The sequence below is a fragment of the Phyllobates terribilis genome, unplaced genomic scaffold, assembly GCF_046119375.1.
Source record: "Phyllobates terribilis strain yellow unplaced genomic scaffold, ASM4611937v1 Scaffold_158__1_contigs__length_4374303, whole genome shotgun sequence".
Taxonomy (NCBI): Eukaryota; Metazoa; Chordata; class Amphibia; order Anura; family Dendrobatidae; genus Phyllobates; species Phyllobates terribilis.
In genome coordinates this window covers 784035-928213 of record NW_027362918.1, presented here as the reverse complement: position 1 = coordinate 928213, position 144179 = coordinate 784035, and the positions used below count along the sequence as shown (strand labels likewise).

Here is a 144179-nt window from a genome sequence, read left to right as displayed (position 1 = left end):
TGGGGTTCACAAAGGAAACGCGGGCAGACGCAGCCGAACGGCGGTAGGCCTGCCGCCAACAGCTGGAGATGTTTGAGAGGGAGCAGCGAGAGCGGCGCGTGAAACAGGAGAAGCTGCAGGTCCGGAGCGCGGAGCAGAAAATGAAGGCCCGGCGAGATCCCCGAACTGCCCGCAGTCACCGGAACTGTTGTGAAGTTCCAGATGGAGCGCGGCTGGGGTTTCATCCGAGACCCTGAGACCATCAGCGACGTGTTCGTGACGAGGAGGGATGTGGAGAGCCACCTGCCGGAAGGTCATCGAGGGCGGGACCTATTTCCAGGAGATGTGGTGTCTTACACCCGGCACCAAGGCGTGAAGGGATGGTACGCCCTCCACGTCCACAGATTAGTAGAGGAGGAGGAACAGCACTACTCGGACTCTGAGTACTAAGAGGGCACGGACGGGCCTGAAGATTATGAGGAGCAAGGAGCGGCTGGAGGGTATCGCTACCAGTAAACAGTAGCATACCAGTGTAAATAGTTACCCGTCGGGGTACAAAGGAACTGTTTGGGACTGTTTCACAAAATAAAGTGTGGTCCCCGTTGGGACTGATAAAAGACTGTGTGACTGTTGCCCTATCCCCTAAGTAATCTGGCTGAGGACTGAGAGCAGCCATCCCTCTTCCCTTTAACAGGCTGAGGACTGTGAGCAGCCATTCCCCCTTTTCAACCGGCCGAGGACTGGGAACGGCCAATCCCTTGTATATAGTTGCGCTTCCTAAAGCGCCCCCTACTGGTTTTATGGTTTTATATAACAACCGCAACGTCTACCTCAAGACAAGTTTACTGGACTGTTGCACCTTTAAGAAGAAAGAACATCTGGTCGCAAGTTGCACCGCGGCCAGGATACAAGAATATGCCGTATTTGAAAATGTTTTACATGAGAAAGTTTTATATGCTGCTAGGTGATAATGCAAATGTTTTATATGATAAAAGAGTTCCGGTAGTATTAACAATGACAAAGAAAAGTGTTTCCCATAAAGAGAATTGAATAATGTCGTCCTTTTCTGAAGTAAAAAGTTATTGAAAAAGTTTGCATGTCCTGTAATTAATTGTTTTTGCTCTTTTCCAGCCCGAGGACGTGCTGTGGTTTACCAGGGGGGAATGTAGCGCCCCGAGGGCTCGGCCGCTACAGGGGTATTGCACCTCTGCCAGAGGTGTGGTATTCCACTCCCGGGTAAGGATGGAGTATGGACCAGGCCTCAGTTAGCTGCATACAGCACACACACCCCATTTCCGAGGGACAGCTCAACGGTGCTCCCACTAGACAGAAGTGCAGGCACGACCGACTATGTCCCTGCCTGGAGTGGGGAGGGGAGTGGAACACCCAGTGCTGTAGAGGCAGATAGGGGTTGGTTCCTGAGCGTAGGAAGGAGCCCATTGGTTGCTGGTCACCTGGGCTCATGTTTCTAGAGGGAGGTATAAAAGGTGGGCACCATCTTAGTTCTGGGTCAGTTCAAGCAGGAGGAGAAGAGAGAGGAGTTCGGCCAGAGAGGGCTGACAGGAAGCTGTGGCTCAGTCTGGGCCCAGCTCCATGAGGCAGGCCTGAGGAGAGGGCCAGGAACAGAAAGGAACAAGAACAGAAACAGAAAGGAACAGCAAAGAAAGAGAGGAAGAAACAGAAGGGCTCAGGAACAAGAAGGTGGAAGGGACCCTAAGAACCCACGAGAATCCAGGGTGCAGGGTCAGGCAGATTAAGGGTACCGGATCCCAAGTTGGTGGAGGAGAAACAACCCTCAGCCAAAGACCGGAGGTCGTGATCATTTATTGGTGCGACACCTCATCAAACCTGCTAGGAAGGCACCATATAGGACAGCGGAGGACGGGGCCCACGTTTAACCGCACAAGTCCGCGGTAGCTGGACAAAAGTGGGTCACTGGTGAGGCAGGCCAGAGAAAGGACTAAAGGGGGTCTTGAGCCATACTCCTGAGCTGTCTGGGGGTTGACCGAGCCCCTCACCTGGTGGACGCAGCACGGCTCGGGCAGTCATTCCCTGCAGAAGTGACTTGGATATTAACCGTGAGTAAAGACCCTGGACTGCAGTACGTTGTCTGTGTGCTTTTTCGCTCCTCCGGCATTACCGGTACTGGGACTCTCACCACCATCACTCCCACCATCCACTACACTGCCCTGGGGCCGCACTCTTCCCATGGGGAGTCACACCATCCCAGCTGCATACATCATCGGCCCCAGCGGTCTGCCCTGCAGCGGCGGTTCCTAATAACCGCAATCCACGGGTGGCGTAGTCGGACATTATCTAAAACATCTAAAAGACTGCCACTGGTCTGACCACCCTGAGCCATGGGACCGGGTCGCCACTACTACCCCCATCGTCTCCCTATTGCCCGGTTCCGAGTGCCCCACGGCCCAGGGGACGAGTCACTTGTATATAGGCTGCCCCCCATCCTTGTATATATGTTGCTCCCCCATCCTTGTATATATCCTGCTTCCCCATCCTTGTATATATGCTGCTTCCCCATCCTTGTATATATGCTTCTCCCCCATCCTTGTATGTGCTCCCCCAAATCCTTGTATATATGCTGCTCCCCCATCCTTGTATATATGTTGCTACCCTATCCTTGTATATATGCTGCTCCCCCATTCTTGTATATATGTTGCTCCCCCATCCTTGTATATATGTTGCTCCCCCATCATTGTATATATGCTGCTCCCCCATCCTTGTATATATGCTGCTCCCCCATCCTTGTATATATGCTTCTCCCCCATCCTTGTATATGCTCCTCCAAATCCTTGTATATATGCTGCTCACCCATCCTTGTATATATGTTGCTCCCCTATCCTTGTATATATGCTGCTCCCCCATTCTTGTATATATGTTGCTCCCCCATCCTTGTATATATGTTGCTCCCCCATCCTTGTATATATCCTGCTTCCCCAGCCTTGTATATATGCTGCCCCTCATCCTTGTATATATGCTGCTCCCCCATCCTTGTATATATGTTGCTCCCCCATCCTTGTAGATATGTTGCTCCCCCATCCTTGTATGTATGTTGCTCCCCCATCCTTGTATATGTTTCTCCCCCATCCTTGTATATATGCTGCTCCCCCATCCTTGTAGATATGTTGCTCCCCCATCCTTGTATGTGCTCCCCCCATTCTTGTATATATGTTGCTCCCCCATCCTTCTAGATATGTTGCTCCCCCATCCTTGTATATATGCTGCCCCCCATCCTTGTATATATGCTGCTCCCCCAGCCTTGTATATATGCTGCTCCCCCATCCTTGTATATATGCTGCTCCCCCATCCTTGTATACTGTATATGCTGCTCCCCCAGCCTTGTATATATGCAGCTTCCCCATCCTTGTATATATGCTGCTCCCCCATTCTTGTATATATGCTGCCCCCCATCCTTGTATATATGCTTCCCCCCATCCTTGTATATATGCTGCTCCCCCATCCTTGTCGGAACAAAGAGGAATCAGCTACTAGTGAAAAGTTTCTGTATTTTCTTATTAGGAGTTTTCCCTGTAGAAGGCGATGCATACCATGGAAGAAATGTGGGACTCCATATCCTTTAATACCAGTCCCTATCGAGAATCTGGCGTTTCTATTCTATCAGCAGTGGATGAAATCCAAACCACTCTGGATGAGCAAATTGTGAAGACTCAGACAATGAGGGGATCGCCTTTCATCAAGCCCTATGAGAAAGAAATCAAGGTATAAAATATTCACTTGCTTATTAGCAGAAGCTAAGGTTTCATTAGGATCTCCGAGGCTAAAGTTACATGCGGCTCCAGCTTACATGTAAAGGGGATGGTATCAAGGAGTCTCACCAAACTTTCCCTACAAATATCCAACAATTCAGAATTCATATCCATTGATAATTTATCTTCTAAAATGATAGCATTTTTTTCTATCATTTTCATTTTATGTGTAATTAACTTTTTGCTCTCCTCCTTTAAGCAATGGGAGGAACGACTGATAAGGATCCAGGAAACCATTGATGAATGGCTGAAGGTGCAGGCCCAGTGGCTTTATCTAGACCCCATCTTCTCTTCTGAGGACATCATGCAGCAAATGCCTGAAGAAGGACGCTTATTCCAGACTGTGGACAGAAACTGGAGAGAGATCATGAAACATTGCGTTAAAGACCCGAAGGTAAATGGATGCTTCATGGTGGACTGATACAAGAAAGCACGGTCATCTTGCATCCAGGATTGATGTTTTCCAAGAGTCCGTGTCCTGATGCTTCCATCACAAGGATCCCGGGTTATGGGGCTCCGCACTGCCTGGACTCCAGCCTCCCGCATCTTCTATTTTCTATCCATATAGGTTCTCATTTTTTTTTTAATATGAACTATTGGCACAATAGTCAATGAATGTGACCTTTTTTCAGTCTCTATAACTATATAATGGAATCTTACTTATGGGCTATCTACTTTGTTTTAGGCTTTAAGCGCCACTTCTCTGACCGGACTTCTGGAAAAACTTCAGGACAGCAATGTGCTTCTGGATAAAATCATGAAAGGGCTGAATGCCTATCTGGAGAAAAAGAGGCTTTTTTCCCACGGTATAGTCCTTTCACTTGTTGCAATGATTCTATATACTACTTAAAGAAATTTTTTTTTTCTTATTTAAACCATTGAAATCATTTTTGTAATTGGATTTCATTAATAATTTTGCACTGTTTGCCTTCTATTGGCTCTGTGTTGTGCTGGCTATTGGACTTATTTTTAATCTGTCTTTTTTCAGCTCCTCTTAGCCGATTTATGACCACAGATCACATCAAAGCTGAATGTGCAGGAAACAAAAAGCCTAACGGTGCAACATTTTTAATGAAACTGAATTGTCGCAAATACTCGCAATTAAATGGGTATTCCCATCTCCAAGATCCTATCCCAATATGTAGTAGGCGTAGTAATAATAATAATATTAGCAAATACCTCCAATTAGAAATGTAGTATAGTTCTTCTGATTCGCTATGTCGCTTTCCCCAGCTTCGGTATCCATGGTTACGACCACTCATATAGTGACAGTTATTTGCTAGTGGTCGTAACGTAAGCTACTGCAATGCCCTGCACATTGGGTAAGCGACAAAGCAAATCAGGAGAACTATACTACACTTCTAATTGGAGCTATTTGCTAATATTATTATTATTACACCTACTACATATTGGGGTAGAATCCTGGAGATGGGAATACCCATTTCAGTTAAATAAAAAAAGTTCCCAAAACTGGATAGCCCCTTTAAGCTAGCCATACGCATGAGATATGAGATACCCGTCGTCTGAATGGTTATTTGGCTACTTCTCCTAACTCCCACATATTCTGCTGAACAGTCATGTGTTTTTAATGGGGAGAGAGGAGAAAGTCGGTACTGGACACCTCCGGCAGCGGGTTATCTCCCCTGAGAACCAAAAGACCGGGTATTGAAATCCCATCTGCCCGATCCTTCTGGCCCTGACATCCTCTATCGGGGGAGAGTCAGGAGACCCCCATACACATCAGTGGGTAGGCCGGTCCTTCTGCAATCGTCAGGTTTAAACTATTTTAATCCAATGTGTATGGGGACTGAATCTTTACTTTAAAGCTTTGCTTTTCTATTTTCTCACATAGACACTAATACAAATGGCGCCTGACCCAATACTTTAATGACATCTTTATCATATTGTGCATTTTCGCTTTAGCTTTTTCTTCCTGTCCAACGACGAAATGCTAGAAATTCTCTCTGAGACTAAAGATCCTCTGCGGGTCCAACCACATCTAAAGAAGGGCTTTGAAGGCATCGCAAAGCTGGAGTTCCTTCCTAACCTGGACATCAAAGCCATGTACAGCACCGAGGGGGAACGCGTAGAGCTCATCCAGACCATCTCCACCTCCGAGGCTCGGGGGGCCGTGGAGAAGTGGCTCATCCAAGGGGAAGATGTCATGTTAAGGAGCGTTCATGATGTTATTGCTCGTTCACGAATGGTACGGATCTACCTACAGACCAAAAGCATTAACTGGAACTAATCTAGTACTTTTATATTTGTATAAGATTATTTGGCGGCAGTGAATGATTTGTGGATGATGTATCTCTTGCTATAGAGCCAGGTAGCAGATCTTCTACCAGCAATCGGTAGAAATGAATTTGCTAGATAATACTAGTAAGGTTGTCCCTCTCTTAAATGCTTCTGTCAACGTAATTTAACTTTGTTTTTTAAAAGGCACACCCTGAGACTGCAAGAAAAGACTGGGTGAGGGAATGGCCGGGACAGGTCGTGCTCTGTGTGTCTCAGGTGTTCTGGACAAGTGAAGTGCATGAAGCTATCGGCAGTGGCCCAGAGGTACGGCATAAGCTCCTTTACTGATCAAGGTGGCTTCACTATAAAGTCATGGCCGGAAGTGTGTGCACCCTTGAAGTATTTTTCCATAAAATTATTGAAACTGCATGTGTATTTTTTGTTATACACATGTTTATTTCCTTTGTGTGTATTGGAACAACACAAAAAAACAGGAAAAAAAGGCAAATTGGATATAATTTCACACAAAACCCCAAAAATGGGCCGGACAAAATTGTTGGCATCTTTCCAAAATCGTGGGTAAACAATTTTGTTTCAAGCATGTGATGCTCGTTCAAACTCACCTGTGGCAAGTAAAAGGTGTGGGCAATATGAAAATCACACCTGAAACCCGATACAAAGGGTAAAAGTTGACTCAATCTTTGCGTTGTTACGTGCCACACTAAGTAGGGAGAACAGAAAGAGGAAAAGAGAACTGTCTGAGGACTTGAGAACCAAAATTGTTGACCAATATCTTCTTTTTGTGTTGTTCCAATACACACAAATTAAATAAACATGTGAACAACAAAACATGTGTAATTGTAATAATTTTTCTGGGAGAAATACATATATATACATTCATAGACAGACTTCATGTGTTCTCCTGCTAATAGACTGTCATACCCAGGGACGCAGCTTATAGGAGTTTCCAGGGGCGGATATACCATTGGTGCAACAGAGGTAAGGGGACCCACATTCACATCAAAAGATGCAAGTAGCTTCTTTCACAGTACGTTATTAGACTGCAAAGAGCCCATGTACTGTTCTTGCCCAGGGGTCTTCTCCTGGGGGTTGCAGTTGTACAGCGGCTCAATATCTTGAAGGTACACAAAAGGCTCCATAGTATTGTTGGGATTTTGCATTGATTCATGCATCTTGTCTAGAGATGAGCAACTAAATTTGCAGGACCTTGGTCTAAGAGAGCAGGTTAGTAGTCTGTGGCTGTTGGATGAGAGCCTTGCTAACCGCCTCTAACCGTCATCCCTGGCTCCTCTTTTGATTAGCCGACCAGGCGTGATGTCATTTGTGCCTCACACCACAACTATGACATCGACATCAAAAGAGGAGCCGGAGATGCCGGTTCATGGAGCTCCGGTCCTGCGGCCGTGGAATACTGACCCGACTGTTGGACCAGAGTCCTGCAAATCCATTCGCTCATCTCTACTCTCGTCATATCTACCAATAAGGGAAGACATTGTATGGGATTTCCCATAATACCAGCATAAAATGAATCCATCTGCATTGAGTTTTCCATGCTGTTTGTGGCAGGGTTTTATAGAGGTACATCTGGGTATTTGGAGCTCTGGGTTCAATCCAGATCTCCAACTTCTATAAAGATATGTTGTAAAATTGTTGTGTACATTATAAAGTGCCTGCATATTGTGGAGTTCTCCATCTAGTCTGCAGCTTATAATCTGTATAGATTTCAGCCCCCTTGCAATATGTATGTTCTATGAATGTTTCAGCAGATGATTTCACCGTTACATCCTTCTTGTAGGGCCTGAAAAACTCCTATGATAATCTGCAGCTCCAGCTAAATGATATTGTGGAGCTTGTGCGAGGAGGCAAATTGTCCCAGCAGACTCGCAGCACATTGGGGGCTCTCGTCACCATAGAGGGGCACGCTCGTGACGTGGGCATGGGAATGATCCAAACAGGTTTGTGCAAACATCATGGCTGGCACCAAACTTTCCAATACCATGTTCTATTTATTATACACTACATGGAGAAAGGTATTGTGCCCCCTCCACATTACACCTACAGGGGCTTTTATGGCCCCCTATTCTAAATCCATATACAGGATGTTAATATGGAGTCCGTCCCTCTACAGATATCACAGCTCAATATGCAGAGCACCTTCATACATTTCACCCCATTCCTATCTTCTTTCCATATCTATGTTATATTCCCCCCTCTTTTCTTTGAGTTTTCATAGGACACAATTGATCTTGTCACAGTAAAGCAATCTTGGGGTGTACTTACAATGACGTCTATGGGGCAGTAGTCATTTCTGCATATTGAGATGGTGGTCCCTATATAGGAATGTTTTGGCATCTGTAGGTGTCGGCATCCCCTGTATATGACTCATTGCCACAATTGATATTCTTTATAGTCAGTGTTTTGGATGGCCTAGGTGCGGTGTGTAATATTTTCTATCAATGGTGTATGTGCCCTCCTCTGTGCAGTGTCCTTCCATAACCATGGATGTACTAATAAAGGGGTTTTTATTTCAATTCCTTTAATGACCTTTTGTTCAGTTTCTTTGTAGGTATTATGTAATTCTCCGAATGGTCAGCCATTCTAAGCCTGAGCAGACATATGGCAATGTAATTGATGTGTGACTGACATTGTTCTTCCCTATGTTGCGGTGACATATTTATGCTGCCATTGTCCAGTATTTGTTCTAATTAATCATCCTAAAGGAGTTTAGTGGGGTTGAGGTTGAGAACGTGTGTGAAACAGTTCTGCTCTTCTATTCCCTTAGGGTTGGAAGCTACAATTGTTTAAAATGTCTTGTGCTGAAGCATTAAGATATCTTTTCACTGGAACTAAGGGGCCTAGACCAACCCCTAAAAACAAGGCCATACCTCCACCAGCAAACTGTACAGCGGGCACAATGCAGTTAATAGGGTAACGTTCTCCTGGCATTCACCAAATCCAGACTCGTCCATCAGATGCCAGATAGAGAAGTGTGATCCGTCACTGCACAGAACAGGTCTCCTCCAGAGTCCTGTGGTGGCGGCTTCACACCACTCCATCTGACGCTCGGCATCGTGCTTGGTGATGTAAGGCTGCATGCAGCTGCTCAGCCATAAAGCTCCTGGCGGGGACGCAGTGTTTGTGGTGATTTTGTTACCAATGGAGTCAGGAAAGCGTTCTGCCCTCTGCTCCTCAGCACTCAGTGACCCCGCTCTGTAATGTTCCGGGGTCTCCTGAGTTGCTGCAGTTCCTTCTACTCCTTAATAATATCACTCACATGTGATGGGGGAAGATTTAGGAGGGGAGAAATGTAATATCCAGACTTGTTACGTCGGTGGCTCCTATTACAGGACCGCGCTGGTATCAGAGAGCTCTGCACCACCAGCCGTTCTGTCATATGTTAGTAACAGCACACAGCATGGGAGGGCGGATGTTATACACCGGGGGGCGTGGGGATTGATGTTATACACTGGTGGGGGGCCAGAGTCTTAATGTTATACAAGGCCGAGGGGCCGGATGTTATACCCTAGGGGTATGAGGGGCTAGATGTTATACATGTCCGAGGGCTGGATGTTATACACTGAGGGGCAAGGGGACGGATATTATACACCAGGGGCGAGGGGATGGATATTATACGCCAGGGGCGAGGGGATTGATGTTATACACTGGTGGGGGGCGAGAGTCTTAATGTTATACAAGGCCGAGGGGCCAGATGTTATACACCGGGGCGAGGGGACGGATATTATACACCAGGGGCGAGGGGACGGATATTATACACGGGGGCGAGGGGATGGATATTATACACCAGGGGCGAGGGGACGGATATTATACACCAGGGGCGAGGGGACGGATATTATACACCGGGGCGAGGGGATGGATATTATACACCAGGGGCGAGGGGACGGATATTATACACCAGGGGCGAGGGGACGGATATTATACACCAGGGGCGAGGGGACGGATATTATACACCAGGGGCGAGGGGACGGATATTATACACCAGGGGCGAGGGGATGGATATTATACACCGGGGCGAGGGGACGGATATTATACACCAGGGGCGTGGGGACGGATATTATACACCGGGGCGAGGGGATGGATATTATACACCAGGGGCGAGGGGACGGATATTATACACCAGGGGCGAGGGGACGGATATTATACACCGGGGCGAGGGGATGGATATTATACACCAGGGGCGAGGGGATGGATATTATACACCGTGGGCGAGGGGATGGTTGTTATACACTGGGAGCGATGGGACGGATATTATACACCGGGGGGGCGAGAGGCCGGATGTTATACACCAGGGGGAGGGAGCGAGGGTACAGATGTTATACACCGGGGCTGGGGGCCGGATGTTATACCCTGGGGGTCGGATGTTATGCAAAGGAGGGCTTGGGGTTGGATGTTATACAGTGGGGTTGAGGGGATGTATTTTATACACTGGCGGGGGGGCGAGGGGACGGATGTTATACTAAACTAGGGGCGAGGGGCGGATGTTATACACCGGGGGCGAGGGGATGGATATTATACACCAGGGGCGAGGGGATGGATATTATACACCAGGGGCGAGGGGACGGATATTATACACCAGGGGCAAGGGGATGGATATTATACACCAGGGGCGAGGGGATTGATGTTATACACTGGTGGGGGGGCGAGGGGACGGATATTATACTAAACTAGGGGCGAGGGGCGGATGTTATACATCGGGGGAGGCGAGAGGCCGGATTTTATAAACTGGGGGCTGAGAGTCCGGATGTTATACACCGTGGGCAATGGGACTAAATGAAAAAAGCAGAATTCGGTGACTAGGAGTTTTGTCCTATAATGTATGTGCATTTGCCTTCCCTTTAGAAACTCTCCCTTGTGATTCTGCAGTGTCTTAGAGGTTGACTATCTTTTCCTACATTGCTCAGGAGTTTCTCATGAAACAGACTTCCAGTGGCTTGCCCAACTCCGCTATTACTGGGAGAATGAGAATGCGAGAGTGCGAATCATCAACTGCAATGTGAAGTCCACCTATGAGTACCTGGGCAACTCCCCACGCCTGGTCATCACTCCGCTCACTGACAGATGCTAGCGGACTCTGCTATGATGTGATGGGTTATGCTCAGAAATCTTTTTGACTTTTGTATGATGCATGAAACTTATTAGAAAGTTTATTGATATCTCATACCAGTTCTATAGTAAAAATCGCGCTATCGGTAGTGAAAAAGAGATCAGGAGAAGAGTACTATTATTTTATAAAAATAAGATTTATTTGTTTGGATGCTAGCAATAAAAACTTAATAAAATACAGGATTTAATACAGGATTTAAAAGACGAGTGTAGACAACAATATTTCGATTGGGGTAAAAGAACTAATGGTATACAAGGTGTAATAAATAGTAAAATCCAGCGGTTAATCTGGTGTGGTAAAATGCCTGTGGTGGCTTGGTACCTGGAAAGAAGAGGAGTTTGGTTAGGGCTATTGTTCTCTAGTATTGGATATGCTTAGCTGGCTGTGGATCTGTTACTCACCAGGTATCAGAGTGGGTAAAGTGCAGGTGTGCTCTAGGGCTGTGGTCCGTCAGGATTCTTAGAGTGGGGCGTGGTCCTGAACGCTTTGTTATGCTCCTGGAGATTTAATGATATGGGGTTAGTGCTGTTAGCTCTGGGTAGGTAGATAGTGGGGTTAGCGACTTACCCACGGAGGAGCTGTTCTGCTTTTGGAGATTGCTTGTTAGCACTCCCTCAGTGGGGGGTGCAGCAGGAGGCTCTGGATTGTATCTGACTTTATTGCAGAGATGTGACAGGGGGGCTTTTTGATTGCCAGTAGGCGTAGTAACGCTTGAGGATACTCAATGTCCTGTATATAGATATGGAGGAAGGGTTAGGAACTGAGGAATACAGGAATAGTCCACAGTGTGGTAAACCTAGATGTTTACCTGTGCGTGATTATCAGTAATCCAGGGGTGCAACAGGAGGCTCTGGATTGTATCTGTCTCTGAGCAGAGATGTAGTAGGAGGCTACTGGTTGCCGGGTGATAGGGGGCGTTGTGGCACTCAAGGATAATTGATGTCCTGTATATAGATGGGGAGGGAGAGTTAGGAGCTGAGGTATACAAACAATAAGCCACAATATAAGTAAGCCCGGTTGATTACCTTGTTTAGGGTCCAGGTGTGAAATGGTCAGTCACCTTCTTTATCTGTGGCTGAAGGCCTAAATCAAGGGAAGGTGTTCAGGAGGTTCTGCAAGAGGGTTCAGCCTAGTGGTAGGTGCAGCAGGAGGCTCTGGCTGAGTAATTTACTGGCTAAGTAGCAGTGGGTCTTGTCCCTGGACGCTGAGGTGCAGCAGGGGACCGGCTGCAAATGTGGCAGGAGGCCTGGTCTGGATAAGTATATTCAAGTAGGTGGAAGGCTTTGGTGGCAGGCTGTGTAGTAGATATCCGGGCAAGGTCTATGGTTGTGGAGTCCGGTTTTCAGGCACGGTCCCTACTCGTGTGGAGTCAGGCAGGCCGCGTTCCTGGAATCCTGTCGGTAATAAAGAGGTGAGTATGTGTGGTTTTGGTCCTTGTGGTGGCGTGTATCATAAGCGGTGGGGGCCGTGGCCCAGAGTACTTACGGTCCGTAGTCCTGCGGAGATGTCAAGGAGTTGTGGGGCCCGGGGCGAGAGCGGGGTCCCGGCCGGTGACCGCCGCTACTCGCGGGCTTCCGGGTAAGTGGAGCAGGAGAGGAGGGGCGGAGAAGGTGAGGGGGCGCGTTCTATTGGAAGCGCGCGAGAGGCAGAGAGACGAGCTGACACGTGGTGTGCAGCGTATATTCGGGACAGATGCCTGTGGGCGCCTTCTCTGCTGGGTCAGTCAATTCCAACGCGTTTCGACAGCTGACGGCTGTCTCATACCAGTTCTTTCATGTTTCATTGGTAGATCGGTGCTTTTTATCTAAATCTTGGTGGAGCTCCAGAAGGTCCGGCCGGCACAGGAAAAACTGAGACCACCAAAGATTTGGCCAAGGCGCTGGCCATGCAGTGTGTGGTCTTTAACTGCTCTGATGGTTTGGACTACATAGCAATGTCAAAGGTACATACAATGTTAAGCTGCTCCATTGCAGATAATAAACTGACTCCAACCGATGTTCTGCTGACATCTTTTGATTGTATAGTACAGACCAAAAGTTTGGACACACCTTCTCATTTAAAGATTTTTCTGTATTTTCATGACTAAGAAAATTGTAAATTCGCACTGAAGGCATCAAAACTATGAATTAACACATGTGGAATTATATACTTAACAAAAAAGTATGAAACAACAGAAAATATGTCTTATATTCTGGGTTCTTAAAAGTCGCTGGTTAACAACAGCTCAGATTAGAGACTAGGTCAATGCCACACAGAGTCCTATCAGCAGACACATCTCTACAACAACTGTTAAGAGGAGACTTTGTGCAGCAGGCCTTCATGGTAAAATAGCTGCTAGGAAACCACTGCTAAGGACAGGCAACAAGCAGAAGAGACTTGTTTGGGCTAAAGAACACAAAGAATGGACATTAGACTAGTGGAAATCTGTGCTTTGGTCTGATGAGTCCAAATTTGAGATCTTTGGTTCCAGCCACCGTGTCTTTGTGCGACGCAGAAAAGGTGAACGGATGGACTCTACATGCCTGGTTCCCACCGTGAAGCATGGAGGAGCAGGTGTGATGGTGTGGGGGTGCTTTGCTGGTGACACTGTTTGGGATTTATTCAAAATTGAAGGCATACTGAACCAGCATGGCTACCACAGCATCTTGCAGCGGCATGCTATTCCATCCAGTTTGCGTTTAGTTGAACCATCATTTATTTTTCAAAAGGACAATGACCCCAACACACCTCCAGGCTGTGTAAGGGCTATTTGACCAAGAAGGAGAGTGATGGGGTGCTACGCCAGATGACCTGGCCTCCACAGTCACCAGACCTGAACCCAATCGAGATGGTTTGGGGTGAGCTGGACCGCAGAGTGAAGGCAAAAGGGCCAACAAGTGCTAAGCATCTCTGGGAACTCCTTCAAGATTGTTGGAAGACCATTTCCGGTGACTACCTCTTGAAGCTCATCAAGAGAATGCCAAGAGTGTGCAAAGCGGTCATCAAAGCGAAAGGTGGCTACTTTGAAGAACCTAGAATATAAGACATATTTTCAGTTGTTTCACACTTTTTTGTTAAGTATATAATTCCACATGTGTTAATTCATAGTTTGATGCCTTCAGTGTGAATGTACAATTTTCATAGTCATGAAAATACAGAAAATCTTTAAGTGAGAAGGTGTGTCCAAACTTTTGGTCTGTACTGTATATACTTTTTTTTAGTTTTTCAAAGGGCTGGCATCATCGGGAGAATGGTCGTGTTTTGATGAGTTTAACCGTATTGAGCTGGAGGTGTTGTCCATGGTGGCCCAACAGATTCTCCGCATCCAGAGAGCCATCCAGACGAAGATGGACATGTTCAACTTCGAAGGAACAGAACTGAAGCTTAACCCAAATTGCTTCGTAGCCATTACCATGAATTCTGGCTACGCGGGACGTTCTGAGCTGCCCGATAACCTCAAGGTAAAGAGTCCCAGTGCCTTGCATCAGGTCCTTCCACAACATTTCTATAGGATGAAGCTCAGGATTATGACTCGGCCATTCCAAAACTTTATGTTTATTCAACCATTCTTTTGTAGAACGACTTGTGTCTTTGGGCCATTGTCTTGCTGCATGACCCACGTTTTCTTGAGATTCAGTACATGAACTGATATCCTGATATTTTCCTTTAGCATTTGCTGATAGATTTTAGAATTCATTGTTCCATCAATGATGGCAGCCGTCCTTGGCCAAGTGCAGCAAAACAGGCCCAAAGCATGTTACGATTACCATCTTTGTGTTTCATAGATGATAGGAGGTTCTTATGCTGTAATGCAGTATTTTCTTTCTGCAAGCATATAGCTTCTCACTTAAAATCTCTATCTTGGCCTCATCCTTCCACAAAGCATTATTCCAGTTACCTATTGATCTGCCCAGGTGAGTTTTAGCAGTGACATTTTAAATCGCATTGCCTTTCTCCTTGCAATCCTGTCATGCTCGCCATTGTTGTTCATTGTCCTTCTGATGGTGGACTCATGAACAATTACATTAGCTAATGTGAGGAGAGGCCCTTAGTTGCTTAGAGGTTACCTTGAGTTCCTTTGTGACCTCACAGACTGATGTAGCTTTAACCACTTCGCGCCAGAGCCTGTTTTTGCCTTCGTGACCGGGCCAATTTTTTCAATTCTGACCACTGTCACTTTATGAGGTAATTACTCTGGAACGCTTCAACGGATTCCCCTGATTCTGAGAATGTTTTTTCGTGACATATTGTACTTCATGATAGTGGTAAAATTTCATCGATATCACTTGCGTTTATTTGTGAAAAAATCGGAAATTTGGCGAAAATTTTGAAAATTTTGCAATTTTCAAACTTTGAATTTTTCATGCCCTTAAATCAGAGAGATACGTTGCACAAAATAGTTAATAAATAACATTTCCCACATGTCTACTTTACATCAGCACAATTTTGGAACCCAAATTTTTTTTTGTTAGGGAGCTATAAGGGTTAAAAGTTGACCAGCGATTTCTCATTTTTCCAACAAAATTTAAAAAACATTTTTTTAGGGACCACATCATATTTGAAGTCACTTTGAGGGGTCTTTATGACAGAAAATACCCAAAAGTGACACCATTCTAAAAACTGCACCCCTCAAGGTGCTCAAGACCACATTGAAGAACTTTATTAACCCTTCAGGTGCTTCACAGGAATTTTTGGAATGTGGAAGAAAAAAATTAACATTTAACTTTTTTCACAAAAATGTTACTTTAGACCCAATTTTTGTTATTTTCGCAGGGGTAACGGGAAAAAATGAACCCCAACATTTTTTGTGCAATTTCTCTTGAGCGCGCTGATACCCCATATGTGAGGGAAAACCACTGTTTGGGCGCACGGCAGGGTTCGGAAGGGAAGGAGCGCCATTTGACTTTTGAATATAAAATTTGCTTGAATAATTAGCAGACGCCATGTTGCGTTTGGGGGGCCCCTGATGCGCCTAAACAGTGGAAACCCCCCACAAGTGACACCATTATGTAAACTAGACCCCTTAGGGAACTTATCTAGATGTGTGGTGAGCACATTGGGAGACATAATAAACAAATCAGTAGCAGGTGAAGAATTGGTTTTATTTATTTTTTACGCCGTTCCTCGTGCGGTATAACTGATTAGATTACTTTATTCTTCGGGTCGGTGCGATTACAGAGATACCAGATTTATATCGGGTTTTTATGATTGACAGCTGTCACACACTAAAAGACGCTTTTTTTTGCAAAATCTAGTTTTTGCATCGCCATATTTTGAGAGCTATAATTTTTCCATATTTCAGCTGACAGAGTCATGTGACGGCTTGTTTTTTGCGGGACGAGTTGACATTTTTATTGCTACCATTTTTTGGAACGTGACATTTTTTGATCACTTTCTATTCCATTTTTTGGGAGGTAAAATTAACAAAAACCAACAATTCATTGTTTTTTGAGGGTTTTTTTATGCCGTTTTGCGTGTGGTAAAAGTGATAAGGCAGCATTATTCTTCGGGTCAATACGTTTACAGCGATACTACATGTACTGTATATTTTTTTTATGTTTTGGCGCTTTTACACTAAAACAATTTTATAGAAAAAATTTTTTTTTGCATCACTTTATTCTGAGCGCTATAACTTTTTTATTTTTTGGCTAATGGAGCTGTATGGCGGCTTTTTTTTTGTGGAACAAGATGACGTTTTCAGCGGTACCATTTTTATTTCCATTTTGCTTTTTGATCGCATTTTTTTCCACTTTTTGTTTGGCGATATGAGGAAAAAGCATAGTTTTTTGCTCCGTTTTTTATTTATTTTTAATTACGGTGTGCATAGAAGGAGTTAATTAGTGTGACAGTTTTATAGCTCGGGTTGTTTCGGACACGGCGATACCAAATATGTGTACTTTTTTTGTTTTTGCATAAATATACGGATTTATCGGTTTAATATTTTATTTATTTATTTTTATTTATTTTGTGATTTTTTTTTTAACAATTTCAAAACATTTTTTTTACTTTTTTTTTACATTTTTACTTAGTCCCTGTATGGGACATTAATTTTTATTTTTCTGATCACTGATCTCATGTAATGTAATAGACATATATTACATTACATGAGATCTCTGCAGACTGTTTCACAGTCAGTGTCTCCTGCCAGGCTTCTGCTGCAGGCTGAGTCAGGCAGGACACCATATATGGCAGATCTGGAGGCGGTCCTGTGACCTCCAGCTGCCATAGTAACGTCAGGTCCTGGAAGTATCAGGGGTCTTCGGAGAGGTAAGTATACGACCCCCTCTCCTCCTGCTGTCTTCTATATGCCGCGATCACTATAGATCGCGGCATATAGAAGACAGCAAAGGGTTAATGCAGCACCCCGAGGGTTCGGCTGCTACAGGGGTATTGCACCTCAAACCAGAGGTGTGATATTCCACTCCCGGGTAAGGATGGATTGTGGACCAGGACTCAGTAGCTGCATGCACCACACACACCCCATTTCCGAGGGACAGCTCAACGGTGCTCCCACAAGATAGAAGTGCAGGCATGACAGCATCTGTCCCTGGCTGGAGTGGGGAGGGGGTGGAATACCCAGTGGTGTAGGAGCAGATAGGGGTGGGTCTCTGGGCATAGGTAGGAGCCCATTGGCTGCTAGTCACCTGGGCTCGGGTGTCAGAAGGAGGTATATAAGGTGGGCACCATCTTAGAACAGAGTCGAGTTCAGTCCGGTTCAGTTCAGAGAGGAGGAGAAGAAGACAGGAGTTCAGCCAGAGAGGGCTGACAGGGAGCTGTGGCTCAGTCTGGGCCCAGCTCCAGAGGCAGGCCTGGAGTGGAGGCCAGAAACAGCAGAAAGAGAGAGGAGAAGGAAAGGAAAGTAAGAAAGGAACTGGAACAGAGGAGAAAGGAAGCAAGGAACACAGAGAAAGGCCCAGAGACACGAGGACCGAAGGAACCCCATATGCCCAGAGGAGATACAGGGTGAAGGGTTGGCAGAACAGGGTACCGCAACCCAAATTGGTGGAGGCAACAGATTCCTCAGCCAAAGACCGGAGGTTGTTACCACATCTTGGTGCGACCCCTCACTACATCCACCAGAAAGGCATACCGTATAGGGTCAGGGAAACCGGGAGAGGTTTCGCCAACAGAAGGACCGAGGAAGCTGGACAAAGGTGGGTCACTGGTGGGGACGGCCAGAGAAAGGTAGAGAAGGGAGCTCTGAACCACACTCTGGAATTACCTGGGAGTTGACCGAGTCCCTTGCCTGGTGGACGCAGCGCGGCTCGAGCAGTCATCGCCTGCAGCATTGACATGAACAACAACTGTGAGTAAAGCATTGAAAACTGCAACCGCACGTCTCTGTGGTTCCTCGCCGCACCAGCACCATTAGCACTGGGACGCTCACACCATCACTCCCATCATCTCTCACATTAGCTGCCCTGAGGCAATACTTCTCCCGTGGGGAGTTATCCCATACTCAGCTGCGCAAACAACATCAGCCTCAGCGGTCTGCAGCGCGGCGGCGGTCCCCACTGACCGCAATCCACGGGTGGCGTAGTCGGACATTTGCTATACATTAAGACTGCCACTGGTTTGACCACCCTGGGCACGGACCGGGTCACCGCCACACGGAGACTACAACCCCCAGCATTCTACAACAGGCCCGGTTCCGGGTTCCCCTGCACAACACAGGCCCAGGGGGCGCGTTAACTTTGGCGTAGTCGGCAGGATCGAGACCAACCCGCCACAAACGGGTATCGCGTGCCTGAAGAAAATTGTACATGTACCTGGAAAAGAAGTCTCCCGCCATTTCCCGAAGTTTCCCGCCATCCGGAGCAGATTCCCGCCATCAGACGCCATCTTGGACCGTTTCCCGCCATCGGACGCCATCTTGGGTCATTTCCCACCGTCTTCCCGCCATCCGCAGTCGTTTTCCCGCCATCGGGCGCCATCTTCGGGACGCCGCACGGGAAGAAGAGGGGCGTGAACGCCGAAAGCGCGCGAGATCCGAAGCTCCGCCCCACGCACCGACGCTGCGTAAGGTCCAGAAAGGGAGAGGGAGCGACGCTGACGTCACAGGAGCGCGACGCAAGGTCCTCAACCCCGACGATCGACTGCGGAGCCGCGGCCTACGGAGGAAGATCAACGCAAGGTAGGCCACGGTCCACCAGGGGGGAGGAGGACACCAGGAACGGAGAGCAAGATGGCGGACCGGCAGCAGACCAAGCTGCCCAGCATCGGCAGTGCCCAAGCCGTCGCGGGCCCCGACCAGCGCCAGGAGAAGACGCGTGATGCAGGAGCGGTCGCGGGAGCAGGTAAGAGGAGTCTCCCTGTCCCGGACGCTGCCAGCGTCAGCCTGCTCCCGAGCCCCCTGGTGGAGCCGCCGATCCCGGGCGCTGCAAACACCGACCTGCTCCAGATCCCGCAACAAGCCCTGCTGCCGAGTCCTCCAGCCCTGGTCACTGCCACCACCAGCCAGCGCAAAGGCCCAAAGTCGCACCCTCTGATCCCGGGCGTCGTCAACAGCGGCTCTCTCCAGGCCCGGCCGCAAGGCCTGCTACACAAGGGCACCAAGGGACTGTATGCCCTCCATGTTCACCGTCTAACAGAGGAGGAGCTGCGGTACCGCCCAGACATGGACTACCCTGAGGATCCGGACAGATCTGAAGACTATGAGGAAGGAGCATCAGGAGGATACCGTTACCAGTAAACGGTAAAATGGAACTGTATATAGTTACCCGTAAGGGTATAGAAACTGTTGCTGAGTGGAGTGTGGTCCCCGTTGGAACTAATGTGGAACTGTTAAAGGACTGTTATCTGTGTTCCCCTAATCCCTAACCAGGCTGAGGACTGTGAGCAGCCATTCCCCTATCCCCACTGGTCGAGGACTGAGAGCGGCCACCCTTGTATATAGTTGCGCTTCCTAAAGCGCCCCCTACTGGTTTTATACAAAAACCGCAACGTCTACCTCAAGGCAGATTAAATGGACTGTTGCACCTTTTCCTGGTCGCAAGTTGCACAGCGGCCAGAGCTCAAGAATGTTCTACTTGAAAAAGTTTTATATTGAAAAGTTTTATATGCTGCTAGAATAATAATGCAAATGTTTCATGTGATGTTTTATATGCTAAAAGAGTTGTTTTGACCATAGCTAGTGACAGAAGAATGTTAAAGAAAAGAAAAAGAGTACCAGCAACGTTAAAAGAGAAAAGTGCCTCCCATAAAGGGATGGGTTTATAGTTATTGTCTTATATACGAATGCATTCTAAAAATTTGTATGTTTAAATTGTTTTGCTCTTTTCCAGCCCGAGGACGTGCTGTGATTTATCAGGGGGGAATGTAGCACCCCGAGGGCTCGGCTGCTACAGGGGTATTGAACCTCAAACCAGAGGTGTGGTATTCCACTCCCGGGTAAGGATGGATTGTGGACCAGGACTCAGTAGCTGCATGCACCACACACACCCCATTTCCGAGGGACAGCTCAACGGTGCTCCCACAAGATAGAAGTGCAGGCACGACAGCATCTGTCCCCGGCTGGAGTGGGGAGGGGGTGGAATACCCAGTGGTGTAGGAGCAGATAGGGGTGGGTCTCTGGGCATAGGTAGCAGCCCATTGGTTGCTAGTCACCTGGGCTCGGGTGTCAGAAGGAGGTATATAAGGTGGGCACCATCTTAGAACAGAGTCGAGTTCAGTCCGGTTCAGTTCAGAGAGGAGGAGAAGAAGACAGGAGTTCAGCCAGAGAGGGCTGACAGGGGCTCAATCTGGGCCCAGCTCCAGAGGCAGGCCTGGAGTGGAGGCCAGAAACAGCAGAAAGAGAGAGGAGAAGGAAAGGAAAGTAAGAAAGGAACTGGAACAGAGGAGAAAGGAAGCAAGGAACACAGAGAAAGGCCCAGAGACACGAGGACCGAAGGAACCCCATATGCCCAGAGGAGATACAGGGTGAAGGGTTGGCAGAACAGGGTACCGCAACCCAAATTGGTGGAGGCAACAGATTCCTCAGCCAAAGACCGGAGGTTGTTACCACATCTTGGTGCGACCCCTCACTACATCCACCAGAAAGGCATACCGTATAGGGTCAGGGAAACCGGGAGAGGTTTCGCCAACAGAAGGCCCGAGGAAGCTGGACAAAGGTGGGTCACTGGTGGGGACGGCCAGAGAAAGGTAGAGAAGGGAGCTCTGAACCACACTCTGGAATTACCTGGGAGTTGACCGAGTCCCTTGCCTGGTGGACGCAGCGCGGCTCGGGCAGTCATCGCCTGCAGCATTGACATGAACAACAACTGTGAGTAAAGCATTGAAAACTGCAACCGCACGTCTCTGTGGTTCCTCGCCGCACCAGCACCATTAGCACTGGGACACTCACACCATCACTCCCATCATCTCTCACATTAGCTGCCCTGAGGCAATACTTCTCCCGTGGGGAGTTATCCCATACTCAGCTGCGCAAACAACATCAGCCTCAGCGGTCTGCAGCGCGGCGGCGGTCCCCACTGACCGCAATCCACGGGTGGCGTAGTCGGACATTTGCTATACATTAAGACTGCCACTGGTTTGACCACCCTGGGCACGGACCGGGTCACCGCCACACGGAGACTACAACCCCCAGCATTCTACAACAGGCCCGGTTCCGGGTTCCCCTGCACAACACAGGCCCAGGGGGCGCGTCATTAACATCACTGGGACCTGATCCAATCAGGTCCCGATGATGTTCCCTGTCAGAGCTATCGCTCTGCACCGCTCCCGCAGCGCTTGCAGGACCCTCAGGGTCCTGAGCGCTGCGGGACCACCCACCGTTTTTAAACGTCGGCGCTGCACAGAGCCCAGGCAGCACCGACGTTTATCTACAGTGGGCCGTCGCGAAGCGGTTAAGTCAAATTTATGCAGTAATACAGAAATTTTTGAGGGGTTCACAAACTTTCAAGTAAATACTAGGTTTACAAAAGAAACATAAGATTTCATCAAAGGGATTATTCTCCCCCAAACCTATATGAGATTGTACATTTCCTATGTATAATCACAACACCGGATGCCCTCATTTCTGCAAGCTCCTTAATATTGATGTCCCATTCTCCTATTTTCCAAAATGGACACAGTAGAGGTGTGGAGAGAGATTTGGAAAGTGTTAAAGGAGTATTCCCATGTCCAAGATTCTATCCCAATATGTAATAGGTGTAATAATAATATTAATAGCAAATGCCTCCAATTGGAAATGTAGTATAGTTCTTCTGATTAGCTATGTTGCTTAACCCATGTGCAGGGCATAGCAGTAGCTTAGGTATCCATGGTTACGACCACTAGCAAGTAACTAACTGTTACTATGAGTGGTCGTAACCATGGATACCTAAGCTACTGCAATGTCCTGCACATGGGGGTAAGAAACATAGCTAATCAGAAAAACTATACTACATTTCTAATTGGAGATATTTGCAAACATTATTATTACACCTATTACATATTGGGACAGGATCTTGGAGATGGGAATACCCCTTTAACCACACTTTGACTGACTTTCCTCTGATGTGGAATAGACGCATCACTTTTAGGTCTGGGGTGGAGGATAGTGTAAATGGACATAATGGGTTCCCCGGCTCTATGCCTAGTTTACAGTAATTTAGTTTCATTTGTAGACTGACCCATCTGGTTTGCGCATTTCAGGTTCTTTTCCGGACTGTAGCAATGATGGTACCCAACTATGCTCTGATTGCGGAGATCTGCCTTTATTCTTACGGTTTTCTGCACGCAAAACCTCTAAACATTTACAAACTCCCCGTCAGCCAGCAAAAACGAGTTCACTGACAGTATCTCACTTAACTCATTCTGCAGCCGGCAATTAACAGTGCAACACAGAGGCCACATCTATTCCCTATAGAAAAACAATTCTGCAGCATATTTTAGTGCAACTCAGCAGCGTTCCATTCCTCTTTTATCATTCCTGGAAATGTAGGAATTAATTGAAATCTGTCAATAACGAGTACCCTACACAGTCTGACAATGTCACCACCGTTTGGGCACAGTCAGATTGTATAGGGTTGTCCCCTATATAGATTATATATACATTATATATCATTTACACATACATTTCCAGGAGGTATAACACAGGGACGATACAATGTAGAGTTTTAGGAAAAGAGGTTTCATCCTTATTTTTTGGAGAATACTATTCTTTACTAATACAGACATACCACAAGAGCTGACTGCTCCTTTGTAATGGGGTTCCTCACTTTTAATATTGTTTCATGTCATATTGTATATGAATTATTTTATCATTTAATCCTTTTTCATTCTATTTAGCTCTTGCGGTCAATTAAGGATGTAAACGAACCCAAATTTTTGTCTCATGATATTCCTCTGTTCAATGGGATTACCAGCAACCTGTTCCCTGGCATTCAACTTCCGAAAGCCGACTATAAGGTATTAAAATATAATAGTGTCTTAAAGGGGTTTTCCAAGACTTAAAGAGGACTTGTCCCTCGCCATAAATATGTAAATGCCGCTGTTCTCCTGACTCCGGCATTGTTTTTCTTTTCTTCCTGCTCCTCTCCGTTCCTGACATCTGTCACTCTCCTCTAGCCCTTTAAGCCAACTGGGCAAGGCCTTCCTGAAGACTCCTGTGTCACCCTACCTGGATGCCACAAGTGTAATTAAAGCTGTGTCTGAGAGCAAGGGGGAGGTTCTCTGGTCAGGGGAACATTAGCATGCAATGCCTCCTGTCTCAGGCCAGTAGGGGGAGCAGGCTGCCCCTATAAAAGCTGGTACTGAGGACAGGGTTAGGGAGAACTGGATTGCCTGTCTCCGCTTTTAGACGTGTCCCAGAGTGGAGCAGGGACAGAAAGTTGATTGCACCTAAGAGGAAGTGTGGCAGTAGGAGAGAGCCACCAGCCAGAGACAAGAGGCGAAGAGAGCCTGTCTTGGCAGAGAAAAGACTTAATTTTACCAGACTTTGGTGTCTGAGGCTGGAAGGATTCCACATCCCCCAGCAGAGAACCAGTCCGCAAGGAACTGTACATTCCTTGGCCTAAGAAGCCTGGAGGCCCTGCCACAACCGAAGGGACCAGTAAAGCCATACAAGGCTGGGAGCAGAAAGGAACCCACGTCGCAGGCCATACAGGCGAGAAAGCACGGAAAGCTCGGAAACGTGGGCTGTTATCCTATGAGGAGAAGATAGCCAGAAGGAGCGCAGAAAGCACGGTAGGCCTACACCCTCACCCTGACCAGGGCCAATTTCCCCGTTGCTCTCAGACATCCAGGTCCCCTCCTAGCTGGGACTGTTTGTGGGTCAGTTTACCTGTTTAGTAAAGACCCTGGACTGCAACCAGTTGTCTGTGTGCTCCTTGCTCCTCCAGCACTATCATCACTGGGACTCTCACTACCATCACTCCCACCATCCACTATACTGCCCTGGGGCCGCACTCTTCCCGTGGGGAGTCACACTACCCTAGCTGCACACCTCATCAGCCCCAGCGGTCTGCATGCAGCGGCGGTTCCTAATAACCGCAATCCACGGGTGGCGTAGTCGGACATAACCAACAACACGTAACGGACTACCACTGGCCTGACCACCCTGAGCCACGGAACCGGGTTGCCACTACTACTCCCATCGTTCCCCCTATTGCCCGGATCCGAGTGCCCCACGGCCCAGGGGGCGAGTCAGCTTTGGCGTAGTCGGCAGGATTTCGTGCCCACAACCACCGGGTACTGCGTGCCTGAAAAAGACTTTTGTAACTTACCTGTGGAGTCGTTTCCCGCCATCCGGAGCCGATTCTCGCCATCAGACGCCATCTTGGACCTTTTCCCGCCGTCTTCTGCCGTCTTCCCGCCATCCGCAGCTGTTTCCCGCCATCGGACGCCATCTTCAGGACGCCGCGCGGGAAGAAGAGGGGCGTGGACGTCAAAACCGCGCGAGATCCGAAGCTCCGCCCCACGCGCCGACGCTGCGCAAGGTCCTGGAAGGGAGAGAGAGCGACGCTGACGTCATCAAGACGCGACGCCAGGTCCTCGTCCATAGCAGCAGCAGCGGAGCCGCGGCCTACAGAAGAGGATCGTCGGAAGGTAGGCCACGCTTAACTAGGTGGGAGGAAGATGTCGGACACAGAGGCGCCCACTACCACCAACGCAGCTGCAGCAGCGGTGATGCCCTTTTCCCTGCCCTACATCCCTGGAGCGGCCTGGCTGCCCAAATACTCAGGGGAGCCCCATGCCCTAACTGACTTCAAGGAAAGGCTGTACAGTTTGTTCCACGTTTACCCCCTGACAGAGGAACAGAAGGTCAGCATACTAACAGGGCAGTTAACTGGCGCAGCCCAGAGGGAGGTAAAATCATGGCCCATTGAGGAGAAAGGGACTGTGAATGAGTATTCTGGCCCGGCTGCAGGGTACCTTTGATACACGTACCTCCGCTGAAATTAAAATGAGGTTCTATGGATGTAAGCAGCGGGCACAGGACAGCATCAGAGACTATGCCCTAAATCTGCAGCAAGCCTTGAGGGCTATTCAACAAACTGACCCTGGCAGTGTGCAGGAAACCGATAAGCTGCTAACAGAGCAATTCATAGAGGGTCTGCTGTCCAGCGCCCACAGGGCCCAGCTGCGCCTCATGTTCTTCCAGAACCCCGACCTGACCTTTGCCCAATTTAAGGACAGGGCCATAAGGGTGCTCCGTGAATCTGCAACCAGTGGCGCTATAAACGCCCTACTCTCACCTACCACCAGGAGGCGGCGCCCTCCTCTATGGACTCCGTGGAGGCTGATGCACAGGCCCCGTCGAAAGGCCTGCACCACCAAGTCCAGGAGCTGACCAGGAGCGTCGCGGCGTTGCAAGTGGACCCGTCAAGACCCATCAAGCTGGCTTCAAGTCCGGAGGATGTCCCGTGGCGTCGACAGAGGAGGATCCCGTCGTTCCGAGGGAGGCCCACAGACCGCTACGCAGAGGATGGACAGCCCATTTGCCGTCGATGCAACCAGCCCGGACACATTTCCAGGTACTGTAATTTAAACGGGTCCAACCTGGGGCAGAGGGCCGACCCCCAGGCATAAGATCACCAGGCCCTTATAATTGGCGTGATAAGTACGTTGGGGGGCGCCCGGTTTTACCCGTGGTGCTGGACGGTATCCCCATGAGCGCCTTGCTGGATACTGGGTCACAAGTAACCACTATCCCTTATGTACTTTTTAAGCAGTATTGGACTGATGCTGATATCACACGGTATCCAGACAGTAACTTGAGCATCATCGCCAGTAATGGCTTACCCGTGCCGCAGATGGGGTTCAAGGAGATGACCATTAAAATTGGTAAAGTTGAACTGCCGGCACAGGGAGTGATTATTGTGGACATTGACCGTCATGAAAGTCACCCTAAAATAACTGTGGGTACTAACATAATTGAAAATTGTCTTTCAGAAGTAATTGTAATTCTACAACAGGTGGTGGTGAATGCTAGTTCCAGCCAAAAGAGAGTCCTCAACAAGGAGATAAAAGCCCTGATGAGACGGCAGCAGGTAGAACTGTCTGGTGGTGAGATCGGTAGCGTAAGACTCAGTGATCCATTCCCCATTTCCATGCCTCCCAAAAGTGAAATGATGATCTGGTGTCGGACTGCAATCGGGTTGAGAGGTAGAGACTACCAAGCCATGGTAGAACCCGTGTACTCAGACAGCAGGCCCACCATTTTGACAGCCCGGGGGGTGGTTGATGTCCGTCATGGGAGGGTGCCCGTCCGCATCCTCAACATTGGGGAGAGGGAAGTACACTTACCCAGGTACCCTACACTCGCCAAACTGTTTGTTGTCGAACACCAAGCTATCAGGGCCGTGGAACCCTTGCCTCCATCTCCTCAGGCGGAGGGTAATGGCTCCCAGAAACAAAAGGAGGACTGGTGCCAGAAACTCCACGTGGGTGCTGACTCCACTCCCCTGCACCAAAAACAAGGAGTCTACCGGGTGGTACAGGAGTACGAGAGAGTCTTTAGTAAGCACCCGCTAGACTTCGGCAGAGTAAAAGGGATAGAACACCACATCCCCACAGGGAGCCACCCACCAATAAAAGAGAGGCACAGACCTGTACCCCCTGCACATTATCAGAACGCCAAGGGTATGCTAAGGGAGATGAAAGAAGCTGGGGTCATTAGAGACAGCTGTAGCCCCTGGGCAGCCCCCTTGGTTCTGGTCAAAAAGAAAGACGGCACCATGAGAATGTGCGTGGACTATAGACAAATCAACCGTATCACCCACAAAGACGCATATCCGCTGCCTAGAATAGAAGAGTCTTTAGCCGCACTAAAATCTGCTAACTTCTTTTCTACTTTGGACCTTACTAGCGGGTACTGGCAGGTTCCTGTGGCAGAGGCTGACAAGGAGAAGACCGCCTTCACCACCCCGATGGGACTGAGCGAATTCAACTGTATGCCTTTCGGGCTCTGCAACGCACCAGGGACCTTCCAGCGGCTGATGGAATGCTGTCTAGGGCACCGAAACTTCGAGACGGTCCTCCTTTACCTGGACGACGTGATCGTCTATTCGAAGACCTACGAGGACCATCTCAAGCACCTGGCTGAGGTGTTCGAAGCCCTGGCAGGCTATGGCCTGAAGGTGAAACCATCGAAGTGCCACCTGCTGAAACCAAAGGTCCAGTACCTAGGGCACGTGGTAAGCGCGGAAGGAGTGGCCCCCGACCCTGACAAGGTCACGGCAATCAAGAGCTGGCCAAGCCCCTCGAACATCAAAGAGGTGAGACAGTTTCTCGGGTTGGTAGGCTACTACCGAAGGTTCATCCCCGGGTTCACTAAGATGGCAGCTCCTATGCAGGACCTCCTGATCGGACAGTCCAAGTCCAGAAGTCAAAAGCCACCCTTCAAGTGGGATAAACCGGAAGAGGAGTCCTTCCGCCAGCTAAAGTTGGCCCTCACTGGGGATGAGATCCTGGCCTACCCTGATTATGGCCAGCCTTTCATTCTCCACACAGATGCCAGTAATGTGGGACTGGGAGCCGTACTGTCCCAAAACCAACAGGGCAGAGAACGGGTGATCGCATACGCCAGCCGGAAGCTGAGGCCCACTGAGAGGAACCCGGAGAATTACAGCTCCTTCAAGCTAGAATTCTTGGCGGTGGTGTGGGCCGTGACGGAACGCTTCAAGCATTACCTGGCCTCCGCAAAGTTCACCGTGTACACGGACAACAACCCGTTGACACACCTGGACAATGCAAGACTGGGTGCCCTGGAACAGCGGTGGATGGCCCGTCTCTCCAACTATGACTTCGTGATCAAGTACCGGGCAGGCAAAACCAACGCCAACGCGGACGCCCTATCAAGGATGCCTCACTTACCTGAAGGTGACGAAGACCCACAAGAGCTGGAGGAGGTAGAACTCCCCGCGTTTCACCGGTATGGAGCCGCTCAACACTCTCACCGCGTGAAGGAGGAGGATCTAACAACTGTGATGATGAATCCCCTACCTCACCACAGCTGGGCCGAGACCCAAGATAGTGACCCTGCAGTCCGCCTGGTGAAAGATCTGCTGACCCGGGAAGACGCCCGCCTAGATCCAGATGCCCCAGAGGAAGCCAAGCAGCTATGGAAGGAGAAGAGCAAGCTGTTCCTCTACGAAGGCAAGTTGTGCAGAAGGATTGTCAACCACCGGACACACGAGCTGACCTGGCAAGTCGTGGTTCCAAGGCGGGATGCAGCTATGGTCCTGGGAGCTTACCATGACAGAGCGGGGCACTTCGGTTGGAAGAAACTGGAGTTCCTGCTAAGAGGAAGGTTCTTTTGGGTCGGCATGAGAGGAGCTGTAGAAAAGTGGTGCAGAGACTGTGGCCCTTGTCACCTGAGGAGGAAGGACCGCACCAGCCAGAAGACACCCTTGAGGCCCATCGTCACCACGCAGCCTCTTGAGCTGGTAGCTCTGGACCACGTCAAATTGGCTCCCAGCCGGTCAGGATACATCTATGCCCTGACAATCGTGGACCACTATTCCCGTTTTCTAGTGGTGGTCCCGGTAAAGGACTTGACAGCCCAAACAGCGGCCAGAGCCTTCCAGCAATACTTCTGCCGTCCACACGGGTATCCGGAACAGGTCCTGACAGACCAGGGTCCAGCGTTCGAAGCTGAAATCTTCCAGGAGTTCTGCAACCTCTATGGCTGTAAGAAGATTCGGACAACGCCTTACCACCCCCAAACCAACGGGATGTGTGAGAAGATGAACAATATAGTCATTGATCTCCTGAAGACGTTGCCCCTGGAGGAACGCAGCCTGTGGCCAGAAAAATTGCCGGACCTGGTAGACATGTACAACAACATCCCGGTGAACGCTACAAACTGCACCCCGGCTTACCTGATGCGAGCTAGACCAGGTAAGCTGCCCGTAGACCTGGAGATGGGAGTCCTAATACCTGAGGACACATCCCCGGATGCGGACTGGGATGCGGCAAGGCAACTGCAGTACAAGAAGGTACAGGAGAGTGTGGAGAAGAGCCTGGCGCAGGTGAGAGAGAAGCAAGAAAGACTCTTCAATCAACACGCCCCTGCTAGTCCCCTAGAACCTGGTGAACAAGTCCTAAAGCGAAAAAGAAGGCTACATAAGTTGGACGACCAATGGGAAAGGGAACCCTACACCGTACTGCAGTCTGACCACGACAACCCAAAGGTGTGCGTAATCACCAAGGACGGAGGAGAAACCACTAGTGTCGTCTCCAGGGACCACCTCAAAAGATGCCCCGAGCAACTCCGTAGTGCAGAAGAGGATCAGAGTGACCTTGAACCCGCAGAGGACAAGGAAGAAATGATCAGCACCGTTCTCGGAGAGTTCCCTCAGTCCTGGACTCGCATAAATGATGCCATAATGGTACCTGTCCTGCATTTCCTGCAACCGGCCCAGCAACAACCAACACCAGAGCCGGAAGGTGAAGTGGAGCAAGCGGTTCCAGAGGCAGAAGAGCCTGTACCAGCAGCCCAGGAGAGTCAACCCTCTGCTGACAGTGAGCCTGCCATGCCTGCGGTGAGCCAAAGGACCCGCAGACAGCTGCCTGCCCTACCTGTACACCCAGCTGGTAGCTGTACCCCTAACGCTAGTGGGGAAAGCCAGGTTGGTCCACCACCAGACAGTGGGCTACGTAGGTCAACCAGGAGCACAAAGGGGCAGATACCCGCTCGCTGGAGAATATAGAGTGTACTAAAAATTGTAAATAACCCTGTTGCCAAATGTTGAATTGTTTGCCAAAGTTACCTGCATGTTTATTGATAGTGTGTTTCAGTTTCTTGCAGTTACCGTAAGGATTCACAGGTTATGGACTTTTTATAACCGGGACCTTGTATGGACTGCGTTCGGAGCCTAACCCAGGAATGAACTAAGACTGTGAAGGACTTGGGGTAGGACAGACCCCCACCTGGTTAAGGCTCCCCGTTGTTTTGGTGATATGGACACCCGGTCACAGACCACACTGTGACCTAAAGAATTCAATTTGTGCGTCGTCTGTCTATTAATGTTTTATTGTTGTGCATATTGTCTTTGTTTATTGTTTAGTCCCGGAGTACTAAATTTCACTAGGGGGGAATGTGTCACCCTACCTGGATGCCACAAGTGTAATTAAAGCTGTGTCTGAGAGCAAGGGGGAGGTTCTCTAGTCAGGGGAACATTAGCATGCAATGCCTCCTGTCTCAGGCCAGTAGGGGGAGCAGGCTGCCCCTATAAAAGCTGGTACTGAGGACAGGGTTAGGGAGAACTGGATTGCCTGTCTCAGCTTTGAGACGTGTCCCAGAGTGGAGCAGGGACAGAAAGTTGATTGCACCTAAGAGGAAGTGTGGCAGTAGGAGAGAGCCACCAGCCAGAGACAAGAGGCGAAGAGAGCCTGTCTTGGCAGATAAAGACTTACTTTACCAGACTTTGGTGTCTGAGGCTGGAAGGATTCCACATCCCCCAGCAGAGAACCAGTCCGCAAGGGACTGTACATTCCTTGGCCTAAGAAGCCTGGAGGCCCTGCCACAACCGAAGGGACCAGTAAAGCCATACAAGGCTGGGAGCAGAAAGGAACCCACGTCGCAGGCCATACAGGCGAGAAAGCACGGAAAGCTCGGAAACGTGGGCTGTTATCCTATGAGGAGAAGATAGCCAGAAGGAGCGCAGAAAGCACGGTAGGCCTACACCCTCACCCTGACCAGGGCCAATTTCCCCGTTGCTCTCAGACATCCAGGTCCCCTCCTAGCTGGGACTGTTTGTGGGTCAGTTTACCTGTTTAGTAAAGACCCTGGACTGCAACCAGTTGTCTGTGTGCTCCTTGCTCCTCCAGCACTATCATCACTGGGACTCTCACTACCATCACTCCCACCATCCACTATACTGCCCTGGGGCCGCACTCTTCCCGTGGGGAGTCACACTACCCTAGCTGCACACCTCATCAGCCCCAGCGGTCTGCATGCAGCGGCGGTTCCTAATAACCGCAATCCACGGGTGGCGTAGTCGGACATAACCAACAACACGTAACGGACTACCACTGGCCTGACCACCCTGAGCCACGGAACCGGGTTGCCACTACTACTCCCATCGTTCCCCCGATTGCCCGGATCCGAGTGCCCCACGGCCCAGGGGGCGAGTCACTCCCACAGAGAGGACTTGATGACCACGCCCACTTGGCTATTAAAAATTATGAACTAGATTTCTATAAAGAGGCTATATCTCAGGAATGGAGAGGCGCAGGAGCAAAAGAAAAACAACACCGGATTCAGGAGAACAGCGGCATTTACACCAGGTAATAAAATTGCATATTAATGGCAAGTGATAGGTCCTATATAGCTGGCCAGCTATCACTTGGATGACAGTTATCTTTCCCGACTCCCCCATATTCAGGAATGCTCGCTCCTGTTTTCTCTATGACAGAGTCGCTGCCAGAATCTTATGGCAGCTGCTAATTTCAGGGTCAGAAAGTAAGGATCGGGTGATTAAATTCCATCCGCCCGATTTTTATGTCCCCAACATAATCTGTCATGACGCCCCCATACAGAGTAGATGGTAGACCAATCCCATTGAAATCACCCGATCCTGATCCACTGCTTTGGAATTGGGTTACATGACCTTGTCACTCATCGTCCGGTCCCATTAGTGCAACCTGGGCAGCTGCACAGGGGCACCAGAGATAAGGGGGCTCACTTATACCTCCAATGCAGGATGATCTGATGTAGAAAACAAATGGTTAAAACATCTGTGAGTGATTTATCGCTAGTTTAGTTGTAGGTTATGGAGACATTTTTTTTTAGATGAATGAATCGATTCGCAGGAGACTGATCCAATGGCCAGGTGTCATGGGTGCATCAGATGTGACAGACAGTCGCCCTGCAGTTAGTTGCAGGAGATTCCTTCGTTTGGCATTACAGACATCTTCTTAGCGGTCTCACTGTAGGACCCAGCGGCTACCTCCCTCCTGCTCTAATTGACAATCAGGCCTGGGTGTTTAAATACTTCCAGGTTGCTACACAGAGGTGCCAGTGATATTCACATGACCCCTTGTGAAGGCTTGGAGCAAGTGCAGCTCTTACTTCCTCTCTGGTGCTAAGAGGATGTGTGTGCCATCTCTCTGAAGTCGACTCAAGCTAAGCTACTTCCCCTGTGTCTGTCTCCCCTTGCTGTCTTTAGTTGTCAGTGGGGATCGAATAGTGCTCACCCCCCTTCCCTATCCAGGGTCAAGCGCTAAGGAAATACAGGGATAGGTTCCTGTGCGGCAATTGGTGAGGAACCAATATAGAGTGGGTAGGGGAGACAGGGTGATTGCAGATCAGCCTAGGAGGTTTCCATTTCCCCCTTTCCCTAGTATCTGGGCTCCCTTCCCCTCATCCCTTTGTGTCGCACTTTGTCTTTCCTACACTGTGCGTGACATCAGGTCAGTGGTGGGCACTGAATGAGACCCCTGAGAGCCACCTTATTTCTTTCTGCCCCCTGGCTCTTCTTCAGATTAGCCGGCCTGGCATGACGTTATGGTTGCAGCATGATGTACACCAGGCCATATAATCAGAAGAGGAGCCGGGGATGCCGGCAGCTAGGAGGCGGCTCTCAGGGGTCCCGTCCAGCGGCCACAGAATACTGATCTGGGTCCTGAAAATGTATTCTCCCACCTCTAATTGGATCCACTGTAAACAGACTGATGAAATATTTTACCTTCCTTTTGCTCAGGATTTACTGGAATGCGCACAGGAGAGCTGTGCTGGACACAACATCCAGCCCGAGAAGGTCTTCCTGGAGAACATGATCCAGACGTATGAGATGATGATTGTCAGACACGGGTAAGCTGTAACTACAGAAGTCCATGGGACGGGGGATTTATTCTTCGCTGTTTCCATTTTATACAATGGACCATGCTGCATTTTGTTCATCCCGTACAGTTTTATGTTGGTTGGAGAGCCGTTCTCTGGAAAAACGAAGGTCCCCCACGTCCTCGCTGATACGCTGTCTCTTATGAATGAGCGAGGGTGCGAAGAAGAAAAAGTGATTTACCGGACAGTGAACCCTAAAGCCATCACCATGGGGCAGCTGTTCGGGCAGTTTGATCCAGTGTCACATGATTGGAATTATTGTTTACTAGATGGTGGCCCGATTCTAACGCATCGGGTATTCTAGAATATGTATGCGGCCGACCGGGCGCAATTAGCAGAGCGGTGTTTAAATTTGGCGCCAAAATCGCTGATTGGTCGCGGCCGGCAACCGCGACCAATCAGCAAAGCGGTGTTTTAATTTGGCAGCAACATCGGTGATTGGTCGCGGGCGGCGGCCACGACCAATCAGCGAACCGTGTTAGTGAGGACTGGAGAGCGTGTTTAAATTTGGCGCCAAAATCACTGATTAGTCGCGACCGTGACCAATCAGCAAAGCGGTGTTTAAATTTGGCGCCAATAATGCTGATTGGTTGCGGCCTGCAAACGCGACCAATCAGCAGAGGGGTGTTTAAATTTGGCACCAAAATCGCTGATTGGTCGCGACCGCGAACAATCAGCAGAGCGGGGTTTAAATTTGGCACCAATAATGCTGATTGGTTGCGGTCGGCGGTCGCGACCAATCAGCAGAGCGGTGTTTAAATTTGGGGCCAAAATCGCTGATTGGTCGCGGCCGGCAGCCTCGACCAATCAGCAGAGCGGTGTTTAAATTGACCAATCAGCAGAGCGGCGTTTAAATTTGCCGCCCATATCGCTGATTGGTCACGCCCGGCCACCGCGACCAATCAGCAGAGCGGGGTTTAAATGTGGCTCCAATAATGCTGATTGGTCGCGGCCGGCCACCGCGACCAAGTAGCAGAGCGGCATTTAAATTTTCCTTCCATATTGCTGATTGGTCGCGGGCGTCGACCGCGACCAATCAGCGTCGTATTAGTGAGGACCGGGCAGCGGCGCTGCTTGTGCGGCTACTTCCGTTGCGAGAAGCCGGGAGATGCGCGGCTGCTCGCAGCAGAAGCATCCCGACCGGCGGCGGCGCTCCCCGGTCCTCCGTTCAGCTAGCGGCCGGGAGATGAGCGCCTCGCGACGGTCATCTCCCTGCTGCATCGCCGCTGACCTCCGTCCTGCAGATGAGCCGCTAACGGCCGCCATCTTTTTCTCAAATCCCGCGTCGCTGATTGGCCGCGGCCGGACCAATCAGCGACGCGGGATTTCCTGGACAGACAGACAGACAGAAAGACAGACAGACGGGATAAGACGATTATATATATAGATAATTCTAATATATTTGCTGAAAATGGGAAAAAGCCCTTTTATGGCTTATGGACATGGTAGAAGGGGTTCCTTCAGAGACATAGATCCCAGTCATACATTGCCGGGCAATCATTTTATTATGACTTACTCCCTGTTTGCACAAAAATTGGAAACTGTTTTATTTTCCCCATCAGACATATAAAAAACAAATTGTATTATTTATGCCAGAAATTAGCATAAGTTTGCATACTTCCAGCCACATTCTGACTAGACTGTGTCTGGCCTCACTCAATACACTTGCTTTGAGTGAGGTCACGCACTTCTAGTTGGCATGTGACCGCATATATGCAAATCACTTACTTGCGGTCTCTCCCGGTGCCGGCACGTTCACTTCAATAGGGGCCACGTGTAGTCAATACATGTGTATCATCAATATCATAATCCCAGGCATTCCCTTTAATAATCCTTTCAATTGTGGGATTGTATTGGATTTTATGGGAAGAGCAATTTTATTGATGCCTCTCTTCATTTGCAGTGGACCGATGGGATAGTCGCTAATACTTTCCGGGAGTTTGCGTTATCTGAGACCCCGGAAAGAAAATAGGTTATCTTTGATGGACCTATTGATACGCTAGGGATAGAAAGTATGAACACAGTCCTAGATGATAATAAAAAGGTAACTCTCTATTTTACTTTGTGAAAACTTTTTTTTATTTAACCGCTTCCCGACCGCCCACTGTAGATAAACGTCCACGCTGCCTGGGCTCTGTGCAGCGCGGACGCTTAAAAACGGTGGGTGGTCCCGCAGCGCTCAGGACCCCGAGGGTCCTGCAAGCGCTAAGGGTGCGGTGCAGAGCGATAGCTCTGACAGGGAACATCATCGGGACCTGATTGGATCAGGTCCCAGTGATGTTAACCCTTTGCTGTCTTCTATATGCCGCGATCTATAGTGATCGCGGCATATAGAAGACAGCAGGAGGAGAGGGGGTCATCTACTTACCTCTCCGACGACCCCTGATACCTTCCAGGACCTGGCGTTGCTATGGCAGCTGGAGGTCACATGACCGCCTCCAGATCTGCCATATACGGTGTCCTGCCAGGCTCAGCCTGCAGCTGAAGCCTGGCAGGAGACACTGACTGTGAAACAGTCAGCAAAGATCTCATGTAATGTAATATATGTCTATTACATTACATGAGATCAGTGATCAGAAAAATAAAAATTAATGTACCATACAGAGACTAAGTAAAAATGTAAAAAAAGTAAAAAAAATGTTTTCAAACTACTAAAAAAAATCACAAAATAAATAAAAATAAATAAATAAAATATTTAACCGATAAATCCGTATATTTATGCAAAAACAAAAAAAGTACACATATTTGGTATCGCCGCATCCGAAACAACCCGAGCGATCAAAAAGCAAAATGGAAATAAAAATGGTAACGCTGAAAACGTCATCTTGTTCCGCAAAAAAAAACCGCCATAGAGCTCCATCAGCCGAAAAATAAAAAAGTTATAGCTCTCAGAATAAAGCAATGAAAAAAATATATTTTTTCTATAAAATTGTTTTATTGTGTAAAAGCGCCAAAACATAAAAAAATATACAGTAAGTGTAGTATCGCTGTAAACATACTGACCTGAAGAATAATGCTGCCTTATCACTTTTACCACACGCAGAACGGCATAAAAAAAACCTCAAAAAACAATTCCTGAATTGTTGGTTTTTGTTAATTTTACCTCCCAAAAAACGGAATAGAAAGCGATCAAAAAATGTCACGTACCCAAAAATGGTAGCAATAAAAATGTGAACTCGTCCCGTAAAAAACAAGCCATCACATGAGTCTGTCGGCCAAAAATTATAGCTCTCAAAATATGGCGATGCAAAAACTAGATTTTGCAAAAAAAAGCGTCTCTTAGTGTGTGACAGCTGTCAATCATAAAAACCCGATATGAATCTTGTATCTCTGTAATCGCACCGACTCAAAGAATAAAGTAATCTCATTACTTATACCGCATGAGGAACGGCGTAATAAATAAATAAAACCAATTCTTCACCTGCTACTGATTTGTTTATTATGTCTCCCAACGTGCTCACCACACATCTAGATAAGTTCCTTAAGGGGTCTAGTTTCCAAAATGGTGTCACTTGTGGGGGGTTTCCACTGTTTAGGCACATTAGGGGCCCCCCAAAATGCAACATGGTGTCCGCTAATTATTCAAGCAAATTTTACATTCAAAAAGTCTAATGGCGCTCCTTCCCTTCCAAACCCTGCCGTGCGCCCAAACAGTGGTTTTCCCTCACATATGGGGTATCATCGCGCTCAAGAGAAATTGCACAAAAAATTCTGGGGTTCATTTTTTCCTGTTACCCCTGCGAAAATAAAAAAAATTGGGTCTAAAGTAACATTTTTGTGAAAAAAGTTAAATGTTAATTTTTTTCTTCCACATTCCAAAAACTCCTGTGAAGCACCTGAAGGGTTAATAAAGTTCTTAAATGTGGTTTTGAGCACCTTGTGGGGTGCAGTTTTTAGAATGGTGTCACTTTTGGGTATTTTCTGTCATAAAGACCCCTCAAAGTGACTTCAAATATGATGTGGTCCCTAAAAAAATGGTTTTGTAAATTTTGGAAAAATGAGAAATCGCTGGTCAACTTTTAACCCTTATAGCTCCCTAACAAAAAAAAATTTTGGTTCCAAAATTGTGCTGATGTAAAGTAGACATGTGGGAAATGTTATTTATTAACTATTTTGTGTGGCATATCTCTCTGATTTAAGGGCATGAAAATTCAAAGTTTGAAAATTGCAAAATTTTCAAAATTTTCGCCAAATTTCCGATTTTTACACAAATAAACGCAAGTGATATCGAAGAAATTTTACCACTATCATGAAGTACAATATGTCACGAAAAAACAGTCTCAGAATCAGCGGGATCCGTTGAAGCGTTCCAGAGTAATTACTTCATAAAATTGACAGTGGTCAGAATTGAAAAAATTGGCCCGGTCACGAAGGCAAAAACAGGCTCTGGCGCAAAGTGATTAAACAATTCTCGACTGCCCATATGATGATGCCATGTGTTTGGAAGCTTCTAATAGTTTTTTGGGCAACATCTGAGTTAATTAAAGACACACCTGTGGATGTATTTTAATGCATACCTGAAACACACTGCTTCTTTGTGTAGCATCATGGGAAAGTGTAAATAAATCAGCCAAGATATCAGGAAGAGAATTGTGGGCTTGCACAATTCTGGCTCATCCTTGGGTACAATTTCAAGATATCTGAAGGTGCCTCGTTCATCTGTACAAACAATTATATGCAAGTACAAACAAGATTGGAATGTCCAGCCATCATATCACTCAGGAAGGAGACGGGTTCTGTGTCCCAGAGATGAACGTGCTTTGGTCCGACATGTGCATGTCAACCCCAGGACAAAAGCAAAAGACCTTGTGAAGAGGATGGCAGAAGCTAGTAAGATTGTCAGAGTGACAATTCACAGTGAAACGAGTACTGTATCAACATGGGCTGAAAGGCCACTCTGCCAGGAAGAAGCCATTACTCCAAAAGAAACATAAAAAATCCAGATTAATGTTTGCAAATGCACACAGGAACAAAGACCTTAAATTTTGGAGACATGTCCTGTGGTCTGATGAAACTAGAATTGAACTTTTTGTGCATAATGACCATCGTTAAGTTTGGAGGAAAAAGGGAGAAGCTTAGAAGCCTAAGAACGCCATCCCAACTGTGAAACACGGGGGTGGCAGCATCATGTTGTGGGGTTGCTTTGCTGCAAGAGGGACTTGGTGCACATCACAAAATCCGTAGGTGGCTTCATGAGAAAAGAAGATTATGTGGCAATACTGAAGCAACATCTCAAGACATCAGCCAGGAAGTTAAAGCTTGAGCAGAAATAGGTCCTCCAAATGGACAATGACCCGAAGCATACTGCCAAAATGGTAACAAAGTGGCTTAACCCCTTCATGACCAAACCAATTTTTTTAAATCTGACCAGTGTCACTTTATGTAGTAATAACTCTGGAATAACATATCCCATAGCTTTTGAGACTGTTTTTTGTGACACATGATACTTTATAATAATGGTAAATTTAGGCTGATATGGTTTGCGTTTATTTATAAAAATATCAGAAACTTGGCAAAAATGTCTTAAAAATTGCACTTTTCAAACTATGATTGATTATGCCTTTAATCCCAATAGTCATACCACACAAAAACAGTAATAAATAACATTTCCCTCATGTCTGCTTTACATCAGCACCATTTGTAAAATGTTGTTTTATTTTATTAGCATTTTAGAAGATTTAAAAATGTAGCAGTTATTTTTCATTTTTTTCAAGGAAATTTACAAAACTTATTTTTATAGGGACCTGTTCAGTTTTGAAGTGACTTTGAGGCTTCGTGCCCACTGTGCGTTTTTCAAGCGTTTTAGCTGCGGAATTTTCGAAGCGAAAACGCTTAAACGCTTGGTAATGCGTGCCCCATGGTCCTCAATGATAACCCGCATGTGCTGTGTGTTGGTATATGCAACAGTTGTGGACTTCTTTGTTTGTGTGAAGGAGGACTTTATGCTGATCTGACAGTAGATGGCGATGTTGTGTAAAGTTTCCTTGTTTACTGTATTGTAAAAGAAAAAAAGTCTCTCTTGTATTTTCTATTTTGTTCTTACTTCCTGATGCAGTACTGTGTGACTGTGCATTTTTTCCTTTACCTCATGTTCTGAGAAGTAAAAGCTTGTTATCCCCTGTAATCTGCTCTGTGAAGTTTTATACTGCAACTGTCAGTATCCAGAAGCTATGCAACACTGTGCACATGCTGCGGAAATTTACGCTGCGGATTATCATTGCGGAAAAATCTGAAGCATATCCATTAATTTTACGGAAACGCGGCGTAATTGCCGCCATTGACTTCCATTGAATTGCATAATATCTTAATGACTACATGTACACATGTGGATATTAAGTAATTCAATGTGGGGATGGTACCCGGGTCTGGAGAAGAGGAGACTCTCCTCCAGACCCGGGTACCATAGTACCTGTAGTTAAAAAAGAATAAAATAAAAAATAACATTATACTTACCTTCTCATGGCCCCCGGTCTCCTGTATGGTGCGTCCAGTGTCTTCGGCGGCTCGTGGTGATGTAAAAGGACCTTCCATGACGTCATTTAGTCATGTGACAGGTCACGTGACCGCTGATGTCGGCGGTCGCTTGACCTGTCACATGACTAAATGACGTCATGGAAAGTCCTTTTACACCATCGCGAGCCGCCCAAGACACCGGACGCACCGGAGAAGGAGACCGGGGGCCATCGGAAGGCGAGTAGAATGTTTTTTTTGTTTACCATTTTTATTCTTTTTTTAACTATTAACTTGGTCACACTATATAAATCCATGCTGGTTGCATGGATTTATATAGTGTGACCAAGTTGTCAAGCACTTTTCCAAGTGATGCTAAAATCGCTTGGAAAAGCGCTTGATAACCCGCATGCAAAAATGCATGCAAAAACGCTTGACAAACGATTCAACCTGGCGGGAAAAACGCATGTAACATCCGCATGCATTTTTCCTGCCAGGGAGATACAGAAAAAATCTGGAGCATTTTTGCTTCGTGGGCACTTAGCCTGCGAGTCTTATATGTTGGAAACCACCCAAAAGTGTAACCATTTTAACCCCTTTAAAGCCCATGACGTACTAATACGCGTCTATGCCCTGGGCTTTAAGAGCCTGATTCGTATTAGTACTGTAACATACCTGGCGGCGTCCTTGCATGGTGGTCCATCTCCCACTGTGCAAGAGGGCGCACTTGATCTCCTGTCCAGAATGTCTCTCTGGCTTCCCTCCATGCTGTCTGTTTGTGTCTGTTTCTGCTGCTTAAGGGCGGCGCCCGATCACTTCCTGCCTTTTGTACCTGCTGTGGGTCACACCCCTTGTGCGTCCTCAGCCTATTGCTGTCTGTCACTTGGTATATAGCTCAGCAGCTCCCTTCTATCCCGGCCTGAGCATAAGTGTTTCCTTCAGTGTGTGCTTGCACTCTGAAGGTGCCAGGTCCCGTCTCTTGTCTCCTGCTTTTTGTATCAGTTCCCGTGTCTGAACTGAGTCCTGTATGTCTCCTGCTTTGCGGTATCAGCTCCCGTGTCTGAACTGTGTCCTGTATGTCTCCTGCTTTGCGGTATCAGCTCCCGTGTCTGAACTGAGTCCTGTATGTCTCCTGCTTTGCGGTATCAGCTCCCGTGTCTGAACTGACTCCTTTCTGTGTTCTCTTGTCTGTCCTGTCTGAACACGCTCCTAGCCTGTTCCTCTCGCCTTCTAGTGGCCGATTTCCTAGACCCGCTCCTGTGTCTGGTCTGTCCTGTCTGAACACGCTCCTTGCCTGTTCGTTCCGCCTTCTAGTGGCCGATTTCCTAGACCCGCTCCTGCGTCTGGTCTGTCCTGTCTGAACACGCTCCTTGCCTGTTCGTTCCGCCTCTCTGGGGGCCGTATTCCCAGACCCGCTCCTGTATCCCTCTGCAGTGTCGGTCTCCTCCGTACACTCAGTTCCAGTCTGAACTCTCTCCTGTCCTTTACCTGTTTTGCCTCTATGTCCGTTCCCTTCCTTTTTCTGCAGAGTCTGTACTCGTACCTAACTCCTGCTTGTTGTCTTTGCAAGTACTGTGTGAGTATCTGGCTCTGTCTTTCCCTTCCTGTCTGTTCCGTGTGAACAGAGCCCTGTCCTCCCTGCTCAGCCTTGTCTGCACTCTAGCTGTGCTTGCCTGTAACCCTCTGCCTGTATTGTTCCTGAGTCCCGGTGTGTACTGGGTCCTATCCCGCCTGTGTTCCTACCTGCTAGTGCCTCCCTGTCTGCACTCTAGCTGTGCTTGCCTTTACCCCCCTGCCTGCATACCCGCCTGCCTGCATACCAGTCGTGCCTGCCTATACCCTCCAGTCTGTGTGCCAGCCTACCAGCCTGTTCCTGTATTCCCCTGTGTGGGTCAACAGCCGTGTCCGGGGTCTGTCCTGGAGTAGCACCTGGTCCCTCTGCTCGGTTCCTCCTTGGTGCACTGGCGTCGTATGCCGTCGTGCGACCCTGGTCGGATCGGGTGAATACTTAGTCACGCCCCTCCAGGCATTCACTCTCCGGCACGGTCCAGTGGAATCACTACCAATCACACGCACACGCCGCTTAGCCCGGGCGTGTGCATAACAGCATGCTCAGGCCATGGTTCCCGTTGAGCCCCACGGCCTTCGCTCTTTGAGAAGTTTTTCCAGCGAATACATGCATTAAAATAAAATAAATAAATTTTTTTCCCCCTTTAGCTGAGTTCCAGGCGAATTACGCACCGTCCAGATGGATCTATCAGCTCTCGTTCCTGCGGATCCGCCACGTTACTATGGGGATCCAAGACAGTGTCGTGCATTTGTGGAGCAATGCATGCTACACTTTAAGGCCTACCCTCTCTATTTTCCTTCCGATTGGGCTAAAGTGGCCTTTATGATGTCTTACCTGGCGGGTGATGCCTTGGAATGGATCAACCCCCTATATGAAACACAGGATCCGATCCTCCTGGACCTAATGGCCTTCCTGGTGGCCTTTCTAATGGTCTTCGATGATCCTAACTCTGAAGCCCCTGCTGAAGCTTCACTTCCCAATATCCCGGAGCAGCCCCGACGGGTAATGTGTGTGGGTAGCGCAATAGTCCTCCAGCCCAATGAGACTACTGCCCACCCAGAATCCTCACAGGGTGACTACGCTTTCCGGAATACTTCTCTCAACCTCAAGAGGCAGTCCAGACGTGCTAGACTTAGAGGCAAGCCGTCACGCCAGGGTCTGTCCTCCCTGAGACCTCCTGACCCCAACCTTGAAGTCCCTACTGAAGCTTCATCTCCCTGTATCCCGGAGAAACCCCAATGGGTAATGTGCGTGGGTAGTGCACCAGTTCTCCTGGCCGAAGAGACTTCTGCCCATCCAGACTCCACACAGGAGAACTTCCTGCACCCGGCATCAGATGCTTCTTTCTCTTTAACCGGTGTGCATGTCCAAGGATGCTCCAAAGCTGTGGTTACCTCAGAGTCTGTGCACCTCTACTACCTGGCGGAGGATCCCCTGTTGCCTCCTGAACCCTCCGGGATACCACTCGATGACAAATGGAGAGAGACTTCTCTACACCCGGTACTCAATACTTTGTCCGCTTCGTCCTGTGAGCCTGACAATGGGTACCCCAAAGTGGTAGTTACCTCCGAGTCTCTACACCTCTCCGACCAGGCGGAGGATCTCCAATTGTCTCCTGAACCCTTCGGGGTGCTACCTGGTAGCGAAAGGACAGAGACTCTCCGAGACTCTGTACCTGATACCTCGCTCGCTTCGTCCAGTGAGTCCAACCTAGTGTACTCCGAAGCAGAGGTTACTCCTGAGTCTCTACACCCCTCCGACCAGGCGGAGGACCTCCAGTTGTGTTCAGAACCCTTCGGGGTGCCACCTGGTGGTGAATGGACAGAGACTTTCCTATACTCTGTACCTGATACCTCGCTCGCTTCGTCCAGTGAGTCCAACCTAGTGTACTCCGAAGCAGAGGTTACTCCTGAGTCTCTACACCCCTCCGACCAGGCGGAGGACCTCCAGTTGTGTTCAGAACCCTTCGGGGTGCCACCTGGTGGTGAATGGACAGAGACTTTCCTATACTCTGTACCTGATACCTCGCTCGCTTCGTCCAGTGAGTCCAACCTAGTGTACTCCGAAGCAGAGGTTACTCCTGAGTCTCTACACCCCTCCGACCAGGCGGAGGACCTCCAGTTGTGTTCAGAATCCTTCGGGGTGCCACCTGGTGGTGAATGGACAGAGACTTTCCTATATCCTGGATCTGATACCTCGCCTGCTTCCTCCAGTGAGTCCGACCTAGTGTACTCTGAAGCAGTTGTTTTCTCTGAGCCTCTGCACTCTTCTGACCCGGCGGAGGACCTCCAGTTGTTTCCTGAATCCTCCGGGATACCACCAGATAACAAAGAGACAGTGACTTTTCCTCATTATGTACCTGATAACCCGTCTATTTTTTCCTGTGAGCTTGACAAGATGTACCTCGAAGCAGAGATTACCCTCAAGTCTCTGTCCCCCTCCAACCCAGTGAACGACTGGTCCTCGAATTCCCTGCGGAAGATTCTGGCAGGCCTGAAGAAGAGGGGGCGTAAGGGGGGAGGTACTGTAACATACCTGGCGGCGTCCTTGCATGGTGGTCCATCTCCCACTGTGCAAGAGGGCGCACTTGATCTCCTGTCCAGAATGTCTCTCTGGCTTCCCTCCATGCTGTCTGTTTGTGTCTGTTTCTGCTGCTTAAGGGCGGCGCCCGATCACTTCCTGCCTTTTGTACCTGCTGTGGGTCACACCCCTTGTGCGTCCTCAGCCTATTGCTGTCTGTCACTTGGTATATAGCTCAGCAGCTCCCTTCTATCCCGGCCTGAGCATAAGTGTTTCCTTCAGTGTGTGCTTGCACTCTGAAGGTGCCAGGTCCCGTCTCTTGTCTCCTGCTTTTTGTATCAGTTCCCGTGTCTGAACTGAGTCCTGTATGTCTCCTGCTTTGCGGTATCAGCTCCCGTGTCTGAACTGTGTCCTGTATGTCTCCTGCTTTGCGGTATCAGCTCCCGTGTCTGAACTGAGTCCTGTATGTCTCCTGCTTTGCGGTATCAGCTCCCGTGTCTGAACTGACTCCTTTCTGTGTTCTCTTGTCTGTCCTGTCTGAACACGCTCCTAGCCTGTTCCTCTCGCCTTCTAGTGGCCGATTTCCTAGACCCGCTCCTGTGTCTGGTCTGTCCTGTCTGAACACGCTCCTTGCCTGTTCGTTCCGCCTTCTAGTGGCCGATTTCCTAGACCCGCTCCTGCGTCTGGTCTGTCCTGTTTGAACACGCTCCTTGCCTGTTCGTTCCGCCTCTCTGGGGGCCGTATTCCCAGACCCGCTCCTGTATCCCTCTGCAGTGTCGGTCTCCTCCGTACACTCAGTTCCAGTCTGAACTCTCTCCTGTCCTTTACCTGTTTTGCCTCTATGTCCGTTCCCTTCCTTTTTCTGCAGAGTCTGTACTCGTACCTAACTCCTGCTTGTTGTCTTTGCAAGTACTGTGTGAGTATCTGGCTCTGTCTTTCCCTTCCTGTCTGTTCCGTGTGAACAGAGCCCTGTCCTCCCTGCTCAGCCTTGTCTGCACTCTAGCTGTGCTTGCCTGTAACCCTCTGCCTGTATTGTTCCTGAGTCCCGGTGTGTACTGGGTCCTATCCCGCCTGTGTTCCTACCTGCTAGTGCCTCCCTGTCTGCACTCTAGCTGTGCTTGCCTTTACCCCCCTGCCTGCATACCCGCCTGCCTGCATACCAGTCGTGCCTGCCTATACCCTCCAGTCTGTGTGCCAGCCTACCAGCCTGTTCCTGTATTCCCCTGTGTGGGTCAACAGCCGTGTCCGGGGTCTGTCCTGGAGTAGCACCTGGTCCCTCTGCTCGGTTCCTCCTTGGTGCACTGGCGTCGTATGCCGTCGTGCGACCCTGGTCGGATCGGGTGAATACTTAGTCACGCCCCTCCAGGCATTCACTCTCCGGCACGGTCCAGTGGAATCACTACCAATCACACGCACACGCCGCTTAGCCCGGGCGTGTGCATAACAAGTACGTCATCGCGATCGCGCGCGCACACAGGCTGTGCGGGCGCGATCGCCGCTGGGTGTCAGCTGATTGTCACAGCTGACACCCGGTACTATGTGCAGGGAGCGGTCCTGCACCGCTCCCAGCACATTAACCCCCGCAATGCTGCGATCGAAGTTGATCGCAGCATTGCGGAGGCAAGGGGAGGTGATCAGTATACTCACCTCCTCTTCCGGCCTCCAGCGCTGTCTGCCGCGGCTTCCCGGTTGTTGCCATGACGACCCGATGTCGTCATGACAACATACGGGTCACCAGACAGCAGTAAGATTGTTTGGACATGTGCAGTGCATCTCCAAACTATCTTCTCCCTGTCCAGCGCTGACAGCCTGCATGGCACAGGGATGGTGCTCCATCCCTATGCTGTGCAGGCGATCAGAATAAAAAAAGTGAAAGTCCCACAGTGGGACAAAGTAAAAAAGTGTAAAAACTCCCAGAAAGTGAAAAAAAAATAAAATAAAAAATTGTAAAAATATAAAAAAAAAATAAAAAAAAATAATCCACTAAAAATAAAAATATAATGTACCCATCAATAAATATTATGAAAAAAAAACAAAAAAAACAATCAAAGTACACATATTTGGTATCGCCGCGTCCGTAACGACCTGGCCTATAAAACTGTTCCACTAGTTAACTCCTTCAGTGAACACGGTAAAAATAAAAAACAAAGCAAAAAACAATGCTTTATCATCATACCGCCAAACAAAAAATGGAATAACACGCGATCAAAAAGACGAATATAAATAAAAATGGTACCGCTGAAAACGTCATCTCGTCCCGCAAAAAACAAGCTGCCATACAGCTCCATCAGCCGAAAAATCAAAAAGTTACAGCTCTCAGAATAAAGCAATGCAAAAAAATATTTTTTTCTATAAAATAGCTTTTATTGTGTAAAAGCGCCAAAACATAAAAAACGATATAAATGTGGTACCGCTGTAAACGTACTGACCCGAAGAATAAAGTTACCTTATCAATTCTACCACACCCGGAGCAGAATAAAAAAAACCAAAAAAAACAATTCCTGAATTGTTGGTTTTCGTTTATTCTGTCTCCCAAAAGCTGGAATAGAAAGCGATCAAAAAATGTCACATGCCTGAAAATGGAACCAATAAAAACGTCAACTCATCCCGCAAAAAAACAAGCTGTCACATGACTCTGTCGGCCAAAATATGGCAATGCAAAAACTAGATTTTACAAAATATGTGTCTTTTAGTGTGTGACAGCTGTCAATCATAAAAACCCAATATGATTCTGGTATCGCTGTAATCACACCGACCCGAAGAATAAAGTAATCTCATCACTTATACCGCACGAGGAACGGCGTAAAAAATAAACGCTAGGGCTGGGGTTGGGGTTGTGCTAATGTTAGGGTTGGGTTTTTTTTTTTTTTCAAAAGTAAAGAAAAAGAAAAAAAAAAAAGATGACGATATGGCAACTAGTGTTGAGCGCAAGTGCTCGCTACTTGACTTTGCATCGGGTGCTCGGGTATGCATTGAGTATCGCGGGTGCTCGAGTCTCCGCCCCATATGCTTCGCGGCCAAAAAAACCTCGCGGGGATTGTCTGCCATGCACGAGCGATCCCCGCATGTTTTTTTTGGGGGGTCTAATAACCGTGAAACATGCGGGCGGGGACTCGAGCATTTCACTTGAGCAACCGTGATACATGGTGCATACCTGAGTATCCGATGCAAACTCAAGTAGCGAGCACTTGCGCTCAAGAGTAATGACAACTTATTCAATATGATGACCTAATGTTATCAAATTCTGTGTCGTACCTCTGGGTTCAAAATGTTCACTATACACCTTAATAAAATCCTTGAGGGGTATAGTTTCCAAAATGGTGTCACTTGTGGGGGGTTTCCACTGTTTAAGCACATCAGGGGCTCTCCAAACGCAACATGGCGTCCGCTAATTATTCAAGCAAATTTTACAATCAAAAAGTCAAATGGCACTCCTTCCCTTCCGAGCCCTGCCGTGCACCCAAACAGTGGTTTTTCCCCACATATGGGGTATCTGCGTGCCCAGGTCAAATTGCACAACAAATTTTGGGGTCCATTTTTTCCTGTTACCCCTGCGAAAATAAAAAAAATTGGGTCTAAAGTAACATTTTTGTGAAAAAAGTTAAATGTTCATTTTTTTCTTACACATTCCAAAAATTCCTGTGAAGCACCTGAAGGGTTAATAAAGTTCTTGAATGTGGTTTTGAGCACCGTGAGGGGTGCAGTTTTTAGAATGGTGTCACTTTTGGGTATTTTCTGTCATAAAGACCCCCCAAAGTGACTTCAAATGTGATGTGGTCCCTAAAAAAATGGTTTTGTAAATTTTGTTGGAAAAATGAGAAATCGCTGGTCAACTTTTAACCCTTATAGCTCCCTAACAAAAAAAAAAATTTGGTTCCAAAATTGTGCTGATGTAAAGTAGACATGTGGGAAATGTTATTTATTAACTATTTTGTGTGGCATATCTCTCTGATTTAAGGGCATGAAAATTCAAAGTTTGAAAATTGCAAAATTTTCAAAATTTTCGCCAAATTTCCGATTTTTACACAAATAAACGCAAGTGATATCGAAGAAATTTTACCACTATCATGAAGTACAATATGTCACGAAAAAACAATCTCAGAATCAGCGGGATCCGTTGAAGCGTTCCAGAGTAATTACTTCATAAATTGACAGTGGTCAGAATTGAAAAAATTGGCCCGGTCACGAAGGCAAAAACAGGCTCTGGCGCAAAGTGATTAAACTATTCCCGACTGCCCATATGTTGATGCCGTGTGTTTGGAAGCTTCTAATAGTTTTTTGGGCAACATCTGAGTTAATTAGAGACACACCTGTGGATGTATTTTAATGCATACCTGAAACACACTGCTTCTTTGTGTAGCATCATGGGAAAGTGTAAATAAATCAGCCAAGATATCAGGAAGAGAATTGTGGGCTTGCACAATTCTGGCTCATCCTTGGGTACAATTTCAAGATATCTGAAGGTGCCTCGTTCATCTGTACAAACAATTATATGCAAGTACAAACAAGATTGGAATGTCCAGCCATCATATCACTCAGGAAGGAGACGGGTTCTGTGTCCCAGAGATGAACGTGCTTTGGTCCGACATGTGCATGTCAACCCCAGGACAAAAGCAAAAGACCTTGTGAAGAGGATGGCAGAAGCTAGTAAGATTGTCAGAGTGACAATTCACAGTGAAACGAGTACTGTATCAACATGGGCTGAAAGGCCACTCTGCCAGGAAGAAGCCATTACTCCAAAAGAAACATAAAAAATCCAGATTAATGTTTGCAAATGCACACAGGAACAAAGACCTTAAATTTTGGAGACATGTCCTGTGGTCTGATGAAACTAGAATTGAACTTTTTGTGCATAATGACCATCGTTAAGTTTGGAGGAAAAAGGGAGAAGCTTAGAAGCCTAAGAACGCCATCCCAACTGTGAAACACGGGGGTGGCAGCATCATGTTGTGGGGTTGCTTTGCTGCAAGAGGGACTTGGTGCACATCACAAAATCCGTAGGTGGCTTCATGAGAAAAGAAGATTATGTGGCAATACTGAAGCAACATCTCAAGACATCAGCCAGGAAGTTAAAGCTTGAGCAGAAATAGGTCCTCCAAATGGACAATGACCCGAAGCATACTGCCAAAATGGTAACAAAGTGGCTTAACCCCTTCATGACCAAACCAATTTTTTTAAATCTGACCAGTGTCACTTTATGTAGTAATAACTCAGGAATAACATATCCCATAGCTTTTGAGACTGTTTTTTGTGACACATGATACTTTATAATAATGGTAAATTTAGGCTGATATGGTTTGCGTTTATTTATAAAAATATCAGAAACTTGGCAAAAATGTCTTAAAAATTGCACTTTTCAAACTATGATTGATTATGCCTTTAATCCCAATAGTCATACCACACAAAAACAGTAATAAATAACATTTCCCTCATGTCTGCTTTACATCAGCACCATTTGTAAAATGTTGTTTTATTTTATTAGCATTTTAGAAGATTTAAAAATGTAGCAGTTATTTTTCATTTTTTTCAAGGAAATTTACAAAACTTATTTTTATAGGGACCTGTTCAGTTTTGAAGTGACTTTGAGGCTTCGTGCCCACTGTGCGTTTTTCAAGCATTTTTGCTGCGGAATTTTCGAAGCGAAAACGCTTAAACGCTTGGTAATGCGTGCCCCATGGTCCTCAATGATAACCCGCATGTGCTGTGTGTTGGTATATGCAACAGTTGTGGACTTCTTTGTTTGTGTGAAGGAGGACTTTATGCTGATCTGACAGTAGATGGCGATGTTGTGTAAAGTTTCCTTGTTTACTGTATTGTAAAAGAAAAAAAGTCTCTCTTGTATTTTCTATTTTGTTCTTACTTCCTGATGCAGTACTGTGTGACTGTGCATTTTTTCCTTTACCTCATGTTCTGAGAAGTAAAAGCTTGTTATCCCCTGTAATCTGCTCTGTGAAGTTTTATACTGCAACTGTCAGTATCCAGAAGCTATGCAACACTGTGCACATGCTGCGGAAATTTACGCTGCGGATTATCATTGCGGAAAAATCTGAAGCATATCCATTAATTTTGCGGAAACGCGGCGTAATTGCCGCCATTGACTTCCATTGAATTGCATAATATCTTAATGACTACATGTACACATGTGGATATTAAGTAATTCAATGTGGGGATGGTACCCGGGTCTGGAGAAGAGGAGACTCTCCTCCAGACCCGGGTACCATAGTACCTGTAGTTAAAAAAGAATAAAATAAAAAATAACATTATACTTACCTTCTCATGGCCCCCGGTCTCCTGTATGGTGCGTCCGGTGTCTTCGGCGGCTCGTGGTGATGTAAAAGGACCTTCCATGACGTCATTTAGTCATGTGACAGGTCACGTGACCGCTGATGTCGGCGGTCGCTTGACCTGTCACATGACTAAATGACGTCATGGAAAGTCCTTTTACACCATCGCGAGCCGCCCAAGACACCGGACGCACCGGAGAAGGAGACCGGGGGCCATCGGAAGGCGAGTAGAATGTTTTTTTTGTTTACCATTTTTATTCTTTTTTTAACTATTAACTTGGTCACACTATATAAATCCATGCTGGTTGCATGGATTTATATAGTGTGACCAAGTTGTCAAGCACTTTTCCAAGTGATGCTAAAATCGCTTGGAAAAGCGCTTGATAACCCGCATGCAAAAATGCATGCAAAAACGCTTGACAAACGATTCAACCTGGCGGGAAAAACGCATGTAAAATCCGCATGCATTTTTCCTGCCAGGGAGATACAGAAAAAATCTGGAGCATTTTTGCTTCGTGGGCTCTTAGCCTGCGAGTCTTATATGTTGGAAACCACCCAAAAGTGTAACCATTTTAACCCCTTTAAAGCCCATGACGTACTAATACGCGTCTATGCCCTGGGCTTTAAGAGCCTGATTCGTATTAGTACGTCATCGCGATCGCGCGCGCACACAGGCTGTGCGGGCGCGATCGCCGCTGGGTGTCAGCTGATTGTCACAGCTGACACCCGGTACTATGTGCAGGGAGCGGTCCCGCACCGCTCCCAGCACATTAACCCCCGCAATGCTTCGATCGAAGTCGATCGCAGCATTGCGGAGGCAAGGGGAGGTGATCAGTATACTCACCTCCTCTTCCGGCCTCCAGCGCTGTCTGCCGCGGCTTCCCGGTTGTTGCCATGACGACCCGATGTCGTCATGACAACATACGGGTCACCAGACAGCAGTAAGATTGTTTGGACATGTGCAGTGCATCTCCAAACTATCTTCTCCCTGTCCAGCGCTGACAGCCTGCATGGCACAGGGATGGTGCTCCATCCCTATGCTGTGCAGGCGATCAGAATAAAAAAAGTGAAAGTCCCACAGTGGGACAAAGTAAAAAAGTGTAAAAACTCCCAGAAAGTGAAAAAAAAATAAAAAAAAAAATTGTAAAAATATAAAAAAAAAATAAAAAAAAAATAATCCACTAAAAATAAAAATATAATGTACCCATCAATAAATATTATGAAAAAAAAACAAAAAAAACAATCAAAGTACACATATTTGGTATCGCCGCGTCCGTAACGACCTGGCCTATAAAACTGTTCCACTAGTTAACTCCTTCAGTGAACACGGTAAAAATAAAAAACAAAGCAAAAACCAATGCTTTATCATCATACCGCCAAACAAAAAATGGAATAACACGCGATCAAAAAGACGAATATAAATAAAAATGGTACCGCTGAAAACGTCATCTCGTCCCGCAAAAAACAAGCTGCCATACAGCTCCATCAGCCGAAAAATCAAAAAGTTACAGCTCTCAGAATAAAGCAATGCAAAAAAATATTTTTTTCTACAAAATAGCTTTTATTGTGTAAAAGCGCCAAAACATAAAAAACGATATAAATGTGGTACCGCTGTAAACGTACTGACCCGAAGAATAAAGTTACCTTATCAATTCTACCACACCCGGAGCAGAATAAAAAAAAACAAAAAAAACAATTCCTGAACTGTTGGTTTTCGTTTATTCTGTCTCCCAAAAGCTGGAATAGAAAGCGATCAAAAAATGTCACATGCCTGAAAATGGCACCAATAAAAACGTCAACTCATCCCGCAAAAAAACAAGCTGTCACATGACTCTGTCGGCCAAAATATGGCAATGCAAAAACTAGATTTTACAAAATATGTGTCTTTTAGTGTGTGACAGCTGTCAATCATAAAAACCCAATATGATTCTGGTATCGCTGTAATCACACCGACCCGAAGAATAAAGTAACCTCATCACTTATACCGCACGAGGAACGGCGTAAAAAATAAACGCTAGGGCTGGGGTTGTGCTAATGTTAGGGTTGGGGTTTTTTTTTTTTTCAAAAGTAAAGAAAAAGAAAAAAAAAAAAGATGACGATATGGCAACTAGTGTTGAGCGCAAGTGCTCGCTACTTGAGTTTGCATCAGGTGCTCGGGTATGCATTGAGTATCGCGGGTGCTCGAGTCTCCGCCCCATATGCTTCGCGGCCAAAAAAACCTCGCGGGGATTGTCTGCCATGCACGAGCGATCCCCGCATGTTTTTTTTGGGGGGTCTAATAACCGTGAAACATGCGGGCGGGGACTCGAGCATTTCACTTGAGCACCCGTGATACATGGTGCATACCTGAGTACCCGATGCAAACTCAAGTAGCGAGCACTTGCGCTCAAGAGTAATGACAACTTATTCAATATGATGACCTAATGTTATCAAATTCTGTGTCGTACCTCTGGGTTCAAAATGTTCACTATACACCTTAATAAAATCCTTGAGGGGTATAGTTTCCAAAATGGTGTCACATGTGGGGGGTTTCCACTGTTTAAGCACATCAGGGGCTCTCCAAACGCAACATGGCGTCCGCTAATTATTCAAGCAAATTTTACAATCAAAAAGTCAAATGGCGCTCCTTCCCTTCCGAGCCCTGCCGTGCACCCAAACAGTGGTTTTTCCCCACATATGGGGTATCTGCGTGCCCAGGGCAAATTGCACAACAAATTTTGGGGTCCATTTTTTCCTGTTACCCCTGCGAAAATAAAAAAAATTGGGTCTAAAGTAACATTTTTGTGAAAAAAAGTTAAATGTTCATTTTTTTCTTACACATTCCAAAAATTCCTGTGAAGCACCTGAAGGGTTAATAAAGTTCTTGAATGTGGTTTTGAGCACCTTGAGGGGTGCAGTTTTTAGAATGGTGTCACTTTTGGGTATTTTCTGTCATAAAGACCCCTCAAAGTGACTTCAAATGTGATGTGGTCCCTAAAAAAATGGTTTTGTAAATTTTGTTGGAAAAATGAGAAATCGCTGGTCAACTTTTAACCCTTATAGCTCCCTAACAAAAAAAATTTTGGTTCCAAAATTGTGCTGATGTAAAGTAGACATGTGGGAAATGTTATTTATTAACTCTTTTGTGTGACATATCTCTCTGATTTAAGGGCATAAAAATTCAAATTTTGAAAATTGCTAAATTTTCAAAATTTTCACCAAATTTCCATTTTTTTCACAAATAAACGCAAGTGATATCGAAGAAATTTTACCACAATCATGAAGTACAATATGTCACGAAAAAAGAATCTCAGAATCAGGGGGATCCGTTGAAGCGTTCCAGAGTAATTGCCTCATAAAGTGACAGTGGTCAGAATTGTAAAAATTGGCCTGGTCATTAACGTGCAAACCACCCTCGGGGGTAAAGGGGTTAAACACTGCACCCCTCAACGTATTTAACCCCTTAAGCCCCGGAGCATTTTCCGTTTTTGCATTTTCGTTTTTTGCTCCCCTTGTTCCTAGAGTCAGTGTTTTTATTTTTTGGTCAATATGGCCATGTGAGGGCTTATTTTTTGCGGGACGAGTTGTACTTTTCAACGCCATTACTAGTTTTACCATATCATGTACGGGAAAACGGGAAAAAAATTCCAAGTGCGGTGAAATTGCAAAAAAAGTGCAAAACGACAGTTGTTTTTTATTTATTTTTTTTACCACGTTCACTGAATGCTAAAACTGACCTGCCCTTCTTATTCTACAGGTCATTACGAGTTCGTAGACACCAAACATGTATAGGTTATTGTTTATTTAAGTGGTGAAAAAAAATTCCACAATTTGTTAAAAAAAAATAGCGCCATTTTCTAAAACCCGTAGCGTCTCCATTTTTTGGGATCTGGGGCTGGGTGAGGGCTTATTTTTTGCGCACCGAGCTGAACTTTTTATTGATACCATTTTGGGGTAGATACGATGTTTTGATCGCCCATTATTGCATTTTATTGCAATGTTGCGGGGACCAAAAAACTTAATTCTGGCGTTTAGAATTTTTCTCTCGTTACGCCGTTTACCGATTGGATTAATTCTTTTTTTATATTGATAGATCGGGCGATTCTGAACGCGGCGATACCAAATATGTGTGTGTGGATTTTTTTTATTATTATTTTATTTTGAATGGGGCGAAAGGGGGGCGATTTAAACTTTTATATTTTTTTAATTTTTTTTATTTTTAAAAACTTTTTTTTTTCACTTTTTGCTTGCTTCAATAGTCTCCATAGGAGACTAGAAGCAGCAACTATCCGATTGTGTCTGCTACATACAGGGGATCAGCAGATCCCCTGCATATAGCAGAATTGGTCTTGTGCTATGAGCGCCGACCACTAGGTGGCGCTCATAGCGACCAGATCATGACAACCACAGGCGTCTGCTGCAGACCCTGGGTTGTCATGCCCACCCATCGGTGACCCGCGATCACGTGACGGGGTCGCCGGTGGGCGGGGCTTAGGACGCGCTTCCAGGAAGCGCGCGTTAAATGACGCTGTCGGAGATTGACAGCGGCATTTAACATGTTAACAGCCGCGAGTGGATCGCGATTCCACCCGCGGCTGTTGCGGGCACATGTCAGCTGTAATAATCAGCTGACATGTGCTCGGTTCAGTGAGGGCTCAGCGCAGCAGCCCTCACTGAACCGGGGGGGGAGGCCAAATGTGCGTACTAATACGGCATGGGCTCTAAAGGGGTTAAAATTGCTTTCATATAGTTCATTAACCCTTCTGGTTCTTTTCAGGAAGTAATGGAAAGTGGAATGACAAGAATGAAAAAGTTTATTTTTACAATCTAGATTTTGATAACTTCTGAACAGGCAATTATAGCCGGCATACTTTAAAGGTAGTTATTTGGCCATGAACTGCCAATGCAAACATCAGGACCACACAATCAAGATATCAAGGTGCCGATAAAGTTAAAAGGAAGCCCCCACACTGTGTTAACTATTTAGATTCCATAATCACTATTGACAACAGAATCAAAGGGGTTAAACGTCCATGGTCTGTGCCAACACTGATCATGGCTGATGCAGCAAGTTGTCAGCTATAATGTACAGGTGACAGCTACAGGATAGTCACCTGTCGGGGAATGCTAGTCTCTTATATTGCAGATCAGTAAAAAGACGTCTATTGGTCAATAAGGGGTTAAGGATAACAAAGTCAATGTTTTGGAGCGGCCATCACCAAGCCCTGATCTTAGTCCTATTGAAAATGTATGGGCAAAGCTGAAAAGGCCGGTGCGAGCAAGACGACCTACAAACCTGGATCAGTTACACCAGTTGTGTCAGGAGAAATGGGCCCAAATTCCGACCTAAGAGTATGTGCCCACGTAGCGTTTTACAAGCGTATATGCTGCGGACTTTCCTCAGGGTAAACGCTTGTGAAACGCTAGGTAATCTGCCCCCCATGGTCCCCAAGGGGAATCCGCAAGTTCTATGCCCATGCTGCGGATTTTTCCGCAGCGTTTTTGATGCGCGCAATAATCCACAGCATGTCAATTAATTTTGCGTTTCCGCAAGCGGAATTGCCTTTGCAATGCAATAAAAAACGCAAGGCAATTCCGCATGTGGAAAACGCGCGATAAACGCAGGATAAACGCGCGTGGAATTCCGCATGTGGAAAACGCGCGATAAACGCAGGATAAACGCGCGTGGAATTCCGCATGTGGAAAACGCGCGATAAACGCAGGATAAACGCGCGTGGAATTCCGCATGTGGAAAACGCGCGATAAACGCAGGATAAACCCGTGTGGAATTCCGCATGCGTTTTTCCGGGAGAGGACATGCGGAAAGCAATGTGGGCACATAGCCTTATATTGTGAGAAGCTTGTGGGAGGAAATCCCAAATGTTTCACCCAAGTCATTCACTTTAAGGACAATGGTACCAAATACTAATGAAATGGATGGAAAGTTTTGACTTTGTTTTAAGCATTTTTATTACTTACTGCATTCTCGCTCTCTCATTATTCTGGCATTTGGCAAATATTACAAATGATGGTAATCCTAATTGACCTAAAACAGGAAAGGTTTATTCTGATTTCATGTCAGATATTGAGAGAAACATGCATATACTGTATGTCTTTTTATATAGTGTATGGAAACTTCTGGTTTCAACTGTATATGAGATATTGAAATTTAATTGGTCATATTGTAATTTATTTTGAATGAAGTAAGTGAATTCCCACATTAATTTGACATTATATAATAATGTCTTTATATTTAAATAAATCTCAAGTGATTTCAACAATACAACAGGATGTTATTTTCTTATAATAAAAAAATTAAAATAAAAAATTCTATTGTGGTGTGTTAATTTTGTAATATTGATTTCTTTATCTGTTTCATTTATGTCTCAGTGTTTGAAAAAGGCCTTTTGCATAAGGCTGAAACGTTACATTGAATTTTGGGATTTCTTTATGAAATAAAGAATTGCATTATCATTATGAATATTTGAGTGCCGAGTATCTATATATACACTGGCATGCCAGGCATGTCAATCTCCACAAGGAGAAAAATGACCCTTTAGATCCCAGTGAGAAGCCTCTCATACAGTCAAATCGGATCTCATGCTTTGTACTGACGAGGAGCAATACCCTGAAACACCGTGGCTGCAAATTGAGATTCTGGTTTGCCTTTTATCCCAAGTCATGTGACAAGGCTCGTTAAAGGGTCGATATTGACTTTTAGGATTGCTACTTCCAATAGACTTGTCACTTATCTCACTTTTAGCAAATCAGAATATACCGTAGATCATATATAATAGAAATAATCATTATCCACTGTCTGTCTTTCCAAAAGTGATAATAGGAAGTGCAGCCATATCGGTTGTGACCTTTGAATTAATTTCTCAGAAACAGACAGTGAACAGTCATTTTGTCAGGATGTTATATCAATGACTAAGTCATTAGTTTCCAAGAAGCTGCTTTAAAATTGACAAACTACTTCTTCCTATTTTTGCAGCGGTGCAATATTGCCATCTTATTAGAGAAGAGCAGTTAAAGAGAATGTGTTATCAAAAAATAACCAATTGTTTAAATTACCTTTTTACATGAAATTTATTATTTTTTTTTTTACTTTTTTTCACTATAGTAACCATCTAAACTAAAAAAACACACCCACAGATCCTGCAATTATCACCCTGGCCAAAATTAGTTTCATATTTCCTGTTGTATGCAGAAGATTTTTCAGCAGTTTTATTATCATGACTGAAAATGACAATGAAAGATGACACCTCTATATAAAGCAGATAAAGTAGCCACCATTCACAATAAATGAGTCACAGCTCACCTCCTCACCCTTCCTTCACAATGAGTCTATTCTTAGGACGAGTGGCCAGTGTGAAAATTGTAAGACTTCAGGATTGGCTTTTTTGATTGTGATGTTAAAGAGTGAAAATCTAAAAAAATGACATTTAAAGTAAATTTAATGTAATCCCTTCTCACCATGGACAGTTTTAGTTTTTGCGCTTTTTCTTTGTTCCTCTCCTTCTTTCTCCCCTTTCGTGTGACATAGCTTTATGAGGGCTTGTTAATTGCTGAGGTTTTCATTAATAAAATTTTTTGGGTTATATACGATGTTTCAATCCCACTTTTTCATGTACCAACATGGCAGCCATGGGGACGGTCAGCAGGCTCATGGTTGCCACTGAAATCCATAAGCAGCACTTTCACTTAGTGAAGGGGGTGGAAGGCAACATCCCATGGGCATCCAAAATGGTGAACCTCTGGGACATCGCACCTTAACTACCACGGTCAGGGATTTACTGCAGCATCTAAGGGGTTAACAGCAGCAACCAGAGCTGCTCTAATAGCGGCTTTTACAGACAAATACCGGCAGTATAACACAGCTGGAATCTGCAGGTATATTGCGGGTGGAGTTGCAGAGTCCACTCCACACACTCGCACCCAACATGCACTATACATGTAGGGCAGATAGGGGTTAAACAACAGAGGGCACGTTCCTTTTAAGCACTTAAGAATGTATTTATTTTTTACTTTGCAGATAGTATACTGGCATATGCTTTGTACTTAAAAGGAATGTCTGCATTAGTTAATGTCTTTTTGTTAGAAGGGCCCCAATATGCTGACTAAAAGATGATCTGTTGCTGGCAATCTCAGCGATAAGCCATTTGTTGAAAAATCTGGCAACAAGCATTTAATTCTCCTGCACTGCCACCAAAGGAAACAGGAGGTACTGCACAGTATCCAGTGAAATCAATAAGCTGACTATGTAATGAATGAAGTACTGGGACCTTCAAAGTGGGAATGACTCCATGTAACTGCTCTCTAGTCTGCATAAAATGGGTTCAGGTTTACAACGGAGAATCCCCACTATTAACCTGTATAGTGCCCCAAGTATGTGCAAGTGGTTTCTAAACCAGACAACCTCATTAAGTCTCATAACACCTTTGTCAATAAACAGGTATTCTCAAATTACTAAGTTGCTTTAATTAGTTAAACAGCATGAAAATACGCAAGTTTGCAACTGACTTGCTTTTTCTATCTGCTGTCATTCTCCTGCAATGAGAGCTTTTATCTTACATAGTGTAAAGCTCATTTCCATGGAGTTCAGCCACTAGTAGACCTTGGTAGAGAGTGTGCAGTAGTCACATTCCAGGAGAAAAGTTAACTCCTAACATACCGTTATCTCTGTCCAGCCCATTCATTTCTATACATCAGTTAGCTGCTCCCTGCCTTCTCCCTTTAGGCTTTTGACGAGATGCTCTTATCCATCCTGTAGAATCACAATTGCTGCACCCAGTATCTAGGCTCTCATTGTCTGTGGCTGTGTGCTTGCTCAAATACCCTGTTGTCTCTATGTGTAAAAATAGTGATAGTGATAGAGTACATTCCAGAACCAACCACTGATGGCAGAATGTGTTACAGCAGAACTTGTGCTGAGCTTTATAGTTCTAATAATACTACAGCTCTGCTGCTCATCAGAGCTCTCACTCAGGGAGAAGAGCCCGTCCTGCCAGAAATCAGGAAGTAAGGAGACTGCACAGCTCTGAGCTGCTCAAGAGATCACTTATGAAAACTCCTTTTAGGCATCAAACATTTCCTTTGTTCAAATAGAAAGAATCTAGAAATCTGTCTGAAATAAAAATAAATGATTCTAAATAATATATATATATATATATATATATATATATATATATATATATATATATATATATATATATAACAGTACAGACCAAAAGTTTGGACACACCTTCTCATTTAAAGATTTTTCTGTATTTTCATGACTATGAAAATTGTACATTCACACTGAAGGCATCAAAACTATGAATTAACACAGGTGGAATTATATACTTAACACAAAAAAATTGTGAAACAACAAGTTAAGGTGGCCACACACAATAACTGAAAGTTGATTGCTGGTTCGGCCGTCCACTACCTCTCCCAACTCTCATACACGAGAAGGTTTGGCTTGGTTAAATGTTCATGTGTTTTCAAAGTGGAGAACTGTGAAAATCACTGCCAAACGGCTCTGGCAGCAACTTATCACCTGAATAACAAAAGGGTCAGGCATTAAGGGTCAGGCAGTTTGAATTTTACCTCCTCTGAACTCATCTGTCAGGGAAGAGTCTGGATGTCTCCTTAGACTATTAGCTTAGTCTATTGTGTATGGAGGCTTAAAGGGGTTTTCCATTACTCAGACACCTTCTCAATCCATATGTGTGTCCCCCAGTAAAATAATAACACCTATACTCACCTCCAGTGCCAGCACTATTCCAGCGGTGTCTGCACTGGCTATCCTAGGGATTGCGTGTGTCATGGGTGTGTCAGAAGTGACAGACAGTCATCCTGCAGTTGGTTGCAGGAGATCTCTTCATTTGGCCTTACAGACAGCTTCTTAGAATATGTATCTCTACGACCCAGCGGCTAGCTTCCTTCTGGCTAATTAACACCCTGGTCTGGATGTATAAATACCTGTTGTGAGCCAGAGGGAGGTGCCGGCGATATTCATTACCCCTTTTGAAGGCTTGAGCAAGAGCAGTACTTCTTCCTCTCTGGTGCTAGAGAACGTGTGCGCATTTGTCTGGAGTCTAGTAAAGCTAAGCGATTTTCCCTTGTTTGTACCCCCTTGTTGTCTTTAGTGTTCCGTGGGAATCAACTAGTGCTCATCCTTTCTGTTCCCTAGCCTGAGCCTAATGGCAGGGAAAGACAGGCCGAGGTACTCGTGCGGCGATTGGTGAAGAACCAATAAAGGGACATTAGTGGAGACAGGGTGACACTAGATCAGCCTAGGAGTTCTCCACTCCCCACTTTCCCTAGTCTGGGTTCCCTTTCCCTTTTCCCTTTGTGTTGCACTTAGTCTTTCCCACACCTTACGTGACAGCATGACATTATATCTCATGATTCCTAGGGGCAATCAGCGCTGACTTTACTCTCCCCACCTTTGGCCAACTTGCATACATCCAGAGGAAGTGAGAGCTGTTGCTGCTCTTACTTCCTCCGGATGTAAAGGTATGTGCTATAACTGGAGGCAGGAAGAGTGAAGCCAGCGCTGATTGGCAGCAGGGATCACTTGACATAACAATGTCACGTGATCCCAAGGAGAGCCAATGCCGACACGGCTGGAACACTGGAGGGGAGTATAGGTGTTATTATTTTACTGAGGGCAAAAATATATTTATGGAGAAGGAGATGTCCGAGTAGTAGAAAACCCCTTTAACTGTTGGCTACTACTTTGATGGATGTGGACAGAAAGCTCTTTCTGAGTTAAGCAGTTCAATCTGACAAAGGTTTCCAATAGAGTTGGTGCGAGTCAATTCGCAGGACCCAGTCCATCAGCCACATCCATAATCTGTGACCGCTGCATCGGAGCCCTGAGAACCACCTCCTACATCCCGGCATTCACAGCTGTTCTACTGATTAGCCGGCCTGATGCAATGTCACATATGCATCATGCTGTAACCATAAGGATGCAGCTAATCAGAAGAGAAGCAGGGAATCTTGGAAGGTAGAAGGCATGTCTTGAGGCTCCTGTCCAGCATCCAAAGATTACTGACGTGGCCGTTGGACCGAGTGCTGCGAAACGAATTGCACCATCTCTAGTTTTCAAATAAAACAACAATGTCTAAATGGCTAACCAATATTGCATTAAAGGATCTATCTACTTTATTTTTCCCCAAAACTGTGCCTCTCTTGTCCATGGGGTGTGTCTGGTATTGCAACTCAGTGCCCCATTCATTTGGTTAGGGATAAGCTACAATATCAGGCAGCGCTCACGGGTAGCGTGAAATGTGTATGGAGTGTGGTCTGTATCTATGCTATTCTCTTTGTTTGAATTTTTTTTTATATATTTGTAGGTAACTCAAATGGATCATAAACTCAATCTCATAACCGATATGATTCACCACCTGATAGCAAACCAACAAAGCGGTCAGTCTACCAACAGAACACCGCACCGGAGCAACTCTCTGAACGACGGGAGCAACCTCTCCAGTACTCTGCCTACCTACCAACAGTTAACAGTGCCAAGACGAGACCAAGATAATGCATCTTGATGAACAAACACAAACTAGTTCTTCTACTGTCCTCAATGCAGATATTCATTATTTTAATGAATGCATTTATAAGCAGAAAGTAAAATGAATGATGAAATTAGACTGAGTATCGAGTAAGTGTGTAACACTGTAAAGGACGTCTTGTCTATTCTCTGTAGATCCTATCAGGGTTCATTGAAGGTTTCTTAGAGGAAGGGACATGGAACATATGTGTATTGCTCCATGTAGATACATGCAAGAAAGCATCTGATACATTGATGAATCCTTTCTCAGGAAGATTGTAGCTCATCGGCTTGTGGGATCGTAAATCGCTACGGGTCGTGCTGTAAAACTGGCAATACAACTGAACAATTACCCTGATTTTTTTATTGTATTAAAATACACTTTTTACATTGATTTTCAATTTTTGGGGGGTCTAAAATGACAATTCTTTTGAGAAAAATAGAAATACAGTTATATGAAAAGTTTGGGCACCCCTATTAATCTTAAGCTTAATATTTTATAAAAATTGGTGTTTTTGCAACAGCTATTTCAGTTTGATATATGTAATAACTGTTGGACACAGTAATGTTTCTGCCTTGAAATGAGGTTTATTGTACTAACAGAAAATGTGCAATCCGCATTCAAACAAAATTTGACAGGTGCATAAGTATGGGCACCTCACCAGAAAAGTGACATTAATATTTAGAAGATCCTCCTTTTGCAAAAATAACAGCCTCTAGTCGCTTCCTGTAGCTTTTAATGAGTTCCTGGATCCTGGATGAAGGTATTTTTGACCATTCCTCTTTACAAAACAATTCCAGTTCAGTTAAGTTTGATGGTCGCCGAGCATGGACAGCCCTCTTCAAATGATCCCACAGATGTTCAATGATATTCAGGTCTGGGGACTGGGATGGCCATTCCAAAACATTGTAATTGTTTCTCTGCATGAATGCCTGAGTAGATTTGGAGCGGTGTTTTGGATCATTGTCTTGCTGAAAGATCCATCCCCTGCGTAACTTCAACTTTGTCACTGATTCTTGAACATTATTGTCAAGAATCTGCTGATACTGAGTGGAATCCATGCGTCCCTCAACTTTAACAAGATTCCCGGTGCCGGCATTGGCCACACAGCCCCAAAGCATGATGGAACCTCCACCAAATTTTACTGTGGGTAGCAAGTGTTTTTCTTGGAATGCTGTGTTTTTTTGCCGCCATGCATAATGCCTTTTTGTATGACCAAACAACTCAATCTTGGTTTCATCAGTCCACAGGACCTTCTTCCAAAAAGAAATTGGCTTCTCCAAATGTGCTTTTGCATACCTCAGCCGACTGTTTGTGGCGTGCTTGCAGAAACGGCTTCTTTCGCATCACTCTCCCATACAGCTTCTCCTTGTGCAAAGTGCGTTGTATAGTTGACCGATGCACAGTGACACCATCTGCAGCAAGTTGATGCTGCAGCTCTCTGGAGGTGGTCTGAGGATTGTCCTTGACTGATCTCACCATTCTTCTTCTCTGTCTTTCTGATGTTTTTCTTGGCCTGCCACTTCTGGCCTTAACAAGAACTGTCCCTGTGTTCTTCCATTTCCTTACTATGTTCCTCACAGTGGAAACTGACAGGTTAAATCTCTGAGACAGCTTTTTGTATCCTTCCCCTGAACAACTATGTTGAATAATCTTTGTTTTCAGATCATTTGACAGTTGTTTTGAGGAGCCCATGATGCCACTCTTCAGAGGAGATTCAAACAGGAGAACAACTTGCAAGTGGCCACTTTAAGTAGCTTTTCTCATGATTGCATACACCTGGCTATGAAGTTCAAAGCTCAATGAGGTTACAAAACAAAAAAAAGTCCTTTAGTAAGTCAATAAAAAGTAGGTAGGAGTATTTAAAACAAGAAAATGATAAGGGTGCCCATACTTATGCACCTGTCAATTTTTCTTTGAATGCAGATTGCACATTTTCTGTTAGTACAATAAACCTCATTTCAAGGCAGAAACATTACCGTGTCCAACAGTTATTACATATATCAAACTGAAATAGCTGTTGCAAAAACACCAATTTTTATAAAACATTAAGCTTAAGATTAATAGGGGTGCCCAAACTTTTTCATATAACTGTAAATATTGTACTGTAGAAAATTACACTTCTTTTTTTTTACAATGTATTTTTGGTAAAAATGGTATTAAAGAGTTAATTTTTCTTTATATTTCTGATCACAATTTTTTTTTATGGAATATTTTTTGACATCTGATCAAATGTATTGTGTTTTCTCAAAAATGTTGATATTTGCACATTGATTGGTTTAAAGCAGTGACGGCGAATCTTTTAGAGACCGAGTGCCCAAACTGCAATCCAAAACCCACTTATTTATCGCCAAGTGCCAACACGGCAATTTAACCTAAATATTGATGTTTTACTGACACGAACAACTGATACAAAGAGCAGACGAGGGCAGCATAGAGTAGCCACAGACAGGAGCAGGGGTAAGAGACTGCAGAAATAAAGAATGTGCTCACCCACATCCTGGTATATATGCTGGCCCTCCCCTCAATCCTGGTATATATGCTGCCCCCCCCTCAGTCCTGGTATATATGCTGGCCCTCCCTTCAATCCTGGTATATATGCTGGCCCTCCCCTCAATCCTGGTATATATGATGGCCCTCCCCTCAATCCTGGTATATATGCTGGCCCTCCCCTCAATCCTGGTATATATGCTGGCCCTCCCCTCAATCCTGGTATATATGCTGGTCCTCCCCTCAATCCTGGTATATATGCTGGCCCTCCCCTCAATCCTGGTATATATGCTGGCCCTCCCCTCAATCCTGATATATATGTTGGCCCTCCCCTCAATCCTGTTATATATGCTGGCCCTCCCGTCAATTCTGGTATATATGCTGGCTCTCCCCTCAATCCTGGTATATATGCTGGCCCTCCCCTCAATCCTGGTATATATGCTGGCCCTCCCCTCAATCCTGGTATATATGCTGGTCCTCCCCTCAATCCTGGTATATATGCTGGCCCTCCCCTCAATCCTGATATATATGCTGGCCCTCCCCTCAATCCTGGTATATATGCTGGCCCCCCTCTCAATCCTGGTATATATGCTGGCCCTCCCCTCAATCCTGGTATATATGCTGGCCCTCCCCTCAATCCTGGTATATATGCTGGCCATCCCCTCAATCCTGGTATATATGCTGGCCCTCCCCTCAATCCTGATATATATGCTGGCCCTCCCCTCAATCCTGGTATATATGCTGGCCCTCCCCTCAATCCTGGTATATATGCTGGCTCTCCCCTCAATCCTGGTATATATGCTGGCCCTCCCCTCAATCCTGGTATATATGCTGGCCCTCCCTTCAATCCTGGTATATATGCTGCCCCCCCTCAATCCTGGTATAAATGCTGGCCCTCCCCTCAATCCTGGTATATATGCTGCCCCCCCCTCAATCCTGGTATATATGCTGGCCCTCCCCTCGATCCTGGTATATATGCTGGCCCTCCCCTCAATCCTGGTATATATGCTGCCCCCCCCTCAATCCTGGTATATATGCTGGCCCTCCCCTCAATCCTGGTATATATGCTGGCCCTCCCCTCAATCCTGGTATATATGCTGGCTCTCCCCTCAATCCTGGTATATATGCTGGCCCTCCCCTCAATCCTGCTATATATGCAGGCCCTCCCCTCAATCCTGGTATATATGCTGGTCCTCCCCTCAATCCTGGTATATATGCTTCCCTCCCCTAAATCCTGGTATATATGCTGCCCCCCCCTCAATCCTGGTATATATGCTGGCCCTCCCCTCAATCCTGGTATATATGCTGGTCCTCCCCTCAATCCTGGTATATATGCTGGCCCTCCCCTGAATCCTGGTATATATGCTGGCCCTCCCCTCAATCCTGGTATATATGCTGGCCCTCCCTTAAATCCTGGTATATACAGTATGCTGGCCCTCCCCTCAATCCTGGTATATATGCAGGCCCTCCCCTCAATCCTGGTATATATGCTGGCCCCCCTCAATCCTGGTATATATGCTAGTCCTCCCCTCAATCCTGGTATATATGCTGCCCTCCCCTCAATCCTGGTATATATGCTGCCCCCCCCCCTCAATCCTGGTATATATGCTGGCCCTTCCCTCAATCCTGGTATATATGCTGGCCCCCCCTCAATCCTGGTATATATGCTGGTCCTCCCCTCAATCCTGGTATACAGTGCCTACAAGTAGTATTCAACCCCCTGCAGATTTAGCTGGTTGACACATGCGGAATTAACTTGGCATTGTGACATTTGTACTGTAGATCAGCCTGGAAGTGGGAAATGCACTGCAGCAATTTTTTTTTTTTTTTAAAACGTAAAAAGTTAATTCACAGTGTCATTTATTATTCAACCCCTCAAACCACAAGAATTCTTTTTGGTCCCCCTAAAGTATTAAGAAGTAGTTCAGGCACCAAGAATAATGAGCTTCACATGTGTGGATTAAAAATCTCTTTTGCCAGCCTTTTCTGACTATTTAAGACCCTCCCCAAACTTGTGAACAGCACTCAGACATGGTCAACATGGGAAAGACAAAGGAGCATTCCAAGGCCATCAGAGACAAGATCGTGGAGGGTCACAATGCTGGCAAGGGGTACAAAACCCTTTCCAAGGAGTTGGGCCTACCTGTCTCCACTGTTGGGAGCATCATCCGTACGTGGAAGGCTTATGGAACTACTGTTAGCCTTCCACGGCCAGGACAGCCTTTGAAAGTGTCCTCCCGTGCCGAGGCCAGGCTTGTCCGAAGAGTCAAGGCTAACCCAAGGACAACAAGGAAGGAGCTCCGGGAAGATCTCATGGCAGTGGGGACATTGGTTTCAGTCAATACCATAAGTAACGTACTCCACCGCAATGGTCTCCGTTCCAGACGAGCCCGTAAGGTACCTTTACTTTCAAAGCGTCATGTCAAGGCTCGTCTACAGTTTGCTCATGATCACTTGGAGGACTCTGAGACAGACTGGTTCAAGGTTCTATGGTCTGATGAGACCAAGATCGAGATCTTTGGTGCCAACCACACACGTGACGTTTGGAGACTGGATGGCACTGCATACGACCCCAAGAATACCATCCCTACAGTCAAGCATGGTGGTGGCAGCATCATACTGTGGGGCTCATACTGTGGGGCTGTTTCTCTGCCAAGGGGCCTGGCCATCTGGTCCGCATCCATGGGAAGATGGATAGCACGGCCTACCTGGAGATTTTGGCCAAGAACCTCCGCTCCTCCATCAACGATCTTAAGATGGGTCGTAATTTCAACTTCCAACAAGACAACGACCCAAAGCACACAGCCAAGAAAACCAAGGCCTGGTTCAATAGGGAAAAAGTCAAGGTGTTGGAGTGGCCTAGTCAGTCTCCTGACCTTAACCCAATTGAAAACTTGTGGAAGGAGCTAAAGAATAAAGTCCACATGAGACATCCAAAGAACCTAGATAACTTGGAGAAGATCTGCATGGAGGAGTGGGCCAAGATAACTCCACAGACCTGTGCCGGCCTGATCAGGTCTTATAAAAGACGATTATTAGCTGTAATTGCAAACAAGGGTTATTCCACAAAATATTAAACATAGGGGTTGTATAATAATTGACCACACTTTTATGTTTAAAATTTAATAAAATTCAACTGAGCAACATAACTTTTTGGTTTGTAAGATTTATGCTTCTGTTCATAAAACCTACTCTCGTTTGCAGTTTGAAGGCTCTAACTTATTTGCATCTTATCAAGCCAGCTAAATCTGCAGGGGGTTTAATACTACTTGTAGGCACTGTATATGCTGGCCCTCACCTCAATCCTGGTATATATGCTGGCCCTCCCCTCAATCCTGGTATATATGCTGGCCCTCCCCTCAATCCTGGTATATATGCTGGCCCTCCCCTCAATCCTGATATATATGCTGGCCCTCCCCTCAATCCTGGTATATATGCTGGCCCTCCCCTCAATCCTGGTATATATGCTGGCCCTCCCCTCAATCCTGATATACAGTACAGACCAAAAGTTTAGACACACCTTCTCATTTAAAGATTTTTCTGTATTTTCATGACTATGAAAATTGTACATTCACACTGAAGGCATCAAAACTATGAATTAACACATGTGGAATTATATACTTAACAAAAAAGTGTGAAACAACTGAAAATATGTCTTATATTCTAGGTTCTTCAAAGTAGCCACCTTTTGCTTTAATGACTGCTTTGCACACTCTTGGCATTCTCTTGATGAGCTTCAAGAGGTAGTCACTGGAAATGGTTTTCACTTCACAGGTGTGCCCTGTCAGGTTTAATAAGTGGGATTTCTTGCCTTATAAATGGGGTTGGGACCATCAGTTGTGTTGTGTAGAAATCAGGTGGATACACAGCTGATAGTCCTACTGAATAGACTGTTAGAGTTTGTATTATGGCAAGAAAAAAGCAGCTAAGTAAAGAAAAACGAGTGGCCATCATTACTTTAAGAAATGAAGGTTAGTCAGTGCGAAAAATTGGGAAAACTTTGAAAGTGTCCCCAATTGCAGCTGCAAAAACCATCAAGCGCTACAAAGAAACTGGCTCACATGAGGACCACCCCAGGAAAGGAAGAAGAAGAGTCACCTCTGCTTCTGAGGATAAGTTTATCCGAGTCACCAGCCTCAGAAATCACAGGTTAACAGCAGCTCAGATTAGAGACCAGGTCAATGCCACACAGAGTTCTAGCAGCAGACGCATCTCTTCAACAACTGTTAAGAGGAGACTTTGTGCAGCAGGCCTTCATGGTAAAATAGCTGCTAGGAAACCACTGCTAAGGACAGGCAACAAGCAGAAGAGACTTGTTTGGGCTAAAGAACACAAGGAATGGACATTAGACCAGTGGAAATCTGTGCTTTGGTCTGATGAGTCCAAATTTGAGATCTTTGGTTCCAACCACCGTGTCTTTGTGCGACGCAGAAAAGGTGAACGGATGGACTCTACATGCCTGGTTCCCACCGTGAAGCATGGAGGAGGAGGTGTGATGGTGTGGGGGTGCTTTGCTGGTGACACTGTTGGGGATTTATTCAAAATTGAAGGCATACTGAACCAGCATGGCTACCACAGCATCTTGCAGTGACATGCTATTCCATCTGGTTAGTTGGACCATCATTTATTTTTCAACAGGACAATGACCCCAAACACACCTCCAGGCTGTGTAAGGGCTATTTGACCAAGAAGGAGAGTGATGGGGTGCTACGCCAGATGACCTGGCCTCCACAGTCACCAGACCTGAACCCAATTGAGATGGTTTGGGGTGAGCTGGACCGTAGAGTGAAGGCTAAAGGGCCAACAAGTGCTAAGCATCTCTGGGAACTCCTTCAAGATTGTTGGAAGACCATTTCCGGTGACTACCTCTTGAAGCTCATCAAGAGAATGCCAAGAGTGTGCAAAGCAGTCATTAAAGCAAAAGGTGGCTACTTTGAAGAACCTAGAATATAAGACATATTTTCAGTTGTTTCACACTTTTTTTGTAAAGTATATAATTCCACATGTGTTAATTCATAGTTTTGATGCCTTCAGTGTGAATGTACAATTTTCATAGTCATGAAAATACAGAAAAATCTTTAAATGAGAAGGTGTGTCCAAACTTTTGGTCTGTACTGTATATGCTGGCCCTCCCCTCAATCCTGGTATATATGCTGGCCCTCCCCTCAGTCCAGGTATATATGCTGACCCTCCCCTCAATCCTGGTATATATGCTGGTCCTCCCCTCAATCCTGGTATATATGTTCCCCCCCTTCAGTCCTGGTATATATGCTGGCCCTCCCCTCAATTCTGGTATATATGCTCCCCCCCCCTCAGTCCTGGTATATATGCTGACCCTCCCCTCAATCCTGGTATATATGCTGGCCCTCCCCTCAATCCTGGTATATATGCTGCCCCCCCCCCTCAATCCTGGTATATATGCTGGCCCTCCCCTCAATCCTGGTATATATGCTGGCCCGCCCCTCAGTCCTGGTATATATGCTGACCCTCCCCTCAATCCTGGTATATATGCTGGTCCTCCCCTCAATCCTGGTATATATGCTCCCCCCCCTCAGTCCTGGTATATATGCTGGCCCTCCCCTCAATCCTGGTATATATGCTCCCCCCCCCTCAGTCCTGGTATATATGCTGGCCCTCCCCTCAATCCTGGTATATATGCTGGCCCTCCCCTCAATCCTGGTATACATGCTGCCCCCCCCTCAATCGTGGTATATATGTTGGCCCTCCCCTCAATCCTGGTATATATGCTGGCCCTCCCCTCAATCCTGGTATATATGCTGCCCCCCCCTCAATCGTGGTATATATGTTGGCCCTCCCCTCAATCCTGGTATATATGCTGGCCCTCCCCTCAATCCTGGTATATATGCTGCCCCCCCCCTCAATCCTGGTATATATGCTGACCCTCCCCTCAATCCTGGTATATATGCTGGCCCTCCCCTCAATCCTGGTATATATGCTGCCCCCCCCTCAATCGTGGTATATATGTTGGCCCTCCCCTCAATCCTGGTATGTATGCTGGCCCTCCCCTCAATCCTGGTATATATGCTGCCCCCCCCCTCAATCCTGGTATATATGCTGGCCCTCCCCTCAATCCTGGTATATATGCTGGCCCTCCCCTCAATCCTGGTATATATGCTGGCCCTCCCCTCAATCCTAGTATATATGCTGGCCCTCCCCTCAATCCTGGTATATATGCTGGCCCTCCCCTCAATCCTGGTATATATGTTGGCCCTCCCCTCAATCCTGGTATATATGCTGACCCTTCCCTCAATCCTGGTATATATGTTGGCCCTCCCCTCAATCCTGGTATATATGCTGGCCCTCCCCTCAATCCTGGTATATATGATGGCCCTCCCCTCAATCCTGGTATATATGCTGGCCCTCCCCTCAATCCTGGTATATATGCTGGCCCTCCCCTCAATCCTGGTATACATGCTCCCTCTCCCCCCCCAGTCACTGTGCATCACATATTAAAAAAAAAAAAAAAAAACACATAATAAACCCTCCTCCTCACCTTCCTTCTCCCGCGCAGCGTCCTCTCCTGTAGTCGGCACATCTAGCTGAAGTGTATTGCAGCGCACGTACTAGCCAGGCCCGTGCGCGCTGCAGTACACGCTGCCGGCCAATCAGAGGCCAGCTGCCGCTGGCCTCTGATTGGCCGGCCGACGTCATGCTGGCCTCTGATTGGCCGGCAGCCGCTTCTGATTGTCCGGAAGCCGCTAGCCTGTGATTGGCCGGCCAACGTCATGCTGGTCTCTGATTGGCCAGAAGCCTCAGGCCTCTGATTGTCCGGCCGAATTCATGCTGGCCTCTGATTGGCCGGCAGCGTGTATTGCAGCGCACGGGCCTGGCTAGTTTGTGCGCTGCAATACACTTCAGCTCGATGTGTTTCCGTCCGAGAGAGATCGCACATCTAGCTGCAGTAGCGGAGCTGGTGCCGGCACTCGGCGGCTCAGAGTTCTCCCCCGCCGGCCCGATCCAGTAGCGCTAGTGCTGCGGCCATGGTGCCCCCCAGGAGGGCTCTGCTGCCCCCTCTGCACGCTGCCATAGGTTCCCAGCACTGGTGTAAAGCTTTTCTTCTTTTACAGCTGACGACCCAAAATTGGTGATTTTCTGAAAAAAAAAAAAATGGCCAGTCTGCATTATATATGGTGGAAGTGAGAATGTATCATCTGGATAAGGGGGTGGTCTTCACAGAGGGGTCTATGGAGAGATGTCACTTTATAAGGAGCACATAGCATGGAATACCGGGGGGAAGCCTTCTGGCTCCTTATGTTGCTCCAGTCCGGAATGCTCCACTATGGTCCATCCTTCTATAGTTCTTCTCTTACACTTTCTGCTGGTCGGTATATGGACGTATTCGCTCTATGCTGACAGGCGCTCCCTTAGTATAGCCCATGTAATGCACGGCACCACAATGTTGTAGGTTCTGACTACTGTGTAAAAAAACACCCACCCAGAGACCGGCCATAATCTTATAGTCTGGGTGGGAATACGTTGTAGGTAGAGCTGCACTTTTGTTGTGGAAATTTTGGTCATTTTATTTACCTTTTTGCATTTACCCGAATGAGGCTTGTGAGAAATCCTTAAATATGCTGCAGATTTCTCCTGTATGATGCTGACCAATCATAAGCAAGCAGCAACAGTCAAAGAAAAGAAGAACACGCCCCCACCATAGCTCAAAGCGGGTTTCTTAGGGTATAAAGCTACGTTCTCACAATGAGTTTTTAGTGAGTTTTTTCGCTGCATATTTTAGAAATAATGCAAGTAACCTATCTTAATGGGTGCAGAAATTCTACAATATCAAAAACTCACCAAAAGCTCATCGTGGGAACCTAGCCTAAGATGTATAATGATGGCGAGTCCTGATCTCCTGGTCTAACCTTCTGCATGATTAGAAAGCAGAGGTAACAGCTCTAAGACAAGGAAGGAGACGCACAGCAGAGTTTCTCTGTGTCACATTACAAACCCTTTTATTGACTCTCCTGATTATGGAGTGTGCCAGTATCACACTTATGTCTTCTGTGCTCAAGCAACTTGTATTCTCTCTGCAGTGATATTAGGCTGTTATTACACCTCACACAGGAGCAGTGTGTTCTGGGTTACTTCTATGGTGAAATGTAATGACAGTCTGCTCTAATCTCACTGCAGAATGAGTACAAGTTGAGCACAACGGATCTAAGTGTGATACTGATGCTGTGCTCTCATTTCTGGACAGGCCGTTTGGGATAGGCGCAGTACAGCAGAAGTGAGAGTGCCATAAGAGGAGGAAAGCTGTTAGAAAGGTTTGTAATGTTGCACAACTAAACTCTCTTGTGCTGCCCCTTCACCCACAGAGACCTTATCTGAAAGGTATTAGTGAGTTGTGTGCTCTAATCATGCAGGAGGTTAGCCCAGGAGACCAGGTCTGTATCCTTACATCTCAGACACTGAGAAATCTGCTCTAAGCTATGGTGGGGATGTGATCATCTTTCTTTTCAGTGCTGTCGTCTGCTTATAATTGGTCAGCATCATGCTGGGAGAAGAATTTCGCACCCCCAGTGAAAACTCTGATAACATCTACTTGGACTTAATTTTTTTAACTCATTAGGTGCCAAATACTTTCATTGCTAATATCTCAGCAAATGAAAGATAAAATAGAAAAAAAAAACATGAAAAATTTGGTGACAGGTCCTCTTTAGGATAAGACAACCCCTTTAAATGTAAGAATTGAATTTTAGTTGAAAAAATGTATGCAACAAAAATGCCACATGTGATTTGATCCAAAAACATGCTGCATTTCAGGATGAGAGAAGCAAGTATTTGCAAAAAAAAGTTAAAAGGGGTGTTCACTGTTATGATATTGATCACTTATACTTAGGATGGACCACCAAGATCAGATTGGTAGAGTTCCAACACTCTGCCACCCCATTGATTCCATGCTGGAGCTGGTAACAGCTGATTGGTGGTGTTAGGATTTGGACACCTATCAATCTGATACTACTGACTTATATTGATGCCTTCTCCTAATTGATAAGTGGTAGCATACCCCTTTAAAACAATACGTAGTTTTTATTTAGTTGTAAGATGAAAGTGACTCTACACATTAAGGCGTGTCATGGTCTGAGCACAAAATGATTCTAAGATTAGTTGCTGGCCTCTTGACCCGAACTTAAGAGCTTAAGGCCATGTTCATACATTCAGTAATTTGGTCAGTATTTTACCTCAGTATTAGGAAGCCAAAACCAGGAGTGGAACAATTAGAGGAAAAGTATAATAGAAACACGTCACTGATGAAACTTACTGAACGTGTGAAGGTGCCTAATAGAGACGCTGTGGAGAAGGACAGGAGCGCACACAAAATAGGGCAATAGCGTCTGATAAGGGGTCGGGATAATTGATGGCAGCGCTCACCTAGAGGTGTTGTGTGCAGTCACCACAGCTATAATGGTGTAGAAAGCCGCTGCTGCCCTGTGGCTGGAGGAAAGGTTCTTCAAGAGGTGGAATGGCAAAAATGGAAGCTGGCACATTTAGGTGGGCCGTGCTGCGGGAGTGAAGAGCTTGTTTTTTTTATACCTTGAGAAAGGCCCTGGTCCATTGCAGAAACGCATTGATATTAATAAAAAACGTTTGGGAATCCCAAGGCTCTTCATTCCCACAGTGCAGCCCACCTAAACGTGCCAGCTTCCATTTCTGCCAATGTGGCCTAATAGACGTATATGAGGCTGTCAAAGATCGGAGCAGGAGACTCACAAACAGCTTGTGCATCACGATCTATGACACACAGATGTGTGAATACGCCATTACTCTCATGTAAGATTACCTGCATCAAGTTTCAAAGGAGCAATTGTAACCCTCTTTCAATTATTTAAAGGGATTTTCCCACAAACAAAATTCATTTTAATCAATAGATCTTGGAATAATAATAAGTTCCACAATTGGATGTGTTTAAATAAAATGTTCCGGTGCTGAGATATTCTTAGAAATATGCCCCTGCTGTGTACTGTGTAATGTCTGACCGTACAGGAACATGGTCTGAACATACCACATCTCCTGGACGGGGAGGATGCAAAAGAGTATACAGACATTACAGCAGGGGATCACAGCCGTTTCTTTATGTGAGGTAAAACAAGTTTTTAAACAGGCAGGGAAATGTTTTACCTCACAGAATCAGCTGCCATCCTGTGGTGTCCTGTCTGTATACTCTTTCGCTTCCTCCCATGGCCAGCTGTGTTATGTGCAGACCATGTTCGCTCCAGTGGGAGTCTGTTTATGACACGACACAGTAAAAGTGCAGTCATCAGTAATGATGTCAGGTACAAAGCTATTATAGTAAGGCCCAGTGTAGTGTGGAAGTCCAATGTGACACTGAAGATGTCCGCCTAGAGATAGATGCTAGTTATTGAGCTGCAGCTGTTGATCCATGTAACGCATAGGTTCACCTTTATACACCATTTCACCCGTTTACCCAGATCATCAATCTTCAGAACGTCTTCAAATGTAGCATAAGTTTGTAAAAAATGTTTCTGTACTTGTATCATAGCTCAAAGCTGCATTCACACTGAATTACTACTGAATGTAAAGGTGTGGGGTGACACATGATTAGCTACAGCTTAGTTCTGCTGTACTGCTTTTTGTAGGGTCCTGTCCTGTGCTCCGGCCCTCCGTCTGTAGCTCCATTATGCATTCATTTGCTTTTCATGGCAAAAAAGGTGCAGCATGCAGCGCTATTCCTACCATCCAAACAATGCAGACCTCGAAGACCACTCAGCGGCTTGCGGCAATGGGATCCAGGGGTGCCATATGGCAATGGATCCGCAGGGATCCAGCATTGAATTTTATTTCCCCGAATAACTGACTTAATGATGCCCCTTCTAACACATCAGATGACTGTATGATGCCAAGAATACAAATAAAGTGAAGAGCATAATTGCTGTCCAGACACTGAACAAGCAGGCTATGCAGTAAAATTAAGAATGATCAATGTAGATGTGGAAGAGAATAAGGTATAACTCAGGGCCAGTGCAAGACAAGCAATTCTATCTAGTAACAAAGTTGCTCAATTTATTATGTAGATTATAAATGGATGTAATATAAAATTGTTTTGCGGATGAATCGCTGCTCTGAGTGTTAGATTTTCAAAGTGGTAAAAGGGTTTATCTGCCAGTAATGATATTTACCTGGGGACATCCACCTATTGGAGACAGGCCATTAAAACTGGCCAAACTTTCTCCTTACTTTCTTGGCCACTGAGGGGCTTTTTGGACTGCAAATGGTTGATAAGTGTTGGTAAGAGTTTTCGAAGTATCTACTATATAATTGTCTTATCCCGTCTGTCTGTCTGTCTGTCTGTCTGTCTGTCTATCTGTCTGTCTGTCTTTCTGTCTGTCCAGGAAATCTCGCGTCGCTCATTGGTCCGGCAGCGGCCAATCAGCGCCGCGGGATTTCAGAAAAAAGATGGCGGCCGTTAGCGGCTCTTCTGCGGGACGGAGCTCAGCGGCGTTGCAGCCGGGAGATGAGCGCCGCGAGGCGCTCATCTCCCGGCCGGTACCAGCAGGAGGACCCCGACCGCCGGACCCATCTGCGGGACGGAGATGCAGCCGGGAGATGAGCGGCGCGAGGCGCTCATGTCCCGGCCGGCAGCAACGGAAGGACCGCCGGCGTCGCTGACATCCATGCGGAAGGGAGGACCGGGGAGCGGCGCTGCGGGTCGGGATACTTCTGCTGCGAGCGCCCGCTCATGTCCCGGGTTCTCGCAGCGGAAGTAGCCGCACAGGCAGCGCCGCTGCCCGGTCCTCACCAAGACGATTCGATGATTGGTCGCGGTCTTCGGACCCGACCAATCACTAATCTTAGCGCAAAAGTTAAATACCGCTGTGCTGATTGGTCGCGGACGCTGCCCGCGACCAATCACCGATTTGGGCGCCAAATTTAAATATCGGCCGCGACCAATCAACACAGTAGTGGTTAACTTTAGCCGCAAGATCAGTGATTGGTCGCGGGCCAAGACCGCGACCAATCACCGATTTGTGCGGCACATTTAAATAGCGGCCGCGACCAATTGGATGTCAGCGCCGCTCCCCGGTCCTCCCTTCACACCCTTGCCGCATGGATGTCAGCGGCGCTGCCTGTGCGGATACTTCCGCTGCGAGAACCCGGGACATGAGCGGGCGCTCGCAGCAGAAGTATCCCGACGCGCAGCGCCGCTCCCCGGTCCTCCCTTCACACCCTAGCCGCTGATGTCCCCACAGTATCCGCATGGTGTTACAAAGATCCGGACATTTGTGTTAAAAATTGCTGATTGGTCCCTGGCGGTGCCCGCGACCAATCACCGATTTGGGCGCCAAATTTAAATATCGGCCGCGACCAATCACCGATCTTGGCTCCACATTTAAACACCGCTGTACTGATTGGTCGCAGCCGCTATTTAAATGTGGCGCCCAAATCGGTGATTGGTCGCGGGCAGCGGCCGCGACCAATCAGCTGAGCGGTGTTTAACTTTAGCGCCAAGATCACTGATTGGTCGCGTGCGGAGAGCGCGACCAATCAGAGAATCGTATTGGTGAGGATCAGGGAGCGGAATCGTATTAGTGAGCACCGGGGAGCGCCGCTGCCTGTGCGGATACTTCCACTGCGAGAAGCCTGGAGATGAGCGACTGCTCGCAGCAGAAGTATCCCGACGCACAGCGCCGCTCCCCGGTCCTCCCTTCACACCCTAGCCGCTGATGTCCCCACAGTATCAGCATGGTGTTACAAAGGTCCGGACATTTGTGTTAAAAATCGCTGATTGGTCGCTGGCGCTGCCCGCGACCAATCACCGATTTGGGCGCCAAATTTAAATATCGGCTGTGACCAATCACCGATCTTGGCTCCACATTTAAACACCGCTGTACTGATTGGTCGCGGACGCTATTTAAATGTGCGCCAAAATCGGTGATTGGTCGCGGGCAGCGGCCGCGACCAATCAGCAGAGCGGTGTTTAACTTTAGCGCCAAGATCACTGATTGGTTGCATGCGGAGAGCGCGACCAATCAGCGAATCGTATTGGTGAGGAGCAGGGAGCGGAATCGTATTAGTGAGGACCGGGGAGCGCCGCTGCCTGTGCAGCTACTTCCGCTGCGAGAACCCGGGACATGAGCGACTGCTCGCAGCAGAAGTATCCCAACCCGCAGCGCCGCTCCCCGGTCTTCCCTTCACACCCTAGCCGCTGATCTCCCCACAGTATCCGCATGGTGTTACAAAGGTCCGGACATTTGCATTAAAAATCGCTGATTGGTCGCTGGCGCTGCCCGCGACCAATCACCGATTTGGGCGCCAAATTTAAATATCGGCTGTGACCAATCACCGATCTTGGCTCCACATTTAAACACCGCTGTACTGATTGGTCGCGGACGCTATTTAAATGTGCGCCAAAATCGGTGATTGGTCGCGCCCAGCGTCGGCGACCAATCAGCACAGCGGTGTTTAAATGTGGAGCCAAGATCGGTGATTGGTCGCGGCCGATATTTAAATTTGGCACCCAAATCGGTGATTGGTCGCGGGCAGCGCCAGCGACCAATCAGCGATTTTTAATGCAAATGTCCGGACCTTTGTAACACCATGCGGATACTGTGGGGAGATCAGCGGCTAGGGTGTGAAGGGAAGACCGGGGAGCGGCGCTGCGGGTCGGGATACTTCTGCTGCGAGCAGTCGCTCATGTCCCGGGTTCTCGCAGCGGAAGTAGCTGCACAGGCAGCGGCGCTCCCCGGTCCTCACTAATACGATTCCGCTCCCTGCTCCTCACCAATACGATTCGCTGATTGGTCGGGCTCTCCGCATGCAACCAATCAGTGATCTTGGCGCTAAAGTTAAACACCGCTCTGCTGATTGGTCGCGGCCGCTGCCCGCGACCAATCACGATTTGGGCGCCACATTTAAATAGCGGCCGCGACCAATCACTGATCTTGCCGCCACATTTAAACACTGCTGTGCTAATTGGTCGCGGACGCCAGCCGCGACCAATCAGCGAGCTTGGCGCCAAATTTAAACAACGCTCTGCTGATTGGTCGCGGACACCAGACGCGTCCAATCAGCGAGATTGGCGCCAAATTTAAACAACGCTCTGCTGATTGATCGCGGTCGCTGGCCGAGATCAATCAGCAGTATTGGCGCAAAATTTAAACAACGCTCTAGTGATTGGTCGCGGCCGTCAGCCGCGACTAATCAGCGATTTTGGCGCCAAATTTAAACACCGCTCTGATGATTGGTCCCGGCTGGCGACCAATCAGCGATTTTGGCGCCAAATTTAAACCCCGCTCTGCATCGCTTTGCTGATTGGTCGCGGTCGCCGGCCGCGACCAATCAGCAGTATTGGCGCCAAATTTAAACACCTCTTTGCTGATTGGTCGCGGTCGCGTCTAATCAGCGATTTTGGTGCCAAATTTAAACACGCTCTCCATTCCTCACTAACACGGTTCGCTGATTGGTCGTGGCCGCCGCCTGCGACCAATCACCGATATTGCCGCCAAATTTAAACACCGCTTTGCTGATTGATCGCGGTTGCCTAACGCGACCAATCAGCGATTTGGGCGCCAAATTTAAACGCCTCTCTGCTAATTGCGCCCCATCGGCCGCTTACCTATTCTAGAATACCCGATGCGTTCGAATCGGGCCACCATCTAGTATATGTCATAAGTGTCTATGGTTGGAGAACCCCTTTAAAGAAAAACATTGGTCAACAATTTTAGGATTTGTAAGGAAGGTTAGAAGATGTTTGGCTACGGTCACAGTCTGGTGGTTTCACATTTTATATAATTTAGGCTTTGCATGTGTTAGTTCACTATATCGCACCTCTGATCTCTCTATTGGACCATGTAAAACATAAAAAACCTAATGACAGAAGAAAGGATCTGCAGGATCGGTGATGGTAGTTACTGAGAACCCCACCAATCACTAGAGTGGGGATCCCTATCCTCTCTTATGGAGGAAATAGTATGGAGCCGTTGCCAGGCATGCGCACTGCCACACTCCATTCAGTGTCTATGGGACTGATGGGGACAGCCGAGAACATCAGCAGCCGCGTATATATATATATATATATATATATATATATATATACACAGTACAGACCAAAAGTTTGGACACACCTTCTCATTTAAAGATTTTTCTGTATTTTAATGACTATGAAAATTGTACATTCACACTGAAGGCATCAAAACTATGAATTAACACATGTGGAATTATATACTTAACAAAAATGGTGAAACAACTGAAATTATGTCTTATATTATAGGTTTTTCAAAGTAACCACCTTTTGCTTTGATGACTGCTTTGCACACTCTTGGCATTCTCTTGATGAGCTTCAAGAGGTAGTCACCGGAAATGGTTTTCACTTCACAGGTGTGCCCTGTCAGGTTTAATAAGCGGGATTTCTTGCCTTATAAATGTGGGACCATCAGTTATGTTGTGCAGAAGTCTGGTGGATACATAGCTGATAGTCCTACTGAATAGACTGTTAGAATTTGTATTATGGCAAGAAAAAAGCAGCTAAGTAATGAAAAACGAGTGGCCATCATTACTTTAAGAAATGAAGGTCAGTCAGTGCGAAAAATTGGGGAAACTTTGAAAGTGTCCCCAAGTGCAGTTGCAAAAACCATCAAGTGCTACAAAGAACCTGGCTCACATGAGGACCGCCCCAGGAAAGGAAGACCAAGAGTCACCTCTGCTTCTGAGGATAAGTTTATCCGAGTCACAAGCCTCAGAAATCGCAGGTTAACATCAACTCAGATTAGAGACCAGGTCAATGCCACACAGAGTTCTAGCAGCAGACACATCCCTTCAACAACTGTTAAGAGGAGACTTTGTGCAGCAGGCCTTCATGGTAAAATAGCTGCTAGGAAACCACTGCTAAGGACAGGCAACAAGCAGAAGAGACTTGTTTGGGCTAAAGAACACAAGGAATGAACATTAGACCAGTGGAAATCTGTGATTTGGTCTGATGAGTCGAAATTTGAGATCTTTTGTTCCAACCACCGTGCCATTAACTTGTTAATAACCTGCAGTCTATAATGAGCTGTGTTAATAATATGATCCCACCAATAGTGACTCTGTATGGCCAATTTGACAATAAACTGTGTTGGTATTGTACTTTTTATTTTTCATCACTAGATGGCAGTGCAGCAGTGTAAATGTGTGAGAGAATGGGATGATGGAGCCATTACTGATCATTATGTAAAATCAGGAGCTGACCTTCTTTATTAGTAAATCACGATGTAATTCAGGTTAATGATTCTTATGATTTTGCTAATAAAAACACTATTGCATTGTACACGTGTCGTTGTGTGATTGATCTAGATCCCAGCAGCCTCAATTGTCCGCTATTATTGAGAAGTCTTGGCTGCTAGATATGGCAGTGTCATCAATCTCAAGAAGCCTTTTATTCTCACATACATGATAGAATCCAATAGTAAACATCAGCATATCCCTTCCAGGAGCGGAACGACATCGGTCACAGAGGGTGCGACCGGGCCCGTGCAGGAGGGGGGTCGGCCGCCACCAGCACCTATTTCAGTTAGAGGTGCATGCAAGGACACACATTCAGCTGAAATGTATTGAGACGCAGAGACCATCTGTGTCCCTGCACTGCAATACACCCTGCCAGCCAATCAGAGGCCGGCTGTTGACGTTGGTGTGCCAGTCGCAGGCGGCACATGACCGTGACGTCATGCACCATGCCAGCAAGACGAAGTTAGATGCCAGTTCCTTCAATTGCTATAGAAGAATACGCTGCGAGTTGTGGGAGTGGAGGAAGGGAAGAAGAATAATTTATTTATTTTTAAATGTATTGGAGAAGAACAGGAAACATTATTAATGGAAGGGGCACAGGATGGGGGACATTATACCAGGAAGGGTACAATAAGAAAGCACAGCAACACACTGCAAGGGACAATACATATGCAGACACTGAGAACATAAGAGCTAGACTGTTAACTGAGCAGTTTATTGAGGGTTTACTGTCCAGCGCCCACCGAACCCAGCTGCGCATAGTGGCTCTGCAAAACCCTGACTTAGACTTTGCTAAGTTTAAGGACAGGGCCATCTGGGTGCTACGAGAACCAGCACCAGGTGGAGCTACAGCTCACCGCCGCCCAGATATCACCTACCACCAGGAGGTGGCACCCTTTTCCCCGAAGCCTGTAGGAGCTGATGCACAAACTCTGGACAGTGCCCCGTCAACAGACCTGCACCATCAGGTCCAAGAGCTAACTAAAAGTGTAGCAGCACTAACCAAAACTGTACAGTCCTTGTAGGTGTATCCCAAAGGAAAGATCCAGCTGGCTTCCAGTCCGGAGGACATCCCGTGGCGCCAACAGAAGAGGATTCCACCATCCAGAGGAAGGAACAGCGACCGCTACGACCAGGACGGACAACCCATCTGCCGCCGCTGCAACCAGCCAGGACATTATGCAAGGTACTGTCATTTAAACGAGCAAAACCTGGGGCAGAGGGCCAACCCCCAGGCATAAGACCACCAGGCCCATCAAGCTGGCGAGACAAATATGTGGGAGGACGACCGGTCCTACCTGTCGTGCTGGACGGCTTTCCAATGAGCGAGTTGCTGGACACTGGATCCCAAGTGACCACCATCCCCTACATTCTTTACTGGACTGACTCTGATATTACCCGCCATCCAGATGAACATTTGAGTATTTATGCCAGCAATGGTCAACCCGTACCTCAGGTGGGGTTCAAAGAAGTGACCATAAAGTTGGCAAAGTGGAACTGCCAGCACAAGGACTGATTATTGTCGACATTGATCGCCGAGAAAGTCATCCCATGATAACCATGGGCACTAATGTAATTGAAAATTGTCTTGCAGAGATAATTGTCTTGTTACAGCAGGTTGCGGAGACTGCCAGATCCAGCCAGCAGCCGGTTCTACAAAGAGAGATCAGAGCCCTGATGAAAAGACAACAGGTAGAACTGTCTGGTGGTGAAATTGGCAGTGTCAGGATGAGTGACCCATTCCCTATTGCCATGCCCCTAAGAAGTGAAATTATGATATGGTGCCGGGCAGCTATTGGTCTAAGGGGTAGAGATTACCAGGCCATGGTAGAGCCCGTCTACTCTGACAGTAGGCCCACCATTTTGACAGCCCGGGGGGTGGTTGATGTCCGCCATGGGTGGGTACCCGTCCGCATCCTAAACATTGGGGAGAGAGAAGTCCATTTGCCCCGGTATGCCACTCTAGCCAAACAGTTCACTGTCAGCCAGAATTCTATAAAGACAGTGGAACCCTTGCCTCCATCCCAACAGGCAGAGGATAACGGCTCCAAGGAACAAATGGAGGACTGGTGCCAGAAGCTGCATGTGGGCACTGACTCCACCTCTCCACACTGAAAACAAGGAGTGTACCGGGTGGTACAGGAATACAAAAGAGTCTTCCGTAAACATCCACTTGACTTCAGGGAGGTAAAAGGGGTTCAACACCATATCCCCACGGGAGACCATCCACCCATTAAAGAAAGGTACCGGCCTGTACCCCCTGCACACTACCAAAATGCCAAAGGGATGTTGCGAGAAATGAAGGAGGCTGGGGTAATCATAGACAGTTGTAGCCCCTGGGCAGCTCCATTAGTTCTTGTAAAGAAAAAGGATGGCGCTATGAGAATGTGTGTAGACTACAGGAAAATCAACTGCATAACACACAAAGATGCATACCCGTTACCCAGAATAGAGTAATCACTAGCTGCATTAAAGTCTGCTAACTATTTCTCCACTTTGGCTCTTACTAGTGGGTATTGGCAGGTTCCTGTAGCAGAGGTGGATAAGGAAAAGACCGCATTCACCTCCCTGATGGGCCTCAGCGAGTTCAACTGCATGCCATTCTGGCTCTGCAACGCCCCAGGAACCTTCCAGCGGTTGATGGAGTGCTATCTGGGACATAAGAATTTCGAGACAGTCCTGCTGTACCTGGATGACGTCATTGTATACTCCCAGACGTATGAGAACCATCTGAAGCACCTGGCGGAAGTGTTTGACTCACTGGCTGGCTTTGGTCTAAAGGTGAAGCCCTCAAAATGTCATCTGCTGAAGCCCAAGGTACAGTACCTGAGGCACGGGGTGAGCGCTGATGGTGTAGCTCCAGATCCCGATAAAATCACAGTAATCAAGGACTGGCCAAGACCCTCCACCGTAAAGGAAGTGCGGCAGTTCCTCGGGTTGGTAGGCTACTACCGAAGATTTATTCCAGGCCTCACCAAGATGGCAGCACTCATGCTGGACCTCAAGATAGGCCAGTCCAGGAAGGCCAAAAACCAGAAGCCGCCATTCAAATGGGACAAGCTGGAAGATGAGTCCTTCCACCAGCTGAAAATGGCCCTCACGGGGGACGAGATCCTGGCTTACCCTGATTATGGCCAGCCCTTCATCCTCCACACGGACGCGAGCAACGTGGGACTGGGAGCGGTGCTGTCCCAGATCCAGCAGGGCAGAGAACGGGTAATCACTTATGCCAGCAGGAAGCTCCGGCCCTCAGAAAGGAACCCTGAAAATTACAGCTCCTTCAAGCTAGAGTTCCTCGCAGTGGTATGGGCAGTGACAAAGCGCTTTAAACATTACCTCGCCTCTTCCAAGTTCACCGTATTCACAGACAAAAACCCGCTGACACACCTGGACACTGAGAAACTTGGTGCCCTGGAGCAGAGATGGATGGCCCGACTCTCCAATTATGAGTTCACCATCAAGTACCGGGCTGGGCGCAAGAATGCCAATGCAGATGCACTGTCCAGGATGCCTAACTTGCCAGATGGGGGAGAAGACCCAGAAGAACTGGAAGAGATAGAAATCCCCGCTTTCCACCGTCATGGGATAACTCAGTGCTCCCACTGTGTGAAAGACAGGTACTCTTCCACCAAAGAGGCCATGTTCAATCCCTTGCCCCACCACGGCTGGGCAGAAACACAAGACAGTGACCCGGCCGTCCACCTAGTCAAAGAGTTGCTGACACGAGCCGACTCATACCCTGACCCAGATGCTCCAGAGGAGACCAAACAGCTGTGGAAAGAGAAGAGTAAGCTGTTCATCTATGAAGGGAAGCTGTGTCGAAGAACTGTCAACTCCCAGACGCATGAGCTGGTCTGGCAGGTGGTAGTCCCGAGGCGGGACGCGTCTATGGTCTTGGAAGTGTACCACGATGGAGCAGGACACTTCGGATGGAAAAAGCTGGAAGTCCTGCTGCGTGAACGGTTCTATTGGGTCGGCATGAGAGGAGCAATCGAGAGGTGGTGTCGAGACTGCGGACCGTGCAACCTGAGAAGGAAAGACCGTGACAGCCAGAGGGCTCCCCTGCAGCCCATCATCACCAAGCAGCCGCTCGAACTAGTAGCCCTAGACCATGTGAAGCTGTCCCCAAGCAGGTCAGGCTATGTCTACGCTCTCACCATCGTAGACCACTACTCCCGGTTTCTGGTAGTAGTGCCAGTCAAGGACCAAACAGCTCAGACAGCAGCCAGAGCTTTCCAACAGCACTTCTGCCGCCCGCATGGTTACCCAGAACGTGTGCTAACTGACCAAGGTCCGGCCTTCGAAGCGGAGGTATTCCAGGAGTTCTGCAACCTGTACGGCTGCAAGAAGATCAGGACAACGCCTTATCACCCCTAGACCAACAGGATGTGTGAAAAGATGAACCAGGTGGTGATAGACCTACTAAAGACATTGCCCCTGGAGGAACGCAGTCTGTGGCCAGAAAAGTTGCTAGACCTAGTGGACCTCTACAATCATATCCCAGTGAATTCCACCAACTGCACACCAGCTTACCTGATGAGAGCGAGACCTGGTAAGCTGCCCATCGATCTGGATATGGGAGTTCTGACACCAGAGGACGCCTCGCCAGACGCAGATTGGGACACTGAGCGGCAACAGCAATACCGCAAGGTACAGGAAAGTGTTGAAAGAAGTCTGTTCCAAGCAAGAGAAAGGCAAGAGAGGACTTACAATCAACATGCACCTGCTGCCCCCTTGTCACCTGGAGAGCAAGTCCTAAAGAGGAAGAGGCGACTCCACAAGTTGGATGACCAGTGGGAAAAAGAGCCGTGCACCATTCTACCATCAAGTCATGATAATACCAAGGTGTGCCTCATAAGTAAGGACGGAGGTGAGACAACAGCAACAGTTTCCAGAGACCACCTGAAGAAATGTCCCGAGCAGCTACAGCATGCTGAAGAAGGCCAAGATATCCCTCAACCCGCAGAGGAAGTGTAAGAAATGGTCAGCACGGGACTGGAAAATTTCCCCGGTCATGGACACAAGTGAATAATGCCATTGTTGTGCCTGTCCTTACATTTCTCCAACCAGCACCTCAAGCACCTACAGAAGTCTCAGTAGAGTTGGAAGAACCATTGGCCCTGGAGACAGAAGATTCCTCATCAGCAGACCAGGAGAATCTACCCTCTGCTAGTAGCGAGCCTGTCGTACCCACGGTAAGCCAAAGGATCCGTAGGAAGCTGCCCAACCTACCAGTGACACCTCAAAATACCAGTAGTGCAGGTCACACAGTGCCCACCACACCAGGGGTAGGGAAAGGGGACCAGAGTGGAACACAGACAGACAGTGTGTTACGCAGGTCCACCAGAATCACCAGAGGTCAAATTCCTGCTCGTTGGAAAATTTAAATGTAACTATAACTGTAATGTTGAATTGTTTTGTGTGTGTATTGAATATGTTTTTCCAGTTACCCTACAGGGTCCAAAAAGACTTTCAAGTTATGGACAATGAATAACCAAAAACTCTGCCTGTAAATAGTTGCACCTGTAAAGTGCCCCTTTGGTGCCAGACTACAGAACAAAAACCCGTGGAGGTGGCTGAAGATGTGGTCCAACTCCGGATCATCAATGCCCTGTAGCCACCCTAGGGCCTACGTTGAGGGTTTGGGACAGGTCGCTCTGATTGCACCTTGTTTCAGTGAAATGGACACCTGGTTGCGGATGATACCCTGACCTTTAAAGACTCTAATGGTTGTAAATATGTTAATGTATTGTTACCTGTTGTATTTTTGCAAAATATGTTCAGTCCCGGAGTACTGAAATTTACTAGGGTGGAATGTGGCACCCCAGAGGGTCTGGTTGCCACAGTGGTAGTAATACCATGTCTGGGAGCAAAACAGGAGTTTCCTGGTCAGGGAACACACTACATGCAACACCTCCTGCTCCAGACCAGAAAAGGGGAGGATCCTGCCCTATATAACTGGATCTGGAGGCGGGGTTAGTCAGTCTAGTGAGAGTCTAGTTCAGTGTCAGGAGTCAGTTAGGACTAAGGAGCAAGGAGCTGAGGACTGGAGCTGTGCAGAGCTTGTCCTGGCCAGTGGATACAGAAGACCTGACACCGGAGTCCGAGGCTGTGAGGATTGTATATCCAGCAGCAGAAACCGCAAGGCAGGAGATTGCAGGTCTCCTGGCTGACAGAAGCCCGGAGGCTCAGCCACACGAAAGGACCAGTACCACCACAGAGGAGCGAGGAATACACGGGATCCGAGTCGCCAGCCATACGGGTGAGCAGCACGTTACACTCAGGGACGTGGGCTACAACACGACTATAAGCGGGATAGCCAAAAGAGTACAGTCGGAACGGCAGGCCTACAACTCCACCTGGCCAGGGGATTCTAGGATTGCTCCCAGACTGACCAGGCCCTCATCCCTAGCAAGTACTCCCGTTGGGGCCTATATAATTACCACCAGTAAAGACCCTAGGACTGCACTGCAAAGACTCCGTGTTATTATTACTGATCCAGGCACTATCACCACCATCATCCATACACGCTGCCCTGAAGCTACACTCTTCCTGTGAGGAGTTACACTACCTTGCTGCACATACCACCAGCTTCAGCGGACTGCCCTGCAGCGGCGGTTACCAATAACCGCAATCCACAGGTGGCATAGTCAGACTATCAATAACTGAGAAAGAGACTGACAGGACTGCGGTTAGGTTGAACACATTAATATATTTTTGATATGGATTTGGTTTTATTTATATCCATTATTTTTATCTTACTCTCTGTGACCATTTCGCTTTTTGTTTTCACTCCTTCTTGTTTTTGACACATATATTATTTCCTTGTCACTTACATTTTGTGGTCACTTTCTTGTACGTATTGATGTGCATTTATTTATTCATAATAGTGGTCAGGGCCCTCACATGATTTTCTCACACACATACTTACCTTTTATGCACATTTATGTATATGTATGTATTATGTATTTTTATCCTATACAATTGTATTATGGGTGTCCTAGTGCCCTTCCATATAATCACATACGCACCATCTCCTACTCTATATACACTTGTGCCATTTTTAATGGCTATCTCATATTTACTCACACACCCTGCAATCACTTTCAGAGTTTCTTTCCCCTGTACTGACCATCATTCTTTTGCTATGGCTATGTACACTACTTCTTCAATAAAATATTGGTTTCGGTTCTCTCTCATGATTCCTTCACTTCTGGGTTTATTATGACTATTGGTATACTTGAGTAATCTATTTGTACACAATTTTGAGGATTGATTCTCTGTTACTATTCACATATACTTAAGAGTGGGTATTCATTCTTATTCTACCTATCTTATTATTATTAATTTTTATGTTCTATTCTTATTTATTTTATTCTCTCTATTTTCACTCTGTTCACTTCTTCTCTGTGACATATATACTTGTTACTCTGTCACTCCTTTCTTTGTCTTATATATTTTTTATTTTTTGTCCTTTTTACACTCCCTTACCTAGTATTCCTTACTGACATATTCTATTTGCACGCTGGCTCTCTCATCCCATTACTTCCTCTTTTTATTTTTCAGTGTTTGCACACGCCGCTGCTGTCTTTATCTGCTCCTTTGTTTTATTCCTATGTGTGTGGAGTGCGCTTCCGGTTTGCGGACGGGGCTGGTTGCCTAGCTACGTGCTCCTTGGCGTCGCCTCTCTCCTCCATCCGTGCTGACGCGTCGGGCGGTGGGTGGAGACAGGTGACGTGGAGCGCCGATGCTTCCGGCTTCTTCCCTGCTCTGACTTCCGGTAGCGCCGCCAGTACCAGACGCACACACTCGTGTAGCGCTATATAAGAGGACACATGAGACCTCTATGTACCTCCTTCCCCCCGAATAAGCGAAACGCGCGTTGGGGTTGTCTGGTCCCATCAGTGACACAGGTTGTATTGCTTCATTCCCTTATATTGTGTCTTTTTGACTTGCCCTCTATCCTTCTATGACTCCTTATTGACTGACAGCTTTATTTGGCAACTGTGCCAGGGACACTGTCCTTTTACTCCACTATATTAAGGGCTTTGTTGATTCTCATTGAAGCTTTACTTCTTGGACCTTATATATTCTCTATCTAGGTAATTTACACTTGATAAGCATCAGTGCTTCTTTCATGTATGCTCGTTTGTCAGCTTTAGAAAGTGGTGTTCATTTTTCATCCGGTCCAATTTGCAGATATTTAGTCTGATTTACTGACACGTCTATATGTACTATGCACTAGTCACTTTATGTATCGTGCTGCCTTATTATAGCTTACATGACTGGAGCTGCTATAATGTCTACATGATTATATATACTTTTTGTCACTGTGGGTATCTTCTATTTTCACTTCTCCTCCATGTACTTTTAATTTGATGTCTTTTAAACTTTTTTGAATAAAATTTGTATTTTATTGCATTTATACTTCTCTGTTTTGTTCGGATTATAATTGAAATGAAGTATTGCACCTTATGGGCCTTTATTATTTTTTGGATTTCTATATAATTATTCGCTGTTGATTTTACAGCTTTATGGCCATGGATATTCATGCTAGAGACCAAACTTGGCTTACACATGTTGATAACATTTTTAGAGGAGAAGTACCTTTGAAGACGGACACTGAAAATGGCACTATTATTGATCTTAAGAATTCATTGAAATTTCTTTTTAAGAAAAGGATGCGCACGTGGTGGAATAAGGCATCCTTGGAAAATTATCTGGCCAAGAGCATGATTCCGAGAGGTTTGCGAGTCCGCATACTTCCTTCCTTTCCCGTGGATGATACCTTTTTTAAAAATAGATGGGAAGAGGTATGCAATGGGTGTTCACGTTCCCTGATAGAGATTTTAATTGGCCTTAATAAAAAAACCTTGGAATTACTTGAAACTGACATCAACACTACACAGAAGAAACTAATTGAATCTACCACCCTCGAACAAATGGATTCCTTTAAAAAGGAATTGGATAAATTATTTATCACTTGGGGGAAAGAGGTGCAAGATATTAAAATGCAAAAATTTTCACGGGATCTGCAGGATTATCAGAATAACACTGTATATAGATGGCATGTAGCTGCCTCGCGCCAACGAACTTCCTCGATCTCGTCCTTGTCCTCTGTGGAGGAGTCCTCCTCCAACCAAGTACGCCCTTACCCTTTTACCAGGGGCAAGAGAAAAGGATTTGGACAGGGTAAAAACTACAAATACAACAAGTGAGCTCCTACACCCCTCAAAGAGACTCAGAAACTTCAGGTAGTTAACCTGTCCCCTATTACGCTTACTAAGCCTCAGATTGATGTACTTGGGCTCGGTTTAACTTTCTCCCCGGTTGCTTCCTTTGATTTCTTCACAGCCATAAAGGACCTTCATTTATTTGCCCGTAAGTTGGTCCTTAAAAAGCTTCATGAAAAGGATAACATCATAGATACTTGGACACCTAAGGAAAGGGAATCTATCGCAATACTTGAAGAATTGAGAGAAGAGAGTGTGTCTATCTCCTCTGTGGATCATTTTCAGTTAACTAAGCCTAAGAAATTCCCACCTATTAACCTGTTTCCTAATATAGACATTTTTGTGAAAATGGTCTCTGACGAATTTAAGAAAATCTCCAAGGGGATACGCAATGATAATCTGACTACAGCACAACGTAATGCGTTGAGAGAACTCAAACAGCTGAAGGGAGTAGTCATCAAACCGGCAGACAAAGGTGGGAATGTGGTCATCTGGCCGGTGATGATGTATGAGAGAGAAGCTTTCAGACATTTGAGAGATACTACTTGTTACAAGAGACTAACATTTAATCCTACCTCTAGCTTCCAGAACCAACTCGAGATGATCCTTGAAGATGCGTTTCTAGCTGGCACAATATGCAATGATCTGAGGGAAGGCCTGATGCCGGAATACCCTAAGATACCTTGCTTCTATCTTCTCCCGAAGATCCATAAGAATCCCTCATGTCCTCCTGGTCGCCCGATAGTCTCTGGAAATGGTGGCCTTTGCGAAATCGTCGGTAAGTATCTCGACCATCATTTGAAGCCAATTGTTGAGACTATGCCTTCTTTTTTGAAAGACACTGGGGACATCCTGAGAAAAGTGGATAACATTTGTTTGGAATCAGACATGTGGTTGGTCTCCCTAGATGTTGAATCTCTTTATACATCTGTTAGACACTGTGATGGCCTAGAAGCTACCAGAACTTTTTTGTATATGACGGACATGGATCATGACAAGATCTCCTTCCTGATGTTACTTTTAGAATTTGCCCTCACCCATAATTTTTTCATCTTTAAAGAATTCATCTATTTACAGCTACAGGGGACTGCTATGGGGGCGTCCTTTGCCCCCGCGTATGCTAACATTTTTTTGGGACTATGGGAGAGGAATCTATTTTTGGGTGAAAACACTCCCTTAATCTCTAAGGTAGCGCTCTGGCAATGTTATATTAACGATGTACTGATTATTTGGCAAGGAACAGAGAATGAGCTGCACAGCTTTGTACAAGCACTTAACAATAATGCCATCAATATCAAATTGACTTATCAGTACAGCCAAACAGAAATAACATTCCTGGACACTCGTATTTACAAGGGGTCTGAGGGCTTACTATGTACTGAAATCTATCGAAAGGAAACCGCTGTGAATGCTCTTCTACATGCGACGTCCTCACATCCTTTATCCTTGAAGAATAGTATCCCTGTGGGGCAGTTCCTCCGGACCAGACGCATATGTTCTAATGAAGCTTCCTTCTCTCAACAGGCTGACGAATTAGGCGACAGATTCAGACAGAGGGGCTATTCGAAACGTATCATCAAGAGAGGCTGGAACAGAGCTAGAGGGACGAAAAGAGAAGAGCTCCTACGGAATAAGACATCACCCGGGGAGGGCTCACAGTCACAGGTGAGGTTTATAACCACATATAATGATAAACATGACTTGATAAAAAAAGCTCTTGAAAAATTCTGGCCTATCATTAAGAACGATTCAACTTTATCCAAATATACAACAGGATACCCGTCTATTACGTATAGGCGCTCCAAAAATTTACGGGATCTACTAGTACACAGCTACCATAAAGACCCAGGGCCTGAACGCGCTTTTGGATCCAAGGGCCCTAAGTGGGGCTTCTTCCCGTGTGGAAATTGCGCAGCATGTTCCAATTTAAGACGATGTTCTAGCTTCTCTTCTAGTGATGGCTCAAAGGAATTTAAAGTGACGCAACACATCACCTGCAGTACCATAGGAGTTGTGTACTATGCCACCTGCCCCTGTGGCCTTATCTATGTAGGTTTGACGTCCCGCCAACTCCGCATCAGGGTACGTGAACATGTTCGAGACATAAAGAATGCTACTGATCTACAAGACGTCTCTACTCTCAAACCAATACCTAGGCACTTTAAAACCCATCATGGTTGTGATGCTAAGCTCTTGATTATCTCTGGAATTGACCGAGTTCACATTGACAGCCGTGGTGGGAATTGGAGGAAAACTTTGGCCCAACTGGAATCTCAATGGATTATGAGGATTGACTGTATTCGTCCCAAAGGATTAAACGAAATCTTAAATTTTACATCCTTTCTATAGTGTCATTTTGTGGTTTTTAATTGTTTTTATATTTTGCTGGTACATATATTTTACTTGTCTTCTTGTGTCTTAAGCCTCTATGTTTCTGTTTGCTTTTAGTCAAGCTGATATTTTCGTGCGGTGGCGTTTCTACTATGAGGACATATTTTGGCTATAACCATCTATGGGGGATGTCCAGCTGAAAACCATTAAGCCATGGCCATCTATATTGAGTGGGAGCATCTTTTTACACCCACTGGAAAGAGACTGACAGGACTGCGGTTAGGTTGAACACATTAATATATTTTTTATATGGATTTGGTTTTATTTATATCCATTATTTTTATCTTACTCTCTGTGACCTTTTCGCTTTTTGTTTTCACTCCTTCTTGTTTTTGACACATATATTATTTCCTTGTCACTTACATTTTGTGGTCACTTTCTTGTACGTATTGATGTGCATTTATTTATTCATAATAGTGGTCAGGGCCCTCACATGATTTTCTCACACACATACTTACCTTTTATGCACATTTATGTATATGTATGTATTATGTATTTTTATCCTATACAATTGTATTATGGGTGTCCTAGTGCCCTTCCATATAATCACATACGCACCATCTCCTACTCTATATACACTTGTGCCATTTTTAATGGCTATCTCATATTTACTCACACACCCTGCAATCACTTTCAGAGTTTCTTTCCCCTGTACTGACCATCATTCTTTTGCTATGGCTATGTACACTACTTCTTCAATAAAATATTGGTTTCGGTTCTCTCTCATGATTCCTTCACTTCTGGGTTTATTATGACTATTGGTATACTTGAGTAATCTATTTGTACACAATTTTGAGGATTGATTCTCTGTTACTATTCACATATACTTAAGAGTGGGTATTCATTCTTATTCTACCTATCTTATTATTATTAATTTTTATGTTCTATTCTTATTTATTTTATTCTCTCTATTTTCACTCTGTTCACTTCTTCTCTGTGACATATATACTTGTTACTCTGTCACTCCTTTCTTTGTCTTATATATTTTTTATTTTTTGTCCTTTTTACACTCCCTTACCTAGTATTCCTTACTGACATATTCTATTTGCACGCTGGCTCTCTCATCCCATTACTTCTTTTTATTTTTCAGTGTTTGCACACGCCGCTGCTGTCTTTATCTGCTCCTTTGTTTTATTCCTATGTGTGTGGAGTGCGCTTCCGGTTTGCGGACGGGGCTGGTTGCCTAGCTACGTGCTCCTTGGCGTCGCCTCTCTCCTCCATCCGTGCTGACGCGTCGGGCGGTGGGTGGAGACAGGTGACGTGGAGCGCCGATGCTTCCGGCTTCTTCCCTGCTCTGACTTCCGGTAGCGCCGCCAGTACCAGACGCGCACACTCGTGTAGCGCTATATAAGAGGACACATGAGACCTCTATGTACCTCCTTCCCCCCGAATAAGCGAAACGCGCGTTGGGGTTGTCTGGTCCCATCAGTGACACAGGTTGTATTGCTTCATTCCCTTATATTGTGTCTTTTTGACTTGCCCTCTATCCTTCTATGACTCCTTATTGACTGACAGCTTTATTTGGCAACTGTGCCAGGGACACTGTCCTTTTACTCCACTATATTAAGGGCTTTGTTGATTCTCATTGAAGCTTTACTTCTTGGACCTTATATATTCTCTATCTAGGTAATTTACACTTGATAAGCATCAGTGCTTCTTTCATGTATGCTCGTTTGTCAGCTTTAGAAAGTGGTGTTCATTTTTCATCCGGTCCTATTTGCAGATATTTAGTCTGATTTACTGACACGTCTATATGTACTATGCACTAGTCACTTTATGTATCGTGCTGCCTTATTATAGCTTACATGACTGGAGCTGCTATAATGTCTACATGATTATATATACTTTTTGTCACTGTGGGTATCTTCTATTTTCACTTCTCCTCCATGTACTTTTAATTTGATGTCTTTTAAACTTTTTTGAATAAAATTTGTATTTTATTGCATTTATACTTCTCTGTTTTGTTTGGATTACAATAACTGAGACACATAGATTACCCTGGTTTGACCACCCTGGGTCACGGACCGGGTCGCTGCCACAGTGACTACAACCCCCAGCATCTACAGGCCCGGCTCCGGGTCTGCCCACGGCCCAGGGGGCGTGTCATTTATGTCACTTAATTGTGTGCCAGGCAGTGGAGCTGCTGAGGCTAAGCAGACATGCTGCACAGACCGGAGCAGTGGGGGAACGGGGAGAGGTGAGTATTGTATTTATTTTTTTACATCATTGAGAACATGGTGGTCACAAGGCTGGAGGGCTATGGGGGGTGCATTATAGTATATGTACTCTATGGGGCAGCATTATACTCTATGGGGGCTGCATTGTACTGTATTGAGGATTATGGGGAGTGCATTGTATTATATGAGGGCTGCATTATACAGTATTGAGAACTATGGAGAGTACATTATACTGTATGGAGGATTATGGGGCACATTATACTATATGGAGCACTATGGGGCATATTGTACTTAAGGAGCACAATGCTGCCTATTCATCGAGTGATTGGATTGTTTATGCCAAAACAAAGCTCATTGTTCTCAGCAGCACATCGTTTGGTGTAATCTGCAGATATACTGCTAATAAAATGATACTGTAAGGGGACAGATTGATTTACTAGTGACTGTTCTGTCCCCATCATTCTTCCTCAGCCGGTGTAAAGAACCCAGGAAACAAGCGTCGAATGACTTCAATATTGTCGATCGCGCTCGTTTAATGGCCTGAACTCAGCGCATGTAAATGACGCGCCCCCTGGGCCTGTGTTGTGCAGGGGATACCCGGAGCCGGATCGCTGGGGGTTGTAGTCTCCGTGTGGCGGTGACCCGGTCCGTGCCCAGGGTGGTCAAACCAGTGGCGGTCTTAAGTAATAACAATGTCCGACTACGCCACCCGTGGATTGCGGTCAGTGGGGACCGCCGCTGCGCTGCCGACCGCTGAGGCTGATGTTGTTTGCGCAGCCGAGAATGGGATAACTCCCCACGGGAGAAGTATTGCCTCAGGGCAGCTAATGTGGATGATGGGAGTGATGGTGTGAGCGTCCCAGTAGTAATGGTGCTGGTGCGGCAAGGAATCACAGAGACTTGTAATTGCAGTTTCCAAAGCTTTACTCACGGTTGTTATTCTGGTCACTTGTGCACATGAGGGACCGCCCGAGCCGTGCTGCGTTCACCAAGCAAGGGACTCGACCAACTCCCAGGCAATTCCAGAGCGTGGCACAGGGCTCCTTTCCTTTCCTTTCTCTGGCCGTCCCCACCAGTGACCCACCTTTGTCCAGCTCCCTCGGGCCTTCTCTGGGCACGCTGATCTCTGCGTCCCTGACCCTATATGGTATGCCTTCCTGGTGGATGTAGTGAGGGGTCGCACCAAGATGTGGTAACAACCTCCGGTCTTTGGCTGAGGAATCTGTTGCCTCCACCAATTTGGGTTCCGGTACCCTGTTCTGCCAACCCTTCACCCTGTATCTCCTGGGCATGTGGGGTTCCTTCTGTCCTCGTGTCTCTGGGCCTTTCTCCGTGTTCCTTGCTTCCTTTCTCCTCTGTTCCAGTTCCTTTCTTACTTTCCTTTCCGTTCCTTCTCCTCTCTCTTTCTGCTGTTTCTGGCCTCCACTCCAGGCCTGCCTCTGGAGCTGGGCCCAGACTGAGCCACAGCTCCCTGTCAGCCCTCTCTGGCTGAGCTCCTCTCCTTTTCTCCTCCTGACTGAACTGGCCTTGTCCTAAGATGGTGCCCACCTTATATACCTCCCTCTAACACCCGAGCCCAGGTGACTAGCAACCAATGGGCTCCTACCTATGCCCAGAGACCCACCCCTTTCTGCTCCTACACCACTGGGTGTACTTTCCCCTCCCCACTCCAGCCAGGAACAGATGCTGTCTTGCCTGCACTTCTATCTTGTGGGAGCACCGTTGAGCTGTCCCTCGGAAATGGGGTGTGTGTGGTGCATGCAGCCTACCGAGTCCTGGTCCACACTCCATCCTTACCCGGGAGTGGAATACCACACCTCTGGTTTGAGGTGCAATACCCCGGGTTCACCAAAATGGCAGCCCCTATGCAAAACCTCCTGTTGGGTCAGTCAAAGACCAAGAATCAGAAGCCACCCTTCAAATGGGACAAGCTGGAGGATGAGTCTTTCCGCCAGCTGAAGATGGCCCTCACGGGGGATGAGGTCCTGGCTTACCCTGATTACGGCCAGCCTTTCATCCACCACACGGACGCGAGCAACATCGGACTAGGGGCGGTGCTGTCCCAGATCCAACAGGGCAGAGAACGGTTAATTGCTTATGACGCGCCCCCTGGGCCTGTGCTGAGCAGGGGATACCCGGAGCCGGATCGCTGGTGGGATGCTGGGGGTTGTAGTCTCCGTGTGGCGGCGACCCGGTCCGTGCCCAGGGCGGTCAAACCAGTGGCAGTCTTTGTGTTATAGTAAGTGTCTGACTACGCCACCCGTGGATTGCGGTCAGTTGGGACCGCCGCTGCGCTGCAGACCGCTGAGGCTGATGTGATTTGCGCAGCCGAGTATGGAATAACTCCCCACGGGAGAAGTATTGCCTCAGGGCAGCTAATGTGGATGGTGTGAGCGTCCCAGTACTAATGGTGCTGGTGCGGCGAGGAACCACAGAGACGTGCAGTTGCAGTTTTCAATGCTTTACTCACAGTTCTTTATCAGGTCACTTGTGCGCAGTTAGGACCGCCCGAGTCATGCTGCGTCCACCAGGTGAGGGACTCGGTCAACTCCCAGGCAATTCCAGAGTGTGGTTCAGAGCTCCCTTCTCTACCTTTCTCTGGCCGTCCCCACCAGTGACCCACCTTTGTCCAGCTTCCTCGGGCCTTCTGTTGGCGAAACCTCTCTCCGGTTTCCCTGACCCTATGTGGTATGCTTTCCTGGTGGATGTAGTGAGGGGTCGCACCAAGATGTGGTCACAACCTCCGGTTTTGGCTGAGGATTAGTCGCCTCCACCAATTTGGGTTCCGGTACCCTGCTCTGCCAACCCTTCACCCTGTATCTCCTGGGCATATGGGGTTCCTTCTGTCCTCGTGTCTCTGGGCCTTTCTCTGTGTTCCTTGCTTCCTTTCTCCTCTGTTCCAGTTCCTTTCTTACTTTCCTTTCCGTTCCTTCTCCTCTCTCTTTCTGCTGTTTCTGGCCTCCACTCCAGGCCTGCCTCTGGAGCTGGGCCCAGACTGAGCCACAGCTCCCTGTCAGCCCTCTCTGGCTGAACTCCTGTCTTCTTCTCCTCCTCCCTGAACTGAACCCTGTCCTAAGATGGTGCCCACCTTATATACCTCCTTCTGACACCCGAGCCCAGGTGACTAGCAACCAATGGGCTCCTACCTATGCCCAGAAACCCACCCCTATCTGCTCCTACACCACTGGGTGTCCTTTCCGCTCCCCACTCCAGCCAGGGACAGATGCTGTCGTGCCTGTGTAGCACCCTGAGGATTCGGCTGCTACAGGGGTATTGCACCTCAACCCAGAGGTGTGATATTCCACTCCCGGGTAAGGATGGAGTGTGGAACTGAGCTCAGAAAGCTGCATGCACTACACACATCCCATTTCCGAGGAGCAGACCAACGGTACTCCCACTTAGAAATGTGCAGGTACGACCGAGTCTGTTCCTGGCTGGAGTGGGAGGGGGGTGGTACATCCCAGTAGTGTAGGGGCAGATAGGGGGAGCAGCCTGGGTAAAGATAGGAGCTCATTGGGTGCTGGTCACCTGAGCTCACACATAGAGGGAGTATATAAGGTGGGCACCATCTTAGATCAGGGTCAGTCTGTCAGCCACAGGCAGTAAGTCTGTGAGTCTTTGCAGAGAAGTCAGAGGAAGAGAGCAGAGAAGCCCCAGAGAGAGTGAGAGTGGAGCAAGAAAGAGAGACCCAGAGGGGGAAACAAGAAAAGGACTCTGAGAACCCAAAGTCCATCATCGGGTGAAGAGTTGGCAATAGGGTACCAGATCCCAAACTGGTGGGGGCTTAAGCACACCTCAGCCAGAGACCGGAGGCCGTGGGCAGGATCTGCCACGGCCACCCACCACATCCACCCTGAAGGCAAACCACGTGTAGGGTCAGGGAACCCAAGGCCAAGGGTCTCCCAACAGAAGGCCCGAGGGAGCTGGACCTAGGTGGATCCCTGGTGGGGACGGCCAGAAGAAAGGACAAGAAGGAGGGCTCAGGGTCACGCTCCGGACTTGCTTGGGGGTTGGCTGAATCCAGGACCTGGTGGACGCAGCACGGCTCGGGTGGTCACTTGAAGCTGGAGTGACCGGAACATCAGCAGTAAGTAAATACCCTAAACTGCACAACCCGACTCTGTCTTTAATTACCATCTATGCTGCACCACCACAACCCCCATCCTCTGCACCTGACCCCCTGAGGCTATACCCCACCCGTTGGGGGTTATACTATCAAAAGCTGCACCAACACCATCAGCCTCAGCGGACCCTGCTGCAGCGGCGGCCGTAGTGACCGCAATACAACGGGTGGCGTAGTCGACATAACGAACTTTGTAACATCTGTAGGACTGCCACATACTCTGAGCTTGACACCCTGGGCACGGACCGGGTCACAGCCACTCGGAGACTACAACCCCCATCTGATCCGGCTCCGGGTATTCCCCTAAAGAATATGGCCCAGGGGGCGCGTCAACTTTGGCGTAGTCGGCAGGATAACGTGCCCGCAACAACCGGGTACTGCGTGCCTGAAGAAAAGAACAAGTTTACCTCAAAAAGAAGTCTCCTGCCGGTTCCGGAGGGTCCACGCCATCGGACTCCATCACAGGTCGATTCCCGCCGGTTGTCCGCCATTAACAGCTTTTTCCCGCCATCTGCAGAGTTTCCCGCCACTGGGAGACGATTCCCGCCATTTCCAAAGGTTTCCCGCCTTGGAAGAGCGGACGCCATTATGGGCGTGCCAGAGAATGGCAAGAGGCCGCCTCCCATCGTGGGCCAGGACCGAAAATGGCGCCAAAAGTGGAAACCGCCCCCACCAACAGAGACTGTGATGCTAGAGGTGTCTGTCAGCGTGAAAGAACTGCCCCTGGAGCTGACAATCACCAAGTGGCCCCGGGACCGCCCTCGAAGTGGGAGGACTGAGAAGGAGAGAGCAAAGATGGGTGTCGCCTGGAGCAGTCTGGAGAGAGCGCACCCGGAGACAAGAAGCCTAGAGCTGAGTCCAGAAGAAGCTTACCCGGAGATGGGAGAAGAGCAGAGCAGCACCGGCCCGCTGGCCAGGAGCCTGCTGGAAACAACAGAAGGAGAGCAGAGCAGCACCGACCCGTTGGTCAGGAGCCTGCTAGAAGCAACGACCCCACTAGGCTTAGTGGAGGTCCTGGCACAGCTCCCCCGAGATCGGGAGTGTGCGCAGACCGCTCTGGAGGGCCTCGCAAGGAGGATGGCCCGGGTGCAGCGAGAGACGTTGGCGGAGTGGAGCCGAGAGATGGCCCAGCAGACCGAGACCCGTCAGCGGAGCACGCCACCCAAGACGAGGAGACAGACCGCCTCTGAGGATGGCGCAGGAGGACTGAAGGCCGGAGACGGCGCCGAGAAGGGAGCCGAACGAAGGGAGGCAGGTAAAGGGGACGTCTCTACCCCAAGCCGGGAAACCGCGTGCCTGCCCCAGCTCCCCGTCGCAGAGCCCGAAGTACCCCCTGCCGTGCCCGTAACCGCAACGTCACCGCCACAGACTAGGCCTCAACCGGAAGCCGCAGCCGCGACCCCTGTGACGTCACACGCCTCGACCCCAAGCGTGACCAAGCAGGAAGTACCACCAGCCTGGTCGCAGGGCCTAGTACCCCCGGGCGCCGCAATACCAACAGCGCCCCCTACCTCCGCGGAGCCACCGGCCTGGTCGCAGGGCCAAGTAGCCCAGGGCGCCGCCGTCCTTACGGTGCCCTTCACTTTCCAGGTGCCCCAGGCCTGGCCGCAAGGCCTGGGCAACCCGGGCGCCGCCACCACCACCGCGCCCATAAAACCTAAAGTGCCGCATCTGGGAGAAGATCTGTTCGCCCAACACACATGGCCGGACGGGCAGCCCTTTGTCTGGCCCAGGGAGTACTACGAACAAGAGCTCCAAAAGAGGGCAAGGCCCATGTGTGAACCCCTGATCCCGGCTCCAAAGCCCGTTAAGAGGATCTCGCCCCCGCTAGCAGAAGCGCAGTTTGAGTGGGACCCCACCGGAGAAGATCTCATGGGGTTCACTCAAGAGACTCAGGCAGCCGCAGCGGAGCGTGCAGAGTGCTGCCGCCAGCAGCTCGAGGTCTTTGAGAGGGAGCGGAGAGAGAGGCGGGTCCGGGAACAACAAGCCCAAATAAAGAGCGCGGAGCAGAAGAGTCGGGCCAGGAGGAGTCCCCGTGCAGCTCATGGTCCCCCTTCCACCGGGACTGTGATCAAGTTTAACATGCAGCATGGGTGGGGCTTCATCCGAGACCACCGCACCCCAGGCGACGTCTTCGTGACCAGGAGAGACGTTGAGTCCCACCTACCGGAGGGACACAGAGGTCGTGACCTTTACATCGGGGACGAGGTCACCTTTACCCGGCACAAGTGTGCCAAAGGACCCTACGCCCTCCATGTGCATCGCCTGACGGAGGAAGAGCTGCGGTGTGAGGAGGAAGAACAAGAGGACCCGGACGGGTCTGAAGCTAAAGGTAACCACAAAGAAAGAGCAGGAGGACGTCGTCGTTGAGTACAGCAGAGTACAAGCTGTATATAGTTGCCCGTCGGGGCACAGTGAACTGTTGATAACATAGTCCCCGTTGGGACCAGCAAGTGTGAACTGTTTACCCGTATTTCCCTTAATCCCACTGACCGAGGACTGAGAGCGGTCATCCCTTTCCCATTACCTGGCCGAGGACTGAGAGCGGCCATACCCCTTTGTATATAGTTGCGCTTCCTAAAGCGCCCCCTACCGGTTTTATAGGAAAGCCACGAGTTCCAAAGACTGTCGCACTTTACCCGGTCACACGTTGCACAGTGACCGGAGGAGGAGCCAGAGGCGACGAGAATGTTAATATGAAAAGTTTTATGAAGCTGCTAATATATATGTTTTATATGTTTTATTGTGTTGTTTATGAAAAAAATTGTATGTTTGGATGATGTTTTATATCTTGCAGCCCGAGGACGTGCTGTGATTTACCAGGGGGGAATGTAGCACCCTGAGGATTCGGCTGCTACAGGGGTATTGCACCTCAACCCAGAGGTGTGATATTCCACTCCCGGGTAAGGATGGAGTGTGGAACTGAGCTCAGAAAGCTGCATGCACTACACACATCCCATTTCCGAGGAGCAGACCAACGGTACTCCCACTTAGAAATGTGCAGGTACGACCGAGTCTGTTCCTGGCTGGAGTGGGAGGGGGGTGGTACATCCCAGTAGTGTAGGGGCAGATAGGGGGAGCAGCCTGGGTAAAGATAGGAGCTCATTGGGTGCTGGTCACCTGAGCTCACACATAGAGGGAGTATATAAGGTGGGCACCATCTTAGATCAGGGTCAGTCTGTCAGCCACAGGCAGTAAGTCTGTGAGTCTTTGCAGAGAAGTCAGAGGAAGAGAGCAGAGAAGCCCCAGAGAGAGTGAGAGTGGAGCAAGAAAGAGAGACCCAGAGGGGGAAACAAGAAAAGGACTCTGAGAACCCAAAGTCCATCATCGGGTGAAGAGTTGGCAATAGGGTACCGGATCCCAAACTGGTGGGGGCTTAAGCACACCTCAGCCAGAGACCGGAGGCCGTGGGCAGGATCTGCCACGGCCACCCACCACATCCACCCTGAAGGCAAACCACGTGTAGGGTCAGGGAACCCAAGGCCAAGGGTCTCCCAACAGAAGGCCCGAGGGAGCTGGACCTAGGTGGATCCCTGGTGGGGACGGCCAGAAGAAAGGACAAGAAGGAGGGCTCAGGGTCACGCTCCGGACTTGCTTGGGGGTTGGCTGAATCCAGGACCTGGTGGACGCAGCACGGCTCGGGTGGTCACTTGAAGCTGGAGTGACCGGAACATCAGCAGTAAGTAAATACCCTAAACTGCACAACCCGACTCTGTCTTTAATTACCATCTATGCTGCACCACCACAACCCCCATCCTCTGCACCTGACCCCCTGAGGCTATACCCCACCCGTTGGGGGTTATACTATCAAAAGCTGCACCAACACCATCAGCCTCAGCGGACCCTGCTGCAGCGGCGGCCGTAGTGACCGCAATACAACGGGTGGCGTAGTCGACATAACGAACTTTGTAACATCTGTAGGACTGCCACATACTCTGAGCTTGACACCCTGGGCACGGACCGGGTCACAGCCACTCGGAGACTACAACCCCCATCTGATCCGGCTCCGGGTATTCCCCTAAAGAATATGGCCCAGGGGGCGCGTCACCTGCACTTCTGTCTCGTGGGAGCACCGTTGAGCTGTCCCTCGGAAATGGGGTGTGTGTGGTGCATGCAGCCTACCGAGCCCTGGTCCACATTCCATCCTTACCCGGGAGTGGAATATCACACCTCTGGTTTGAGGTGCAATATCCCTGTAGCAGCCGAGCCCTCGGGGTGCTACACTTATGCCAGCAGGAAGCTCCGGGCTACAGAGAGAAACCCCGAAAATTATAGCTCCTTCAAGCTAGAGTTCCTGGCAGTGGTGTGGGCAGTTACAGAACGCTTTAAACATTACCTTGCCTCTTCCAAGTTCACAGTGTACACGGACAACAACCCGTTGACACACCTGGACACTGCGAAACTTGGTGCCCTGGAGAAGAGATGGATGGCCCGCCTATCCAACTATGAATTTACAATCAAATACCAAGCGGGATGCACAAATGCCAATGCAGACGCCCTGTCCAGGATGCCGAACTTGCCGGACGGAGGGGAAGATCCAGAAGAACTGGAAGAGATTGAACTCCCTGCGTTCCACCGTCATGAGATTACCCAGTGTTCCCACTGTGTAAGGGACAAGCACTCTGCCACGTTCAATCCCTTACCCCACTACAGCTGGGCGGAGACGCAAGACAGTGACCCAGCCGTCCGCCTGGTAAAAGAGATGCTGACACAGGCTGATGCCCGCCTTGACCCAGACGCTCCGGAAGAGACCAAACAGCTGTGGAAGGAGAAGAGTAAACTGGTTCTCTACAAGGGGAAGCTGTGCCGGAGAATTGTTAACTCCCGGACACATGAGCTGACCTGGCAGGTAGTGGTCCCGAGACGAGACGCGGCTATGGTCCTGGAGGCATTCCACGACGGAGCAGGACACTTTGGATGGAAGAAGTTGGAGTTCCTGTTGCGTGAACGGTTCTTCTGGGTAGGCATGAGAGGGGCCATTGAGAGATGGTGCAGAGACTGCGGCCCGTGCAACCTGAGAAGAAAGGACCGTGCCAGCCAGAAGACTCCCCTGCAGCCCATCATCACCAAGGAGCCACTAGAACTGGTAGCCCTGGACCATGTGAAGCTGGCTCCAAGTAGGTCCGGGTACGTCTACGCTCTCACCATCAACTACTCCCAGTTCCTGGTGGTTGTCCCTGTCAAGGACTTAACAGCTCAGACAGCAGCTAGAGCCTTCCAGCAGCACTTCTGCCATCCACACGGGTATCCAGAGCAAGTGTTGACTGACCAAGGTCCAGCCTTCGAAGCGGAGGTCTTCCAAGAGTTCTGCAACCTCTATGGCTGCAAGAAGATAAGGACAACGCCCTATCACCCCCAAACCAACGAATTGTGTGAGAAGATGAACCAGGTGGTGATAGACTTGCTGAAAATGTTGCCCCTGGAAGAACGCAGTCTGTGTCCTGAAAAACTGCCTGATCTGGTGGACTTGTATAACCACATCCCAGTAAATTCCACCAACTGCACCCCGGCTTACCTAATGAGAGCAAGACCTGGTAAGCTGCTAATTTACCTGGATATGGGAGTCCTGACACCCGAGGATACCTCGCCAGAGGCAGACTGGGATACAGAACGGCAGCAGCAGTACCGGAAAGTGCAGGAGAGTGTTGAGAGAAGTTTGTCTCAAGCAAGAGAAAGGCAAGAGAGGACTTACAACCAGCATGCTCCCGCTGTTCCCCTGGCACCTGGAGAGCAGGTCTTGAAGAGGAAGAGGCGGCTCCATAAGTTGGATGACCAGTGTGAGAAAGACCCGTACACAGTACTGCCCTCAAGTCATGAAAACCCGAAAGTATGCGTTATCAGTAAGGATGGAGGAGAGACCACAGCCACTGTCTCTAGAGACCACCTGAAGAAGTGTCCCGAGCAGCTGCAAAGCACTGATGAAGACCAAGATAGCCCTCAACCCGCAGAGGAAAGGGAAGAAATGGTCAGTACAGTACTCGGAGAATTTCCCCGGTCCTGGACACAAATTAACAATGCTATTGTGGCACCCGTCCTTACCTTTCTCCAGCCAGCCCCTCAAGGGCCTACAGAAGAGCAAGTAGTATTGGAAGAGCAACCGGCCCCGGAGGCAGAGGATTCCATACCAGCAGCCCAGGAGAATCAACCCTCTGCTAGTAGTGAGCCTGCCGTGCCCGTGGTAAGCCAAAGAGTACGCAGAAAGCTGCCCAACCGACCCGTAACATCTCCAAACACCTGTAGTGCAGACACTAGCGAGCCCACTACACAAGGGGTGGAAACAGGGGAACCAGAAAGAACACCATCAGATAGTGTGTTACTTAGGTCAACAAGGAGCACTAGAGGTCAGAAGCCCGCTCGCTGGAGAATCTAGGAGAAATGATATATACCTGTATATTGCAAATGTTGTAATGTTTTATGTTTGTTACCTCAATACTGATTATGTTTCTCAAGTTACCCGACAGGGTCTATGGACGGACAGGTTATGGACAATGAATAACCGGAACTGTACCTTGTAAATAGTTGCACATGTTAAGTGCCCCTTTTGGGCCAGACCACAGAACAAAAACCCGTGGAGGTGGCTGAAGACGTGGTCCAACGCCGGATCATCGATGCCCTGTAGCCACCCCAGGGCCTACGTGGAGGGTTTGGGACGGGTCCCTCAAAATGCATCTTGGGTGACATGGACACCTGGTTACGGAAGCGCCGTGACCTATCAAGATTGAACTCCTTGTACATATATTGTTGTGTTATTGTTTATACCCTGTTATGTGTGTTTTCAAAAAAAAAAAGTGTTTAGTCCCGGAGTACTAAAGTTTACTAGGGGGGAATGTGGCACCCCAGGGGGTCTGGTTGCCACAGTGGTAGAAATACCATGTCTGAGAGCGAGCATGGGTTTTCCTGGTCAGGAGCACATTTGCATGCAACGGCTCCGGCCCCAGTCCAGGGAGGGGAGGAACCTACCCTTTGTAAACTGGATCTGGGGCGAGGTTAGCTAGTTAGTTCCAGAGAGAGGGATAGAGCAGCAAGCAGCCCTGTAGGAGACAGAAGCTGAGAGCCAGGGACCGGAGCAGCAGAGCTCGTCCTGGCAGAAGACGCAGAGAACCGGACACCGGAGTCCGAGGCTGTGAGGATATTCACATCCAGCAGCAGAAACCACCTGGCAGGGGATTTCAGGTCCTCTGGCCGTAGAAAGCCCAGAGGCTCAGTCACACGCAAGGGACCGGCACCGCCATCGAGGAGCGGAAGGAACCAAAGGCCCCAAGTCACCAGCCATACGGGTGAGCACCACACGGTACACTCAGGGACGTGGGCTACTACACGACTACAGCAAGGTAGCCAGGAAGAGTGCAGTTAGACGGGAAGGCCTACACCTCCACCTGGCCAGGGGGATTCTTGTTCGCTCACAGACTGACCAGGCCTCTAATGTTAGCCAGTACTCCCAGCAGGGTCTCCTTCATCACCAACAGTAAAGACCCTGAACTGCACTGCATGGACTTTGAGTCATTTCTGCTGCGCCTATGCACCACAACCCTCACCATGTACACATGCTGCCCTGAGGCTATACTCCTCCCGTGGGGAGTTATACTACCCCCTGCTGCGCACACAACATCAGCCTCAGCGGTGTGCCCTGCAGCGGTGGTTCTCAGTGATCGCAATCCACGGGTGGCGTAGTCGGACATTTCAACATTAAAAACCTAGTAAACAGATCCGCCACTGGTTTGACCACCCTGAGCCACGGGACCGGGTTGCCGCCACGGAGACTACAACCCCTGACATCACACAGAGACCCGGCTCCGGGTATTCCCACACACACGGCCCAGGGGGCGCGTCATATATAAAGGCATATACGACTAGTAATGCTAACTGTAGAATACCATGCTACAAACATAACAAATGTTAATAAATGTACAGAAAAAGTAATGGATGATACATCAAGCTCATGTGTAGAAATGAAGCCTACCTAGTGATGTCCGGAGCCTCTCCATAGACTTCAATAGGCAGCTTCTATTGTATTCCTCACTGAGTTATCAGTCTGTCTTGTCTTAAGCTTGATGGATTTTACCTATTCTTCAGAGGACGCTACATTCACAAATCCTTGTCTATTTCTATATCCTTGTAAAACAGAACCTTTTTCTCCCATGTGTCTCCGCATTGTCTCCATTTTATATCCGTGTTGTATAGATATATTTTTTCCTCATACATTTGTAAAAACTGAAGCAGGTAGACAGTCTGAACTTTTATTTATCCATTGACTATTAATGGATCTATTAAAAATGGATGAAACACTGATGGAGCACTAAAGGAAAAGAAAAGTCTTCAGTGCTTCATCCGTTGTACACGGATTTCCTTAGACTTTAATGGCTGAGTCTGATCTGCAAAATGAATGAGAATAGAACCTGCTCTGAGTCTCACGGATTAGACACGGAACTGTTATTAAAAAACAGACGGCACATGGACTAGTGCAATAAATGTCATGCCACGTTCACACATTCAGTATTTGGTCAGTATTTTACATCAGTATGTGTAAGGCAAAACCAGGAGTGGGTGATAACTGCAGAAATGGTGACGTTTTTCTATTATACTTTTCCTCTGATTGTTCCTCACCTGGTTTGGGCTTAGAAATACTGAGGTAAAATACTGACCAAATACTGAACGTGTGAATATGGCCTGAAAGTGGTGGTCTGATATTTCATTAAATTAACCTGGTGTCTACAGCTCTGACTAGTGATGTAGAGGTGAATGAATCTCACTTTGCATTCCTGTGAGAGTCACATCAAGGCTCATTATATAGAGAAATTATCTTCCACATCGCGTATAAGATCCTGTAGGATTCTGAGAGTCAGAAGTAACGTGGGACGACCGAAAGACCAGAATGGAGTGGACAGCTCCCCAACAAAGCGATTGATAAAACTGATTTCCCCTATGAGCAAAGGAGCATTGCTTTAATCACAGCTATGGTTGAAAAAACCCAGTAAACAGTCTTCATTTTTCTCTTCTTCGCAAAAAAGCCTTTAAATTTGACAAGTCAATGATTTCTATTGTACTGACTGCAATAGTGTATGGCACTATTCCTGCAAGAGGATCCAAACTGAACCACCAGTGCAGGCCCGGGACAAGGGGTAGGCACCCGCCTAGGACGCTACCTCTCTGAGGGGGGAGCAGTTTAAGAAAAAAAATTGACATTATTGAACGCCTGCAGTCAACTGGCACCTTCCTCCTGCCGCAAACATTCAGCATGCTGACAGCCGGTACACAGGAACAAAGGTGAGCGGAGTCAGTGGGTCACTAACACCGCTCAACGCCTGCGCCCTGGTTCTCATTCCCTCTCTGCATTGAAATGCATTTGTGTCTTTAAGACAATGTGAACGCTGCCCCCAGGACAGAAGCAGAGGAACTGTAATCAGGTCGATGTTCTGGCGGTAATTCCCGCAATACGTAGGCTATGGACAGTCTGCCCCCTGTTAGAGGATGGCGCCACACAGGAATACGGCAGTAGAACAACCATCGGTTTTGTTACAAGCTGCATCTATTGTATCTCATTAATTGAAACCAAACGGCCCCCATTATAATTAAGCTATATTAGCTTCCATGACTATTCTTGGGTCTGACATTGTAAAGGAAGTGGTCATCAGAGCTTGTTACCTGATGGATCAGACGAGGAAGTTAGAGGTCCAGTTACCATAGTTTCTCACCTATTCCTTTTCTTGGTGGGGAAGCCATTTGCGTCATCTGCCTAAGGCAGCAAAATACCTTATCATGATATTAATAAAAATACCAAAAAGCATGTCAGTAATATAGCCAAAAGCAACATAGATGTTTTATATATTTATTTTTATGCATAAAAGTTGTTAATATTATGCAAATATATAAAAAGAAAGTGTGTAGATATAGTCACTTTCTGTGGAAAGGAGCAGATGATGATGATTCCGCTCCTCAGGCCTCGGCCACTTCTACCGCTTTTGGACATCCAGGTCTGGATCACACATGAGAGAGGAGAAGAGCAGGAATGTGTGACTTGTGATCTGTGTAGTTGGAGTTTTCCTGGATTCCTACAGCATCGCGATCAGCCAAATGGCCTTCTGTCTGACCATGGTCAGGAAGGTGAAGGAGCAGCCGCTTCCTTCTGTCTGACCATGGCCTGGTAGAGGAAGGAGCAGCCGCTTCCTTCTGTCTGTACATGGCCAAGTAGGAGAAGGAGCAGCCGCTTCCTTCTTTATGTCCATATCTTGTAGTCGTCTCCTTACCACCACATTGTAGATGAGTCGTCCAGATGGTGACATAACAAGTATGGCTGAAAGAAGTCCTTCAATTTCAGCCTTTAATTACTTGCTATGTTGATCCAGAGGAAGGCGAAAAATAACCCTGAGGACTCGTTGTTGTATCATCCTCATATCAAGGGAAAAAAATTCCTTCCTGACCCCAAATATGGCGATCGGAATAAATCCCTGGATGTTTGGTGCTCAAATCTACTTGGATGTTATGTTATGTGGTGGAAGCTCGGTAGGTTGGTCACAGTCCGGTAAATAAGAAAGTCCAGTGTAATTGTCTCATCCGATTAATGTAAATCTTCATTCCTGGATGTTACTGGAATGGGGCTGATTTTTATTAGCCTAATACTCCTGCTGGAAGAAGAGAAATATACACGTCTGAGAATCAGCCCCTCACATACAGTATATACAGTACTAGGGGGATATAGCGATAAGGTGTATAGTGGGTAAGTGTGTTACTGGGTAGTGATAACACTTTGGATGTCTGTATGTGTTGTACTTACATAGTAATATGGGAATGGTGGGTCGGCTCTGCCGGACTCCACATCGCTTCAGTCTATAGAATAGAAAAACGGATGCGATCTGATGGATGATGTAATGGCAGATCGGGCAGATGGAGTTTTGCAGAGGAGCTAGAAAATGAAAACAAAGCATTAGTCATTATATTATGTATTATTACTGATAAATTATTACACAATGTCTATGGACTGTCCATATCTTATCTTCTATATCTTCTTGTAATCCCCCATTATCATTGTCCATCTGATCTTACTCACCCGTTTTATGATATCCATGGTATGACAGCAGATCCCAGGTGGAAAAGAAGGGATGTCGTCATACAGAGACTGGTGGTATTCGTCCATTGTGCCTCTGGTATAGAATGGCCAGTCACCTACAGTCATCATATATAAGATGACGCCAAAGGAAAAGGAGTCTGCCAGATGGTTGTATCCTTCACCGTCCATTACCTATGGGAACATGAGATTGGAGAGAATCTGAATATACCGGGAAGGGGATTTACACACAGAGACTATGAGGACCGGTCTGTGATTAGATATGAGCAGAATACATTGGGATCAGATTATCCCTCAATCCTACTATCGACATCAATCACACAGAGATGTTCCTTACCTCGGGCGCTATGTAACCCTTAGTGCCAGCAGTATATTCCACTATGTCACCCTCAAATACATTCATGGCTGCTAAGCCAAAGTCTGAGATTTTGATGTGTCCGGTGTCTTGGAGGAGGATGTTCTCTGGCTTCAGGTCACTGCAGGGAGAAGGAGCAGATACTGATTGTGAGGACAATTCATGGAAAGAACTTTCTACAATAGATATGTAAGGAGACAACAGAGAGTCACAGGTGACAGATTTATGAAGGAGAAATGATTACCTATGTATGACGCCGCGTTCATGAAGGAACTGGAGTCCGCACACCATCTCTGCCGCAAAGAGTCTGTGGAGTAGAAAGGATGGATCAGTGGTTACATGCACAATCATACAGAGAACATGAGGAGATCACACACGTGTCCTTTTCACATCATTAGTTTCTCCAGTTGTCGTTGTCCATTGATCTAAGACTACAATGTGCCGGCAGTGGATTATTCACATTCAGTACCGGACATTTACCTTATTGTCTCTGTGTTAAACATCATTGAATCTTTCATGTGGCCAAACAGGTCTCCTCCGACTATATAGTCCATGGCTATTTCATACTCCGTAGGTGTTTCCCTAAACGCCCGCATAGTCATTAGGTAGGGGCACCCGGCAGCCATTCTCAGGACTTCTAGCTCTGTAGAGATTAAGTCCTCACAAGAACTTTTGTCCATGATTTTGATGGCCAGCAGTCCTTCACTGACTGGATCTGATGCCAAGACGACCTGGAGAAAAATCACAACAGATCAGACCAAACTCTCATCTATTACTGTGTAGTAGTTCACTAGTTAATCCCAATTATCATTACATATGAGCATCCTGTAATGAATATGTACATCTCTCCTGTGTATCTGGTGCAGGATACATTGGGGAACACGGACAATATAAATTGACACTTACTTTTCCATAGTTTCCTTTTCCAAGAACTTTCCAGAACTCGAGATTGGAAAAGTCTATAGGTTGGCCTGTGTGGACCAGTTCTCTTGGGTCAGAAATCTGTAAACTGGCATCATCAAGGCTTTGTGCCGGTATGTCCGTTGTGTCGTAGGGCGTCTTATCGATTCCATCTGCTGAGATGATATAAAAAATTTGAACCCCTTAGTGAACACATTATTGGAAATGACTACCTCAGCCTGCTGAAAGCCCCTGTCTTTTCCTCTTCCTGTTAAGACCAGCCTGGCTTTCAAATGAGATTTTTAATTTCGCTATATACAGTTCTATCACAGTATCTAGTAGAAGCGATCAGAAAATCGCAGGTTCAAATCCCCAAAGGAGAAGAGTAAACTGCTTCTCTACAAGGGGAAGCTGTGCCGGAGAATTGTTAACTCCCGGACACATGAGCTGACCTGGCAGGTAGTGGTCCCGAGACGAGGCGCGGCTATGGTCCTGGAGGCATTCCACGACGGAGCAGGACACTTTGGATGGAAGAAGTTGGAGTTCCTGTTGCGTGAACGGTTCTTCTGGGTAGGCATGAGAGGGGCCATTGAGAGATGGTGCAGAGACTGCGGCCCGTGCAACCTGAGAAGAAAGGACCGTGCCAGCCAGAAGACTCCCCTGCAGCCCATCATCACCAAGGAGCCACTAGAACTGGTAGCCCTGGACCATGTGAAGCTGGCTCCAAGTAGGTCCGGGTACGTCTACGCTCTCACCATCAACTACTCCCAGTTCCTGGTGGTTGTCCCTGTCAAGGACTTAACAGCTCAGACAGCAGCTAGAGCCTTCCAGCAGCACTTCTGCCATCCACACGGGTATCCAGAGCAAGTGTTGACTGACCAAGGTCCAGCCTTCGAAGCGGAGGTCTTCCAAGAGTTCTGCAACCTCTATGGCTGTGTTATGCACACGCCCGGACTGACTGGCGTGTGCGTGTTTATGTAGTGATTCCACTGTGCCATGAACCGGAGAGTGCCTGGAGGGGCGTAACTAAGTATCTGCCCTATCCGACCAAGGTGGCACGACGGCATACGACGCCAGTGCACCAAGGAGGAACCGAGCAGAGGGACCAGGTGCTACTCCAGGACAGACCCCGGACACGGCTGTTGACCCACACAGGGGAATACAGGAACAGACTGGTAGGCTGGCACACAGACTGGTGGGTATAGGCAGGCACGACTGGTATGCAGGCAGGCGGGTATGCAGGCAGGGGGGTACAGGAAAGCACAGCTAGAGTGCAGACAGGGAGGCACTAGCAGGTAGGAACACAGGCGGGATAGGACCCAGTACACACTGGGACTCAGGAACAACACAGGCAGAGGGGTACAGGCAAGCACAGCTAGAGTGCAGACTGGGAGGCACTAGCAGGTAGGGACACTGGCGGGATAGGACCCAGTACACACTGGGACTCAGGAACAGAACCACAGATGTGGCGGACAAACACAGCAGAGTGAGGCCGCCCAGAGAGGTGAGCGAGAACAGGGCAGGACAAGGCCGCCTGGAGCGGTGAGCAAGAGTAGAGCAGGACAAGGCCGCCAGGAGCGGTGAACAAAGGGTCAGAGCTGAGCGAGACTGCCGGAGCAGTGAGCAAGAGTAAAGCAGGACGAGGCCGCCTGGAGCGGTGAGCAAGAGTGGAGCGAGACTGCCGGAGCAGCGAGCAAAAGGGTCAGAGCGGAGCAAGGCTGCCGGAGCAGCGAGCAAAGGAGTCAGAGCAGGCTAGAACCGCCGGAGCGGTAAGCAAAGGAGTCAGAGCAGGCTAGAACCACCGGAGCGGTGAGCAAAGGAGTCAGAGCAGGCTAGAACCGCCGGAGCGGTGAGCAAAGGAGACAGAGCAGGCAAGGCTGAGTAGGGGGGACAGGGCTCTGTTCACACGGAACAGACAGGAAGGGTAAGGCAGAGCCAGACACCCACAGGGTACTTGCAGTGAAGTAGCGAGTGGACCACAAACTCACAAACGAGAGTACAGAGACAACAAGCAGGAGTTAGGTACGAGTTCAGACTCTGCAGAAAAAGGAAGGGAACGGACATAGAGGCAAAACAGGTAAAGGATAGGAAAGAGTTCAGACTGGAACTGAGTGTACGGAGGAGACCGACACTGCAGCGGGAGACAGGAGCGGGTCTGGGAATACGGCCCCCAGAGAGGCGGGACAAACAGGCAAGGAGCGTGTTCAGACAGGACAGACAAGATACAGAAACAGGTCTAGGTAATCGGCCCCTAGAAGGTGGAAGGAACAGGCTAGGAGCGTGTTCAGACAGGACAGACAAGATACAGGAACGGGTCTAGGTAATCGGCCCCTAGAAGGCGGGAGGAACAGGCTAGGAGCGTGTTCAGACAGGCCTGGAAATACAGCCTCCAGGATAGGCAGACAAGAGAACACAGACAGGACTCAGTTCAGACACGGGAACTGATACCGTAAGGCAGGAGATATAGACAGGACTCAGTTCAGACACGGGAACTGATACCGCAAGGCAGGAGACATAGGCAGGACTCAGTTCAGACACGGGAACTGATACCGCAAAGCAGGAGACAAAGAACGGGACCTGGCACCTTCAGAGTGCAAGCACACACTGAAAGAAACACTATGCTCAGGCAGGGATAGATGGGAGCAGCTGAGCTATATACCAGGTGACAGACAGCAATAGGCTGAGGACGCACAAGGGGTGTGACCCACAGCAGGTACAAAAAGCAGGAAGTGATCGGGCGCCGCCCTTAAGCAGCAGAAACAGACACAAACAGACAGCATGGAGGGAAGCCAGAGAGACATTCTGAACTGGAGATCAAGTGCGCGCTCTTGCACAGTGGGAGATGGACCACCATGCAAGGACGCCGCCAGGTATGTTACAGGCTGCAAGAAGATAAGGACAACGCCCTATCACCCCCAAACCAACGAATTGTGTGAGAAGATGAACCAGGTGGTGATAGACTTGCTGAAAATGTTGCCCCTGGAAGAACGCAGTCTGTGTCCTGAAAAACTGCCTGATCTGGTGGACTTGTATAACCACATCCCAGTAAATTCCACCAACTGCACCCCGGCTTACCTAATGAGAGCAAGACCTGGTAAGCTGCTAATTTACCTGGATATGGGAGTCCTGACACCCGAGGATACCTCGCCAGAGGCAGACTGGGATACAGAACGGCAGCAGCAGTACCGGAAAGTGCAGGAGAGTGTTGAGAGAAGTTTGTCTCAAGCAAGAGAAAGGCAAGAGAGGACTTACAACCAGCATGCTCCCGCTGTTCCCCTGGCACCTGGAGAGCAGGTCTTGAAGAGGAAGAGGCGGCTCCATAAGTTGGATGACCAGTGTGAGAAAGACCCGTACACAGAATTGCCCTCAAGTCATGAAAACCCGAAAGTATGCGTTATCAGTAAGGATGGAGGAGAGACCACAGCCACTGTCTCTAGAGACCACCTGAAGAAATGTCCCGAGCAGCTGCAAAGCACTGATGAAGACCAAGATAGCCCTCAACCCGCAGAGGAAAGGGAAGAAATGGTCAGTACAGTACTCGGAGAATTTCCCCGGTCCTGGACATAAATTAACAATGCTATTGTGGTACCCGTCCTTACCTTTCTCCAGCCAGCCCCTCAAGGGCCTACAGAAGAGCAAGTAGTATTGGAAGAGCAACCGGCCCCGGAGGCAGAGGATTTCATACCAGCAGCCCAGGAGAATCAACCCTCTGCTAGTAGTGAGCCTGCCGTGCCCGTGGTAAGCCAAAGAGTACAAAGAAAGCTGCCCAACCGACCCGTAACATCTCCAAACACCTGTAGTGCAGACACTAGCGAGCCCACTACACAAGGGGTGGAAACAGGGGACCCAGAAAGAACACCATCAGATAGTGTGTTACTTAGGTCAACAAGGAGCACTAGAGGTCAGAAGCCCGCTCGCTGGAGAATCTAGGAGAAATGATATATACCTGTATATTGCAAATGTTGTAATGTTTTATGTTTGTTACCTCAATACTGATTATGTTTCTCAAGTTATCCGACAGGGTCTATGGACGAACAGGTTATGGACAATGAATAACCGGAACTGTACCTTGTAAATAGTTGCACCTGTTAAGTGCCCCTTTTGGGCCAGACCACAGAACAAAAACCCGTGGAGGTGGCTGAAGACGTGGTCCAACGCCGGATCATCGATGCCCTGTAGCCACCCCAGGGCCTACGTGGAGGGTTTGGGACGGGTCCCTCAAAATGCATCTTGGGTGACATGGACACCTGGTTACGGAAGCGCCGTGACCTATCAAGACTGAACTCCTTGTACATATATTGTTGTGTTATTGTTTATACCCTGTTATGTGTGTTTTCAAAAAAAAAAAGTGTTTAGTCCCGGAGTACTAAAGTTTACTAGGGGGGAATGTGGGGGTCTGGTTGCCACAGTGGTAGAAATACCATGTCTGAGAGCGAGCATGGGTTTTCCTGGTCAGGAGCACATTTGCATGCAACACCTCCGGCCCCAGTCCAGGGAGGGGAGGAACCTACCCTTTGTAAACTGGATCTGAGGTGAGGTTAGCTAGTTAGTTCCAGAGAGAGGGATAGAGCAGCAAGCAGCCCTGTAGGAGACAGGAGCTGAGAGCCAGGGACTGGAGCAGCAGAGCTCGTCCTGGCAGAAGACGCAGAGAACCGGACACCGGAGTCCGAGGCTGTGAGGATATTCACATCCAGCAGCAGAAACCACCTGGCAGGGGATTTCAGGTCCTCTGGCCGTAGAAAGCCCGGAGGCTCAGTCACACGCAAGGGACCGGCACCGCCATCGAGGAGCGGAAGGAACCAAAGGCCCCAAGTCACCAGCCATACGGGTGAGCACCACACGGTACACTCAGGGACGTGGGCTACTACACGACTACAGCAAGGTAGCCAGGAACAGTGCAGTTAGATGGGAAGGCCTACACCTCCACCTGGCCAAGGGGATTCTTGTTCGCTCACAGACTGACCAGGCCTCTAATGTTAGCCAGTACTCCCAGCAGGGTCTCCTTCATCACCAACAGTAAAGACCCTGAACTGCACTGCATGGACTTTGAGTCATTTCTGCTGTGCCTATGCACCACAACCCTCACCATCTACACATGCTGCCCTGAGGCTATACTCCTCCCGTGGGGAGTTATACTACCCCCTGCTGCGCACACATCAGCCTCAGCGGTCTGCCCCGCAGCGGCGGTTCTCAGTGACCGCAATCCACGGGTGGCATAGTCGGACATTTCAACATTAAAAACCTAGTAAACAGATCCGCCACTGGTTTGACCACCCTGAGCCACGGGACCGGGTTGCCGCCACGGAGACTACAACCCCTGACATCACACAGAGACCCGGCTCCGGGTATTCCCACACACACGGCCCAGGGGGCGCGTCATATATAAAGGCATATACGACTAGTAATGCTAACTGTAGAATACCATGCTACAAACATAACAAATGTTAATAAATGTACAGAAAAAGTAATGGATGATACATCAAGCTCATGTGTAGAAATGAAGCCTACCTAGTGATGTCCGGAGCCTCTCCATAGACTTCAATAGGCAGCTTCTATTGTATTCCTCACTGAGTTATCAGTCTGTCTTGTCTTAAGCTTGATGGATTTTACCTATTCTTCAGAGGACGCTACATTCACAAATCCTTGTCTATTTCTATATCCTTGTAAAACAGAACCTTTTTCTCCCATGTGTCTCCGCATTGTCTCCATTTTATATCCGTGTTGTATAGATATATTTTTTCCTCATACATTTGTAAAAACTGAAGCAGGTAGACAGTCTGAACTTTTATTTATCCATTGACTATTAATGGATCTATTAAAAATGGATGAAACACTGATGGAGCACTAAAGGAAAAGAAAAGTCTTCAGTGCTTCATCCGTTGTACATGGATTTCCTTAGACTTTAATGGCTGAGTCTGATCTGCAAAATGAATGAGAATAGAACCTGCTCTGAGTCTCACGGATTAGACACGGAACTGTTATTAAAAACAGACAGCACATGGACTAGTGCAATAAATGTCATGCCACGTTCACACATTCAGTATTTGGTCAGTATTTTACATCAGTATGTGTAAGGCAAAACCAGGAGTGGGTGATAACTGCAGAAATGGTGACGTGTTTCTATTATACTTTTCCTCTGATTGTTCCTCACCTGGTTTGGGCTTAGAAATACTGAGGTAAAATACTGACCAAATACTGAACGTGTGAATATGGCCTGAAAGTAGTGGTCTGATATTTCATTAAATTAACCTGGTGTCTACAGCTCTGACTAGTGATGTAGAGGTGAATGAATCTCACTTTGCATTCCTGTGAGAGTCACATTAAGGCTCATTATATAGAGAAATTGTCTTCCACATCGCGTATAAGATCCTGTAGGATTCTGAGAGTCAGAAGTAACGTGGGACGACCGAAAGACCAGAATGGAGTGGACAGCTCCCCAACAAAGCGATTGATAAAACTGATTTCCCCTATGAGCAAAGGAGCATTGCTTTAATCACAGCTATGGTTGAAAAAACCCAGTAAACAGTCTTCATTTTTCTCTTCTTCGCAAAAAAGCCTTTAAATTTGACAAGTCAATGATTTCCATTGTACTGACTGCAATAGTGTATGGCACTATTCCTGCAAGAGGATCCAAACTGAACCACCAGTGCAGGCCCGGGACAAGGGGTAGGCACCCGCCTAGGACGCTACCTCTCTGAGGGGGGAGCAGTTTAAGAAAAAAAATTGACATTATTGAACGCCTGCAGTCAACTGGCACCTTCCTCCTGCAGCAAACATTCAGCATGCTGACAGCCGGTACACAGGAACAAAGGTGAGCGGAGTCAGTGGGTCACTAACACCGCTCAACGCCTGCGCCCCTGTTCTCATTCCCTCTCTGCATTGAAATGCATTTGTGTCTTTAAGACAATGTGAACGCTGCCCCCAGGACAGGAGCAGAGGAGCTGTAATCAGGTCGATGTTCTGGCGGTAATTCCCGCAATACGTAGGCTATGGACAGTCTGCCCCCTGTTAGAGGATGGCGCCACACAGGAATACGGCAGTAGAACAACCATCGGTTTTGTTACAAGCTGCATCTATTGTATCTCATTAATTGAAACCAAACGGCCCCCATTATAATTAAGCTATATTAGTTTCCATGACTATTCTTGGGTCTGACATTGTAAAGGAAGTGCTCATCAGAGCTTGTTACCTGATGGATCAGACGGGGAAGTTAGAGGTCCAGTTACCATAGTTTCTCACCTATTCCTTTTCTTGGTGGGGAAGCCATTTGCGTCATGTGCCTAAGGCAGCAAAATACCTTATCATGATATTAATAAAAATACCAAAAAGCATGTCAGTAATATAACCAAAAGCAACATAGATGTTTTATATATTTATTTTTATGCATAAAAGTTGTTAACATTATGCAAATATATAAAAAGAAAGTGTGTAGATATAGTCACTTTCTGTGGAAAGGAGCAGATGATGATGATTCCGCTCCTCAGGCCTCGGCCACTTCTGCCGCTTTTGGACATCCAGGTCTGGATCACACATGAGAGAGGAGAAGAGCAGGAATGTGTGACTTGTGATCTGTGTAGTTGGAGTTTTCCTGGATTCCTACAGCATCGCGATCAGCCAAATGGCCTTCTGTCTGACCATGGTCAGGAAGGTGAAGGAGCAGCCGCTTCCTTCTGTCTGACCATGGCCTGGTAGAGGAAGGAGCAGCCGCTTCCTTCTGTCTGACCATGGCCTGGTAGAGGAAGGAGCAGCCGCTTCCTTCTGTCTGACCATGGCCTGGTAGAGGAAGGAGCAGCCGCTTCCTTTGTCTGTACATGGCCAAGTAGGAGAAGGAGCAGCCGCTTCCTTCTGTCTGTACATGGCCAAGTAGGAGAAGGAGCAGCCGCTTAATTCTTTATGTCCATATCTTGTAGTCGTCTCCTTACCACCACATTGTAGATGAGTCATCCAGATGGTGACATAACAAGTATGGCTGAAAGAAGTCCTTCAATTTCAGCCTTTAATTACTTGCTATGTTGATCCAGAGGAAGGCGAAAAATAACCCTGAGGACTCGTTGTTGCATCATCCTCATATCAAGGGAAAAAAATTCCTTCCTGACCCCAAATATGGCGATCGGAATAAATCCCTGGATGTTTGGTGCTCAAATCTACTTGGATGTTATGTGGTGGAAGCTCGGTAGGTTGGTCACAGTCCGGTAAATAAGAAAGTCCAGTGTAATTGTCTCATCCGATTAATGTAAATCTTCATTCCTGGATGTTACTGGAATGGGGCTGATTTTTATTAGCCTAATACTCCTGCTGGAAGAAGAGAAATATACACGTCTGAGAATCAGCCCCTCACATACAGTATATACAGTACTAGGGGGATATAGTGATAAGTGTATAGTGGGTAAGTGTGTTACTGGGTAGTGATAACACTTTGGATGTCTGTATGTGCTGTACTTACATAGTAATATGGGAATGGTGGGTCGGCTCTGCCGGACTCCACATCGCTCCAGTCTATAGAATAGAAAAACGGATGCGATCTGATGGATGATGTAATGGCAGATCGGGCAGATGGAGTTTTGCAGAGGAGCTAGAAAATGAAAACAAAGCATTAGTCATTATATTATGTATTATTACTGATAAATTATTACACAATGTCTATGGACTGTCCATATCTTATCTTCTATATCTTCTTGTAATCCCCCATTATCATTGTCCATCTGATCTTACTCACCCGTTTTATGATATCCATGGTATGACAGCAGATCCCAGGTGGAAAAGAAGGGATGTCGTCATACAGAGACTGGTGGTATTCGTCCATTGTGCCTCTGGTATAGAATGGCCAGTCACCTACAGTCATCATATATAAGATGACGCCAAAGGAAAAGGAGTCTGCCAGATGGTTGTATCCTTCACCGTCCATTACCTATGGGAACATGAGATTGGAAAGAATCTGAATATACCGGGAAGGGGATTTACACACAGAGACTATGAGGACCGGTCTGTGATTAGATATGAGCAGAATACATTGGGATCAGATTATCCCTCAATCCTACTATCGACATCAATCACACAGAGATGTTCCTTACCTCGGGCGCTATGTAACCCTTAGTGCCAGCAGTATATTCCACTATGTCACCCTCAAATACATTCATGGCTGCTAAGCCAAAGTCTGAGATTTTGATGTGTCCGGTGTCTTGAAGGAGGATGTTCTCTGGCTTCAGGTCACTGCAGGGAGAAGGAGCAGACACTGATTGTGAGGACAATTCATGGAAAGAACTTTCTACAATAGATATGTAAGGAGACAACAGAGAGTCACAGGTGACAGATTTATGAAGGAGAAATGATTACCTATGTATGACGCCGCGTTCATGCAGGAACTGGAGTCCGCACACCATCTCTGCCGCAAAGAGTCTGTGGAGTAGAAAGGATGGATCAGTGGTTACATGCACAATCATACAGAGAACATGAGGAGATCACACACGTGTCCTTTTCACATCATTAGTTTCTCCAGTTGTCGTTGTCCATTGATCTAAGACTACAATGTGCCGGCAGCGGATTATTCACATTCAGTACCGGACATTTACCTTATTGTCTTTGTGTTAAACATCATTGAATCTTTCATGTGGCCAAACAGGTCTCCTCCGACTATATAGTCCATGGCTATTTCATACTCCGTAGGTGTTTCCCTAAACGCCCGCATAGTCATTAGGTAGGGGCACCCGGCAGCCATTCTCAGGACTTCTAGCTCTGTAGAGATTAAGTCCTCACAAGAACTTTTGTCCATGATTTTGATGGCCAGCAGTCCTTCACTGACTGGATCTGATGCCAAGACGACCTGGAGAAAAATCACAACAGATCAGACCAAACTCTCATCTAGTACTGTGTAGTAGTTCACTAGTTAATCCCAATTATCATTACATATGAGCATCCTGTAATGAATATGTACATCTCTCCTGTGTATCTGGTGCAGGAAACATTGGGGAACACGGACAATATAAATTGACACTTACTTTTCCATAGTTTCCTTTTCCAAGAACTTTCCAGAACTCGAGATTGGAAAAGTCTATAGGTTGGTCTGTGTGGACCAGTTCTCTTGGGTCAGAAATCTGTAAACTGGCATCATCAAGGCCTTGTGCCGGTATGTCCGTTGTGTCGTAGGGCGTCTTATCGATTCCATCTGCTGAGATGATATAAAAAATTTGAACCCCTTAGTGAACACATTATTGGAAATGACTACCTCAGCCTGCTGAAAGCCCCTGTCTTTTCCTCCTCCTGTTAAGACCAGCCTGGCTTTCATATGAGATTTTTAATTTCGCTATATACAGTTCTATCACAGTATCTAGTAGAAGCGATCAGAAAATCGCAGGTTCAAGTCCCCAAAGGAGACTAAAGAAAAGAAGTAACAAAAAAAAGTAAAAAAAATAATAAAATGTAAAAAAATACTTCCCCATTAATAATAATAATAATAATAATAATAATAGTAATAATTTGAATATCTAGTATAACCACATCTGGAACATTAATTAACCCAAACAGTAAACACTGAAATGAGAAAATAAATGTAAAGACCAGAATAGTGTTTTTGTGAGGGCGCAGTATACATCTAATAAATTGTAATAAAAGATATCACAATGTCTTGTCTACCCGAGAAAGTTATCTATAAAAGCTACAACTTGTCCCGCAAAAAAAAACAAATCAAGTCCTCGCACAGCTCCATCCAGCTATCAAAATCCAAAAGATATAATGTCTCAGAATATAGGGACACAAACCAAATTATTTTTTATAAAATTCCTAATTTTCTTCTACCAGTTCAGTGAATTATAACCCCTATGCCTGTTCAGCATTATCATAGTTGTAACTGACATGGAGAATCATTCTGTCAGGTCATTTTTACCACTCAATGAACACAGTAAAAAAAAACAATGGCGGAATCACTTTTTTTCCACAATTTTACCACATTTTGAATCTTTTTCCCCATTTTCCAGAACATTGAATAGTAAAATAAATAATGTTCAAAACTACAGCTCGTCCACTAAAAAATCAAGTCCACATACAGCTACATTGGGAGACAAATTAAAAAATAAATAGTTATGGGTTTTCGAAGGAGGAAGGAAAAAACAACGAAAGGTTACCCGGTCAAGAAGGGGTTAACAAATATAGCTAAAAGAAAATATTATAATTTTAAATAGAATTATGTAAATGAGCAGGAAATGTCTAATATTTGGGCTCTCATTTATCAAAACTGTCCAATAATAAAAATGTCCCTGCTGTCCATAGCAACGAATCACAGCATAGATTCCATCTCTTAACATTCTATGGAACAATGAAAGCTGCATTGTGATTGGTTGCTATGGGCAACACGGACAGTTTTTCTGCACTTTTGATAATTGATGCCAGTACATAATATTAGGAGTATAATCCTCCTCACCCCCAGTCTTATTACACTGAGCAGATCCCATCTTACCTGGTCCATCTGTATCCAGTGATGTGTTTGGTGGAGAAACACTCAGCTGTTTGTTCTCTGGGATGGAGATGTTTTCAGCTGATGACCTCGACCTCCGTAATGCACCATTCCCATTTATAATGGGTTTAGCGTAGATGAGACGTCTTCTACATTGGACAACCCAGTCTCTGCTGTTCCTGATCCTCTTCTGGGCTGCCACTCTTTGTAGTTTCGGTGCCTCCAGACTTTCAGATCTGGAGGATGTGACTTGTCTCGGTGTCTCTTGGAGAACCTCTTCCAGCTCTAACTCTGCGCTGATGTTTCTCCTCTTATTGAGGATGGCATCTTTGTTTCTCCTCCGTATTTCAGGGACCAGATCTCCGAGTTTTTTCAAGGAGATAAGAATGGCCTTCTGAAGCTCAGCGGAGGTTGCAGAGTGAGACTCCGTGAGGGTCTCCATTTTCCTTCTCTCTGTAAGGATCTCATGTCTATTGGTCTTTCTCATTTTGTCTAGAATTTGACGTTTGGACGCCATTTTTGAGGCGTCAGTGTCAATGTCCGGTAGTATAAAGTCTTTTCGCCCTAAAGCGAACAATAGTACCTGCTCTTCATTTATTCCTCTCGTCTCTCTGAGAACCCGATCTCTTTGGGCTCTTCTGTAATTATCCATTTTAAAATCAATTTTTGCTTCGTTTGTCACAAAAAACAAAAGGGGCTGCCTCACCCTTGGGAGTCTGTAAGGCAGTGGTTTCCCTTAGGACGGAACACTGGGATATAGAATGCGGTGATGTCATCACATCACTTGTGACATCATTTTTATTCTAATGTCACAATGATAGATAGATAGATATCAAATTTGAAGGATGGGGAGCCAAACTTTTGCAGATGTATACATACAGTATACAGATATACACGGGGTGCACAATTTGTATTTTTAATGATTAATTTTAGTATTGAACAACTACAGTGCTGCTGGTTAATCATAAAGGTTAATAAAATCCGAAACCTGAATATTTACAAAAATAGAAGTGAGGTTTTGTCTTTCTTAGGCCACATTCACACATTCGGTATTTGGTCAGTATTTTGCATCAGTATCTGTAAGCCAAAACCAGGAGTGGAAGAATCAGAGTTAAAGTATAATAGAAACACGTGACTACTTCTGTATTTATCACCCACTCCTGGTTTTAACTTACAAATACTGATGTAAAATACTGACCAAATACTGAATGTGTGAATGTGGCCTTAGGGGAATATCTCTGTGTGCAGAACTGTTAATCAAAGAAATCAAAATGTTAAAAAATACATTTCTGACATTTAAAAAAATATATCTGTGATCATGACGGTGTATGGCACAAATCGTTCTCCTGAAACCATCCCTCATATTAATTATTTTCTTTCTCCCCAAGCAGTGTCTCATACCACTTAACTTATAATAAATGATACACAGGAGACTTTTTTTTTTGGATATAATTTGCCATATCAGCCATTTATTAACAAACAACAATAACCAATGAAAGAATTGGCGGAGGTCCTTGGGGCTACAAGATCCAGCACATGTAGAACAAAGCATTTTTCCATAGAATTATTTTACTCTCAGCCGTAACCCCAAACTCAAGGGCACCACACCACAATCAATGGTAAAGGAAACACCACCACTGGCTCCCAGGGTACACCCCTGTCCAGAGCCCCACTAAGTGCCAGATCAGCCAATTAGTAATTCCATCCTGAAGGGAGCCATCTCTGTAAATTCCCACCCATAAAAAATTCCACCAACCCCAAAGACCCCCCCTACTGCCCCAGCCACTGTGACTCGCAGTAACAATTTATAACCTTCATCATAAGCCCGAGCCATAAAACATAACAATATACAGTACAGACCAAAAGTTTGGACACACCTTCTTATTTAAAGATTTTTCTGTATTTTCATGACTGTGAAAATTGTACATTCACACTGAAGGCATCAAAACTATGAATTAACACATGTGGAATTAAATAGTTAACAAAAAAGTGTGGAACAACTGAAAATATATCTTATATTCTAGGTTCTTCAAAGTAGCCACCTTTTGCTTTGATGACTGCTTTGCACACTCTTGGCATTCTCTTGATGAGCTTCAAGAGGTAGTCACCGAAAATGGTCTTCCAACAATCTTGAAGGAGTTCCCAGAGATGCTTAGCACTTGTTGGCCCTTTTGCCTTCACTCTGCGGTCCAGCTCACCCCAAATCATCTCGATTGGGTACAGGTCTGGTGACTGCGGAGGCCAGGTCATCTGGCGTAGCAACCCATCACTCTCCTTCTTGGTCAAATAGCCCTTACACAGCCTGGAGGTGTGTTTGGGGTCATTGTCCTGTTGAAAAATAAATGATGGTCCAACTAAACGCAAACCGGATGGAATAGCATGCCGCTGTAAGACGCTGTGGTAGCCATGCTGGTTCACTATGCCTTCAATTTTGAATAAATCCCCAACAGTGTCACCAACAAAGCACCCCCACACCATCACACCTCCTCCTCCATGCTTCACGGTGGGAACCAGGCATGTAGAGTCCATCCGTTCACCTTTCCACTGGTCTAATGTCCATTCCTTGTGTTCTTTAGCCCAAACAAGTCTCTTCTGCTTGTTGCCTGTCCTTAGCAGTGGTTTCCTAGCAGCTATTTTACCATGAAGGCCTGCTGTACAAAGTCTCCTCTTAACAGTTGTTGTAGAGATGTGTCTGCTGCTAGAACTCTGTATGGCATTGACCTGGTCTCTAAACTGAGCTGCTGTTAACCGGAGATTTCTGAGGCTGGTGACTCGGATAAACTTATCCTCAGAAGCAGAGGTGACTCTTGGTCTTCCTTTCCTGGGGCGGTCCTCATGTGAGCCAGTTTCTTTGTAGCGCTTGATGGTTACTGCAACTGCACTTGGGGACACTTTCTAAGTTTTCCCAATTTTTCGCACTGACTGACCTTCATTTTTTAAAGTAATGATGGCCACTCGTTTTTCTTTACTTAGCTGCTTTTTTCTTGCCATAATACAAATTCTTACAGTCTATTCAGTAGGACTATCAGCTGTGTCTCCACCTGACTTCTGCACAACACAACTGATCGTCCCAACCCCATTTATAAGGCAAGAAATCCCACTTATTAAACCTGACAGGGGACATCTGTGAAGTGAAAACCATTTCCAGTGACTACCTCTTGAAGCTCATCAAGAGAATGCCAAGAGTATGCAAAGCAGTCATCAAAGCAAAAGGTGGCTACTTTGAAGAACCTAGAATATAAGACATATTTTCAGTTGTTTCACACTTTTTTGTTAAGTATATAATTCCACATGTGTTATTTCATAGTTTTGATGTCTTCAGTGTGAATGTACAATTTTCATCGTCATGAAAATACAGTAAAATCTTTAAATGAGAAGGTGTGTCCAAACTTTTGGTCTGTACTATATATTTCCATTAGATATCTGTAAATTCCCTGAAAAAAGAGGGTGTGCAGGTGAGACTTTTCCCATTGCTGTCCCCACAGGAATGGCCCCTTTTTCCACACTTTTCCTTTTATACTCCCTTTTACTATCCCCTCCCACTCCCTATTGATCCAATCCCGTAGACCCCATTCAAACTTTATTTTTCTCTCCTGGCCCAATCACCGTCATGTGGGCCTCTGCTTATAAGTACGGCTCTGGCCCCTTTAATATAGCCGCCCTTCTGTTCACTACCTGTCATAAGCCGCTCATCCATGGAGTCTGTTGCAATCATCCTTTTCGGTAACACCAACCACAGCCTCCCAGACCCCGGCATTGGATGCATTGATACATAATGATTTAAAGATTCACAATTGGATTCAGGTCTGGGCATGAGTGGACACAGACAATTCCACCTGTTTTGGAAGTGGTAGTGGCCCCTCTTACCTTTTGGACCCCTGTGTAGCTACACAAGTTGTACCAGGTTTGCACCTGGGTCTGGGGAAAGTGAGCTCATCAATGCTTTCATCATCCAGGAACTGCCTTCCCAGTATGGCACATGAGGAAGGGTATTGTCCTGCACTAGGAGGAACCAACGGTCCACTGCACCACGGTAAGGTCTGACATTGGCTCTAAGGATTTCATCCGTGTACCTAACAGCAGTCAGGTTGCCTTTGGCTATCACATGGTGCCCATCATGCTGGGTGACGGTGCAGACTGAATAACATTCACCACGGCGTCTCCAGACTTTCACATCTATCACTTGCTCAATGTGAACCTGCTATCACCTGTACAGAGAACGTAGGACCTGACAATTCTGGTGTTCTCAGGTGTATGCCAATTGAGTTGCAAGGTGCTGAGCTGTGAGTAAGGTCCTATTACAGGACGTGGGGCCCTCATACCGCCCTCATGGAGTCTGTTTCTGACAATTTTGGGTGTAACGTGCTTCTGGTTATGTTGTAGGGCCTTTGCAGTCCTCCTGTTCATCCTTACACAAAGGAGCAGATATTGGTCCTGATGTTCAGTTGATGCTCTTCTACAGTTCTGCTCCATAAATTTAGAAGCTGCTTAAGAGGTGCACGTGTGTGGGGTGCATGTGTAGCGCCCCTGAGGGTTCGGTCGCCAAAGAGGTACTGCATCTCACCCAGAAGTGTGGTATCTCACCCTCAGGCAAGGAAGGAGTACAGCTCAGGACCCTAACACCTGCATTCATTACACCACATTTCAGAGGGCAGGGCGAGATTGCTCCTACAGGAGAGCACAATCCCTGGACCCTGGCTGGAGTGGGGGGGGGTGCCTAGTAAGGGGGAACCATGTAGTGGGTGTGGGTGGAGGACGTAGTTAAGGGGAGCACATAGAAGAAAGATATAAAATAGTGAAGCCATCTTAGAAAGTCAGTTCAGTCAGAGGAGGAGAGTGGAAGGTGCAGGGGCTCTGTACCAGAGACGGGCCTAATCAGTGAGGCCCAAGGTTGAGGAGAAGAAGAGAAGAGAGTAGATGGAGCAGATAGGCTCCAGGAACAGAAGAGAGGACCCCAGGGGTACGGGCAATGCGAGAAGCCACCCGTGCGCCCGAATCTACCGGGAGGTGGAGGGGTCAGGCTGCACACAGGGAACCGGTCCCTCAACTAGTAGAAGATTGCACATCTCAGCTAGAAACCGGAGGCTGCAGAACTTTATGTCCTGTAGCCAACATTCCATACCAGTCTCAGCAGGAAGGTAGCTATATAGGACCCAGGGGATGGAGCAGACGTTGCCCGCCAAGGCCCGCAGGTACTAGACTGGCACACTTGGTATGAGGTTCAGGGAGAAAGCCAGAGAGAAGACACAGAAGGGGGTCCTGCTGTGTACTCCGGAGCTATCTGAGGGTGGACTGAGCCCCTCACTGAGTAAGCGCAGCACGACGAGGGAGATTGCTTTGGCGCCTGTAATCTGGACTGCAACAACTGTGAGTAAAGACCATGGGACTGCACTATCTTGTCTCTGTGTTTCTTGCTGCGCCATCAACCCCTGCACTTCAACGCCCAGCACAACCTGCAACATCATCTACACTGCCCTGGAGCTAGCTCTTCCTGTGGAGAGCCACACCATCCCTGCTGCAGTAACATCAGCTTCAGAGGACTGCTCTGCAGCGGCGGCTCCCGTTAGACGCATTCCACAGGTGGCATCATGAACTCTATAAAAACTCTATAAATCCCCTATACATAACCCCTTTTATTGACCGCTCTGGGTCACGGACCGGGTCACCGCCACTGAGATATTCCTCCAGCATCTACCGGCCCGGCACCGGGTACCCCACGACCCAGGGGGCGCGTCACATGCACGTGTCTTGCGCTGAATGTCATCGGCGCCAAGTGTGGGCAGTTATTACATTTGGCAGTTAGTCATTGCAGGAGTCAGGTAACCACACTTTTTACCCTCTTTAACTATGCACTGAAAGATAGTACACATTCACAATAAGCAATGTTTCTATGTGTTTTCACTCTCTCCCCTATAGTCCTCTACTTTCTACTAACCCCCCTAATACCTACACCTCGTAATGAACTGTTCATCTCTCCCTCCATCCTACCCCTTCAATTCACCTCCTCTTCAGAATTCTTCTTTAATATTCAATCCTCTGTCTCCAAACACAGACAGCCACTTCATGCTCTCTCATGCTCCCACCTACTAACATTTTCTCTTCTCCTCGTCACTGCTGGCGATATCTCTCCAAATCCTGGCTTTCCTCACCACATCCCCACAGTCACTTCTACCTCCTACCCACAACCTACCACAAATTTCCATAACCTCTCTAACCTTATACCCATCCGTCCAGCCCCCGCTTCCCCAGTCCCACTAACAGGAGCTCTCTGGACGCTCGCTCTGTCTGCTACAAACTTTCCTACATCCATGATCTTTTCATTACTAACAAACTCTCCTTCCTCGGCATCACAGAAACCTGGCTCACCCCCTCTGACACAGGTTCTCCAGCTGCACTTTCCTATGGTGGATCCCATCTTTCCCACACTCCAGCGGCAAGCATGGCGGAGGAATTGGTATCCTCCTGTCAGATAACTGCTCCTTCTCCCCAATTCCACTGTCGCCCTCTGTTACTTTCCCCTCTTTCGAGGCGCACTGTTTACACATCTACTCCCCCTCCAACCTCCAACTGGCTGTCATTTCCAGGGCCAGCCACCAATTTCTTCGACCACTTCACCATCTGGCTGCTTCACTTCCTTTCCGCTGACATCCCCACTATCATCATGGGTGAATTCAACATCCCCATTGACACTTCCCACTCATCTGTCTCTAAGCTTCTATCCCTCACTTCCTCCTTCCTCCTCAATGGTCTTCCGCAGCCACCCAAAAAGATGGCCACACACTGAACCTCATCTTCATCCACCTCTGTTCCTTATCTAACCTCTCCAACTCACCTCTCCCTCTATCTGACCACAACCTACTAACATTCTCTTCCCTCTCCTCTCCAGGTGCACAATCCCCACTTGACAAACTTGCATACCCTTGAGGAAATCTCAAACACCTTGACCTACACTCACTCTCTTAATCCCTTCTCCCTCTTACAGACATAAGTTCCTTACACAATGCAGATGCTGCTGCTGCTTCATATAGCACCACAACAGCTACAGCTCTAAATTCGGTCACCTGCCTTACATATAACAAAGCTCGCACAATCATCAGGCAACCCTGGCACACCAGCCTGAAAAGAACTGAGACTGACCTCCAGGGTTGCTGAGCAGAAATGGGAAAAGTCCCACTCCAACGAGCACTCTATCGCATTCAAACAGTCCTTCACTACTTTCAAGTCCACACTCACTGCAGCAAAACAAACCTACTTCTCATGTCTCATAACTTCCCTGTCACACAACCTTAAACAGCTATTCAACACTTTCAATTCTCTCCTCCGCCCCCCATCGCCTCCTCCCTCTACTTTCATCTCAGCCGAGGACTTTGCCTCATTCTTCAAGCAGAAGATTGATACTATCAGACAAAGCTTTTTCCTAAAGTCCCCACAGCCCCTCCTCATATCTACTCAATCCTCCTCCTCCAAAACCAGCTTCTCCGCCAGTTCGGAAGATCAACTTTCCTCCTTACTCTCTAAGTCACACCTCACCACCTGTGAACTTGACCCTATCCCATTCCACCTCATACCTAACCTTACAGTATTCATCCCAACTCTAACCCACCTCTTCAACCTATCACTAACAACTGGTGTCTTCCCCTCATGTTTCAAACATGCCTCCATCACACCCATCCTCAAAAAACCCTCCCTTGACCCATCCTCTCTGACTAGCTATCGCCCCATATCACTTCTCCCCTATGCCTCAAAACTACTGGAACAACACGTCCATTTTGAACTGTCCTCCCACCTCTCCTCCTGCTCCCTCTTTGACCGCTTACAATCTGGCTTCCAACCGCACTATTCTACTGAAACTACCCTGACTAAAGTCACCAACGACCTACTAACCGCCAAATCCAAGCGACACTATTCTGTCCTTCTCCTCCTGGAACTGTCATCTGCCCTTGACACAGTGGACCATTCCCTATTACTACAGACTCTCTCATCTCTTGGTATCAAAGACTTGGCCCTATCTTGGATCTAGTCATACTTAACAGACAGAACCTTCAGTGTTTCTCACTCACACACCACCTCCTCATCTCGCACCCTATCTGTCGGTGTTCCCCAAGGTTCAGTCATAGGACCCCTGCTCTTCTCCATCTACACCCTCGGCCTGGGACAGCTCATAGAGTCCCACGGCTTTCAGTATCATCTCTATGCTAACGACACACAGATGTACCTCTCTGGACCTGGTATCACCTCCTTACTAACCAGAACCCCACAATGTCTGTTCGCTATCTCATCCTTCTTCTCTGCTAGATTTCTAAAACTTAACATGGATAAAACAGAATTCATCATCTTTCCCCCATTTCACTTAGCCCCCCCCATCTGACTTTGGTGCCACAGACCCATATGGGTGCATGGATGGACTTCTCCACAAGAGGCCCTCACTACATTCACACACCTCCACCTTCCACCTCATACCAGCAGAGGGAGCCCTGATAGGGACATATAAAGGGAAGGTGGAGCCAGGCAGCTCAGTTGGTTAGTCAGAGTTAGTTAGTCAGAGTCAGTCTGAGTTTAGTCAGTGCTCAGAGCAGAAGAGAGCAGTCAGACAGAGAGAGTCTGAGAGCGTGCCGATGCTCAGAGAGCGGTGAAGACGCAGCACGTCATCTGCCGAGTAGTGACGTGCCCGAGTGTGGCCGACGGCGAGGAGGAAAGGATAGTGGAACCAAGGGGGCAGAGGAGCATAGTAAGCTCACCCCGTTATACATACCGGACTCCGGGTCCGTGCCTACAGGGACCCTTTACACCCAGTAGGGTCAACCAGAATCCCAGGAGGACTACAAGTCCCTGGCAAAACTTGAAAGCTAGACACACACAGGACCAGGAACCACGAAGGCCCCAACGTCCAGGGAAAGTGGTTACCAACCGGAGGTCCTACTTCTGAGCAACAGGTGAAGTAACACATAATCTAGGCCCAGTTGCAGGCTGGCCAGGAGCATACACAGAGGCAAACACGGATCAGGAGGCCGCCTTATACCCGCTCACTGGGGCGAAGTCCTGAAGTGCACCTATCCTATGGAGTACCCTGGACCATACCTAACAATTGCATGAGTAAAGGTAACGAAGCAAATTCCCTGTTTCTGTCCGTTACTCCTACTGCGCCATCGTTCCCCCTGCACCACAACGCCCAGCGCAACCTGCATCGTTTACACTGCCCTGAGGCCTGCTCCACCTGTGGGGAGCCGTTCCATCTCTAGTTGCCCTAACATCTGCCTCAGAGGACTGTTGCAGTGCTGGTGATCCTCACCAGGTACCACAGGTGGCATTGTGGCGCCCCTGAGGGTTCGGTCGCCACAGAGATACTGCACCTCACCCAGAGGTGTGGTGTCTTCCTTCTCTCAGGTAAGATAGGTGTGCTGCACGGAACCCCAAACACCCACATCCAACACTACACCACTCCAGGCCAGCAGGAGGAGCAAGACGCAATGTAGTTTCTGCTGAGCCCCGACCCTGGCTGGAGTAGGGGGGAATCCAAAGGTAGGGGGAACCAGTAGTGGGTGTGGGTGGAGGAAGCAGATACAGGAAGCACTTATACAGTAGGTATATAATAGGAAGCCATATTTGGAGTTGAGGCCAGTTAGTGAAGACTGTCTGGAAGCAGAGGCTCAGTCAGAACTCTGTTCCGCAAGTTAGGGCTCAGGATAGAGGCCCCGGAGTGGAGCAGGGAGTAGGCTCCATTCTCCAAAAAGGATCCCAGGGGGTACGGCGCGTGCAGGACGGCACCCGTACGCCCCGCTCCTGCCAGGTGTCAGGAGGGATCGGTTTGCTTCATTCTAATCCCCAGGGGGCCAGGTTGGTCCCGGATCCGACGTACAGGAAGGACTTCAGCATACCCCAGCGGGATTGAGAGTGGGCAGCGTAGGGCAGCGGTGAGAAGGACCAAGTGTAAAGATGGTCAAAGTAGGAACACGAGAAAGTTGGGTTCTGCCAGGCACTCCTAAGCTGCTTGAGGAAGGACTGAACCCCTGCCTGGTGAACGCAGCGCGACGCAGGAGGCCTTTACCTGTAAAGTTCACTTGTGAATTGCCTAAGAACTGTAAGTAAGACCTTGGACGACTGCATCGAACAGCCTCTGTCTGTTTCTTCACCGGCGCCATTTTCCATCACCGCACTACAACGCCCAGTGCACCATTCATCTATTTACACTGCCCTGAGGCCCGCTCCGGCTCTGGGGAGCTGTACCATCTTTAGCTGCCTTGACATCTGTCTCAGAGGACCTTCACCAGACACCACAGGTGGCGTCACGAACTCTCTGAACTTCTACTAATAATTGATACCCCTTTGAGCACTGACCGCCCTGGGCCAGCCACCGTGATAACACTGGCGATCAGCTGCAGGCCCGGCTGCCGAGTACCCCATGGCCCTGGGGGCGAGTCATATCCATCAAAATCAATGGCTGTCCACATTCCCCAGTCCCATAAGCTCACTGCCTCAGGGTAACCCTGGACTCTAACCTCTCCTTCAAACCACATATCAAAGCCCTTTCCTCTTCCTGCCGACTCCAACTCAAAAACATCTCCCGGATCCGCATATTCCTCAACCATGAATCTGCAAAAACACTAGTGCATGCCCTCATCATCTCCCGCCTCGACTACTACAAAATCCTGCTCTGTGGCCTCCCCGCTAACACTCCCGTACCCCTCCAATCTATCCTAAACTCTGCTGCCCGACTAATCCACCTGCCTCCCGCCTACTCCCCAGCCTCTCCTCTCTGTCAAATGCTTCACTGACTCCTCATTGCCCAGAGACTCCAGTTCAAAACCCTAACCATGGCATACAAAGCCATCCACAACCTTTCTCCTCCATACTTCTGTGACCTAGTCTCCCGGTACACACCTACACGCAACCTACGATCCTCACAAGATCTCCTTCTCTACTCCCCTCTTATCTTTTCTTCTCACAATCGCATACAAGATTTCTCCCGTGTATCCCCCCTACTCTGGAACTCTCTACCCCAAAGCATCAGACTCTTGCCTACTGAGGAAACCTTCTAAAGGAACCTGAAAACCCACCTCTTCCGAAAAGCCTACAACCTGCAGTAATCATTGCTCCACCACACCGCTGCATGACCAGCTCTACCCTCACCTACTGTATCCTCACCCATCCCTTGAAGATTGTGAGACATCACAGGTAGGGTCCTCTCTCCTCCAGTACCAGTTTGCCATTGCGTTTTTGTTCAAGATTTTTGCAATTGTGTTTGCTATGTATACCCCCTTTTTCACATGAAAAGTGCCAAATAATAATAATAATGTGCCACAGACAGTGTCCTGGAATCTCCTCCATGCTCTGGAGACTGTGCTGAAAGACATGGCAAACCTCTTTGTTATCCTTTAGGCACTGGACAACCTGTGCAACCTGAATGGGCTGCAGATACCGCCTTATGATAGCAGTATTTACAAGAACTCATGCAAAATGCAAAACTAGATACTATAATACCATTCCCTTTTTGGGGGCTGTCTTATTTTTGTCTCTCTGCTTCAAATTTCACAAAAAATTGGATTTTCCAGAACCCAAATTTTTGAAATTCAATGCTCATTAGGCATCAAGAGACATCATGACATCACTGGGTGACGCTCAACAGGACGTCATTTAAGTCCCAGTGAGCACTGGAGGTTCTGAAGAGTGAAGTCAGATGGGAGAAAGGGAGTAAGCGAGCCAGCGGAGGACTGGGCAGAGACAGGAGAGGTGCAACATAAGTATATTGTTCTTCTTTTATAACCTGTCTGTTTATTGTGCCCTGCATTCTGGAGAGACCTCAGAGAGAAATAGAAAGATTTTGTTACATGCACACCGCTAGGTTTAGATAGGGGCGAGACAGGTTTCATGAATTCTTTGGAATCCTTGGGGAACTGTTTACTCAGGGCGACCATAGACCATGTGCTGCAGCTTCTCTCAGTCATACAGGGGTACTTGCCTTCATGCACAGACATGTAACTGGATTCACTTGCTGACCAGACACATTTGACACGAGTCCTCATGAACAGTTAAACAGTTGCATTTAATGAAGCCGCATGTGACGCGCCCCCTGGGCCTTGGGGTACCCGGTGCCGGGCCGGTAGATGCTGGGGGATGTCACAGTGGTGGTGACTCGGTCCGTGACCCAGGGTGGTCAATAAAAGGGGTTTATTTATAGGGGATTTATAGTGTTTGTATAAAGTTTGTGACGCCACCTGTGGTATGCGGCTACAGGGAGCCGCCGCTGCGGAGCAGGTCCTCTGGAGCTGATGTTAGTGCAGCAGTGATGGTGTGGCTCTCCACGGGTAGAGCTTAGCTCCAGGGCAGTGTGGATGTTATAGGTGGTGCTGGGCATTGTAGTGCAGGGGTTGATGGCACAGCAATAATCAGTCCACAACTTAATGACGGTTTCCTCTTATCTTTACTGGTGGTGAGTAGACAAGCCTGGACTAGGGTACTGGCTAGAAGTGGAAGTCCGGGCAGCCTGGAAGCAAGTAAAGAATCCTCCTTGCCAGGTGAAGTTGGAGGCCTTCCCTTTCCACTAAACTCTATGGCCCTGCTGCTTGTAGCTGTGCGGTGGCCCTCGTCCCTGAGTGCAACGGTTCTGTGCTCACCCGTATGGCAGGCAGCTCGGGCCTTGATGGTGCGTCGCTCCCACGTGGCGGTGCTGGGCCCTGTAGTTCTGCTGAGCCTCCGGGCGTCTGATGGGGCCAGGAGACCTGCAATCTCCTGCCCTCCGGTTTCTGCTGCTGGGCCTTCAGTGCCCCACAGCCTCGGACTCTGGTGTCCAGTTCTTCTGTGCCGGTCCTTCTGGGGTGAGCTGCCGCGCAGCTCCAGTCCCCAGCTCCTCTCTCTTCGATGTCCTGACTTCAACTCCTCACACTAAGTCTCACTAACCCCGCCTCCAGATCCCAGTTGCCAAGGGGAGGAGCTCCCCTTGCTGGTCTGGAGCCAGGAAAGTGTTGCGTGCTTAGCAAAACCTGATTAGGGGACCCCTACTTACTTCCAGGCATGGCATCACCTCTTGTGAGGGAGGCAATGCCACTGTGGCAACCGGACCCCTGGGGTGCCACACATGGCCAGTGCAATTTAAGTCTCTTGAGCAACAGGCTCCAGTACAAACAGTTTCATCTTAAAGGCACATTAACAAACAGTCTTTCTTACTAGCACAGTACATCACAGATCAAGTCTCTTTAGCAGCACACTTCTATGCCCCATAACAGTAATGATCCCACCAGCAGTCCCCGGTCCACTGTGTCATAGGCTTTAGCCTCTAGTGCAGTGAGGTACGAGGGATGGTTAGAACGCAAGGATGAGTCCAGTCCTCAGATGTGGTGTTCAATCCTTGCTTCTGCTAAACAACAGTTAACTCCTTTCTCCACTACTTTCTCTTGTAGATACCACTAGCAATTAAAAGGCAGTCACAGTGGGAGAGTCCCAGAACCCTCATCAGCCTGGTGAAGAGGTCTGTATCTTTTAAAGGGTTTGTCCACTACTTTCATATTGATGCCTTATCTGTAGAATAGGGCATCAATGTATGATCGTCCGGGGTCCTGCACCCGACACCCCTGCCGATCGGCTGTTATTGGTGGCGGCAGCCGCCGGCAGGAAGTGCTTACCTGGCCATCAAGTTACAGTGGCCAGTGCTTGTTACTGCACATCTGCCTCCTATTCAATTCAATGGGAGGTGGATGTGCAGTATCCCGCGGCGGCCACTACAGATGGACGGCCAAGCACCGCAGGTAAGCACTTCTGGCCGGCGGCGGCACCGATGACAGCTGATCAGCAGGGGTGCCGGGTACGGCATCACGGCCGATCATACATTGATGACCTATCTTTTGGATAGGGCATCAATGTGAAAGTAGTGGACAACTTCTTTAAGCTCGCTCTCCAGCTCAGAACTGACACTACCCAGTCTCACTGGGGCAGGCCTGACCACTCCCCTTAGCTGCACCCTGTTAAACCCCCTAGTTGCTGGATGCTTAAAGCGCACCTGCTAGCAGGATTGTGCTTAGTAAATTACATAGACTGACAGGTGGACTCCGTTACACTGAGTAAAATGATACCTTTCATGATGAAATCCGTCCAGCGGTTCTTTTATAATCTTTATTTTCAGTTCTGCCATAATGATATGCATGTGCTCTAGTGCTCTCATTATGTATTCATGTATTCCTATCTCTGGCCTCTGACAGGTCACTGTGCTTTCAGTGACCTGCCTACTATTTTAAATACTGACTGTGTAATTTCCCTGCCCATGTGAAATTTACATATCCCAAAATGGCCGCCCGATGCCCGCGCAGTAGCATCTTTCGGTTGCCGAGAGATGCTACTTAGCACATGCGGCGCCATATTTCTGCACCCACGCTCTTTTTCCAAAAGCAAAATGGTGCTTGTGCGTGCGCAGTAGTATCTCTTGGCAACCGAAAGTTGCTACAGCGCATGCGTGGGTGTTGGGCGGACATTTTGGGATATGTAGATTTCACATGGGCAGAGAAATTACACAGCCAGTATTTAAAATAGTAGGCAGGTCATTGAAAGCACAGAGACTTGTCAGAGGCCAGAGATAGGAATACATGAATACAGAAGCAGAGCACCAGAGCACATGCATATCATTATGGCAGAACTGAAACTAAAGATTATAAAAGAACCACTGGACGGATTTCATAATCAAAGGTATCATTGGCACCCACCTGACAGTGTATGTAGTTTACTAAGCACAATTCTGCTGACAGGTACGCTTATCAACACCTTATGTAATATCTACCTGTCACACTCTTCCCTCCTTTTTGAATGTCGTCCTCGACATTTGCCTTCTACCTGATTACCTTAACCAGCCTCTTGGAGTTGTGGTAGTTCTCCCCTAACTATCCTCAGATAGTGTTCCCCCAATACTGCCTCTTTACTTAAAGGTGAGTTGGTAGTTAGGCACTATGGACCCCTTTAAGCAATTTACACATACAGCACACTTACCCTATCTACATCTCTTGTCAATCGGTCTCCTGCAAGAAATACACAGATTTAACCACAATTTTAACCAACAACTATTCTTCAGCTGGAGCTTTTTGCTCGTCTTCAACCGGCTCTCCCTAACTACCACTAAACATTTTTCAAATTCAAGTGCAAAAATGTTAAATATAGCATAGTCTTTGTAAAATGTTTGGCATGAAATAGAACACATATATTCAACACAACCCATTTTCTTGAGAGAGTGTGCCACTTTAAGAACACAGTCCTTTGTTTCTTAAGGCACGGGGTCCTCGGTCCTTCTAGGTAAGGACCCTGGAACAGGCAAGGGAGACAGTCCTTTAAAACGGGGTCAGAAACAATGTCCGTTTCTTGTAAACATCTAAGGCACAGTCCATAAAGTGAAATTTGGAAAACAGTTCCTGGACAGGATACGGCACAGTCCATAAGTTGAGAGTGAAGACTCCCCAACTCGCTTGAGGTGCCTGCATATCCAGCAGAAAAGGACACAACAGGTGCAAATAAAAAAAATAAGGCAAAACCAAAAATAAATATCAACTTGTCCAGCTACTACCGTAGTTTTTAATATACCATAGGCCTATCCGGCCTTAACAGGAAAGCAGTAGCGGTCCTTCTACTGTGGTCACAGTCTCTGGTGGCTTTACCAGCCTTCAAGGAAAGAACACGTCACATTACCTAGGCAGAGATGAGGAACTATCACTGGAACACGGCGTGCAACCAACACAACTCGGTGATTTTTTTTTCTTTTTGAGAGAGAGCAACACTGTCCTAGTCCTTTTTATTCTTTGGTTGGCACCAGTCCACAGTAAATGGACACTGCGCTGCATTGATAGTGGGGAGTTGAACTGATGCTGGGAGGGGTTCCTCTCTTGCCACCCCAGCAGAAGTGGCCCCCTCCTTGGTTGTGGCCTGTGGGACAGGTTTGCTCTCCCAGTTGGGACGAATCCTGAAGCGGGGCCCAGTAGAGATGGGGAAGAATCCTCTCATTTGACACGAAGCTCTTGGTTCTTCTGCATCTGCCCAATCCTCGGGGTGGTACTACTCCATTTCAACTATGCGGGAGACTGAAATGGTGTACCAGCCCCGAGGTCCCCACATCTTTAAGAATCTGACCTTGTCTCCTGGCCAGAGACTCCGGGTCCGTCCTAGGGCATAATCCCTCTCCACCGACCTCCTGTTGACAAATATGTCCAGGCGAAGCCAAATCCCTTTAGCTGATAAAAATTTATGACCGTACCTCTGATCATCCGATCCTCCAGGCAGTCCCTTCCCGGGTACTCTCTCCACTACTGGGCACACTCCTCCATCCGTCCCTTCTCCTGGATGATCTTTTCTTTCCATGCAGCCAGGCGTTGTTGGAAGTTGTATTCTTCCTGTTCTTCTTTGGAGATGATGGGCACAGGAACAGACCTTTCAGCCTGGCCAGGCTGAGCAATAACATCGGCAGGTGGTGGGATAGGTGCCCCCGGTGGAGTAGGTGGTAGGGTAGGTACTGGTTTCCTGGTGTTGATAGGCAAGGGGAACGCATATGACTCCTGTTTCCTCCAGGCCCCCATCCTTTCACCTCCTCTGGCTATCCAGGCTATATCATGTATTTCCCGGATCCATCCCCTCACTCCCCCATACTTGAGATTCACACAGTAGGCCCTAGGGGGTGAGAATGGACCCCGTGGAGGTGGCAGTTTGGTCATCCACTGCTCTCCAGGTAATGCTAACAGAGAGTAATCCAACTCCTCTTCCTCCGCTGGCGGCTTTACGACCGGTCCCTGCTTGGTGGTGACCATCATATGGGTATGGAATGAGGCCGGGGGTTCCCTCACCCTTGCGCTGGGTGAGTGGCGGTCCCCGAGCGGATCATCACTACTGGTATCAGTTGGAGAGCGGGGGCTAGTGACTCACCGGCAGGAACACAGAGCGCCGCCATCTTCCTTCCGGTCCCGCTGTGCACGCTGGTCCCGATCAGAAGTCCCGTCCCTCTCTCGAGAGCGGAGGTCGGGGCGGATGTCACGGCCCCAGTGGTGGCTTCCAGTGCGGTGGGCCGGGTCACGGTCAGGGTACCTGTGGGCAGCAGGTCCTCCGGTGAGTCCGGTACTGGTCGGAATGGTTCTGGAACGAGCAGCGGTCCTTCAGGTGGGTCCGGTGCTGGGCAGGATTACGCGGTGGCCTGTGGCGGGATGACAGCCGGGGCTCCGGACATCGGCTCACGGTCCACAGTTGGTGGTGGGATGGGCACAGTGTCCAACGGCAGACCTCGGGGTCCCAACTCCTGCCTTCGGGCTGCCTCCGGATTCTGATGAGGCGGTGCGGCCGTGCCCTGGCCTGGCTGGGTATTGCCCAGTACCTCGCGGTTGTGGGTGAGGTGATGAAGGGCTGCGTCCTCCCCTGCTTCTCTTCTTGCTGCAGACTGCTGGGACATAGCACACCTTCCTAGCTCCGACATACTGGCAGGCACTATGACTCGCACTCTCCTCTCCTTTTCACTCCTGACCAGAATGGAGTTCTTCTGGCCAGAAGAGCTCCAGCTCACTCTTACTCCTCCTCCTCTGGGACAGTACCTCACTGGCCATTGGTCCAACATGCTGGTGGTTGGGCTGTCTTTTCTCTGAGGCCAGCCTTCCCCAGCTTGTTCCACTGCAGGAGGTTTGGCCCTGTTTGGCACTCTTTTATCATATACTCCTACAAGATGGGATGTCCTTCTTCTTCCCCACTGTGCTTTTAACAAAAACAGACACCATTTTAACTGTACAACATGTGTCAAGTCTTGCATTTTGCAGGTGCCTGTTTCCCTGTATTTTATCTCCTTATTTCTTCCCAGTCATCACTGGCTGTCTTCCCTTTTCACTGGTATACCAGGGTTGAATTGAGGTGCTTTGCTGCTATGTTTTTCCAGACACTTTGCCTCTTCTTCCTCCTATACGCTAATTCCCGCTCAGGACTCCCCGTACGGGCCACCAATGTTACGTGCACACCGCTAGGTTTAGATAGCGGAGAGACAGGTTCATGAATTCTTTGGAATCCTGGGCGAACCGTTACTCAGGGTGACCATATACTGCAGTTTCTCTCAGTCATACAGGGGCATTGACCCTCAGGCACAGACATATAGCTGGATTCACTTGCTGACCAGACACATTTGACACGAGTCCTCATGAACAGTCTCATTTAATGAAGCCGCACGGCCAGTGCAATTTAAGTCCCTTGAGCAACAGGCTCCAGTAACAAATAGTTTCTTCTTAAAAGCACATTAATAAACAGTCTTTCTTACTAGTACAGTACAGCACAGATCAAGTCTCTTTAGTAGCACACTTCTATACTCCCACAACAGCAATGCTCCCACCAGCAGTCCACGGTCCACAGTGTCACAGGCTTTACCTTCTAGTGCTGTGAGGTACGATGGGGCGATTAGAATGGAAGGATGAGTCCAGTCCTCAGATGTGGTGTTCAATCCTTGCTTTTGCTAAACAACAGTTTACTCCTTTCTCCACTACTTTCTACTATAGATACCACTAGCAACTAAATGGCAGTCACAGTGGGAGAGTCCCAGTATCCTCATCAGCCTGATGAAGAGGTCGGCATCCTTAAGGATATGTGCCCACGATGCCCAGCTCGCGGTACACTACACCGAAGGACCTGCCGTCACATGACTATGATGTCAGCGCAGGTCCTTCAGTCCACCGCGATCTGCCGGCAAGTGAAGACGATCGCAGCGGGGGCCATCAGAAGGTAAGTATAATATATATTTTATTCTTTCTTTTACAGGTTCTATGGTACCTGGGTCTGGAGGAGAGTCTCCTGTCCTCCAGACCCTGGTACCATCCGCACACTGAAACGTTTGGATTCCGCATCTACAGATGTAGTGATGCGGATTCCATGCGTTCCAATGAAAGTCAGTGGCGGCAAAAACGCTGTGCTTCCACAAAATATTTGGTAGTGCTGCGTTTTTTCCCACAATGATAACCCGCAGCGGAAATTTCCGCAGCATGTGCAAAGCACATGCGGATTACCATTGGGGAACATGGCAGGCTTTCTACCAAGCATTTTTGCAGCGTTTTTGCCGCTGCGGAAACGCTTAAAAAATGCATCGTGGGCACACAGCCTTAAGCTGGCTCTCCAGCTCAGAACTGACACTACCCAGTCTGGGGCAGGCCTGACTACTCACTTTAGCTGCACCCTGTTAACCCCCCTAGTTGCTGGTTGCTTATGACGCACCCCCTGGGCCATGTTGTGATGCAGCATTGCGCATGCGGGGAATACCCGGAGTCGGATCTGATAGGGGTAGTAGTCCTCGTGGCGGTGACCCGGTCCGTGCCCAGGGTGTCAAACCAAGTGGCAGAACTTAGAATAAGATGTTATATTGTTCGACTACGCCACCCGTTGATTGCGGCTATGAAGCCGCCGCTGCAGGGCAGACCGCTGAGGCCGGTGGTACGGGTGTGCAGCGTGGATAGTATAACCCCCAACGGGAGGGGTATGGCCCCAGGGCAGCAGGCGAAGAGGGGATGATGGTAGTGATGTTATAGTAGTCCCCGTCCTAATAGTGCTAATGCGACAAGGAATCAGTGAGACGTACAGCTGCAGTTTTCAATGCTTTACTCACAGTTCTTTATCAGGTCCCTTGTGCGCAGTCAAGACCGCCCGAGTCATGCTGCGTCCACCAGGTCAGGGACTCGGCCAACTCCCAGGCAATTCCAGAGCGTGGTCCAGAGCTCCCCTCTCTTCCTTCCTACTGGCCGTCCCCACCAGGGACCCACCTTTGTCCGGCTCCCTCGGGCCTTCTGGTGGCGAAACCTTTCCCGGTTTCCCTGACCCTATACGGTATGCCTTCCTGGTGGATATGGTGAGGGGTCGCGCCAAGACTTGACCACGACCTCCGGTTCCTGGCTAAGGATAATTGGCTTCCACCAGTTTGGGATCCGGTACCCTGTTCTGCCAACCCTTCACCCGTTATTCCGTGGGATCTTAGGGTTCCCTCTTTTCTTGCGTCTCTGGGCCTTTCCTGGTGTTTATGTTCCTTCTTCCTCTTACTTCTCTCTCTCTCTCTCTGCTTCAGGCCTCCACTTCAGGCCTGGCTCTGGAGCTGGGCCCGGACTGAGCCACAGCTCCCTGTCATCCCTCTCTGGCTGAACTCTCTCAGACTGCACTCCTCTGCACCTCTCTCCCGTTCTATCATGGTGCCCACCTTTTATACTCCCTTCTGACACCCGAGCCCAGGTGACCAGCACCCAATGGACTCCTACCTATGCCCAGAGTCCCTCCCCTGTCTGCTCCTACACCACTGGGATATTCCTCCCCCCTCCCCACTCCAGCCAGGGACAGACGCTGTCGTACCTGCACATCTATCTGGTGGGAGTACCGTTGATCTGTCCCCCGGAAATGGGGTGAGTGTAGTGTATGCAGCTAACTGAGCCCCGTTCCACACTCCATCCTTACCCGGGAGTGGAATACCGCACCTCTGGTTCGAGGTGCAATACCCCTGTAGCAGCCGAGTCCTCGGGGTGCTACACTTAACAACATCTTATGTAACATCTACCCATCACAAGTTTACCAGTAATTCAATTTGCGTTGAATACATTTGCCGCAAATCACATTTTCTGGCCGAATTCAAGTGAATTTGTCTCATTGAATTTTAGCAGTTTGACGCATCTCTAGAAGAGAGATAAATAGACACTAAGACATGAAGTACAGACAGATAGATGACAATAGATAGATGGATATTTTCTTTGTTTTTGCAACTACCTTTTAATAGTTTCCTACAACTCTACTGTAGTTCTAATACAGTATAATATCCTCAAAGCCCCCAATACTCAGTATAATGCTCTCTACACCAGGATGTCCGCATAGCTCCCATATCTATATATATAATCGTCTTATCCCGTCTGTCTGTCTGTCTGTCCAGGAAATCCCGCGTCGCTCATTGGTCCGGCAGCGGCCAATCAGCGCCGGGGGATTTCTAAAAAAAGATGGCGGCCGTTAGCGGCTCATCTCCCGGCCGGCAACAGCAGAAGGAACCCGACCGCCGGACCCATCTGCGGGACGGAGATGCAGCCGGGAGATGAGCGGCGCGAGGCGCTCATCTCCCGGCCGGTATCAGCGGAAGGACCGCCGGCGCCGCTGACCTCCATGCGGAAGGGAGGACCGGGGAGCGGCGCTGCGGGTCGGGATACTTCTGTTGCGAGCGCCTGCGATGTCCCGGGTTCTCGCAGCGTAAGTAGCCGCACAGGCAGCGCCGCTCCCCGGTCCTCACCAAGACGATTCGATGATTGGTCGCGGTCTTCGGACCCGACCAATCACTGATCTTAGCGCAAAACTTAAACACCGCTGTGCTGATTGGTCGCCGACGCTGGCCGCGACCAATCACCGATTTTGGCGCCAAATTTAAATATCGGCCGCGACCAATCACCACAGCAGTGTTTAAATGTGGAGCCAAGATCGGTGATTGGTCGCGGCCGATATTTAAATTTGGCGCCCAAATAGGTGATTGGTCGCGGCCGATATATAAATTTGGCGCCCAAATCGGTGATTAGTCGCGGTCAGCGTCCGCAACCAATCAGCACAATAGTGTTTAACTTTGGCGCCAAGATCAGTCATTGGTCGCGGGCCAAGACAGCGACCAATCACCGATTTGTGCGGCAATTTTAAATAGCGTCCGCGACCAATTGGATGTCAGCAACCACCGGCCGCGACCAATCTGCGCTTTTTGTGCCAAATTTAAACACCGCTCTGCTGATTGGTCGCAGCCGGTGACCAATCAGCGATTTTGGCGCCAAATTTAAACCCCGCTCTGCATCGCTCTGCTGATTGGTCGCGGTCGCCGGCCGCGACCAATCAGCACTATTGTCGCCAAATTTAAACACCTCTTTGCTGATTGGTCGCGGTTGCCGAACGCGACCAATCAGCGATTTTGGCCCCAAATTTAAACACAGCTCTGCTGATTGCGCCCGGTCGGCCGCATACCTATTCTAGAATACCCGATGCATTAGAATCGGGCCACCATCTAGTATACACTATAATGGCCCACATCTCCTGTGTACACAG

At 47.6% G+C, this 144179-nt stretch overlaps 1 long non-coding RNA gene across 1 annotated transcript; it reads right to left on the bottom strand.

The window, feature by feature from the left end:
• Positions 1-11262: 11262 nt before the first annotated feature.
• Positions 11263-12770, bottom strand: LOC141207021 (uncharacterized). Its single transcript, XR_012277450.1, has 5 exons — positions 12631-12770; positions 12171-12539; positions 11954-12089; positions 11713-11874; positions 11263-11466 (listed from the first exon to the last, which is right to left on the bottom strand). It is a non-coding gene; the product is annotated as an uncharacterized lncRNA (long non-coding RNA).
• Between the last annotated feature and the right edge of the window lie 131409 nt (positions 12771-144179).